Here is a 142,786-nt window from a genome sequence, read left to right as displayed (position 1 = left end):
CCTCACTCATGGACAATCAACAAAGTTAGTAAGGGAAACGCATTTCAAATTAAAATCACTCTGAAAAAAAAAAAACCCCATCATGACACATTTCATGACATATTCTTGGACACGTGAACTGTTTTTGTTGATTTTTGTCTTAGCCAAAATTCATGCTGGTTCTGAGATGCTTAGAGTAAAACACGGAGATGTAATCCTTAAGAATAACTCATAATTGCTTTTTTTTTAAAAGCTCCTCTAAAGCCACAGGGTTTTGAATTGCTTCACTTGATAATCATTTAATATGAACTGATAAATGAAAAAGTGATACATGGAAATGGAAAATTGAAAAAGAATAAATATAAATGGAAAACAGGATAAGTGAATAAGGAAATGAGAAAAGGACAGGCAGAGGTAAATGTGGGAATAAATAAATAAACAAATGTATAAATTAATAAATGTAAATGGGAATAAAGACGCCAATTACTCATGTATTTATTTGCTTCCCTATTTATTTGCTTAATTTTGGGTGAAGTGGCTCCCCATATTGACATTATATTGTGTAAAAAGCAATAAGTTTTAAAGGCAAAGCATGCTGGCATCAATAATCCTCCTTCCCTCTGGTCCCAGCTGCTTGCAGTACAGATGACCATTCATCCTCACACAATTGTACAGAACAGTTCAGAGCTCTCACTGAACCTCTCATTTTCCAAGAAATGGATGTGACAAAAAAAAAATAAAAAAAATAAATAGAAATAAATAAATAAAAAATGGCTCCTGCATCTCATGTCAATGTGTACTTCCGGATGGGGTCTTCTTTTTCTGAGTAGAGGAAAAAAGGTCACGAGTTAATTTACATGCTCATGTGAGGAAAAGATTTTTCCAGGAAATATTTAGCAGCAGAAGAAGAACCCTGAGAAGTGACAGAATGAGGGAAGGAAGGTGTTAAAGGAATTAGCAGGTAAAGCAAATTAGGTCTGAAAAAGACAGCTTGAGCTTGAGAAAAGTTTGAAGATGTTTAAAGTGTCAAACCAGAGCTGTCTGCGGTGAGCTTGAGCATTTCTCATCCACCAGAAGTCAGTCTGAAGATGCTTCCTTTCCTCCCAGCCAGATGGATTCATGTAAACAGAGCAAACAGCTCTGGGTGGAAGTTAAACAAAATGACAGAGATATTCAGTTTAGTGATTTAAGGCTGTTTTGTAAGACCTCTTGAAAGGTTTACTCATGTTATTTTAAATCAGGAAGCTAAGATGCAGCAGAAAAAATATCCACATATACAGACTCTTCATCCAAATTGGCCTTTTCTGTTTATTCATTAATAAACAGCCTTGTTAAACAACCAGTGTGTCTTTAAAAAGCAACAATGGCAGGTGATGTTTTTCTTCCTCAGTTAATCAGAAGTGACAACACAGTGCATTAGGTTTGACACGGTTCAGTGGTCTAGAGGGATTTGACGATGGGGCCTCGTGTTATTTTGTGTATGTTTGCAACATGAATAAATTAACACTCCAAGTAAATTGTATAAAAGCTGAAGGGTTCAATCTTAACGGAAAGTAAATCAGCAGTTTGGAATCTGCAACGACTTTAAGATCGGATCAGATCAAATCTGACATCAGCAGGACTAATGAGAGCAACTATTGAGGGCTGAATAAAATATTTTAAAATATTTAATGTTGGTATTGCACATAATACGGGCCAACTTAGACTCAGGGGAACTTTACAAAGCCTCTTGTTTTAATATGAACACAAAAGAAGATGAGACAATATAGGCAGGAAAAATAAGATGTGGTAACTACACATTTTTGAAGTTTTATCACCCAACTCTGCAGTCATCACCAATTGCTTTTGTCCTTCAAAAAACATAGATACACAACCTGGAAACGTATGTTGACTGTGACAATCAAAGCAAAGCAAACCGTAGATGTAAATGCAGGCAGTGAAATAGTATCTTAAAGTTGAGGACTGATTGTTTGTTAACTATTTATTAATGTCTCCCTAAAGCTGCCTGGTCATTTCCAGATTGCTTGGCATTGATGACACACCTGTATGTTCCTGACCAAAAAAAAAAACATTTCGCAAAAATAAATATCTATTCTTCCCTGCTACATTTTGATCAATAAATTTTTTTTTAAACTTGTTTTTCAAGTGCTATATAAATAAATTTGACATTTATCACTGAGTAAGCGCAAATATTTTAACTACTTACCTTTAAGTTTTCTGTCATATTAAGTCAAATATTACGTAATAGCACAAATTCGAATTGCATGCTGAAGGAATTTTAAAAACCAAGTTAGCAGGACTTGACTAAATAAGCATTCAAGAAAAAAAGTAAAGTAAAAAAAAATATGCTAGTAGTCACACTTGTTGACAATTAATCAACAGCTAAATTTATGCAAAAGCTCCTGAATGCCAGATTGCTAATTGCTGCATGACTGTGAGTCAGTGTTTTTGTTGTCAAAGAACAAAGGTGATTATGTGCTGTGTTACAATTAAAGATTTCCACCAGAAGAGACATGAGTGCAAACCCTTAGTCTCTTTGTCTACTTGGGGTCACATTTCGGTCAGAGTATGTAATAGCTATGCGGCTTTAATTCAGGGAAGCACCGACAGTGGAGATTTCTGCAAACACCGTTTCACACAAAAGTTGTGTGACGAAGTAATTCTCTAAATCCTATACGCTTGTTTTGTACGTTGCTATTCTGTTTGTCTTTCTTGTTGTCTTTCTTTTGGGTGCGTATTAAATACTCAGAATATTTTCAGTTATCATGCCACAAAAGGTCTTTAAAAAAATAAAACTATATTTTCTGTGAGGGCAAAATCTGTTTAGAAATGACTTTTTTATCCAATAAAAAACAAATAACAACCAAACTCCTCAAAAAATATTGCAGTTCTCACACTTTATAAAACTATATTACTTGTGTCTTTAGAAATAATACATGACGTGCTGTTACTAGGCTGCAGTTCTAGTCTGATAATTATCTGCCAATAATCTAATTATGGTGTTCAGCTTGTGTGTTTCATAATTTGCAAACCTGTGTGTAATTTGGCCAGTTTTGTGTGTTTGGCTGTTGTCCATTTAGCAACCCAGGATGTCGTGACCTCAATGCACCTGAGAGCAGCTTGTGTGTTGGGGTCACAATAGGTCAGATGAATTGTCATTTTCTCCTAAACATGAGCTATTTCCATTTTTAGCAATTGCTTCGTCTTAATCTAAAATTGCACTTTTTCTTCCAGGTATGTCATATATCTTTCATTCAAGAAGATATTTGACAACTGTCATCCTTTATCTTATGCTTAGTACCATAAATATTGTAGGTTACTAAAAATTCTCTGGTAGGGACATCTTTAAGATTGAAATGTATTCGTGCAAAAATGGAGACTGGCAATTTTTTTTGCTCGTTTTTGCGGCAGATGTTTTAGTATTCTCAACAATACTTTATTAAAAGTCCCACCATGTATTCTCAGTTGTATCTTTAGGTCTAGACCACACCATTACATCTTTAAGAATGAACAAATGTTCGTATTCTGCCTTGTCGCTGTGAATTTTTCTTCACTGTACTCACAACCTTTCAAAACTAAATACCAATCATTAGCTGCTGTCATTCATTATCTGCACAAGAAAACCAAAATAAAGCTGCCTTTGGTTTTCAGATTTTCCACATTTTTCTCAAATTATCTATTTTCCTGCGAAAACAAGTGAAAACCTTTAACTACATTTAAGAGTTAAAAGTTTCACTTTTCCTACCCCATTTTGAGCATGATATGTTAACTGAAACTAAAAATCTGTATTTTCTCTTCTTTCTTATGCACTTCTTGTTACTGTGCACTATTTTATTTTTATATTTGCATCATGTTCGAATAAATTTCATTTCATTTCATTTCACTTTGCATTTCTTTGGTAACTATTCAATTATATTTCACTCCCAGCATTTTCTTTGCGGTTGAAGCCACTTAAAAGCTGAACTGAACTTTGAAATCTAAACAGTAAACCACAAGTGTTTAGTGTTTTACATTCTCTGTGTTTTCTTCATCCACACAGAAAGTTACTTCATGTTTATTAGCTAACCCCAGATGGACTTTGCTTTGTTGTGACATCTACATCAATAATCATGTTCTAAAGATGTCAGCGAGGGTTATTTTGTAAAGGTCAGTTTATAGCTACACACACACACACACACGCACATAATCATTTTTGTAGAATATATTTTCTGTCTTCCCCTTTGACGCAGGAATACATCTGCTGTTCTGCTGAGAACATTACATATAATCCACTTTTTCTGTATAATATTCAAACGTCACACATTAGAAATCAATTTTTCAGATTTATGCTTCAGGTCCTTTAAAGGTCAGTAGTTTTTTTTTCACCATCTGATAAGTAAAAGATCAGTTCACACATCAGACATGTAATGAATAATATTTTGCTTTCTTTGTTTTAATTTAATAATCGCCAACAAGTTGCCTGAAAATGTCAATTAATCATCTATAACCTACTCTCATCCACAAGGGTGACTGAAAGCAGTAAGACCCTCCTCCTTGCTCTGATTGGTCGTTTCTGATGGAGGAATGCATTTCTGCAGATGTGACTGCAGGAAGGAGTCAGAGGAGCTTGATTTTTTTTTTTTTTTTAGGTTGTTTCACAATTTATGTGTCTCATGTTCTACTGTCAGGTGATAGTTTCAGCCAATAAGTAAGAAACATACTGCTTCCAAAAGCAAATTAACAAACTAAATCTGGAAACTGAATGCTCTCTGAATTTTTTCAATTTCTCCACAATGGACTACTCACAAGACAAAGGGACTATTTATTTTAGTAGCTGTAGGAAGTCAGACGTTATTTCAGCCTTGTGAGGAGATGGAAGTGGTGAACAACTGCAGCAGGGTGTCGCGTCTGGACAACCGACGAGAAAGGAAACACTAAAGCTGAACAAACAAGAGGCAGAGCAGAGTTTTGGTTAGTAATTTTATTTTAAGGTTAGTAATTGTTGTTGTGCTTATGTAGCAAAGAAAAACAACGTAAAAAGTTAATGGAAGAAGCATACTAAATCAAACTAAATCTCAGTTAGAGACTTAATCAAAGTTAATAAAATCAGTGCTTGGAAAAAAAACTGGAGCTTTAAAGTGCAGTGAAGTAACACACTTTTGAATATTACAATTCACTCACAAAAGAGCAAAATAACCACTTAAACAAAATCCTCACATTAAACACCCACTCTGTCTTTATCCAGTTCATACTGAAATATCATGTAACGTACAAAGAAAGTTGATTTTATTCTAAAAGGGATCAACTAAATTGCAGCTGTTGTGATCCAGGAAGGATCTCAGTTGAAGCTCAGCTGTCAGCAGTAATGAATGATGAACGAATCCCCGGGGGGTGATGGCAGCAGACATCTGGTGTCATAAGATCACAGCAGCATCAGACAGGTCAGCCTGCCCAGCAGGAGTCTTATCTAAATGCATCACAGCTGCCAGAGGGAGTGAGTTCCTCGGGTTGGCCAGCGCTCGCCTCTCAGCTGAAACCCGTGCTGGACATGACCAGAACTGGTCAAAGTTGACGCTTCATCGTCACGTTGTTGCATTTGTCCGGATTTGCTTAAGCCGATCCACATGTTGCGCTTTTGGCTTTATTGTCAAGCTCATGTGAAGGCACGTGCAAATGGAATATAATCAAATATTGTTAGCGTTAAGCTCATCTCTGTTCACGTTTTCCATGTTTTCTGCTGTTTATTCTAAGAGTTAACCCTTCCATGCATGGCGGTTGCTGCAGTGAGCAGCTACTGCATCTAAAAACCATTTCTTTGTGTTTCTTGTGAACTTTTTGTGGATTTTTATGTTATAAATGCACATAGACCACTGAAGTGGACATTACTGCCAACTATTGGCCATCCACTGCAAGTGCAGAAAAATATCTGTTAAATCCAATATTGCAGACAGACAAAAAAGCAAGCCAGGAATATCCAGTTCCTCTTTCTACTACAGAGGAGTCTTGCAGGTAAAAATAATATTTTGACATTAAGTAACCCCTAAAGACTAATACTACTGATGTGTTTTTCACATAACAACTTTGTATTTGAAGAAAATTACAACCGATCACATAGAAAAAAAATACAGAATTTATTATTATTATTATTATTATTATTATTATTATTATTATTATTATTATTATTATTTAAAAAAAATTATCCACCTATTTCTATGCCTCTAGAGAATCAAAAACACTTTGGAATAAAAAAAACAAATCCAAAGGATCATAATTCATGCATGAAGGGGTTAATTTGAAAACTACTCATACCTGAAACGACCGCTGTGCTTTTCAAACGTTTGGCTAATCTCGGAACTTGTTAAGGAACGTAAAAATAGTTGACACCGACATACAGACATCTCTTTTTGTATATTTAAAGCTGTACAGTGACATTTTACTCTGACCAATAACGTTAGCACGGCAGATTTTACTGTCAGCAGTCGAAGCTCAACACTGACAGCAAGCAGGACTGCGTCCACCGTCGACTTACCCAGGCTACTTCAAGAACACTAAAATAGCCCTGATGCAGACCTATGCCCTGTCCTGCCTGTCAGTCTGTCGTCTTGCCTCTCTGCATGCTGGGACGACTTCCTGTGACCCTAAGCAGAACAAGTGGATTTGGAAAATGACGATAAGATAAAGACGTCTAAAATACACTGCCCATTTTTGCTGGAAAAGTGCTCCTGCATGCTAACCGATCTGTTAGAAACAAACTGTGGGACTATCCAACATTTAAATAAGTCTAATATCACACCCAATGTACAGTATTTATGTTTTTAGTGGCTTTTTCAACATCTGCTGTTTCTTTGTCTTCATGACTATATGCTGTTTGTTCACTCTGTTCTGTCAAAAAAAATTTAATAAAATCTGAGCTTTTAACAGAACAGCTGCACTTCTAGCTCAGTAGATGGGCTCAGATGGGCTCTGTTTACAGATTAGGCGACTTTTGTAGCAATTGTTTGTGAGGATTCTATTTATATCAAGGAGATCAAATTAGAGGAATGCATATTTACAAATGTCAGATGTTTATTTGCAAAGAGGATTTTGAAAACCACGTCTGCTTTTTGAAAAGGGACTTGACATCCCACCTGTGGCAGCCAGGTAAATCTGAAACACGAGAGGAGAGAGCCCCTAGAGGTCAGTGACTGTATTACAGGGCGTTGTGATCCCTCTCGGGTCCTTTTTTATAGACTTAAGTCTACGGCAACATAAGCCTCTTCAATAGCTCCTAAATAATGCAGGCACACATGTTTTGCTGTTATTATACAAATGTAGGAATTAACACATTTTATTCTGCATTTTGCCAAATGATCAACTATCTTATGTCCGTAAATACAATCGCAAGCAATGACTGAAAGCCAGTACCTTTCCAATGAAGAGAGAGCACTCTGATATCTTGCTTATCTTTTTGACAGAATTGGATTTATTAAAGTGAATGCTTGACATAAAGGGCATGGCATTATGCAGCTCAGTACCTGAAAAAAGGAAATTGAATCGTGGATACTGGCGCCTAAATGGGTCCTGTTACCATACAGTTTGGTGTAGTAATCCTTGATATAATCATTTGGGCTTCCGAACAAAGGCTGGTAAGCTTAAAAAGAATTAGAGAAGCTATAAAAGAAAATTGGTTCATGACAAGAAAGCTAAAGAGTCAATTAAGAGACATTACTTGCTCTCTGAGGGTATAGGAAATTTACTGCCACATAGAAGCAGGACGGTTTGGGCTTGCTTTCAAAATGCCATGTCGTTATTCAAAAAAATAAAATAGAATTACACTGAACTAGCTTATTAAAGGCCACTTAAAAATTTATTTTTCTTATGCTTATGTTTGTGAATGTCAACTGAAGGGAAACAGGTCTTAAATAGATCCAATTTGCACTGATGTAGCTTCCTCATGTTTACAGTATGAAAGCACGATGAAAGAGATTCCAAACAGGTGTTTTGCATTTCACATACTGTAATTTCCTAGTTTTTGCGTCTACAAACACAGAAGCTTGAGTTACTCTGGCCGCCAAATATCATGCTGCTTTACAAATCCCCTGAGACAAGAAAGAGGTAAAGGTTCTTTCTTCAGATTGATGGCCCATCACCACTGAAACAGGCACCAATGACCTTCAGGCCACGGCTCCTGTAATGGAGATCCTGAACATGCCACATTTTGATTCTCCAGCCTCCTCAATCAATAGGAGGCTATATCCACTCCAAAGCCAGATCCTGCTCTGAATATTGATGGGCTGGTGCCGGAGTGACCAGTACTAGAAAATGACAAGGAGAATACTGGGTTGTGCTAGCTTTTCTGGTGACTACCATGTCTTGGAAACCCATTGGACTGCCTTCTTCCTCTCTTAGCTACTAGCCTTGATACGCTAGCATAAGCATCGGATTTGCTAGCACTGGCATGCTCAAGCCGATCCCCCTCAACTCATTCTGAGTTTATTGTAATCCAACGTGTCACCAATCATAACTATGCTGTACAAAAAGCAGCTGAAGTTAGCTTCTGATTTGGCAGATTGCTAAAGGGCAATTCCACCTCATTATCATGACTTTGAACATCTTCAATCAACTCTTGCTTAAAAAACTTCAATGCTAACCCACTTCAGACATGAACTAGATTATTCTACACTAAAATGTCTTCATTTATTACCCTGAATATTATGTTGTATCTTCAATATCCCTGATAAGTTTTAGGTTAATTTTTTTGTAAGTTTGTATTGTGAACAGTTTGATCACTTATGGTACATATTTTTTTGTTGAAAAGTAAAATAATATGAATTCTTCCACTTCACTTTTCTGCTCTATATTGTGTCGATCATCAGATTATACATCAGTGCAGAGCTCTTGATTTGGGACATTATAAAATGTGTGGCTTCGAAGGTAAAGTGAGGAACGGCTCAAATCCTTGCACAGTTAATAGCGAGTGAATAGTGAGGCTCGTTTGCTTCAAAAGACCAAACTTACATGTGTGTCACAGATCTCGGATTACTTTGAGAATAAAGACCTCCATGTGAGCATTTTTTATATTCATTAGCCATTACATTTCTATTCCCACAGCTTGGGGGAACTGGTGAGGCCCTCATTTGCAAATTAACTCTGCAGTTGCACTCCGCCGTGTGACCGCCAGCACAGAAGCGACTTCCATCATGGCTTGTTGCTCGGTGAAGTTCCCATTAGCGATTGAGACAAAAACCAATCACCACCTGGTAATCACCTCTGACGTTTCTATATGGGTCCAACTGGTCTGAGCACAGAGGTCCCATTAATCACAAGCGCACAGCTGGGTTCACACTCAGACCTTATTCCAGCAGAGTTACAGCTTGTCATACATCACCGCATATAGGATTTTGGAAGAGTGTGAAGAAAGCATGCAGTGAGAAAAGCAGGAAAAAAAATTCTGGGTTTTAGGCTTGTAGTATCAGAATATACTCTGATGGAAAACAAAAAAATGTACACTGAGACGAAACATCCAGCTCTCTAAACCGCAACAAGATCCTGCTCTTTTTGAAATCCCACATGATTTGAGATTTTTGTGAATTGAAAAAAGAGGTGGTTACTCAGTTAATCCATAATATCAGGTCACATGAATATTTGTAGTCATGAGAACTCTAATCAGAAATGATAATAAATGGAACATTATTTTCTTTTCTTTCTTTTTTTTTGTTAGCTTTTATAATTTTGCTTTCCAAAAGTAAATAAATAAAACAAGCTGGGACAGCCTGTGGCTCAGTGGGAGGAGTATTAATCTGCCAATTGTACGGTTGTGAGTTTTAATCCAGCTCTGCCCTTCACATGCCACTGTGCCCTCAATTTGCTCCCCAATCTGTGTGTGTGTGTGTGTGTGTGTGTGTGTGTGTGTGCATATAAAGAAATCTTTTTGGTATCCTGGTGTAAAGTAAACAACACTGGAAAAAATGATTTGCATTCACACTCGCTAGCATAACTTGTTTTATTTGTTATGCTGAGCATCACAATGGAAACTGTTGCTGATCATATTTTTGTAAACTTGGTTTACTCCAGAAGTTGGAATTTGGATTTTTGTTTGCAGCGTCCGAGTTGCATCATGTCGGATTTGTTCACTGTGACGCAAAGTAACCAGACTATGGGAAACAAGTCTTTAAAATGTTCTTCTGCACGTTTCCAAATACTAAGGAGGACATCTTCACATCGAGACGTTTAACACTGATTTTGTGAAAGACAAACTACTGCATCTGCAAATTTGCCCGTAAGTCTTAAATGCACAGCTGCTACAATTGATCAAAACTAAAGTTCATTGACGATCTCCAACATTTCAAATCGGATTTAACTCCAGTTGATTTTTTTTTTACAATTAGACAACCACTCTCCTATGACAAAGAAGGAAATCTCTATAACACAAATACTATAAGGTTGTTTTAAGATAAGAGACAAGTCAGTGAGAATTTAAAAGTTAAATTCAAATCCACAAATGCTCGTTAATCCCAAAGTGTTTAAATTAAACACCCTAACAAAAATTTGTTGTGCTTTAATTAAAATATGTGCCTCTCCATTTGTAGGATTCGTTGTAAATTTTGGGTGTTGACTTTGAATGTACATTAAAGATGCTACATGTTGCAGTGGATCCAGGACATAAAAGCAACTTTTATATAACTGCGAGATAGATTAAAATTTCTTACTTTGCTAAAAACTGAACATTGTAGGTTGAGTTCAGTAAAACTCAGTTACTCTTGCTACGGATGTGAATATCGTAACTAATTGATTTTTATTTTTTTTTAAGTCTTTAAATATCTTGATCAGTTGAAAACATCATAACTCTGTTTTATCACAGGATTGAAACAAAACCGTTGAGCTCATGCAGCTACAAAAATATTTCAGCTGATGCGTCATGATTACACAAGTTCTTCGGTAAATCTTCCGACGGAAAGCACAATAATCCTCACAGAGCCGGGCCGCAGTCGCATGAAAAGATGATGTTTTTAATCAGTGGATTAAACGGTGGAGCTGCTCCGCTGATGGCGCCCCGCGGGTCTAATAGACGGTTCCTTCATGACGTGTCGGAAAAACGAGCGACAGGGTTCAACCTTTAAAAGTATCCCATAAACCCGAAACATGTTTAGTATTTAGCTGTTTCAACCCACACTGTGTTTACATCTGTGTGTGAACAGCAAGCAACGAAGGCTCAGGGGGGGAAAGAAAGCAAACACGTGTCCAACGGAGAAAGACATCATCTGTGACGTTTCCTCTTTTTTAAAAGAAAAAAAAAAAAGAAAAAAAGATAGTTTAATTTTCCGCCTCGCTGTTTGTCTGCCATCGCCTCAATTTATGGACATGTGGGAGAGCTTTACTGTTTCGGGGAGCTGAAAAAAGAAATTCACAAAAAAAAGTGTCAGTCCTTCCAGAACCTAATATAAATATAAATGGATGGCAGTAAAAAGAACACGTACTTTGCACAACTTTTAAATAGTTGGTGTTTCTATTTTTAGTAGCGTATATGCGTTGCTTGTTGCAGCATTCACATTTTATTGTGCATTGAAATACTGGTATTTCAATGCACAATAAAGTTCAGTGTGAAATCAATTCTTATTCTTTATTTTTCTAAAAGAGTAAACTACAAAGCACAGGTCACCACAAGACTGACACACTAATAAAACCATTCACAGTTTTAATTATGTAGATAAAAAGAGACTGTAAGCTACTGTATTTGAAACAAACACAGTTATATTTTGGTGACATAAATTCTGTAGACTTTTTTTATTCAAGAAGAGCATAAAAAAAAAAAAGAATAAAAGCAGCTTTGTGAGGGATGAGGTGGACAGATCGGGACCCCTGGGGGTCGATCGATTGGCGTCCATTGTACTCCTCTGGCTTAGCGACGGTCAGACAGGATGCAGACCGGCGCTCAAACTAAACAAGCATTTTCTGCATGTACACACAACAAATCTCCTCCCGGACCTTTGGCCCAAATACAAAATAAACCCAAACATCCCTCCCAACTCCTGGAGATGGCAGCGGTGGGGGGGAAAGGAGAGACGCGTGGAACGCAGCAGTTCAAGGAGCTTCTCTAGAGACGTACAGTAGATCAAGCAGCAGTTTCCATGGAGTTTGGGGCTTTTTCAGAGCATCTAGAAGCGAAGCAATTACATCCTTCTTTTTCTCTTCTGTTGAGGAGGTGAGATTGCAAAGAGAAATGAAAAATGGGATGGGATGGGACGTGCATGCATGTTTCACTGGCATGAGGAATATTGCTTCCTGTTTCGACAGTGATTATGCCGACTTTGGAGCACAGTGAGAGTTCTCAGGAAGGGATACAAAGAAAGATGCATTCAGATGAATGTAGGGTAAGACGTATAGCACGCATCGCGGCAGTGGGGGCAATTCATAACGAAATATGATCATCTAAAATGAGTACACAATAAGCCTCGTAAGTCAGAGCACATTTTTCCTTTTCAGGCAGAGTGATGTAAGGGTTGTGAAGAGGAGCTCTTTGCTCCATGTGCTTTCTTTAGTTTTCAGTTCTTGACTTTCTTTAGAAAGGGACATAATAACGCTGCTGCTCAGTGAAATCTTTTAGCCTGCTTCAAGTCGACAGAGAGGTATGATTTAACTATTTATGTTTATTTTACACATCTATTAAGTCTGTAGTCAAAATTAACTGAAAGAAAGTGGTAAATTTGTGATTTAGAAATGTCAGCAGTTATATTTCTACACTGAGCCAGGTTGGTTTGAGATTTCCTTCTCTATTTAGTTGGGCTGCATATGAAAAATAGGCTGATGATCTGAAGCGTTTAGGTGTCAAGAAAGACATGGGCAGGGGAAATATGCAAGGAGCAGATGCACCGCACATCTTATTAGATTTCATCTGATTTCTCCAGTTCAAACGTCTTTGACCTCACCGGCTCCGTCGGCACAGAAACATCGAGCTGCGTGGGCGTTGCAAACGCACCGGAGAATGCTTGAATTTTAACAGTCGCATTCATCAAACCGACATGTTGAGAGACTCGGGAGTAAATGAGAAGGAGCAGCTACCTTATCAGACCAACAAGCACAACGTGTCCGCAGGAGAGAAACCATCAGAATGTTCCGAGTCCAAATCATTTTAATTTATCTGCTGGATTTAAACTCTCCAGTTCTGCCTCATTGCAATTTTAGAACATGTTAGTCAGAGCCAAAAGATGCAGTTTGTCTTTACATAACATTTTACATGTTTAAACAAGATTTTGGTTTAAATTAAACAACATGTAAATATTCCTGAGGTCGAGGTGAAATATATTTTGCATGAAGCTGGAGAAAAAAAAATGGAGAACCGAAACAAAGACAAGGAAGTTTTAAGATTGTTAAATATTTATTGTTCTCTTTTGCTTGCTCTGTTAAATTTAGTAGTTTTGCCTTTATTAGCATCCAGTGTGTTGTTCGTTTTATTTACATTCCCATGCGGTGCTGCTTCAGGGTACTTGATCTAACGACGTGAAGATCTCTTGATCTTTAGTCACATGGAGTCAAAAGACGACATAGAAGAAACCTAAATCTGAAGGCCGGCTGCTACCCAGAATGTTTAGTTTATTCCAAGCTTGTTGCGTTTTAAAGTGATTAATGACAGTGAGATGCAGATAAAAGGCACTGTATTATTTTTGTCCCTTTCCAAAAGCATGAGGGTCAACAGCAGCAGTAGCAGCTCCAAATCCCAGATTGCAGAATCTGCGTCACTTTGGGAGTCATCATCAGTTGCTTGGCCGGAGAAAAACCAATCGCTGGCAAACGGGAAGCTCTGTTTATCCGAGCACTGCTTGGCCATCGGCTCGTATTTTTCCACTCCTACTTCCTGTTCCCAACAAGCAGATAGAGAGGATTTTTATGTTGAACTTTGTCCAGAATGTTAGCCTGCTGTTACTAAAGATCTATTATTATTATTGTTATTCTTTATTATTATTCTTTTTTTTTTTTTTTACTGGAAAAGCTTTCCGTCTGATGTCACTGATGAGAACTGCTCACAACTGTCATGATGTTCTGCCAGCAATGTGAGCTCAGCTGATAAAGTATGTTTTATAATATAATCTGAATTAAACATGTCAAAAAGCAAAGCAAAAAAAAAAGCACAGCTGGGAGAAATCCACAGATCCAACAGCAGACCTCGCTCTAGTGGGTCGGGGTGGGTTCACTTTCTGCTTCTGTGTGTGGTTTGGACACGTTTTGCTCCGTGTAACTTCCCTTTTGTTGATGCGTATTTTAAGGGACGCAGACTCTGAGGGGATAAAGTGCTTTGCTGACCACAGAAATTGGATTGTTGAAAGCACGCGATTCTGCTGAGATATTCCCAAATGGAAACTTATGAGGAGGAGAGAGGATGCAGCAAGTGAAGCACAGCTACGTTGTCCGCTCTGACGCTGAAATCCGATTCACACAAAGACCCTGTTGAACAACTTCTAATGCAGTTTGCAGAAAAACTCATAAAAATGATGTTCTCCTGCTGAGAAAACATTTGCAAAACTATCCCTATCAGTTGAAGTATGTTTTTAAAATTTATCAAAGAACAATAACAGACCTTGATGTCTGTTATTGATCATATAAGATCATATACAATTTTAGATGACAGACCAAAGGCTGAATGGTGGCACATTTGGTTCCACTGTTGCTTGAAGTCTTTCTGCAAAAATGCAACGTGTTCTTCCTGTTCATGTGTGGATTCGCTCCAACGTATAGTACATTTTCTTTACTCCGTCACTCAGAAATGCAACCCAGTGCAATCAGTTGTCTTTAGAAATGACCAAAGTAATGAGAAGTCCGTCTGTGGTTTAATCCCAAAATAAAGACAAGTGTCTGACTGAAGGCCTGGCTGTCGACCAAAGCTCAGGAGGGAGAATTTATTCCAATACAACAGATATTTGATTATAGGGTTGATGAATCTTTAGAGGAAACTGCAGTTTGCCGTGACTCCAGAATGCATTTAGAGGAAATGTGATGGACCACGAAACAAGTAGGAACATGTCGCTAGAGCACAGAGAAAAAGAAGAAAAGACATAAACATGCCTTTATTTTTTCACTAAATATATTAGTTTATGATGTGAAGAAACAGCCCTGTGCTTTGCAGTTTGCAGGGATTTTAAAATGGAAAACTTTGTGTTTGAAATGACTTCGTTTACAGGGTAAATCTGAGCTGCTTTGAGTTGTGCTGAGGGCAAACTCACAACTGATGGACACACCATCTTTGAATGGCTGTTTGCTTTGCTGTTGTTGTTGGTTTCGGTCAAGAGGATGGATGCTTGAAAAGAACCTACGGGTTACGTGTGTCGCCAACACATCGTCCTTAACCCTGTAAAGGCCCAGTTCAAAAAGAGACCCCATCCCATTTACGTTTACTGGTTTGGGTCAAATATTCGCCTGTTATTGGCTCAGAATCAGAGCTTTACAGTCAGGAAAATGTTGAAAAATGTAGCAAAATATAAAAACGTTTAGGAGTAATGATTGCTTTTGCTCGGCGCTGGCAGGTACAGACCAGTGCGATGCTGATGCTGCACACGTTCTGTGACGTTGAAGTGGGCACTGCTCGAATTTATGCTGCTGTTGTGTTTGGATAGACCTCAGATGGACAATCGCACCAAGAAACCTGGGAGAAAATCTGCTCAGTACTTTACTGGAGGCTGGAAAACCAGTTAAAGCCGTGATGAATAGAGGAACACTGGATAAAAGAAGAGCTATGATTCCCCCCCCAAAGACACCCACTCCACACACTCCTGTCTGGGCGGGAGGCTCCTCTCTCACTGCACTGCAGAGCAAAAAACACTCAGATCGCTCACCCTGGTCCTGATCGTGAGCCCAACATAAATAACATTATTTCTTTCAGCGCCGTGAGCTCCGTAGAATTGCTTTTTGTGTCGGAGCATGGCGTGAGATTCTAGTAACCATACATTTACAAAAAGCGAGTTATTTAAAGTCGAATAGTGCTTTACTTTGTCGGTCAAAGTGTCGTTGCAAAATGTAAGAAAAACATTAATGCTCTCTCCTTTTAACCTGATAAATGTCAGACTAGGGGGGCCTGGACAGAGTAACAGGAGGTCCAGACGATGACCAAGAGTAGCATGTAGAGGAGGCATTGTATGTGAATGGGAATGGTCATGGGGATGTACTGCTTTTAACAAAATTATCTTATCTTATCTTATCTTATTTTATCTTATCTTATGAAGGCAGACAGAAAGAGCTGACGGCGTCCGAGCAGCTCTGGATTTTCAGCGTTTTTTGCCTTTCTTTGCTGGAGATGACAGAATCATAAATGGGCTCAGTGGAGCATTCAAGCCGTAAAAAGAGAAAAGGAAGGAAATCTGTGGTGAAAGGAGGAAATTGTTCACCGTCTCGCCATGTAAATAGTAAAGATACATTATTTAGTGTGAAATGAACCTGACAGCGAGTCTTCCAAAAGGACGGTGTGGTTTACGAGAAGTGGCATGGTCATCTTTTGGAATTTTAATTGATTCTAAACACTAGGAAAAAAATACAATCTCACAAAGAACTGATTTCTGTATACTTCTTATACACGAATCCTGATTATAACCCTAAAAAACCCCAAACATTCCTCATCTTTAATCTAGACTGTGTCGTGAAATGTAGGGTTATTATTTTGGGTCCTGACGCCAACTGTTGAGAATCACGTGGCCCGCACATCAATCAAACCTTTATCCTGTGGGATGCTGGCTGGTCGCCATGGCAGCTTCAGGCCTGCAGGGGCTAAGTGCTGCTGTTTAAAGGATTCTGGCCTCCGTTAAATGCCATGTAGGTCTCACCATGGGGTTCAGCTGGTTTCAGTAGCTGAATGTTTTAAATAACAGATTTGAAACCAGAGGCATAACGTGCAGCCAATGTTTCTGTCTTCTGCAGCCCAGTAGTGTAATTCATCAACAGCCTGTTTCATCCACTGATATGTTTGAGAGCAAACAAAAGGCAGAAACTGATGCATTTATAGTTTTTTTTTTCTTCTATTTTTCCACTCTGTCTGGTTGCAGTTTTGCATATTTCCATTTGTTTTTTGTTTTTTTCTCTGTTTTGCTTTCAAGGTCCTTTTTACTCAAATAATAAAAACGATGAAGCGATTGGTCATCTCTGCAACCTCTGACATATCTAAGCCCCCTGCCTGCGTTTCATTGCTCTGAGTCACATGAGACAAACTGCAAACCCCCCCTGGTGGTGGGGAAATGTAAACCCTGCAGCGCCCTTTTCTAAAGCCACCATATAATCACATGCAGTTCTGGTGAAAAGTGAACTTGCACGTGTCTACAGCATGAATGCAGCTGTGATTTCAAGTTCTGAATGAGGGTTTTAGAAAGCTGTTTTATTTGTCAAAGCGGCCAGACAATACAACATGCAACTTAAATGAAAAAGAAGAACTGAGTTCAAGATTCTGATCTCTTTTGTTGTTGGATGTTTCTGTTTGACCACTCTTTCACCAGACGTAGCTTTTGAGCTCAAGCCACAAATCTTCCAGTTGGTTTGTGTTACAGTAATTTTATTTATTTATTTTTTTTACAGGCTACACAATATGTCATCCTGCAGTAAAAATTCTCAAACATCAAAGAATGTTGATGTCGTAGCTACGTCCATGGGCGGACGCACTGGTTTTGAAAATGTAAAGCTTCTTTTGAATGGACGGTGCTCCACAAGGCTCACCATACATTTAAATCTATAAAAATATAAATATCAGTCCCAAATATTTATATTTTTACATGCTTACATTTGGTGCTCTCATCAAGAAAAAAAAGACAATAATTTTCACAGGTATTTGAAACATGCAATGAATTTTATTTGTGGGTATAAAAACGCTCTATTAATAAAAACTGGTTTCACTTGTTTATAACCGAAAGAAAGTTACATACAGAAATCTGTTTAATTTATGAATCATTTGAAGCTTAATATCTGCAAGATTCCTGACTGACGATCTGGAAGCTAAACTAGATCCCAGAAAGTGAAGATTTCCCCTTTTTCACATTTCCTATTACACAATCTAATTTTCCTGATCCAACCTGTCCAAAACAGCGGCGCTATTTACACTGAAACACAAGTCACGGTTTAGCTTTAGCTTTAGCTTTAGCAGAGTCCAACTCAAACATAAAGCCATGTCTCGCTCTCTTTCCACACTGTTTGCCCACCACATTCCTCACCCCCGCAGTGCGTAGAAGCGGCCACGTCGTAGCAGCTCACGCTCTTGTTAAGCTGTGCAGTGCTGCAGCTGTTGAGATGCTGGGATGGAGCCAGGAGGAGGCAGGTGGCAGCATTCAGGCTGGCTCGTCTGGCAGAACAGGCATAAATCTACCGAGGCCTTTCGACCGCAAAAATGTTTTCGAGAGCATTTGATGAACTGATCATCGGCTGCAGATATCCAACGTGTTAAATAGCTAAAGAACTGCATAGTGTTGGTAACAGTTTTTACTATTTTTGTAGAAGTTAGGCCTCACTGAGACATTAGTCCATCATGCAGCTATATATAGTCGGCATTTATAGTCTAGGTTCAGACTAAGTAAAACTGTCTGGTGTAAAAGTTCAGGCTTTTTAAAGGGTCTGTAAAATATATATTTTTGAAAAAAAGTCAGAAAGAGTGATCAGAAACTCAAAATTAGCTTCATTTTGTTAAATATTAGAAACTAATTTCATCCTTTTTTTCTGTTTTTATTTGTGACCGAGTTACATATTTATATAACTTACACATTTACACTGGGAATCGTGCAAAAATAAAAAATAAAATATAATAAAGCTACATTATTAGTGCACTGACCACTAGACACTATTATATATTATTAGACACTTCCTATTAAACATTTTTGCTATTAAAAAAAATTTCCTTCTGTGGCAAAATTCATACATTCTGAACAAACTCAACAAAGAGAGGACACACCACTGACAGAAAGTTTGCACTTGTTGTAGATTTAGAAATACAAATGTAAAAGCAAAATAATAAAAAAAACCTAACATGTGGTAGGAGATCCTGTTTTTTTTTTTTACCCGGTAACAGGCAACCTGCTTGATATTTCTGTCAGAAAAGCCCAGGTTGAAGGGAACGTCATTTAAACTTCTAACAAGCATCTAAAACCAACTCTGGAGATCAAACATACTTTTCTTTTTCAAACTAAATATCTACTGAATTTTCCCTAAGCGTCTAAGAACCAGTTAGACTTTGTTTGGATGTATTTTTAACACTAAGTGCACTTTTCAGTGTCAACAGTCTCAGTAACGCAGACTCTGCGAGCGTCTGGCTCACACTCCATCTCTCTCCCATCTCGCCACCTCTTCACTGTGCAAATTGCCAATCTCCTGAAGTAAAGCTAATGACCAGGGCTCGCACAGCCATTACTCTTTTGATTCTTGTTATGCGTCTCAATCACAGGCAAAGGTGACGGCACCGAAATTGTCTTCATCTGTCGACCTTTGCGACTCTATCCCAGGAAGCACACCGTCAATCGAGTCTCTAGATCATTTTGTCAAGACGTCGCTGCAAACACATAAATATTACACTGGCTCTTTATTGCCTCACTACATGAAATAATCATGCGAAGGGAGCAAAAGCACCTGAATGATTAGGATTTTCTGGTTGTAAGCACAATCCCGGTGTCTTGATTTATGTTCCTTTTTGCATCCCCTGATCAGCCGGCTCATTTCTCTTCATTGACATGCATGGTGTACTTTCTAAAATCTTGCTTCGCAGTGGACTGTGGGCACGTTGATTGTGATATGCGAGGCTGTTCTGGCTCCACACGAATCAAGCTGAACTATGATGGAAAAAAAAACAACTTCTGGTAGTGAATCATGTTTGTTTCACATTTTTCAAATGTATTTCTGTACTGAACCCTTTATTGTCTTGTGCAAAAGTGTTCTCCTTAAAACTCCTCGAATTGTTACGTGTTGTAGCAATGAACTCAGACGTGTTTCTTTGGGACTTTATGTGACGAAGACGATCAATGATGGTGAAACTATTTTATTTAATCATAAGGTCTTAGGGAAACCTTTTGGTGGACCTAAATGCTTTTTTGGGGGTAAATCTTTACCAGCTTTGCACATCTAGAGACTGAAGGGTTTTTCCCCACATGTTCTTTGCATAGTTGCTCAAGCTCAGTCAGATTGGATGAAGCGTGTCACATGTCTGCACTTTTTTCTAAATTTTAGGTCCAAATCTTGACCAGATCACTGTAGCACATAAATAATGTTTTCATCAAACCCATTTTAATCACCCTCCCATCCACACTGACCAGTTTTCCGATGTCTGCTGAGGACAAACACCCACCCAGCACCATGCTACCACCACCCTGTTCCACCCTGGGGGAATGGCGCGTTCAGGGTGACATGCAGCGTTCAGTTTTTGCCACACAAAATATTTTGAAGAAAGTTCAGGTTTGATCAGACTAAATGTATAGATCCCCAAGTAAATAATTTATTAATAATAATTATTATTATTATTAAATAATACCCATTCTTTTCAAAGTTTTTTTATTTTGCTGCTTTCCTGTAGATCAGACTTTATTTGAAGAAAAAAAGTTATCTTTGAACTCTGACTTTGAACTGTACCTCTGTATCTGCTTAAAACGGTTTAATAAATGACAGCACACATTGTTAAATATTCATTTTTATATATCAAATGAAATCTTTACACACGGATATGTAAAGTTATTTTATTTATCTCTAAAAATGGAAGTGATTTAATGATATATAAACACTATCAAGGTCCGCTTCGTCTTACTCATTAAAGCAAAAGATGTCAAGACAAAATGTGCATTCATCCCCCCTCAACAGCCAGTTTCCTATTCGATTTACTGCTGTGTTTCGGGTTATTGTTTTTTATCTGTTCTGCTTCAGCTTCATGGTTTTTTTTTATCATACAGATGACCCCAAATTTTCCTCAGTTGACCTCTGGGCATGCCAGATATTTCTTGCAGGATAATTTGACAGAAAGCTGGCCAGGTTGTTCAGCAGCAAAGAATATAGCCAAGACTTTTCTACTTCCTACTAAAGTTTTGACGTTTCCTTCTGGGATAGCTTTACTTGGTTTGTGCCAAACTTGTCTTCTGGCTTGGGGGTCTGAGTAATTAGTTTTTAAGACTCACCTATCCAAAGAAGATTATAACTTAACTCCGCCCTCTCATTAGCTGCTACAATCTTGACTCTGAAAGCAGCTCTTTAGATTTTATCATGATGTTTAGCCTCACTGTGGTAGTCAGGAGTACAACAGATTAGATGTAAACACCTGAAGTTTAAACACACAAACCTCAATGACAATGACGAGTAATGATGCTTTAATCATGTTCTCCTGCATGTAATTTATTCCTCAAATTTAATTATGTATTCTTAAAATTTACAGAAATTATGACATTCTTCTCTAGTTATTCTTATGTTCCTGTTTTTATGCATTTTTTTAATTGTACTTATTTTTTTCCTTAGTGTTGAATTTCATGTTAACTATCCACATTTCAAAAACATGTTAAGGAATCAAAGAGTGCCTCGTTTTTCCCCCCATTACTGTAAAAGTTTTTTTTTTTTATGATGAACAGCTTCACCCATTTTCCTCTGAAGCACTGCTTGAACAGATTCAAAACAAAAAAAAAAAGTAAAATAAAACAAATGACACTGAACATCATATGCCGACCAGTTCGCTTTGTGACAGCTCCAGTTGCTTGGCAACAGACGCCTAATGAGGCTTTTATTGGTGGGTAATAAGACAAGCAGCACCTGAAGTGACAGCTGGATGTGTGGTTTCTGCTCCGCTGCATAGCTGCAAAGTAGCAGCGTCCAACGTTGTCGCTTCGCCATGGAGGACCAACAGTGTGTCCCAGTGGAGCTAAGAAATATATCTGAGGGGAGAAACGTTCTTCACTGGTTTATAAGTTTTACTTTCTCATCGCTAGAGGTCGATTCCAGAGTTGGTCCTTTGCAGAAATTCACAACCGAGCCACAAAACTAGGATTTATTTACCTGCCTTGCCTTCTGGCCGCACTTCTGACCATCACAGAGTTTTAAGTGCCTTCAGCCATTTGATCTAAGCAGTGAAGCTCCTCCAGTTCCTCTGAGAAACTGACTCAGCACTCGAGTACATCACCACCCAAAGCAAACTTGACAACCGTTCAATATTGCTTATGGCAGTAAAAAGTCTGCTTCGGTTTTGCCCTCTGTCCTGCTCTCCATCAACTACATCGGGAACAACTAATCTGGATTTGCGCCACAGACAGGTAAGGCAATTCTTCAAATTAAAGTAATCTTAAACACACAGCAGACATAAGAATGTGTTAAAGTGGCCAAAGTGCCGACTTAAATCAAAAGAGTACTTAATTTGCCTGCATTTGTAATTGGTTCCACTCCAGTACAGCTGGGAGCAACAGCTTAACCTTCCTCCTCAGGCTCTTAACTCACCTCTCTTTTCTCGTTCGGTCTCTCGCCGCAGGCCCAAAGGAAGCCCAGTGTGCTCAGTTAAAAAAGAAAAAGAAAAGGACACTATTTTGCAGACTCTAATGAATCCAACGGTTCTCTCACACCACAGCAAGATTGTTTTTATTCGTCTCTGTGATGCGACTGGTAGGCTGCGGCAGCTCCACCAGCAGCCGATGATGTCAGAGGAAATCCTGCTGGGAGACACTTCAACTGGTTTACTGGAGCTTCGTCAGAGGTCGTGTCGTACCGTCAGCATGCAGCGCTAACGTCTTCCTCCTCAGAACTCTTTGTTTATCTATGTGTATATTTAGTTGTGAACGCACGCACCCTGCGTTTACTGTGCAGCATGGGTGTTGGATGTGTGTGTGTGCCTGTGTGTGTGTGTGTGTGTGGGTGCGTGTGCGTGTGTGTGTGTGTGTGAGCGCACGTTTCAGTGTGGGTATAAACAGGAACCCTGGGCTGGATCGAACGCCGCTTTCAGAAAACGGCTCCTTTGAATCGCTTTTTGTATCTGCAGCAGCAGGATGCAACACCAAAAATACGACAAAGCAAAGACCTGCCGCCGGAAAAGTGAAACTCACATCTGAGGTTAAAAATACCTCCTGGGTACATTTACGCTCACATTGACAGTAGCACAAAAAAAAAGTAGTTAAAACTTACAGCGGCCCAGTCCGGCATCAACACGGTCGCAGAAACAACGATCGAAATCTAATACGACTGGCTGTTGATTTGACTTTTCAACCTCACACTGTACGTGCAGAGGTTTTCAGATCATTGAGCATCAATACTTTGTCAAAATGACAGTACATCCATTTTCAATCATCATAGGGTCTAATAAAATGAGCAGGTTCTGCCTGTTATCAGTGCTATTATGTGTCGCACAAATTACAAAACCCCAAAAAGAAAAGCTATCTGGAAAATCAACAGCATGGAAGAATTTATTTAGCTGTAATTACTCAAAGTAGTAATTTTCTAACATCATTATGGAGGAACTACAATCCTTCTTTCCTTTACAGTGTTACTTCAGCTAATTTAGGTTTGCAGAAAGTGGATTTTCTCCTTGCTTTTTATTTGGGTTAAGGTGTGAGCTTTTCCAGGTTATTGCAAAACCTTGAATTGGCTCATTGTTGGATCGTTGCCATGCTGCCTGACCTGGAATTGGGTCAACTTTTTTACACTCAGAGAAATTGCTGCATACTTGACCGGATTTTATTTATTTATTTTTTCAAAAAGATTTTGATTTAATAACTTAGAAATGGCCGTATCACTCAAATTGTTCAGGTTCTGCCTTACAGCCATTTCTCAGGCTGACTGCAGCAATTACAACTCTGACATGTTTGCACCACATTGTTAAAAGGTCAGGTGAAAACAAAGAAAAACAGACCTACATACATCGCTTCGAAACATTTTCCATTGGTAATGTGAAAAGTATCTTTGATTGTTCAACACAAAATATCCATTAAAGGAGAAAAACTGCAACAACTCGGACACATTGGTGTAAACTCAACCTCAAAGCTCCAGCTCTCTGTCTTGCTCGGCTACATGCCGACCATCAGCTATAAAGAAAATGAACGTCAGATAAAATTTTGGTCTCCTAATTCTGTTTTCCAGTCATTTTTCTCCTCTAGTTGAAGTCATATTTAGCAGACAGGTTACAAAGTTTAACAGGATCTCTTCTTAGATGCTATAGGTACCAGTCAGGAGAAGGAAACAAAAAACCAAACATAAAATGTTGACCATAAAGCAGTCGTCAATCATTTCAGAAAATAAGGAACGATTAATTTTCAAAATTTGGAAACTTAAAGACGCTTTGCAATGGCTAAAAATTGAAACTATTTGCCAGAGCTGTTAAGAACCCGAAGCTAACATTGAATTAGCGTTTTTTAAAGTTATTTTAACAGTTCACCACAAGCCTGTATTATTTTACAACACAACAAAACTTATTGTAAATGACAGTTTCCCTGCGGAAAAATCCCTTTAATACCTTAGGATGCTTTAAACCTGCGTAGAGATTCGTCAGCAACACTTTGCTGTCTGAGCCGTGAGTTTATAAATGTGCTGAGTCGCAGGTAGACCCGCTCACAGGTTGATTCCCCTTTCCACTGGAGGAAAGTGAACATTTCCCTGGGAGCAGGAATTCAAGCTCGCAGCAGCCGGATGTACATACACAGCTGAATCCTCACCGGGAAGAAGAAGCAACCAGATGGAAAGTTGTTAATCTGTGGAAAGAAATCTAACAAGTTTTTTTCCCCCAAAACTGGAAAGAAGTCAGCAAAGTTAAATTACTACAAAAGAATTTTTAAACCTGAAAAATAGCAAATCAATGTCTTTATGTTATTGCTCAACATGCTATCTGACTCAGCATTAGAGCCTCCTGGACATTTTCATATTGCTTAAGAGTTTTAAAAAAACCTCCCACTTATTCTTTTTTGCAAAATGAAATGTGGAACTCATCCAGTGAAATGTGTCGTAAATCCACATTTTTTTTCTTCATACACTGGATGGGGGGAAAAATCCTCCAAAACGTTGCAGAACTTCCTCGCTAAAGAGACTAAAGCCTGCGAGTCTTTCAAAAGGCTGGGTTCTTTTCAGAACGCACCGATCAGTCTCGTCACGATTCGGTCTGATCCGGCTGTCTGTGTTTCAGGGAGGTAGATGGACTCAAGCTGTCCGGTGATCGTGCCAGCAGCAGGGGAGTCCAGCTGAGCGGGGCACATGGGATCACTGGGGAAAAGGAGAACGGAGGAGTAGGGGGAGGAGAGAGGAAATACACGAGGAAGGTGAAGGCAAGAGATGGGGAAAGACCAGGATGCAAGAAAATGTCAACACCGAAGGGATGAGGAGGAAGGATTGTGAAATAAAGACGAAGGAGGAGGAGGAAATAGTTTGAAACACTGAGCAAAAATGAAGTCATTTTGCAACACATTTTACTAAACCGTCAGTAGAAATGCCCAAATTGTGCTTTTGATATGCTGGTAAAAACTACAGCAGGTTAGCATGTTGGAGAGAGCATGTTGCTCTCTGTTAAGATCTAATAGATTTCTGTTTTCTGTTATATAAACTTAATTATTGTCTAGATTTTCTTTTCTTTCTCAGTGCTGCCAAAGGCAATCTGATCCATGTAGACATCCATCACCTGTCATGACACAGCAAAAAGAATAAATAATAGTAATAAATGTTTTCTTAGTGAGATTTTATGTGATACAGCAAAACAAAATGGTCCAAGTGTTTTTTTTTTGTTTGTTTGTTTTATTTAGTTTTTATTAAACAAAGTAAAAGGAATGTGGTGAGTTTCTGGGTCCTTCACTCTCCACTCAATACTTTCTTTAACCGCTTTTCATTGCAGTCACAGCTGCACGTCTCCTGCATGGAAACGCTCGAGTCCTTTGCCCAGAGATCCGAATCGGACCGTTTTTTTTTCCCAAACTGATTTCCTCTGATCTTTGAGTGGGAGTTTCAAAACTAAGGAAAAAAAAAATCTTATCACTCCCACCATGTCAGCTTTTAGACACATCATCTGACAGCACACACTTTGATGCACTTTTCCTTGCCCTTTTCTTGAATAATAAAAAAAAAAAAAAAAAACGCGCGCACACACACTAACACCAGAAATCTGCTCAAAAAGGGACGTATGTGCTGCAGCACAAATGGTCTGAATCTTGGACTGAACAGATGTGGACAAAAATTCAGAATCTTTATCAACATGATTGAACTTAAACGGGTTGCTAAGGAAAATTTTGCATAAACTCAAAATGGATTTATTTAAAAAAAAAAAAATTTTTAAGTACATTGTATCCAGTCAGAACCCACCATATTCCCGCGTCATCCTCAAAAGCATAAAGACTCTGTCGCTGCAGACGGCCATGTAGAAATCACAGGAATTCGTCAAATACGATTGAATTTAAAACCGTAGGTTATGTCTATAAACTTTGCACATCTACAATATGATCATTTTGCCTGTTTTTGTGCAAAACTGAAAGCTGAGGTTGGACAGTACGCATCGGTAATCTACTTTTTTCTTTAAAAGTCTTCTCACAGATTCTTAACAGGGTTTATGTTTGGACTCTTTATTGGTCATTCTAACAAATACATTGATCTAAACCAATACTTTACAGCTTTGATTGTATATTTATGATCCTTATCAGGCTGGAACGTGGTTTTGCTGTAATCTGATGTGAGCTTTGCTGACCACTTTTAATTACCCCCTAAGTGTGTGTGTTTGTGTGTGTGTCTTTTCTTATTGGTATTCTGAACCCCTGATAGCCCACGTATTGAAAACTGATGGAAAAGTATTTCCCGGTAGGGGGGGAATGTTACCAGGAACAAACCCTCTCAGAGTGACACTGACTACGGTACGCCTAGTCCTCCCTCTGCAGCACATCGCAGCAGTGTATCCAGTATTTACCTCTGGCTGATACACTCTACATACTCTGTGCTCTGCAGCAAGCGCGGCCATAAAGGATTCATTAAAAGATAAGGGTTGAGCAATGACTGAAATCCAAAGCCAAGAAACGCAGCCGCTATCTGTGTGTGGCTGGAACTACAGTGAATTTCAATGTGAACTAGGGAAGGTTAAAACAATGACGTCGTTGTTACAATGTTATGCATTATGACAACATGCTATAATATTATCTCATCAAAAACATACCTGGAGTGTTGCTTTGATTCTTTCATGCATGTTTTAAGAAATCCTTGAATCTCCCGTGGCAACCATATTGTTTGCATAAATTTTCAAAGCTGCAGCTTCTGCTCCACTGCTCCTCCACCCAGCTCCTCTAGACTAGCCAGAAGCAATTAGCAGACACACCTGCTGAGCTCATTATATGATCCACTCCTCAGTCGAAGGAGCAATGTTGCGATGACGTGCTGAAGGCGGAGCATCGGAAAGAGAACGAGCTTCTTAAAGAGACAGAGACCCAATTTCAAGGCGTTAATTTCATACTGCCCCTTTAATAATTAACATTTACCAACAAGAGATGGCTCCCAGTTATTTTAGAAAGTTTAAAAGCCAACAATCCAATCAATTAGAAAGTACAGAATGAATTAAACAATATCAAAGCTATAAGTAGTCACATGAATAGCTATCACTATAGTTTATAAATGTAGGTGTATTTTTCCATTTGGGAAGGATCCTTGCTGCTACCACTGAGAGGTAATGGTAGGCGGGTCGACCACATGAGATTTGGTGCCACGTTCTAAACTTGGAAGGAGAAGTTTAAGACGGTGGAGAAGGGGAGTGGGAAGCCTGGAGGGTGAAAGATTGAGAGGATGTCCTGTTTGGGTCATACGCCTCAGTGCTTTTTACTGTGGGAATCTGTGTGCGTGAGCGTGTGTATGTTTTAGTGTGTGGTCTGGTTTAGCTAGTTGTGAGAACTGCCTTTAGGAGGCTCGAAGCTCTTGTAAGGGGATCTTGGACGATTTGCAGAAACCGGTGGACGGGGCTATTGCGGTCGAGCCTGAAGCGTTTCACTTGAAACGCCGCTAGAAGTGATCCACGCCACTGTGATGTCTTCCCAGAAGCCGTCTGCTGTCAGCGCGTCGATTCCGAGTTTGTTTGTTTTGAGTGGGTGGAGAGAAAGCTCCCAGCTCTCGGGCCTCCATAGGAAAACATTAACATTCGACAACTTTATCATCAGTTTTAAGAGCAGGACATGTTACATTAACCCCGCGGCGAGGAATCATATGGCGTGTTTTAGATGTAAACTGTAGTTTGTGTGCACGCCAAGATCAAAATAGTAAATATTAGAAAATACAGTTTCTAAAGTTGCTTTAATTTCTTGGACTGTCATGTCTACTTGAGGAACATTTGTATTTGTGGTTTATTTCATTTTAACTCGAGTTTTAAAAATAAAAATCACTTCCCCTAAGAAATAGCAATTGCAAAAATATATATATCTTGAGTTTAAAACTGAAGTTGGAGTCAAACATGTTTTAACTATGAATTCACATCATAGGTTCCCATCATAGGTCCACAAATGTTATCCTGATTTCAGAAATGATAGTTTTTCTTTTGCAGATTAATAGCCTGCAAACGTTCACACTCATGTCGTTGAAAGTATTAGTGCCACCAAAATGAAAACTCTTCATACATTATTTATGAACAAGTCAGTGAAATGGCTTTGTCATGTTATCTACAGCCAAACCATCAGGTGGCACTAATTAAAATGTTCATTACATTGCGACACACTCTTTGCAAAGTCATGCAAAATCTACATTCAAGTTATATATTACTGTAGTTACTGAGCTAAATGACTGCTGGACACTGAACACACATTTTCACTACATATATGACTTAATCTTTACAGTTCTAATTTGCTCTAAACCTTTTTACCATGGTTGATAAACATATCAACCATGAAAGGTGAGATTCACCTGAGAGAGACGGTTCATTTCGAGGGATTTCCAGGTAAGAATGAACAGGAAATGCATCAAATTTGCTTGGCAGATTTTGAGAACTAGTTCACCACTTCTTTTGTTGTTTTAGGGGGAATGACTATATAACATACTGAAATTATAATGTTGTTAAACAGCAGAGAGCTTTATGACGGCAATTATTTGATGCATGTTCAAAAGGGATTCATTATTTGCCAGAGGGATTTATAAACTACGATGCGCAAATAACTGGATGTCGTGGAGGTTGAAATAACATTAATGGGAATTTTAACTGGTCTGAGAGAAATACAATTGAGAAAAACTGTCATGTTTCCACAGTGAGGCCCACTAATGTGCAGCAGCTACCAGATAAAAACCCATAAACTATTTAGAGGGTGGAAGTGAGTTTTATGCTAAGTAGCATAACTTGAATTGAAAGAAAGAAATACATTTTAAAAATTGTCAGGTCAGGTCCAGCTTGACCGCAACTGTTAAGAACCACCAGCAGATCTGGTTTAAAGTTGCTATTTTTATTTAAGAGTGCTCTCGGCATTAACAATGGCAGAAATCCGCACGGGCCTTGAAAAAGTGCCTCTTTGTGAGCTACCAGCATCTTATCCATCACAAAAGAGCAGGTCTGCATGGACGCCTGGCACTCTCACACTTCCTGCACTGCTTTTTGGTCCAAACCACTGGGTCAACCCACTTCCCTGTATTCTTCTGTCAACTCTGGGAAAAGGCTTTAATATCCTTCCTGTGAGCAAGACGCTGGCTGACTAAGCTCCGTGAGCGGCCATCCTCGTGGATGTGAGCAAGACGCTGGCTGACTAAGCTCCGTGAGCGGCCATCCTCGTGGATAATGGCACGGCGCTGCATCTCATTGGGCACGGAGTGACCTTTTTGTCTCCTTTGTTTTGCGTCTCTGCAGTCTCTTGCTTCACAGCGAAGAAGAAAGAGAAGAAGAAACAGAAGAGTCCTTGCATTGTCACCTGCTACCGAACAGAATAAATGTTTCCTGATGTCATAGCATTTGTTTATTTAGCAGCGGCCGTGTGACTGTTTGGTGCTCGGCGAGTTTGCCGCTGCCAGCTTTGTGCCCTGTCGGACGATTTTGACAGCAATGTCAACACCATTGAGCGTCGCCCAGCGACAGCATTGTTTGACCCCCCGAGTTTATTTATACGATGCGGAGATAAGATTGAAAATCGCATGCTTGATGTTCTCTGCATTGTTCCGAAAGTTTACACAGACAGATAGAACATCAGTTGCAGATTCAGTGCCACGGCTGTTTGCAGAGGCTGAGATAATACTGTTGTCCCGACAAAAAAAAAAAAAAGTCCAAGATCTGGATGCACACACACGCCTAATACAAGTGTAAACTTTCCCAGGGTTCTGATTCAATGGGAAAATGGACGTTTTTGTGTTGTGTTTCAATACAATGTTTCAATTCAGTGCAAGTTGACCCATCTGGGTTCATGGGAATCAGAGGAGGTTGATAATTGATCCACCTTTTCTCTCTGTGTCCCTTCTCGTTATTCTTGATTTATAAGTGAATTTAACTGGTTAGTATGACTGGAAAAGTGCTATTTAGTCAGCCAGTGAATTTTTTTTATAATTATATATTATTGGTATCGTAATATTATTAACATATCTGTTGCAGTCCTAAAGATTTTTGCAGTATTTTAATTTTTTATGTTGTTTTTACCGTCACCTAAAGTCACAATTACTTTGTGCTACTTCTCTAAATTGTCCTCATAACTATTTTGTGTTCACATTTAATTAGACATTTTTTTACATCCCCTTCATTATTATTATACAGCTTCACTAATATTTGGTAGGAGTTCAAATGACACAAGCACACATTATTGCACAGGAGACGACACTAATTTGGAGCAACAAGGATCACAAGTACAAGAAAGTCATAGTCTAATCAGCTAAATGGACTCAAAACGTAAAGCAGTTCCAGTATTTATTCCTTCCCTCTCCTTGAAACTATATTCTGCATTAGTGACCCCCATTGTCAGCATCAGCTAATTATCCCTGTTGAGAGTGCAGCTGCAGCACCATGCAAACCTCATCCTCTTTCTGCGCATTTGCAACATCAAAAGCGCATCATGTTTATAACAACCACAGGTGCAAATTTTTGCAATGAGAAAAACAATTAAATCTTGTTCTTTGTTCTTTTTAAAGGAGGTAATAACAGATGAAGCACAACATTAAACAGGATGATGAAATGGATGTATTATGGAGTCTTCAAGAAAGTGAAAGTATATAAAAGAATCATTTTTATTTTTGCTTTTGTTCAGTTTCAAGCTTTGGACATCTCGCCTGTGACTTTTCATAACATCCATGTGGATGTAATAAAAATGTCAGTGTTGAGTACTTGAGTAGCAGAAGAAGCAGGCAGAAATAATCACATTGGCTCCAAAAGCTATAAATTAAAAACTTATTTTATAATTTTTTTTTTATCCTGGAGTCTCAGTTGCTAATGTTATTTCATTAATCAGGATGTAACATTTTAAAAACGCACGTGGCTTATTGTTGGTCTGAAAACAAATAAACTGCAAAATCAAATGAGACACATCACAACGTGACTTTCTTTATTATTTATCTAGAAAAGACAACATTTCAAGGGTTTTGTTGGGTTTTTTTTCCACCCCTTCTCTATCTGTCCGCCGCTGCTTCTCATTTCCCACTGTGGCTCTAACACACCACTGTACCCTGGACACTATCTCCCCATTCAAAGGGTTTCATGCAAAGCTGGTCAAAGCCAAATCAGTAAGCAGATTTCACACATTGTGTAAAAACTAGTGAAAAAGAAAAGGTCACCAAAAGCACATTTTAAAGCATTAACAAACATTAAGTTTATATAAGATATAAATAGATAATATCACACCTCAAGAATTGAGTTAGAAAATGTTATCTTATTACAGGCAACGTCTACAGCTACATATATAGTTTATTTCATGTTCTTCCTTGTCTAATCCCTCTTTTGGGGATTTTCCACTTTAAAAATTCCTTCATGTCAATTAAAAACTCAGAAAGATTTATTCCCTCGTGAAATATTCGGAAAATATGTTTGAATGGAGAAATTATGGGTAATGCTACAACATTATCATGGTCTTTGAAATAGTTTTGTTCCCTTGGGTTTTGAAAAAAGTCTTCTACTCTGTCAGAAGTAACAGCATCAAAATTCAAGAAGAAAAATTAGAGCATGACAAAAACAGACTTAGGCTCAAGGACCATTGAAAGAGGCTTCACTCTTGTGTGTTTTTATAAAAGTAAATTATTATAATAAAAATATATATTAGTCATCTCCAGATATCAGGTTTACACATAACATCAGAAATTGAGTTTCTTAAAATCAATTTTATACTTTGAAAAGATGATTTTTAAAAAGTTTGATAGTGTTTCTGAGCACAAACCAAGTGGAAAATTGAATCCTTTGCAAAATAAATGTGTGGATTTGAACAGCGACTATGAGACAGAGGTTTCTTTCTGTGTTTGTTTGATCAGTAACTAAATGTCTTTGCCTGATTCATCGTGTCCTATCAAAGGTTTATGACAAAGCAGCTGACTTTCTGCTTTTAGTTATGCCAAGCGTGCATATCCAGTGTACAATTTAGTGTTGAAAATGCTCGATGGTTTCGAAACAAGTATAAATACTGTCTGTTCAAAGCTCCAGAAGCTGAACTTGCTAAAAGAGAGTGATCCTTCTTTGAAGCAAAATAAAGAAAAGTGCCTAGCTTATGCTGCATTTCACTTAAAGTTAGAAGTGTGCATTTATAAACTCTTTGTAACACAAAAATACACACAAATGTCGGATTCCCAGTTTAAAAGGCGAGATACGTCTAAGTCAAAATCCCACATGGTTTCCTCAGTAATAAAAATAGGTTATATTTGCAGTTACGGACTATTTATGATTCATAAAAATCTGCAGCTAAAAACATACTATTGCTCAAACTCTGTTTAGTTTGTGAGACCAAATTCAGTGTGATTTATCTTTTGCTAATCTAAGTTGGCGATGAGCTAATCCTACTGGAACATGGTAAGCTTGGCTTTGTGGATAAGATTTTTTTTTTTTTTTAAAGTTCATTTTGGACATTAAATCAAAGCTCTTTATTCTTGATGTTTTTCATCACACTTGAACTACCAATGGATGACTTCATTTAAGAGTTATTTGGGTCTGAAAAGGCTCAGGGTGTCAAATTAATAATTGGCTGTTCTTGTGGTAAACCAACAGTGTGCATCTCTTGTCTGAGTAACAGTGGAAAAGCAACAACGATACAGCAGACGGCACAGACAGAGTTTGGCCTCTATTGATAACTCAGCTTTGTGAGCACTAGTATTTCAAGATCTTATAAGCTATACTGCTACAAAAAACAGACTTTTGGGGATCAGTCCAACCGAAAATTCAAGTCTCGAAACATATAAATCGCAGCGTTTCCCTCGTCTTTGTGACATTTACTCTTTCCAGTGGTGAAGATCCATTCAGTCATTTAGCAAGACTAAACATCGCATTCCTTGAAACAGTATAAATCCCAACTTTGGCTTCCTTCCAGGCGTATCATACAGAGCGACGATAGAATATTTAAACACAGCTTCCTCTGCGACTGAGATTTCCCATCGGTGTAGAGATCGGTCACTGGCGCGGCGGACGCTCTGGCGTTCAGCGGCGATGCAGCGAATCTCCGGGGTCAAAAGTCTGCATCCAAGAGATTTCAAGAATGTAGCTCAGATTTGTCCTCCTGGGCAAATCAACCCGGTGAGTGAGAGTCGATCAAGACAACCCACGTCCTTGTCACCCCGGAGGAGTTCGATTATTTAAAGTCCCAATGTTGAGACCCTCAAGGACACTGGTTGGGTTAGCATAAAGACAGAAGACACACAGAAACAGCTAGCTTAATTGTCAGATTTGGTAAAAATAAAAAATAAAAAAAAAGAATCTCTCTAAAGCTTAAATCTGATCTTGTTTGTTCATTTTAAGTGAGCACAATGTCATTTTACTACTCCCTCAGACAAGATTGTTTGTTTTCTTCAATCTTGTCAAGCATTGGTAAAGAGATGCCAAATGCATGGAGCCAAAAGTATTTTTCGTCCAATCTTGATCAAATTTGAAGTGCGGTCGAATTTGTAGAAAAGTTCAGCAAGTAACAACAGCGAGTGAAGGTCAAATGTGTAAAAATACATGTGCTCTGATTTCTCCCAAATCCAAGTCAAGGCTCAAGTCTTCTAGAGACTAAAGACTATTACTCTAAAAATAACATTTATTGAGTCTCTGAATAAATTCATTTCAGTTCTCAAGTATTTTGTCCAAACACCAAGTGAACTATTTTATGGACAAGTCTGAGGATTTTGCTCCGAATCCAAGTCAGATCTCAAGTCTTTAAGGGAAACTCCAACTTAAGTCTAAATACATTTTTTGCCCCAATTCAATTTGCCTCTTTCAACCAAAGTCAAGTCGAGGGCCACGTCCAAGTCTCAGTTGACTTAAATCAGTATTTTCACATTGGACACAAACTACATTTCTATACAGGTTAGAAGTTCAAATTCTTGTCTCTCATCCCAAATTCACACAACCTTGTTTTCAATTCAATGCTGGAAAAATAACTCCATCGAATGAATTTGAACATGTATTAACAGAAAATTTGCGTTTATGTTGAACAGGGACGAGTAAAAATAGATGAACACCTAATGTCAAATTTCTTATGAATGAAATGCTTTTGTATTGCAAAACTAGATTAGGGATTCATTTGGAATATGCCCTCAACTCCTTTCACTTGCACAAAAGAGTGAGCAACTTCACAGAGAAACACGAGCCATTGGTACACGGTACAATGGCTCAGAGGGGACAAGATCTACAATTTAATACATACAAGCTTTTCATCACCCCTGGTAACAAGAGATTAAGTTAGTTTACTGTGCCATTAATGGACTATTTAATTCCCCCAAAAATATATTTTACAAATTGAAGAGGTTTGGTCCTTAGTTAGAGTTTTTCCTCTCCGTCTTGTGTTCTCATGTCCTATGCCAGGAGATCGCTCCTTTTGCTGCACCAGACCACCAGAGCAATCATGGCCAAGGTGAGGAAAACCGGTATGAGGATGAGGACAGTGAGCGTGTCGTCCGGCGGGTCCATCCATATCACCTCCTCTACGGTGCAGTTGGAGAAAAGGTGCCTGTGTATGTGGATGATGTAGCTCTCTACCAGCGGGTTGGGCCAGTAGCAGTCGACGTTGTGGGACTTCGTCTCTGTGCAGAGCGTGAAGAGGTGATACTCGCTGTGGAGACGGCCAGAAAGAAAGACGATTAAAGCAAAACCTCTCAAAGAAAAACACAATTTATAATAAGGGTGAGTTTATGCAGGCTTAAACTTGTCAAACTGGCCTTTAAATCTCACTTTTGTTTAGCTAGAACTAACCTCAGCCTCTGGGATTTAGTAAGTAATCCATCTTTGTGACCAGGGATATGTTGCTATTTACTCCCTTTATTTTATTTTTTTTTTTTTTGCGCCATTAGCCTTATTTTCTGTGGCGTTAATCGGAGGTGCCCTGAAGCCTTTCAAGCTCAGAGCTCAACTTTGATCAATTACACCCAGTCAGACCCAATCCTCCTCCTCCTTCTTCTTCTTCTCGGGTTTGAATTCTTTATCCTCGAACTTCAGCTTTTTTCTTCTCAGAGCATCCAGGCGCTGATGTTTTCTCCGTTGGAGACCGAAGCAGCAGCCTCAGAGCTGCAGTTTAGGACCTCGGGATAAAACACCTTGTCTCCATCACTTGGATCAGCTCAAAGCCAGAGGTTCTGAGACATTTAGAAAACTCTGACATCCGTGAGCCGTCACATAAAGGAGTCATAGCAAAGATGAAAAAGGAACAGGTTGGTGTTTTAGGGATGAAATGCTTCTTTGAAGTGTGTCTCTCTCTCTCTCTTTCTCTGTCCGAGACAAATTTTGTGTCTGTGCAGCTGAACAAACAACACTGGTAATTACTGCAACAGTGCAATTCAATAAATATTAAGACACTAATAAATCTAAGTGATACGAGTGACATTATTTCAACCATTTCGGCATTTTCAGATTTGTGATAGTGGCATTATCGTGTTTTGTTTGACATCGGCTGCTCTCTTGTATTTGGTGGTATCAGAGTAAAGGAGGCTGGGCGTACATATATGCAGCTCACGTTTTTTTTCCTCTTCTGGTTTGTGAAGGTTTTCCATCATTTTATGCACCTTTCACTGCATGAGTGAGTATCTGAACTGGCAAGCTAAAGGCAGAATCAGAAAGCAAAAATCCATGCCAAAAATACAAATATTAATTATTTATGGAAACTCTTGGCAGATCAAACAGTTCGTTGTTTTAGTATTTATATTCATATTGTAAAAGTTGTTTCAGCTCTGTACCAAATAATAACCTGAAGCACACAAAAAAGTATATTAATCTCTGGTCGGACCATCCAGATAAGCTTAGCACAAAATAATCTGCAACGACAGTCGAAGAAGTGTGAATTAATAATGTTGGGAAGAAGCTCCACAAAGAATAGTAATGCAAAAAACAAATAAAATATTCCATATAATGCAAATTTACTCATTGTTGTACTGTGGGGGGGGGAAATCACATTATTTTAAACATCTTGTATCATCTGCTATAAAAACGTGAAAACAATATACATGTAGTAAAACATTAGCCTTTATTTTAAACATTGTCTTATTAATATGCAGTAGACAACCCCAGTAAAGACGTTAAATTAAAAGAGACCTTGTGGGATTATTTTTTTTTTTACTTATTTATTTATTTTCATCATTTATTTTGACCTCCTTTAGTATCCTGCTCACTGTGTGTGGAAGAAAGATAAACTCATTCAGCCCCGTCGGTCACAGTTCCAGTTGTCTTATATTTTTTATTTTTAATTATTGCTCCCACTGTAGATATGGGCAGGTTGAGGTTGAGCCATTTCCTGACTTATAAATATTAATGTGAAGAATATGTGACTCTATATATATGTGCTTAATGTTCACATCCATCCATCCATTTTCTGTTCACCCTTTGTCCCTAATGGGGTCAGGAGGTTTGCTGGTGTCTATCTCCAGCTGCGTTCCGGGTGAGAGGCGGGGTTCACCCTGGACAGGTCGCCAGTCTGTCGCAGGGCAACACAGAGACATACAGGACACACAACCATTCACACACACACTCACATCTAGGGAGAATTTAGAGAAACCAATTAACCTGACAGTCATGTTTTTGATCAGAGGAAGCCGGAGAACCCGGAGAGAACCCACGCATGCACAGGGAGAACATGCAAACTCCATGCAGAAAGACACCGGGCCGGGAATCGAACCCAGGACCTTCTTGCTGCAAGGCAACAGCTCTACCAACTGCGCCACTGTGCAGCCCAATGTTCACATTTATATTTTAAAAAAAGTACAGAAAGTCATGCATTAGTTATGTTGATTGGCACTCTGTTCAACTCTAAAATTGCACATTTTAAAACGTCTCGGTGTTCATCTTTTTCATAGGAATTGTTAAGGCGTTAAAAATAATGCCAAGTAAACGCATTTCTTTTTTCTCTCTAACAGGAAATGATGTCATTTTGTGACTTTTGGGACACCCAATGACTACTTTCCTTACTGCCGAGTTCCCAGCAGTGGAAATCGCTTCAGCTGTTGCTCACGAAACGTCTTGATCGACTCTTTTCCTCTCGAACTCGTGCAACATTTCAACACGGACTCAGCCTTATTGACGGCGATGCAGACGACGCATCTACAGCTACGTGAGCAACAATTGAAAAGGTACGTTAAATATTGTAAACTTTTTTTTTTTTTTTTCACTCTCAGAAGTAAAGTACTGCTGTTCCTATTTGGTTGTGAGTCGTTTTTAGTCCTGGGTAATTGCTTCCAGGCTGCTTTAAGCCCCCAGAGTGCGTCAGGTGGTGAGGGAAGCCGGCACGGCGTCTCAGAGGCAAAAAAAAAAAAAAAAAGCCCCACAGAATCCCACAAAGGGACTGCACTGTTGAGTAAAACATGTTGAATCCATGCCTGACATCTGGACCGTTACGTAAAGCTGCCTCTCATTTTATAGGTGTTCTCCTGGTTTGTAAATAACAACACCAATAGAAAACATGAGCCATAACCCTGAAGCCAAGGAGTAATCATATGAACTAATACATTTAGACTGCTGGCCTCTATATGACCTACAAATTAGGCTCCAACGTCAAACTGCGGCCACTGTTTCCACTGTATCAGATAAACCTTAATCCCTTTGACGTAATATAACAAGTTTATGTTTGCATGAAGTCGCCAGTAGTAAAACTAGAAGCTGCCGTTCTGGAGGTGGAAGTGGCTGTTCAGATGCCTAATCTGTCATGTTCATCCGGTTTAATCACATTAACTGATGCCATCTGTACCACTGGTCACACACTTAGAGACCCGGCGTGTGTTTGACTGGCAGATGAAGCTGAAAAAGACGAGACAAAAAAACACATGGAGGTTTCAGATGTAGATCAAATTGCAGCAGCATGCCACACAGTCGGGATCCACTGACTTTAAAAGTTATTCCCCAATGGTATTATTGCCATGCAATAGTCAGCTGGGAGGAGGAAGCACCTGATTTACACACGCTATGCAGGTTAGCCGTACACCAGGATACAAAATCAAATGTTTGCTGAACTCGCTAGACAAATTGAGAATTTGTTCATGGAGTCATTCTCTCTGTCTGCTTTAGTAAACGATATAATTTAAACATGGATTATTTATTTATTTATTTTAAATTGCACCAAGCGGCTGCTCAAAAAGTAGCAATAAAACATCATCCTAAACCTGAGTAAATCATGAAAATTAAATCACTTCCTTTAGTAGACGTGGCTGTATGTTTCATTTGCTATATGTCATGCCGAGGTCTCTCCAGAAAGAGATTTATACTTTGATATAAATGGGTAAACAAGAAATTAAGCTAAAAAAAAAATAAATAAGAAAAACATATAGGGATTGACCGAGTTGGCAAGCAAAATAGAGGTTAGGGATCATACAAGTCGTTAGTGGTTTCAAATAAATCAATAACTTATGAAATACTAAAGATGTCCCTAAAGTCTGCAGGACCTACATGATCGTTTACGTCATCAATGCTAAACTATGTATGTAACTTCTGCCCAGGGATGTTTCTTCACGACCTTTGCGTGGTTTCTGACTCTTCACAATCAGTTTCAGCTTCACTGCATCGGTATTTTTTTTTTTTATCAACTGTCCCACAAAGGTTTACTGCGAGCAACGCTGTCCTCCATTCCCCTGCACATTTACATACAAAAGTGGGACGACGCTGTGTCTTCTCCTCCCACTATCCTGAGCTGATCTCACACTCCGAGGCTCAGAGTCCTAAATTTGATTATTCTTTATAGTCACGCTGCTAAAATTGGATTTCCAAAATGATATTATATTCCTTACGAGCTGCTCCTTGTGCTTTTCTTTTCTTTTTTCCAGACTCCAGCCTGACAAATATATTTTGCGTTTAGACAGCAGCATGGAAAAGAATTTCCTTCCGTCTCCCAGCAACCGGCCTATATGCACGATCTACAGCTGTGCATGCCTCTCCCCCAGCTGGGAGCGTGTTTTTGTGAGGAGTTCAGTGTGCGACGAGTCTAAGTGCAGGGAACCTAATTGTTGCATGCAGGATGACATGTGGACACCAGTTGTTGCGCCAAATGCAACACAATAAAATGCCTGGCTCGCCGCCAGCCCTGTAGAGACGCGGTTCGGTCAGCATGAAGCCAGCGGGTCGAGTTGTTTTCCTAGGTCAGTGTTGACAAATCTTCACCAGTGGGCATAGAAACTCTGCAGAGGCCATTCACGTTCTGGCAGATTTCGAATGCCGTGTTGTGGTCCTAATTCACGAAGGCAACCTACGTTGTTCCAAAGACTCACAGCAAAGGTCTGTTTTCCAATTTGGTTGTAAGAACAGCTAAGATTTTCTTTCCGGTAGTCCAAAGTACGCTTTTGACTAATAACACTTGTTAGAAACAAACCGTAAAATCCTGTGTCTCCCTTGTGTCTTGCTGAGAACAGGCTCCATTTTTTGTAGTGAGGCTACATCTTTCAAAGCTGTTCGGTGTACAGTTTCCCTCCGGGGCACCGAGAAAAAAAATGCTAGAGGAAGAAATGACTTACCTTTGAATAATGGTAGTCCTTGAGGCCGAGGCACAGAGGGGTTTATGTCGTGTTGAAAGTTCAAATCAATAGTCCATTTTCTGCTTCGTATTAATTTAAAAATAGGACCCACCACTTTAAAAGGCGTACTAGTTCAATTGTACGTTAATCTAAATAGTGAATCAGCCGATCGGAGAGGATCAATTAAATGCATTTAGACCTGAAGAAAACTTGCTAAAGATCACACTGAGGATCTGACAGAGCAATTCAGAGGTTCAATGTCACTTTAAACTACTCCAAACTAGCAAGGCGCACCTAAAATAAGAGGTTAGTGTGTTTATTTCAGAAGAAGTAAAGATATTATAGTCACAATCTTCTCTTCTATAGTTGTGTCATATAAAAATGTATTATTTCAGATGTATTATTTCAGATATTTAGTTATCAGTGATCGCCGCTCTGTAAAACAGGATCAGAGCTTGTTTAGACATGACACCCTCCGCTCACCAAGCCCCATCCCTCCACATCACTCTCTGCCTCCATCTTCTCCCTTCCTTTTAACTCCTACGGGGCTAGAAATGTAAAAGTCCTGGCAAAGCAGTCACATTCATGTCAATAAAGTGGGAGCAAAAGTCATGAGTCGTGGGTTCAAATCCCAGCTGGTTCGGTTGGTTTTCTCTGGTTTCCATCAACAGTCCAGAAACGAATATGCAAGAAATGCATAACAGTGACGACGTGTAGATCTGTCCTTTAAAGTGAAGGAGCATGCCTCTTTGTCCAGAACAATACCTAACTCACAGTCAAGAGTAAAGTTTGAGCTTAATGTTTCAGTCTAACAGGACATCTTGGACATTTTCATGCTTCCGAATTGCATGAAAAGCTTGGCGATAAATGAGAAAAAGACGAATTAAAGAGTTTGATGTAGAAAATCCTGAACTTTTGTCCTGGAGACAGTGAGCTAGTACTTCTCATCCAACATCAGTGTCTGACCTCACAAATCCACTTCTGGAAAAGTGGTCAAAAGCACACTACTAAACATTAGAGAAATCTTTCCTGGAAGGCTTGAAACATTTTTAGCTGCAAAGGGAAAAGTTGATATCATGAATATCTCGTTCATCGATGATGAATGTCACTTAAATTCATGTGTGTGTAATGACATTCGACTCGATACTTTTGATGTTATGTTTATTTTCACCGTTTCTTTCACAGCTTCATGTCTTGCACATTCGCTGTGACCTTGGTATTGAATTTAAAGGATAACCAAACAAGGTTTGATCACTTTCAGTCATTCTGAAAACCTTTTTCAAATATAAATGTCAGAACCTTCTGGTGGACACACACAATAAAGACAAACGAGTCTGTTTTGAAAATTATGAAGATTAAAGTGCTACTCATCAGTATAATTAAAGTAATGCAATGTTAATAGAAAGCAGAATAATAAGATATAGGTTAACTGTTTACTTAAAAAACCACAACAAAATTTAACATTTTTTTCTTAACTTTTGCTCCAGGATCAAACTAATATTAAAAAAAAAAAAATCTTATTTCGAGTGTGAAAAGCAGTCGGTTACATTATTATAGATTCTTGTTTATCATAAACTTGTGTGATTTCTACTCAGTTATCATACCATGAGAACTTCATGCTGACAAAAAGCCCAATCAGTAGTTTTGTCAAATGTCATGTGGAACATCTCTTTACAGATAATAAACATGCTTAATTATAGCTTAATTATAATCGCATATGTCACATACCTCTTATTCAGCATCATTTTCAGTATCTTTTGCTCACACAACTAGAGGCCTCGGTCCTCTGACTTATGTGTTACTCTTCCACAAATTTAAATAAAACATTCGTTCTTAAAATCAATGGGATTGCAAAATACTGAACAATCTCATGGGGGAATGTGGCGAATGTTTTTTGTTGTTTTGTTTTTTTTCTGAGAATTTACTCCCCACAACTGGAGACGATCATTTAGACTTCAGCACATGTGCTAATGTGCAATAAGCCCGGTCTCGTAGCACACCGGCTTAGCTTCTGGCTCTGAGTTTGGAGTTTAGACAAAAGCAGGAGAGCCAAGACGTGAAAGGGAGGAATTAAGTTTAAAAGCTGGATAAAAATAGATACAAATAGGTGGCCATAGATTATAAAAAATCCAGTTTTGGGAAACATACCTCCCACTGTTCACACACACACACACATCTTACCAGCTGCAGGACATCCAGAGTCTCCTGATTGGTAAAAATTTCTCAGAAAATGCCACAATGCAGGAATGTCAGCTACTTGAGAGATGCAACGAAGGAATGATAATAAAGTGCTGTGAAGAAGTATTTGCTCCCGCGTACAGTTCCTTGTGAAACTATTTATGCATTTTAAACTTTTTCACATTGAATCTGCAACCACAAAATTCTACAACTATTACGTACACCAAGTAGTGCATAATTGTAAAGTGGGAGAAAGGAAAATATAAAATCTTTCAAGTGTTTTTGCAAATGGTACCGAGCACTGTGGCGTGAATTTGTATTCAACAATTCACCTAATTGCTAAATAGAATCCACATGTGTGCAATTTAGCCACAGTGTAAACCCAGGTGTTCTGTGGAAAAACCCACAACACGAGGAACACGACAGGCAAGTTGTGGAGAAGTTCAAAGAAGTGTGAGATTATAAAACAACATCCCTGAGTTCAACAACTAACAGAGCAAGGTTTAATCCACCATCTGGAAATGGAATAGCACAACTGCAAACTTACCAAAACACGACCTTACACCCGAAATGATAGGCTGCATGATGGGAAAGCAGTTTGTCACCATCTGACACGGCAAACACATGGAAGGAGGTGATATGGTCATTGGTTGTATTTGTCATTAGAAAAAGACAAATACAACAACTTAAGTTGGGATAATAAGACATAAGATCAAATTTTAGGAATCCAGTCACATGGAGAGTGTTGCACTGACATCTTTTCAGGAACACAAAGGAGGCTGAAGTATGTAACTCCATCTAATTTATTCCAGGAATATAAGAAATTAGGTTAGACAGCAATAAATGCTTTGAAAAGCAATTAAAACTCAAGTGATTATGTCTGTCTTAATTTAATTGTCTGCTACCTGTGAGGAAAGTGAGTGCATGACTATGCATAATGCATGAGGCATTTAAAGAGTACTAACATGTGGAAAACCTTGGCTTTCTCCCTCAATGTCTGCATTAGCATATGGTAAAGTGACCTCTTAAACATCTAGAGCAGGTATAATGACAGAGGGACAAAGGCTAGTGACAAAAAAAACTGCAATGATAAATTCTTCCAGAACAAATGTCCCAGACGGTTTTATTAGCATAAAAAGCAAAGCAACGTGAAAAGATTCAAACTGCAAGAAAGGGACGGTAACAAAAGGATCGTGTGTTGAAAAATTTGAAAAAGAAGCAAAATTCAAAAAGCCTTTTTGGGCATGCAGAGCGCTCAAAGAGCCTTACACTACAGACATATTTACCTGTTTACAAACACCAATACACAAATCCATCGTTCTCTTGGGGTTATATGCCTTGTCCTTAAGAAGCCTGAACATCCTCAGCTGTCTTCTTTCAATGTGAGGGAATATCAGCTTCTCCCAGGAGACGGAGATCTTCATTGCATGTCTAAGGCTGCGTCTGGCAACTTTAGAGATGTTGAAGATTATGGCCACAGACTTGGAGGAACAGCAAAACTTTAGCATAGTCTGATGTTGCGCATGAGTCTTACCCTTAATTTGTCTGTTGTATGGCGTTATGGGCGTCTACGTTGAGGTTGTAGTTTAAAAATGATGACAAGACTAGAGCAGTAGTTGAGAACTCTTGAATGATGCCCCACAATTTCCAGAAGAAAATCTATCCAAAACTTTTTGATGTATTCTGTCAAAAGCAGTGAGGAAACCTACATCTATAGTAAACAACAAGTGTCTTCTGGGTTGATGTACTCAACCCAGATGTTATGTTTAGTTCACTATTCATCAGCATAGATGAACTTTGCATGACCCACGTTATTAATTCTTTGAAAAGTGCAAGATGTACGGCCTTGCTAAGTTTGCAAACAGAGAGTCCAGAGGAACAAAGTAATCCAGCATGACTCACAGTGCAGATGAAATATGAAAAGATAATTGTGAAGTACAGATATTTGTATTGGTGCATAAATAAACTGAGACCACCATCAAGTGCCTGCATGCAAGAAAACATGAAAAAACAGCAACAAAAAAAGGAGGGGTCATCAAAGGTGAATGTGAGTATATGAGCTGATGAGGAGTCATTCAAACTTCGGCACAGAGAAAACCTTAGTGCTGCATCATGCTGGTTTAACTGTATTGCTACCTGGTGTAGGAGGCTGAAGACCTGCCAGACTGTTCACATTAAATCTGAGGACCTACAGCAGCTGTTAGCATTAAAGGGGAACTGGTGAGCTACTACGAAGGACTGTTTTTGTTTTTTTTTTCTGTCCTTTTAGATCATGTGGAAGGTTACTGAGCCTTGTTTACTTCATAATGAGATGGCAACAGAGCACAATGTGAGACAAGGGCAAAACAACGATGGCAAGTTGAAGCTTTACACCAGAGGTTCTTGATCCTGGTTCTGAGGGCCGACTGTCCTTCATGTTTTCAATGTTTCCTCTGTACTCATTACTGTAATTCATACCTAAATACAAGCAACCCCTTAACAATAAAGAGATTACCTAATGTCAGCTGTGTATCTCCTCCTTCTGGGTAAAATGGCTCAGAAAACAAAGTGTTCATGGTAGCAGGATTTTTATTCCATTCCCCTTCCTTACTTAATCCATCAACTGTGAGGTGCGAACTACTTAGCAGTGATTGATTGCTTTGAGCCCCACTTTCACTTATTATAGTGTCGTATGATGACATGAACATCCTACAATCTATCTTTAAATCCTGTTTTACCTCATGAAGTGTGTGAGGTTGCACCATTGCTGCGGGTCTACGTGAGCCATGTCCCGCTTGAAGTCTTCTCCGCAGATCTCCACCTCCCACCGGAGACGGGACTCGTTGCAGAGCCTCCTCTGCCAGGTAATTGTGGGCTCTAAGTTGAACGTGTCAGAGGCTGTCAAGAAATGAGAACAAGGTGAAGAGCTGATAGATGGGTGGCTGGGTGCGTGATTGGGTTGATGGATGGATGGATGGATGGATGGATGGATGGATGGATGGATGGATGGATGCGCTCACCTGATGTCCCGCTCATCATCCAAGTATTAACTGTAAAAAGGATAAAGCAATAGAAAACACTGTTAGGTTCTCATTTGGATTTATTCAGAAAAACTCTGAGCTCTTAACACCTCCAACACTTAAATCTTACTTTTGTTTTGCACTTAACCTTTATTCAAGCATTTGTCAGGTTTGTTTTTGACGACCTTCCCAGGTTCATTTCCCAGCTGAATGTTAACGCCTACTTGATGCTTTTAGCAGCGGAAAACTTAGTTTGTTTGGTTAAACGTCAACAATTACAGGGCTCGGTCTGAGCGTAATTTAAACTGTGCAAAGGTCACACATTGTGAAGCACTGAGGCAGTACGCTGGTTCTTTCAATTACGCTAGTTAGCTTTTATGCTGTTAACGTGCCATTTTCAGGACTTGTATTTCTTTAGAGTGGCTCACAGTCACAGTAAAATGTTTCATAATGAAAAGAGTACTTTGCATTTTGCCTTCCTCTGTGATCTACTGACACAAAAACACAAGTCATAGATTGTTATAGTGTGTTTATGTGCATAGATGGCTTACCTTTAAACCTACTTCAGGCCAATAGGGAATTCCTACAAGATTAAAGTCTTCAACATTATATTCTTTATGAGTAGATAAGCCATGAGAGAACATTTAAACCCAGTGTTTTAGTTATATGCAGATGACACTCATATACTCATGATAAGCTTTGTGGATACGTTCAGCATTCTTCCAACAGATTAAAAGGACAGGTCTGTACCTTCCAACTTGCTTTAAATGCAAATATTTCTCAAAATGTTTGCTCCGGCACTGCCTGGACATTTTGTTTTAGCAAGATTGATGTCAAATGCATTTTAAATAGGATGTGTTTTAAGACGTATTTTCCTTTTGTGGTTTTTATTTTTGAAAAAAGGTCCAGAATCATTTCCAACACTAAACTGACTTAAAAAAAATCTACCTTTAGCTCCTTTCCAGCTTTTAAGATGCACTACAGTATAAATTTAAATCTATTGTTGAATAATGTCTGTTGCTCATCGTTGCTAACTGTGGTTTGGTTGCTCATTGTTCTGTTTTCTTATACTTTGACTGTTGTTTTTTTTCTGTGATTAGCAACAACAACAACATCATCTGGTTAAAAGCCCATTTTTCTTCCCTAATCAGTTTGAATAATTTGAATGAGACCACAATTGCTTTTGTTTTTTCCAATCGATGCACTTTTTAAACAATTCTTGTTCCAGGTATTGTAACTTTTGAAGAAATTCCAAAGAGTTCAATATGTATATCGGGAAACAAAGGTGTATCTACCAATCTATACTCAATGTAAAAACAAAATGAGTTCTCTATTTTCTTGTACCTGCAGTATCGGTCTGATTAATTATATTTTTAGTTGAAGTTGAGCCCTTGTTAGTGTGTTCAAACACAATACCCCACGGGGAGCAAGGCGAGTGCATGGCAGAGGAGACATGCTTGTCATTAATCATTAACAAGCATGTCTTCAATGGAAGCTCTGAAGGTCAACTTGTCACTCGTTGCAGGCAAACTACCTAGATGGGTTTGTGAACAATTCATCTGCGCTTTGCAGGGTCTTTGTAACGTGAACATTAGAGGTAGTTAATGTCCCTCTTCAAGTATTTATGCATCCGTTTACACGCTTGTAATTCCGTTCTCCATGTTCGTGTCTTTATTTTTAATCACCCACCGATCTGCGAACTGAACTTTCACACACCACAGCTCTGGTCAAAGCTAAACAATACTCAGCACGTGAAGGTAAATCTCCCCTTTTGTGTGAAACTTTCAAAGAGGCGGCTCCTGTTGGAAGGCACCCAGCAGGACTCCGACCAAGAGGCCGCGCTAAATTTAGAGACCTTTATCTGACCATGCAAGGATGTTTTTAGGTGCAGCGTTTGTGTTTTGATCCAATTTTTCTGTCTTCTGCTCTGCATTCGTTCCAAAGCAATAACTCAATGGAACGGAGGAAGAATATTATCTTATCGTACGAGAGTCTAAGCAGATGGATTTTCTCTAAGCGTAGCGTTTTAAATCCGCCAGCGCTCTCTCAGCGCTGGTTCACTACCAAGACGAGATCCAAAGAGGAGACGATCAGAGTGGAGCAGCGAGGAGTTATTGATGAAACCAAATATCAGCAGCATAAATGCATTACAAAACACAGAACAATGACTTCCATGGGTCAAGACTGAGACGTCCCCTGACACATCATGTAAGCACAAGTAACAATATAGTATTTTCGTTCCTTTGCTCCTCCAGAGAAGAAAGACAAGGAGAGGAGTTCAGCAGTGATTGTTTGATACTCCAATATCTCATGACATGATCCGGGTTGTGCACATGCATGCTGGGTGCGCATCGATCCAAGGGGGTCCAACTCTGAATAGGCAGGTGGGATAGTGATTCATGTCGTCCTAAAATATATACTCCCCTCTGCCGTCAAATTTAAACATGCGACGACATTTGAATTCAAGTGAAAATGCTCCAAGATTATCCTCTATCCATCTGATAGTGTGATATGTGCAGTTTGCTCTCAAGCTAATTAAGACAGCTATAGATTTATTGAAGGTACAAAAACCATTGCGGGGTGAACGGTGTGATTTAAACGCCTCTTTACCACCACTGCATCTCAAAAACTGCAGCAATGACCAAATATTGACATCGTTTTATTCCCCCCCGCACAAGCTTTATCTTCATTCATGTAATTTATCTCACCTCGACATGGCAACTGCTTGAACCTGATCTCAATAATTCATCTAATTATTATTGAGCAAAGAATCAAAATAAACTTTTTTTATTCCTCAGGGGAAATTTTTGTTGTTGTTGTTCAGAAGCTACTCTGATTGAAACTCTTAGATATTAGTAAATGTAACTATCTCCATTAGTTAAATAACATTTATAACACAAGGGTGAAATTACTTGTAATTTAAACATGATCTAAATATAAAATACATTCAGCACATAAAGTGAAATTTAAAAAACAAAACAAGTATGTACATGAAACGATGTGACTCATGTTATACAAATAATATGTCAAGATTGCTGAACTTGTCAGGTTATTGCTGATATTTACACCATTCAGCCCAATAAACATGCATCATACATAAAGGAGGGGGTCATAAATTATGTTTTACGCACATGCCAGGACTTTATGTTCAACTGTCTTTATTTCTTCCAAATCAGATCCAAGTTTGATGTGCTTTTAGATTTGCTAACTTGAGTGGCGAGATAAAAGATAAAACGATGTGACAACGGGTTTAATATTGTAAGCCTGAAATGGAAAACAATTTATTCAAGTAGCAAGAAAATGGGACAAGTTTTTTTGTTTCCCCCCTTATCTGAGCACTTACAATTACCACGTCCTGGATGACAAATTACAACGCTGCTGAACACATCGCATTCACTGTAGAGGCAATATGTGTCGCTACCTCTGTTTTCATTCAACTTCAACTGTTTAAAGTTTGACATCCTGACTGGATAATGTACGTTTGAAATTTACTTTTCCTGGGTATAATTTGCTAGCTTGCCATCATGTTTCGCTTTGCAGTGTTTCTATATATATATATATAGACAGAAGGGAACATTGTAGGAAAGCAGTCAGCAGTCGTCTGGTATTCTAATGAAATGAACTTAATAAATTTAGCATTATTACTGTTTACTTTGACATAGCAGTGTGCTTCATTAATTACTGAATACTTCTAGTCTCAAAGGACAGAGAAGAACCCAATCTGCAAATATTAAACTCTACCCAGTAGCAGTTTCGCACTTTGCAAGTTATTTCTTACACTCTGCTCCTTCTTGGCTTCATTCACATATCAAATGGCTCTGAGGATAAGCCAAAATAATGATTACCTGGCAGCCTGGGAATTCAATTTCGAGAGTGTCCGCCTGGCTTGCCTGTTGTTAAAATTGTGTGTGGTGCAGTGTTAAATGCATAATTCTCACCCGAAGCATTACTTCCTATGGTTTTGTGTCTTTTTGTGCCATTGAAACGAAAGACAGAGAAACAATAGCGTGACAGGATTGTAAGCGAGTAGAGAAAGTGAAATGTTTCCTCATGTTCCGGTGAATGTTACCCTCATAATGGGAGCCACTTTTCTCAGAGCACCTGCCATCCTCAGGATGTGAAGAATTATCGCTGTAATGTTGTGTGAGAGCAACATTTTTACTAAGGCAACAGGATGGAGTTCATAAAACTGTTTTGGTGTTTTAAGACTCAGAAGCTCTTTGTCCTGGAAGTGACTTTAATCTAAAGTATGTTGGGGTTTTTTTTTTCATTTTGCTAAATTGAAATTCAGCAACCAGTGTTGGCACACAGAGATGCTATTTGCTTGGCAGAAGCAAATCTCTCTATGTTACTGCTTTCTAATTAGACAAAAACTCTGCAATTTGCAGAGGTAAAAATCTTCTTAGGCATGCACACCTGGCAGAAAACATCAAGAAGACAAGTGCAAAAATAAAAATCTGCATACAATAGCACAAAGACTAAAACTTACATTTTACGAAAAAAAAAAAAAAGTAGACAATTACTAATGACATCTACAACTCAACAACAAATATATACATATTAAAAGATTATATATCTTTAAGCAATGTGATCAAAATGCAGATTTGTATAGATTAATCTTTTTCCAAATGTATTAAACATAGGATTGTGTGGATGTCAGAAGAGAAAAATTGATAACAGCGGCATCCAGGACAAAAGATTCTCCAAGAGCAGGTTTTAAAACCACTTTTAGATGAAAAGGTTTCTGAGGATGACATCCCTACCGCTCCCAAACATCCAGGCTTATGAGAGGGGACAACGTCAAATCCACGTCCCTGTCCTCTTTAAGAGATTAAACTCTTCCCGTCCTCCTCAAAAAGGGATGAGAGAATCGTGAAGATCTACAGAGAAAAAGAGAGAGCCTTTTCTCCTGAACCTCTCAGCTGTCGGGGCTCAAAGAAAAGAACTTCTTTGTATTTATCGATCGATACGTGAAATCAAATATCGCAGTGATGTGCTGTGCACTCTAACAACAGCCGTCTTTGAAAACCTTCCTGTGCCGCCCTCGGCCGCTCCGTTCCCACGGGTCCCCGCTTGCATTTTATTCCCAGTGGCAGTGAACCTCGGGCGGTCGAACCCCAAAATAACTTCCTGTTTTAACCGTCCAATACAAACACGAAAGCTTCCGTCTGGAAAAGCCAAAGATCACCAACGTTCCCTTACCAAATGTTCTCCAGCAGGCTGGGCTTTCAGAAAGTTCTGATCTGCAACAAGTACGCTAAAAATATTTTAGAAAAATGATCAAACTCTCTTTTTTTGTCGTTGTAGGTTTAGCTTAAACAGCACTTTTACAACGAATGCAAGTTATTTAAACGTCTTTGCATACTTACATTTTTTATTTCAGAATGTATTCAATTAAAAATCACGTAATCAAAAATAAATCATCTTTAATTACTAATTAATTTAAACAATTAATTATTTAAAAAATATTTTTAACAATTAAAAAAAATATTTTTTGAATTAATAAAAAAATTAAAAAAAGCGCTAAATATGTACTTTACTTGTTTTATTGGTCAGAACAAGTAAAGCACATGTGAATTTCACTTCAGACCCATAAAGGGCCCTGATCCTTCATCGGATTCGCCTAAATAAAGTGGAGCCATTTTCATATTATGAAATACACTCATTTTGCCATTATAATACAAACTCTGTCCCACGATAAAATGCAGTCGTTTCTCCTTTTGATAAATGCAAGTGAGCTGTATGAAGTGATGAACCCACGACAGCGACGGAGCAGCAGGATCTCTGTGTTACTGCTCAGCTGAACAGCAGGGGAGGTTAGAAATGAGATCTGCTCTGGGGAAACAGACAGGACTGACATCATTAGTGGAAAAGGATGACATTTGGTGACAGTACAGAGAGATTCGTGAGCCTGAGATTTAGCAGAGAGCTGAACACGTCTGCTCGGTGTGTGACAGCTCAAGAGCTCGTTCACACAATCCAGAGAGAAGAGAAAATCCTCAAGTAAGCATTTAGAGACGGTGGGTCTGAACGACAGGTTGTGACATTGTATGAAACCAATCACAAAGCAACAATTAGAGAAGCGGCTTCCACACCGACCGTGACTTGTACGGTAGGAAAGTGTTGCAACTCAAACTTTATAAAGAACAATTTCAAAGGACAATACAATAACATGAAATGATCAAATCATCCATTATGGAGGTTTTTTAATGTAAGATCAAAAATCATCTCTTACAAGTATACACTGCGGGTTTTCAGTCTATTACAAGCCTGGTGGGCTACCAGGCTTTTTTAATCCACCAGAATTAACATTGCTTATTTAAATAAGTCTTTTTAAAATATTTGCATTTTTTAAGACTTTATAGTTGATGTTCAGGTGTTACTCTTCCAATCTTTCACTAACACATAATTATCAACGGATATCTTAAAATTTCCAGACAATGTTAAGCATTTTTTAACTCAAAAGCCCAACCACCGAGCTTAGCAAATTTTCTGGGGGAAACCTTGTATCACAAATTATATTTCAATATACCAAATGGTGGTGCTGTACGCACATTTGAGGAAGTTCTTTGATATATTCAGTGGATTAAAATTCAGCATCTCCAGTTCTGCCGCACTTGCGATTTAGAACTGGTCTGAGGGAAGTAAGAGTTTGTCAGGTTTATATTGTTTTCTGAAAGATGCTCACTCACAGAACCCAAGAGAAAGGGACCATCCCCACCTCACAATCCAGAAAGACTTAACCAGGTAAAGACAACAAGCAAAAAAAAGTGTCTAATGCGCGAAAGTTCATGCACGTCCTAAAGAGTCTCAAGATACAGAGACGCTCCGGTTGCTGAAATTCTCATGTACCACTATCAAACATTAGAAGTGCCTCGCAAAAGTAAACACGCCGCTTCAATTTGACCAAATGTGAAAAAAGATCAAGAGGTATAATTACATTTATTATGAGGCAACCCTCTGTGCGTCACCTCATCCTGCAGCCTGCTTCCCCTTCACTGAGATTTTAGAGTCAACAGCTGGTTTGAGAGAAAAAGGTGGCCAGGTCCCTCGCACACACACGCACACACGCACGCACACACACACACACATGCATGCACACAGGTGCTATTTTTACACCACTAAGGTCTTTCCTGACCACTTTCAACTGAGCCTATCGTTAAGCTGAGGTTCCCACGATGGAATCAGGTCACCTGTGGTTCATGAAAAGGGAAACAGAATGCATGTGAGCACTGAAAGTGTATCAAATTAACATTTTAATAAAGTATTAGAAAAGCTCGGGCTACAGAGAAGAGCGACTCTGTTTGGGGTTTTTTCAAAGCAATTTACAGACCAGCGGCACGGTCTAGAAAGGCACAGCCACAAAAAATAGACATAATGAAAGCATAGATATAAAAAAAAGACTTGCTTAATTAAGTCCTACGTTCGTTATTACAGGAATTAAAGAATGGCCCATTCAGCAGGATTTTTATTAGGTTCTCCACATGTGATCCTTTCAATGAGCAAAACACCAACCGGCAGAAATGAGAAATCTATAAAGCAACATTTAAGCAGAGCAACATGAGAACAGCGTGCGAAGCTATGATCCTCTAACAGCTGTAAGGCCGTTACCTGGATGACAACATGCCTGTCGAACTGGGGCCTCGCTTGTTTGAACATTCAAGACCAATTGACAGAGCGGATGTTTGATTTATAGGGAAAACTTTAAATGCTAAAAATATTTAAAATGCTGAACAAAATTATTAAACGTTATTTCACAAGAAAGGTCAAATTACGTATTGATTTAACCTCACGTGGCTACTAATAATCTTTATTTGAAAAATAACAGCGATCAAAATAATTAATTCTCTTCTTATTGCAGCAGGTTCTGGACTCCTGTTGACCTTCACTTTACTAGAACTGAGTATAACCTTTAAAGCAATTTCACATACAGCAAATTTATTAATAGATCGGCTGCCATTTAGGCCACCAACGCATCCTTGAACTAGTTTAAATCATATTTAGTAGGCTTCACTCACTTCATTAAAAAACCTTTAGGTCCAACCCTTTTCCAGTCTGATCTGGGGTTCCTCTGGGCTGTGTTGTAGAGCCTGTTGTGTTCATAAGCTACATCGAAGCTCGGCTACACAAACTTGAAGAGCAATCATCGGCGTATGATGTTATGAACTCGCGGTGAGACTGATGTGAGTGTATATATCTTTGTGAGCAAAGAATAATGTGCATTTATGTCTCACACCCACTCAGATTCTGGCACAGGCGCTTTGTTCTCTGTCTACGCTTGTAACATGACAAAATAAATGAGCCACATCACCAGCCAATTACAGATTTTCTCCTTGGTCCCCAGAAACATGATGATGCATAACTTTGGTATGCATCATCAGTATTTTTTTTTTTTTTCTACAACGTCATTGCCTATCAGTTAGGTTGCTATGTTTAGAACAGCCTTTGACTTCTCTCTATTGAATGCCAAGGAAGCGTTCATACGCTCCTCCCTTCTGATCTCTTCCACATGCAAATTCACTCTTTATGTCTTGATCATAAATTCATCTTACTGTTCTCTGTGCTTTTGTATTGTAGTTAGTTTTAGATGGTTTTACTCTGTAAGGTGACTCTGAATGTTTCAAAAGGCATCTATAAATAAAATAATCAGATATGGATGTTTTTGGCCTGTGAGAGGAAACCCGAGTTCCTGCAGGGGGAGGCGCTGCGGGGAGAACATGCAAAACTTCACACGGAAAAACTCAAACCAGAATTTTCACCGGTGACCCTCGTGTCTTTGTTTTATTATATCTGTAAAATATTTTAGCATTTAATCTATGATAGGTGCTATGTAAGTAAAGTTTAACTACCTACTTGCCACTTTCTCTCTTTCAGACAACCAACAACCGTCTTCCAGTTGGGTTGCATGAGTGTTTTATTGCAGCGCTCTGTAAATCGTGGCATGTCCTGTGGGAGTATGAGACATTTTTAAACCACAGATGAGAGACAATAAGGGAAATCAGTTATTACTATTAAGGCTCTTAGATGCTTCCTGTGCCACCCTTCTTGTTCTCGTGGTGCAAATCTACAGTTGCATTGTTCACAAACCTTCACTTTACAGAGCCCCCTTCACACTTTGTAAAACCTTGGGGGGATGTTTTCCCCTTTCCTTGGTTCTGAATTTATTTAACAGGTTCTGGAGTTTCTAAGGGTCCATGATGCTATTCAGTCTGATATGGTTGCAAGAGTCTTTGGAAGAAAAACACGACCACAGCATAACATCAACTCTACTGTACGTAGCAGTGGGAAATAGCATCTATTACACAGCAAAGTTTGGAGAATCTTTTTTACCCCCTCTTACCATCATCTTAATTGTGTTAAATTTAAAGGAAATCTTAGCGTAGTTTTGGCCACAGACCTACATTTTGACAATCATATAATGTCCTTTTATAACTCAGTTTACTATCATCTCAAATTTCTGCCGTTATAAAGGGATTCAGGTCAACAGAGGACATATAAAAACATGAGCATGCCTTTATTATCAGTATGTTAGGTTACTGGAACTTTGACTTTCCTGGTCTGTTTAAAAACTCAATCAGAAAGCTGCAACTTTCCCTAAATGCTGCTGCCAGACTCCTGACCAACACTTGGAAATGGATATTCTTAAATCTTTGCACTGGTTTCCTGTTTTTCACATTAAAAAATGTCAGTATTGGTCTAAAACCGCTGAATGGCCTTGGGCTACAATACATTTATGAGTTGCTTGTTAATTACGAGCCTTAATGCAAGACCCCCCAAAAAAAGATCAGAGACTTGCTGAACTGAGCAATTTTGTTGCTGAATCAAACTTTAAGAAACTGTGTGCCTCATAGGTTTTATGCATGGAGCTTACTTTTCAGGAGCAGCTCAAAGGTTATTTTTTTAATAATATCTTTACTTAAGGTCCCTACAATTTTGAACCGTGTTGTACACGTGGCGTGTTTTCTTGACTCCATGTGACCCAGCTCATACCCAATGTCATTTCGAACTCTGAGGTTGCTTTAATGGGATGTTTTTGTGCTTCAGGTAGGAACTGTCACAAGGTGCTTGTGCATGTCTGTAACGTCTAGCTGTCCAGCTGAGCCAATGGTATTGATTGTGTGCTTTCCTGCCAGGGTTACTGGAGCCTGTAATAACAGGGGAGGATGAGGTCAATCACAGTGTTTCTGAGTAAGATAAGAAAAAAGCTGGATCAAACTAAATGTGATTCCTATATTATAGGGAATCACAGCTTAGCACTTGCTAATGTTTGCTCTTTTAATATACAAAACTATTTGAGGTTTTATATCAGAGCAAGGAAGTGAAGAACATCAGAATGTGTGTTCAATTCTGGACATTTCAACAAGTTTTCAACTATTCTTTGGATATAATTATTTTTACTGTGAGTTATTTTAGTATATTATGTTTTCTGTTCTTAGTGTCAGGATCCCTTCAGGCAGTCATTGGGTTTATCTGGTTTACAGGTGACGGATGCAGATAACCGGATGAATGCTTGCTTTTGAGGATCTCTTTCACTTTCTTACATTTCGACAGAAAACCTTTTCAATACAGTGTAGAAAGAAGTGTAGAAGAGGGAGTTCAATAAAGCAGACGGAGGCTAGAATGTGAACGTGGGGAGTAAACGGGGAGTATCCGGAGAAGCTGTGAACAACTTTACACTTGCAAAATACTTCATGCTACGTTGGCACCGGACACTGTTAGAGGTGTTTAGTGTTATGGGCATTGAGCCACTTTTGTAATAAGAGGAAACCCAAACAGCATTATTATGCATCCTCACTGTAGTTAGTTCTATATAAAAAAAAAAATCTATTGAACAATATATGTTTTAAATATGTTTACCTTTCAACTGGCAACATGATCCACTCTTTTCTTTTTTCTTATATTAATCCGCAAGTCAAAAATTAGCTGAAAATTACAAAGTCCTACTTTCTTTTCCGGGGGTCTTACATTAGCCCACCAGCAGTAATGACAGGCGCTCTTGCTATCAGCAGAGAACCATGACAGGAAGACGGATGACCTCCTAACAGCGAGCTGATGTATGTGGTCAATGAAGGGGTCCTGATGTGACAAAACAACTTGGAGAGGATGTTGTTGCAACATTAATGCGTGCTGCTTCGTGTTTGCATCAAGGCACAGGGTAGCAATGTGATCACTGCTGGTTCGGTGTCGCACGAAAAGAGATTGCTCAAGCGCAGTATTTGTTCAGCCGGAAACAGTTCAGGACGCTGCAATAACTGCTTTATAGGGGTGGACACTAGATCTGTTCTGCCGGCACGACGATGTTTAAACTGATCTGCGCTCTGGGGCTGGTGACTGACCACCATTGACGGTTTTAATCTCTGGGCTATAACCTTGTCAATAACAGCAAATAGTTGGTACACTGCTAGCCATTGGCTTGTGCGTAGTTTGGTCATCCAGATCCAAATTCTCTGATGACCAATGATAGCCGTAGTGTAACATACTCTATCTTCAGATCCTTTGGGGAACCTTTCCCTTTCCATCACATTATGAGGAACAATCCACCGTTGACAAGGACAGATTATCTTGCTCTAATATGTTGATTCGATGCTGAGTATTAATGTTTATGCCCAATTTCTTCCAATCGTGCATCAGATGCTTTCCTGCCTTTTTTTCAAATAAAAAACTCAAAAACGAATTAATTTTTCTGTGCAAATGTGTATACACAAACTGAGGCATAGTTGCAAAGCTTGATGTTCCACCAGGAGAGCTGCAATTTAACTTAGCATTTTGTTAAAACACAAAGAAATAACACATTTTGATGCTGGAGGCATCAACCATGAAGAAAATATTAAGATGTTTATCGGAAATCTAAGTTCGTCGTCAACCTCAGGAGAGATATTCATATGGTGGGTCTTATCCGAAATGGACTCAACTTCACTTGGGAAAACCAAGCAAACCCTAACCCCAACTGAAAATGGTGACGATGTGATCAGATTCAAACCAGATTGACCTCTCTTCACAGTCCTGTGGGAGGACTAAAGGAAATCCATTGAGGGAAATCCACTGTGATTGACTGCTGAGAGGCAAGCAGTCTTCAACCAGTTCGTGTGCCATGAGACACATAGCTGAATCAATGCTGCAGTTCTGTCAGTGAGGCTGAACAGCGCAGATAAAGAAAATGGGGAAAAAAGGTCTTACTTAACCTGCTCTTCTAACCATTAATATGTATGATGGTTTATCAGTAACACAGTATATGATATTTAAATATGAAAAAATGAAATTTCTCCTAAGGAACATCAAGTCCCGTCCTCTCTATTAAGTCTGTATTTCGTCAGTTTTTAAGGAGAATGTTTAAAGGAATAAAGGCTATATATATATATTTAAATGCTAGAGGCTTAATTAGGCTGTTGATCAAATCATGTATCCTCAGATATCGGATCCTTATTAAATAATCATCAACTGAAATAATCAAAGAACTCCAGACATGCTGAGGTAAATTAATCTTGTTCAGTACACACAGTGCTTGCAAAGTGCAGCACACATAAAAGTGATGTAATCACTGAGTCCATGTTTGAGTAGCACTCAGGTAAAATGAAATGAAACCGCAGCTGCATTAATGTGCAACATACACTGTGCCTCCGCAGAGATTTTCTTTGACCTGTCCGACCCAAAAAAATAAAAACGTCCTACTGGTTTTTCAGCATCAATCTTACACGCTCAATTTGTAGATGTTTCCACTTTTCCCCAAGCAGCTAGGAGCTTTTCTTTAGACGTCTTTGAACATGCCATTTTCTATGTTGTGCACCACAGACGTTGTGCCAAAATACTTGTATGTGTAATTTGGAGGTGTTTGCACCCCTGGGAGTCCTTCCAAGAGGAGCAAAGTGTTTTCCACATTCACACTCACCTCACCCCACAAATGGCCAGCTGTCAGCGAGGACAAAGGTCAGCCTGTCTGTCCGACCACCCTCATTTGTTGTTGCACAACTAAAGATGGGCTAAATGTGGCACAGCCGTGTACAAATAACTTCCTGGAACTACTGTCTGATGTTTTGATTGCTTTACGCAACACTGGGTCTGTCTCTAATGGCCAACCTTTCAACTCAGCCTAATCTGCTTGTTAAGGTCAATTCTAAACATTTTGTGAGGCAACAGAAACCTTTTATCGTACCATACCATAACTCAGTATGACTAATACAATCACCCATGCAGGGGCACCCAGGGGTCATAGAGGAAAGCAAAGCTGGAGATGTTACAAATGTGCAAGACGGAGGGGAACTCTGGGCACTTGGCAAACAAAAGCAGGAAGGAGAAGAGGAGGAGATGAAGGATAGCCCTTACAGGGACAGAAATAAAATTCAGCATTGGAGTAAAGGGGGAATCCATGTGTTTTTCCGGAGAGCAGCGCGATGTGTGTGTGTGTGTGTGTGTGTGTAGGATGGCTTCATCTGGGGTGGCCTGAGGTCCAGCAGTGTGTCGCGGGTGAAAGTGAGGCATCACCACTGGCTTTTGGGCTAACGGCTCAACATAAATGCAGTCCATTTGCAACGCGGAAAAGAAAATTACAGCCAAGCTCTGACAGAATGGCACCCCTGATGGAAGGGAACCATCTGTTTGTGAGCTGCCACGGCGTATTTGTTAGCAAGCGGTGAGGCTGGCGCACTAAGCGCCATGAGAATAGCCAGTCTTTTATCCAAACCAAAGAGTTTCAACAAACACAGCTTTGGCTTTTGTTTCGGTGGAGAAACAGCAATCTGTTCATTCGAGAATTAGCCAGTTGTGTCCTCGAATGTGGAAACAGGAGGCTGCTGGAGGCAGATAAGAGGCAGGGATGACGTTAAAACGCTGAGTTGGCATAACTAGTGGATGTATGGAATCCAACACTGTAATATATTAGCAAAGATAATCAGCTGGAACATGACTGCTAGTGGCGTCAGAGCTACTCCTCTGCAGCCTGAAGAAAACACCGTAACTCAAAAGGGAGACGCTGAAATAACGTTAAAGCCACACTTTCTTTGACAGAGCTTCAAAGTTTTAGTAGTCTAAGTGGGCTGTGTGACAAATACAGCTTGACTGGTGCCAGGAGGCATCATCAAGCTGTTGCCTGACAGTGGATCCTTTTTCTTTGAATTTCATGCCACTTTATTTAATTTATGTAGACTCATTCTTCATGCAATCCATACATAACATAATATAACTACGCAGCCTGCACCATGATGATAGTTTTGTTGTTGGCAACATGAACACCAGCACACCAGGAAGTCCAAATTATCAGTGCATTCGCACCAGCCCTGTTTAGTCCGCTTTAATTGAACTCTGGGTCATTTGACCAGAAAGTCCAGTTCGTTTGGAGAAGTGTTGAAATCAAACTCTGACACAGACAAGCGAACTCTGGTCCCCCAGCGAGCCTCGGTCTCTGTTTGGTTGAAGTGAGCTCTGGTGTGGTTTGAATGTGAATGCCAAGTAGATCAGAAAGCGCTCCAAAACAGCAGGAGGCAAGCTATAGTGCAGGGCATTCTGGGTAAATATAACAAAGGCCATTAATCCTACACCTGCTAAAATCTGAAGCCATTTTTCTTCACGTTTCCTGAAGAATGTTGTGCTCATGTCTTCTTTGGTTTTTTGTGTCATTTCCGTCAGGACGTCTTGGTGCAGCGCCGCCACAGGCAAAGAGGGGAACAGGTTTTTCAAAGGGTTTGGATCGTTTGACACAGCGCAGCGTGAAAGCAAACCGCACCAGCTGAAAATGTAACAAACATTGCAATTTTGGTCCATAATTGAACCGAGACTACCGGACGATCACGTGTCCGGTAGATTCCACCCTATTTCCAAAGAACAGTGGTCGTGTATTCACTGAAAATCTTGTGTGTCTTATTTCTCTAAAAATAAGACATCTATCAAAATGCAGCCATGTGTATATTTGTGTCTGTATGGAACATTTTGTCTCTGTGTAGAATTTTAAAAATCCACAGTAACTTCAAATCTGTGCACAGAGTCCTTGTACGCTTAAACAAATGATCAGTCCACCTGGTAGACTGCACCCAGAAAACAGAATAAATCCTTACACGCAAAAACTACCATCACATTCATCCCGTTGATGAATATATGTAAACTTCTGAGTAGCTCAGTCTGCCAAAATGAGATGCTGAATGGCAGTTTCAGACTCATCTGATGTAGATCTGTGCACAACACAGACAATCTGTCATGAACATGTCAGCACGATCCGGCCACTAATTACCGACCCTTTGGCCCAGATCATTCTGCAAAGGCCAGGACACAAAGTAATAATGCATTATCACTCCAACTATAGCCTAGATTTCATTAGTGACGTGCTGAATGGATGAATAGATAATAAATGCGTTGGTTGCTGTCCCATGCAACACATCACAAAGACCACAGCATTTTTTTTTTTTTACATGAGATTAAGACAAACAGAAAATACATCAAAGTGGGTCAGTGTTTTTGACACTGGATATTTAAGAATTCGAGGAGCTATCACATTTGAATGTATCACAATCTGTTTCCAATAAGGTCAAATGATTATTTTCCAAAATATTCATAAAGTAGGTCAGAGCGCAGTTAGATGTAGCTCCTTCAAGCATTTGGCATGTTGAGTTGAGTGAATCCTCACTGGCACGAGACTCAGTAACGAGTAATAGCTGCAACATTTGAAGAGAATGTCTTTATTTTTTTAAACACACATTTCCATTCCTCTAGTAAAAAAAAAAAATCTATGTATAATTTATCTGGAAATTAACCAAAAGGATTATGGTCATGCATGATTTGGTGGATGTGTCTGTGCTGGGATTAATCATTAATCTGACCATTTTAATTGCACTAATACGCAGTACTGACTGGTGCAACATCACTCTCCATTTTCATCAGTAACATAAGCTTTTAATTAGCTCCTCCACCAACAAAACCATACATTTTGTCACACTGGAACACAACACAATTATGATCATCCTCCTCCCAAGCGGCAAAAGAATTTATTGCTCTCCACAGATTGTCTTGGTCTTGATTGAAATTGCTGGTTATTTTCATACATTTGATCCCTGCTAAAGAATCGGACTAGGCCTACTGTTTTGTTCTGGTTTAATCTGAAGGGAAAACAACCTCAAAAGGTTTTTCTTGCACAGCTAAGAATTTCAAAATAGATTGATCATTTTATATATTTTGGCGAATAAAAAATTATCTTCTTTACTTTCCCTTCCTCCTTCTTATGGTTGTGGTGAAGCACAGCTTTTAATAACACCGTGACTGCATACGATTTAGATAGTCTTTTCATTTTATTAATTAGTAGCACTAATTGGTGGAGACCATTGTATCCCTTCTTCTTAGATTTCTGTGCATCATTGTTGCCACTATTGTTCCACAGATGTTCCTTTTTTAACTAAATTTCTACAGTAGATGTTTTAATCAAGGGGAAAAGTTTCTTCCCTTTTCAGCTTTGCCTTTGTCTGCAACAAAATCTGTGTCAGGAAGCTTGACTGTCTCACGTCTAGGCCAGTCACCTCTGACCCAGCGCTCTGTCAAAGGACAACGGCTCTGAGAAATGTTTTTTTGTTTTGTTTTGTTTTGTCTTTTAGCCCACACTTCACTTTGTTAAAGGGGAATGTAGATCTTTTCGGTAATGGTAGCCTTTCGTAGAGCATTTTTCTGTCCTTTGGTGTTGATTTTTTTTTTTGGGAAGAAGGAGAGAATTTTGTCGTTTGAACATAGAGTTTTATTGTATTTAATGAGAAATAAAATTACTCGTAAGTAAAAAATAAATAAAAATTATACCCCTAACAGATTTCTTCGATTGTTACTGGGGTTTTGTTTGTCACTTTTAAATATTTAAAATTTTTGTAAAATGATGATTGTGAGAACAAATTACACTCTCTAAAAGAAGACATGCAGCGTATCTTGCTGAAAACAAAAAAGACAAACGAAACCATTAAGGGGAGGAAATGCTTCTTTTACGGCATTACAGATTCCCCTCAAAGGTTTCCACATTTCCAGTCTTCAGCTCCCAAATGGGTGAAACTGTTTATTTTTGCTTAAACTTGTAGTGTCGCTGTTTTCTCCTAAATACGGCTCCCAGTAGAGTTGGAGGCGTCGTCGTCTTCCAGATGGACGGCGTTGTTGGGTCGGATATCACTACACTACATGGACAACTATTCCTTTTAAAGAGTGAAAGATCCAGTCTCATTAACAAATGCGCATTCTCAGATTTCTTCATTTGTGTTTTTAAAAGACGGTAAATTGCAGCCTGAAACAGCTCAGCAGTGTGCCGTCGACTCGAAGCCGAATTACACAGTTTGTGCAGCGCCGCAGAGTTTGCAGCAGCAGATATGAGCCGGGATAAGCAGAAGGTTTTGAGTCACCTCTGGAACATAAATCTTTAACAGAGATTTGAAATATTGATGATGCTCAAAATACACTTTCACTCCCCTTGAGCTGCAGCTAAAGTTCAAATGCAACAGTGTCAGGGAATCAGCGACACACTCCAGTTTAAACCTGCAGCAGCCTCTGACACCAAGCATGCCCACAGTGGTCAGACCGGAAATACACGCTGGTTTTTTTTTGTTTGTTTGTTTCTTTTCTGCATTTTCAATGACTACATCTTTTTTGGGGGGATATTGAAAAAAAAAAAAGAAATTTGGTACTCAATTGAATATAATTTCTGGCATAAAGCCATACAAATGAAGGCAGCCTGTACACAATTCTGGTTCTATGTGGGTTATTAAAATGCAACAGAAACCCCTGGCTTAAGATCTTTTGCTTTTTTCATCTTTAAGCATTAAGTCATTCTTCACTTACCCCTACCTTACCTGTAGCTAAGCAAACCAACAGAGTAGCTAAATAACCATTTAATATCATTTTTTTAGAGTAACGGTCTCACTCAATAGAGAGCAGAAATATTCTCTACAATAGGAACATTACCATCATCTCATGTGGATTTAAAAAGAAATAGTACAACATCGAAATGATTTCCCACACTGAAATCCTTCTGAAGATCAATAATAACAAGAACAACATAAACATGTTTTACAGCCTTTTCGGATGGAAGAGAAAACAGAAAGTGCCCCCAGGCACCACAAGAGTGAGTTGCTGTTTTGAAGAGGTGAGCAGATGCTCCATCGTCAGAGGGAACCGCTCTCTCTCTCTCTGCCGTGCAGATGGAGGCCCACATTCTCTCCTGCACCAACAGCGCTTCCCCGACATTAGAAGCAACAAATCAATGTGACTCACTGTGTCACGTTATTACTCTTATCTGAGCACGCGGCACCTGGGGATCCCCGATGAGAGAGCGCTTCAGTCTAGACAAGAGCTAAACGCCGTGGCATGTCTGCGTGTTGCGCGTCGTCCTGTTTACTGCGTCTGGCCACTTTCTCTTCCCGTGGAAAGTAAAACTCAGCGCAAAAGCTGTCATTCAGGCTTACTTGCTGTTCTGAGAAGAAGTTGGTACACACACAAACGTCGTGAGCAAAACCTTATTCTTAATTCAGATCTTGTAGGGAAGCATTTGATCTCCTCTTTATACAAGGTGCGACGACGATACAACTTCATTCAGTTTGAATGTATTAATAGTAATATCTTCCACCGCATCAACTCATTTTGGCATAGTCGCCACACTAGCCGAATTGGTGAAGTTTAAAAACGACTAGTTCTTTTGTACAAATCGGCTTTTAATTTATAGTCCATTAATTTTCAGCTGCACTAAAGTTCATCACTCCTAAGCCAGCATTATCTGTTTGAGGTCACTATTCTGTTCGATCACCAAATAGTTTCCAAGTTTCAACCATCTGACCCAAAACCATCATCATGGGAATTAGTGAAAATACAGGAGATCGATTTAGCCACAGAGACAATAATGATGTTAGGAGGAGTCAAGAGAAACTGTGAAGAGTGATGGACATAATATCATGTTGAGGGTTTGTCTCAGCACAAGTGGTACTGGTGCATTTCACAAACTAGATAAATAATAATCAACACAGCTCCTAGCTAGCTCTTAATGAACAGCTGGAGAGCTGCAACTTGCAGACATAGTAGCGTGTTTCAATCGTGCAATACACACAAACTCAACTTCCTGCTGATTTTGGAACCCATAAAAAGGCTAATCTTAAGCATCTGACATTCTTCCAGTCTAAACTGTATCCAAAGCTACCAGGAAGTATAGCAAATCTCATCAGCTCCACAAATTCCCATATTATAGGTGGCCAAATATGCATTTAGAATTATGCCGGGACATTGTTGATAACTAAAAGAAACTAATGTAGTTTCTCTGCAGGTTGCTAAGGGCTGTTTATCCAAATATTAGAGGTGTACGCATATAGTTGAGTCTGTGTGGATTTGAGACACAACATATTCAAACATGTGCACCTGATTCTTGTTCAAATTGAGTAAAGTTGTATAGTTGACTAAAAAAGGAACTTTAACTAAATAATTTAAAGACCCAAATATCAGATTTCTCCAGTATTGACTGCTGAGAACTCTCAGTTAAAGAGTGCAGCAAAATCAACAGCAGATGTTATAGGGAATTGAATCTAAAGAGTTTTGATAGATTTACAGCAGATTACAATACAAGATAGGCTTGGAGTCACTATTATCAACCTGAAGATTCAGTTGATGGTCAAAATATTCTGGCATAACTCAGAACAAACTGCCCCAGATGGCCCAGACCATTTTACAGCCACGGCCGGGTTTCCCCAAGCATCAATATAATTCTTATTTACGAGAACCAACGTGTTTTGCTTTAGTCTTATAAAAACAGGAAACATCCATAAGCCTTCTAGCTTTTCTCCTTTCACCAAATGACAGAAAAGAAACTGATATATATATATATAGGGTCTGCTTGGCTCACAGACCGTTAACATTAGCCGCTCAGAGAGGATCTTAGCAGCTGAAATGTCCCACGTTATCTCTCTTGGCATCAGAGGGATCTTTATTAAAACACATCTGTAGTGAGGATAACAATGAGCTTAAATGTCATCATTCTGTAGCCGAGCTGTCTTACAGAGAAATGTCTTTGGAGGTGGTTTCATGACATTTCCTAAACCTGAAGATAATCGAGATCTGTTTCTCTCCAGCACTCAGAAATCTGCCGTGGTAATGTTATTACTTATAGAACCGGGTGTTATAGAGTTAAGGCCTTGATGTATAATCTCTATTTTGGTTTTCTTTTGTTTTTTTTTTTTAATGTCAAGATGCCCACGCAGGCCTGCTTGTTATTCCGTCAATGTGAAAAAAATCACAGTCTCAAGTTTGAGATGCTCCTCACAGATGCAGTGGATGCTAAAAATCCTTATTGGATGAGAAAAGTAATCCGAGTTAAAATACAATCGCCGTTTTGGCACAAAATATTTCAGTGACATGTTGGTGCTGGTCTAACTAGCCCTTATGTTCACGTCTGGTTGCTCTGGTGAAAACAAACCAGGTTTCAAGTCAATAAACACAAACCTTGAAATTGCAGTCTTGTGTTACCTGGCCTGTCCACTGGAGGAAGCTGAATATTTTCAAACAGAACAAGACCAGATGGTGCCACCACAAAACATCCAAAAAGACCATCTGCTGTCCATGAGCGCTCGTCCTCTTGATAAATTCTATTTTTACATCAAGGTAAACGCTGACTGAATGTCATCCCGCTGACTGAATGTAGTTTTTCTGTGAAAATGTTTTATCAACGACCAACTGATTGATAAAACTGTCTGAATGAAAATAAGATTTTACAAGGTTAAAATATTAAACCCCTGCTGAGGTTTCAGCGACGGAGTTGATTTGACGATTGACGGAGCTAAATCCGGGGTAATCGTGGAATTAAACTTGTTTAGCTTGAGACTCGGACCAAGGTTCGCTGTCAAGGAAGAAAGCTACCCTAGCACCCCGAACATGCAGTCAGCGCTGCACATGAATGGGTTTTGGATCAAAGCATTTGTGTACGAAATGACCTTGTCAAGGAATAGACCTTAACCCGACTGGGAATCCGTGACAAAATTTGAAATTTGATGTCTGCAGATGACCTCCATCTAATCAATGCTTGAGCTATTTTATAAAGCAGAATGAGAGAATTTCTATCTCTAGATAAGCCAAGTCTGCAGAGACATGAGCCTAAAGCCTCGCTGCTGTAATTGCAGTGAAAACTACATTTAAGAGGTAGTTTCAGAGGTTGAATTTAGCCCCTGTGGGGTGCTAAATTCAACGGGTGATCCACATATCTCAGATTTTTGTTTGTGAAACAAAAACGTTTCAAAACCATCTATGCTTTTTCTTTTCTGTATCACACAAAGTACTTGAAAAAGTGCATGTGTGTGTGTGTAGGTGTGTGTGTGGGTGTGCGTGTGTGTGCGTGTGTGTGTGTGTGTGTAGCATAACAGAATGTGGAAAAGTTCTGTCATCTATTGCAAAACTTAACTAATTTATGAGAGAAATTAAATCCATTCTTTAATTTTGAGTTGGAAATTAACTTTTATGAGCTCTACATGTAAAAAATAAATTGGTTGTATCTTATTTATGTCTACTCTAGCCGAAAAAAAAAAAAAAAAAGATATACATTGATTAAAATCTACTAAAATAAAATATGTACAAGCACTGCATCACAGCTAGAAGCCTGGAGTGGATTTATTAGTCATAATCTGGCTCAGGATATTACACAATTTCAAGCATGATTTTGTGCAACCAGCTAATGAGACAGCTCTACACATTCCCACTGGACATAATGTCGGTCAGGGCTTTTCATTGGGGTCACATTAGACTGAGCGATCCCCATTCAGTGCATGCTCTGTGACTGATGCTCATTACGTCCACTTTGCTGTTTGCAGCGGGGATGCAAACAGAAAATATAGAAATACACAAATAGCCACCTATAGTATGTATTTCTAATTATAGTCTTTTTCTCTTTTTTTGCCTGTTTTTGTCTTTCTATAGACTCCATCGCCTAATTAGCACGGTTAATTGCTGCCGGTGAATGTTTTAAGACGTGCTCTGTTGATAATGAGGACACAAAAGAGAGTCACACTCACCCAAAAAGGCCAAAAATAAAAGTTTCAGCAGGACGAACTCATTTGTCGCCATCACGCTGCGAGGACCCGGTCGGACTGGGATTGAACCATCAGCGGCGGCTCCGGGGAAATGTTATCCCAAATCGACCCATAATTGAAATCATCCCAGAACGAGCGCGTTCAGTCATGAGGCAAGACAGCACGTGACAGATTCAAAACAGAAGAGAAAAAATATATAAATATACATACATATAAAAAAGAAAAGGAAAAACAGAGAAATTAGATTCCGGAGCGCGACTTCTTCCAGTCTCAGAGACCGAGTCTCTTTCTCTCTCTCTTTCTCTGAGCCGTCAGGAGTCACCGCTCAGGACCGCCGTCCTGCATCCTCACAGAGAGGGGGCGGGGAGGCGAGGATGATGATGTTGGGGGAGGATGATGGGGCTCCACCACAACAACAACAAAAAAAAAATGACTGGATTATTCACTCTCACTCTGAGAAGTTAACTCTGAACATGCAACCAAAGACAAGGGAATATATATATATATAGGCTTGGCATCTAGTCAAGGTTTATGACCCATTGTCAAAAATATTAGTGGATACTTTTTCAGTGTCGCAGTTAATTCAAATTAAACTGGCTAGTAATGTACAATGATCCATATTTTAGGTTTTCGAAATGCAATTATCCCGAATTAAAATAAGACCAAGAGGAGGTCTGCTTCAGTACGCTGAGCCACATCCACACTGACACAGAACCACACTGACCTCTTGTGGTTGCTGTTGGTATTGCGCATCCCTCAATACAGTATGGTCTTGAACTCTGGAGTTCAGTGGGAAATTAAAGGGGTAATTCAAGGTTTTTAAAGATAGAATTTGTTGTGTAGAGGAGCACAACACAACACAAATAGGCTGTTTGTGTCTGGTGTTCTGACAAACAGCATATCAAGTTGTTGAGAGAATGAGGTCTTGCTTGGGAATGTTGAGTTGGACGATGTTAGCATCTTTAAGCCACAGCCTTCTGTTTATACTGGAGTGAGAAATAACAGAGTGTGGCACGCCACCACCTCCAATCTTTGTTTTCTGTATAAATAATCATTGACTTGTGTGAAAATAACCACCTAATTCAAGCATCGCAACGTTTTAACATTTCATTAAGTCGTAGTTACATAAAACTGCCATATTTGAGCGATGGTAGAAGTTCACTTTGGCCTTGACTAGCTGTTAGCTTTAACCTCCAGAGGCCAAAATGACGACACAAAGAGATTTATCTGCTTATAGCTTTTCAACAGAACGTCATTTAGAAATTCCAAGCTATTCATTTGAAAAGTTTTAGAAATACTGACAGGATTTTAGGTCATCCCTGTCATCATGAATATTCAAACTTACAGTGATTAAAGTTTTATGTAAAACCACGTTATCGGCTGCAATAATTCAAAACCAAATGCAAGTGATGATTTTTTTCAGTCCACCATTTCACATTCTTTTCTATTATTTATGCAGAATTGTGAAATTCTGCTTCAAAAAAGGGCGTTGGAAAGTGTCATGCTGCTTACCAAAAATATTCAAAAGTTTTCTTTTCTTTTGTCTTTCCCATTTTGAAGAGTGGCTATAGGAGATAATGGCCTCTGTATCAACAATAAGTCATAGATTACAAACTTAAAGTTCTTTAAAACCCAGGTGAAGCTGAAATTAGGAAATGCTTCAGTAATATGTTACTCAGTTTATTATGAAATCATGGTAATCTGAACAGCTCTACAGCATTTTTGTTTTTCTACCAGATTTGCCAATCGTTGTAGTCAAGGGGACTTAAATCATCACCGGTCCCCGTCCGGTCATTATATTTTCCGGGTTGTTCTTCCTAAATTGGGCCGGGGATTCATTTGACTTTCTCCCCAGCAATCGTTTCCTGAATTCCAGTGGAAAAGAACAGTATGTCAGAACAGGAAGAGGGTGCTGTTTTTCCCAGCAAAGCTCAGCCCAGAGCTGTCAAGCCTTTGAGCAGGTGGTGATGGAGGGTGTGGAAGCTACACACAAAAACAGACCAAAACAGAAAAGGGCTGCGTAAAAGAATAAGTGAGGTATATTTCCATTTATGACAGAACGTGTTATACTTCAGATTTATGAGAAAAGCAGATTTACCTGCTGGTAAAGCAACCATGACGACACTGGCCTCTTGTTTATGTTGTCGAAAACATGCTCTTTTTTGTTGTCGTTGACATTTTTGCATTCTGCATTTAACATAAGAGGATGAGCAGTGGAAAAATTATAATATTAAATGTAATATGTCAGAATGTATGTTGCTAGACAAGCACAGTTATTTTAGCTTATTTTTTAAATAACTATAATTTTTATCATTTAATTTTTTTCAATGGGCTCATTAGCATTTCTAACAAGTTCATGAAATAGCACAAGGTGAAAATGTTTAAAGAAGATATTCACTGTTCTCCCTTTAAAAAGAAAAAAAATCTAGTAAATGATAAATTCAGGGGTGAGGCTTAGAGTTTTATAGTTTTAATAAAAAGTTTCCAAAAGAAAAAGCTCAAATAGGGATCAGTAATATCAAGCAGGGATCTTCAGCCAAAACATTACAAATATCTGCTTCATTATCTGCAATGTTGCCCTTATTATTGCAAAGTGATTAGATGTAGTGGTAAGAAGGAATAAGACTGAGACACGAAGGTTGGGGAAGGAAACGACCAAGGAAGCAACCTGCAGTAACGGGACGGGGCCATCTGCGTCTCCGCTTTGGTCACCTGTCAGTCACCGGAGGTGTTGCACTTTAACCTGAGGTTATGTCTTCGTGGCACCTGTGTTCGCTGTAAGTTCCCAGCGATTTCCTCTGTGCATTTTTAAGATGCTGTGCACTACCATCCTGAATGCCAACGTCCTACTGAACCGGTTAAAATAGGATGTCAACAAGTGACGCAGCAGAGCTGGAGCTCAGAGTTGCAGGAGTAGGAGGAGGAGAGACAACGACGCCTCAGTGCGCCACAGCTAGGACATGGACTCCAACTGCAAGGTAGCTGAAAATCACTTTAAAACTCACTTTTACCAGACTCTTTGTGATGACTGTGTAATGGTTTCGCGTCTCATGATGTTATTACACGATTCTGCGCGCTTGTTAAGCTTCTGCGTGGCTTTTTCGCAGCGATTCGAAACGGGTTATTATGAAGGGAGACGAACGCGCGCCAAACTTCGCTTAAAAAACCAGCGGTTTTAGAAATGTAAGGATTATCTGGAAGAAATCTGAGTCGTGTCGTACAAATTAAAGCTGTGATTGATTCAGGACTTCATTTAGGTGAATTCGGCTATGGAATAATCCTGTCATTTAACATTTCATAAGTTGTATAATATATAGATTTTTATAACGCCGTGCTATGGAAACATTCCTTTAAAACTACGTGTGTGTTTAACTGTCACAAAGCTATTTTCCTAATTTATTTTGGTCGGTTTATAGGTTATCTAATACAATATGACCCATTTAAGTTTCTAGCCTATTTTACTTGACAGCTGGCATCCATAAAAATAAATTACCTTCCCTTTTTGGCTCTGTGTGATATCTAAGGAATTCCCAAAGTGCCCAAAAGTGTAATAATAATTTGTAGTTACTCGTATCATTCTTAAAATTAAACCTGAAAAATATCAGATTTGTCCATGAATATATAAAATATTTGTCTAAAGCGTCAATGTTTAGTTATTTTAAATTTAGAAAAGTCAATAATAAAACAAGTCAAAAATCAGTATGCCGATTTTTGTTAAAATCATGCAACTATTTCAGCATTTATTCAAATATTTGATTAGCTCATGCTTTCTGTATTTCTTTGCACGGGGAAATTATTGAAGTTGTTGCTTTTTTTCACCAGATACATTCCCACATCTGATTTTTTTTTTTTTTTCCAAACCTTCAAAATTTGTTAATATTAAAAAACATTGATTAGAGTAGTGACTTTTATGGGAAAGACTGACCTATTACATAAATGTATAATGTCCCTCACCAAGCATCATTAAATAATTAAATAAATAGTAAAATAATTATGTGCTGGAAAATCTAGACCTTTTTCTCCCCATCATGTTTATGTAACTACATATGTAATGAATTATTGTGTGCGCATTTATTTTCATCTTTAATCAAATATAGATACATTTAAGTAATAATTTATGCATTTGTCCTTTTATTGATTTTTGGCAATTTCAGACATCCATACTGCATGTGCAGCTGCATGCTTCTGTGCAGGTATTTTATTGCACGTACAAAGCACCAGCATCAGGTTGTGCTACTTCAGGGCACAGTTGTTAGCGTTTTAACTGACGAGCTGGTACTTGCTCACCAATCTCTGCAGTTCGGCCATATATAGATATACACACACACAATTACTGTCTGTGCATGTTGGAGATCGAGCTTCCCTTGTCCTCCTGCTAATTCCTCCTGAACCAGCCCAAGGTGTACCAGCATATACAGACTGCAAAGCAAACAGTATTTCTTTAAATTTAACATGCGATGAAGGTGTGGCAGCATTGGGACAAGTCTCACTTTGTCCTGGCCAGAGTTCTGTTGACACTCGTGCAGATGCATCACAAACCCATTAGGTGGGAGCTCATTAACTAAACTAAAAGACTAAGCCGGGATTTTAAGGAGTAAATCATTTGCAGGAGTTGATCCGTTGCATATGCTCGTCAGAGCTGAGCGCACACACCCACACTTTTTGAGTCCTTCCAGTTATGTAAGTGCTAACTGGCAGCTTGTGCACACACCCACAGCGAAGCTGACCTCATGTGGGAAAAAAAAAGGGAAAACAGCAACATCTATTAGGCACATAATGCTGCATCCAAAATAAGCCTCTCGGTTACTCATCGGCTTACAGAGCATCAAAACAAAGAGAGATCAAGATTCTAGTCATGATAGCTGTAATTTTTACATATCAGCTGTCAAATAAAGGCTGAAGTTTTTTTTATTGTGTTGATGTTCTGCTGTCTTCAGCAGGTTAAATGTGACTGATACCTGTAAGTTTTTCTCTACTCTAAAGCTAGGAACATCTGCAGTTATAGTTGATACCTAAACAATTAATAGTCAAAATTAAGGAAGTGCTGAATTATTTTTCCTTTTTTCCTATAAGTTATTTGGTAAAAAGGCCACATGTTGCAAAAGGTATTCTTAAGAATAATAATAAAAAAAAGACATTGTCAATGTTAATTTAAAATAACAGAATTAAACAATATTCAAAATTATGCAAAACCAATGAAAGCCATTTTATCAGTGTCCGCATTGTAAAATATAGAAATATATGATATAAAGTATGTGGTTTGTAAGCAGTCTTGAGAATTTGGGAATTTATTTTTGCCTGTGTCCTGTTATGAATAAGTCGGAAAGAATGGAAAAATATTTTAAAAAATCATATTTACATACTCTGCTCCAGACTTATTTTCATCATATCTTCACTGCAGTTTTCCAGTATTTAGATGACATATTTCCAGGATTTTAAAATCCTGATATAATCCTGAGATTATATCAGGATTATGTAAAATCCTGATATAATCACATTACATCACGATTTTAAAACTTTCTGATTTAGAATCCTGGGTCTGATCTGACTTGTGCTTGTGACGCTAAATAGAAGTTATTTTTTTATTTCACAATTAGAAAAAAGGGTTTATTGGCTGCAATCTGTACTCTGTATGAATCCGTGTTTAGATCAACATCCTTTTTTTCACACCGCTGAATTACAATCATGTGTTTTATTATTTGGAGACGTTTAAATCAAACTTGAGCACAACTTTTTTTTCAATTATTTTCTTACAGAAAATGCCTAAATTGTTTGGAATGAGTATGGAATAGTCTGGAATTTTTAATGCTGGAACCTTGAGAAGCTTTTTAGAAAAACGCTGATATGTCGCAGGAGTTCAATAACACATTGTTTCAATGTTTCCATTATAACATTAGTTAAAATGAAAACATTATTATTGTTGTAGATATTTTCTGGTTTTCTTCCAACCAACCATGCAGCACAATATCTGCATTTAAACTGAGCAGCCATATTTTGGTCCATCAAAGGTAGCTAGAAACTTAAATCATGACCAACTAACTGACTTCTAAAGAACATGTTGCCTCCATTATTCAGTTCTGCTTCTTCTAATTGTTTAAACATTAGAAAAACCAACCCAACACACTACCCAGCTCCTGGTGCTAAGGTCAGTGGTAATTTCCTGCCTTGACTACTGCAATGTTTTGCTAATTTGTCTCCCAGCTTTTGCTGTGAAACCTCTTCAAATGCTCTGCATGTAGCTGGTCTTCAGTTAGCCTAAAAGACACACGTCACATTTTTCAGAAAAAAGCATCTTTCTAATGCATAAACATAAACATAACTAAGGATGTCTAGGTTACATTTAATTACATTTTAATTGCTTCCTGTTCCTTTAGGCCATCAGTATGGCTTGACACCTAGGCCCATTTGTCTCTTCAGATTTGAAAGTTAGAGAACACGACTTTCAGGTTGGAAAGAAAGCTGGGTACAGCAAAGAAAAGGTTTCTCTTCTAAAATTGCCAAAACGTGATTCTGACGACGATCAAAGAGGAACAAACCTATAATTGCCTCTCTTCCCACAAACCACATCAGCTTTATTAGCTGGTAAAACAGCACACACATCACTATACAGCCTCTGTTTCAGCTAATTATTCCGGCCCAACCTTGACAACTCTCCACTGTTGGGACTTGAATCCCTCTCGGCCCGTTAGTCTCCACAGCTGTAGGAAAAGGTCAGAAAGATGGCATAATCACAATGAATGACTGATGAGCATTGGGGCCCCTTGATCTCATCATCATTTCAGTGGGGAGCCTCTGAACCTCCTGTTACCTTTAATACTTTGAAGTCAGATGCACATTTTCAGAAGGAAGAAGCTAATGATGAGCAGTTGTTGCACTGAGTTGTCTTAAGTGCTGCGATGAAGGAGCACTAATTGGAAAGACAAAGCAATTAAGTCCACATACCTGAAAAAGTTAACACACCCCACGCTGTGCTCTTATGTAGTTCCAACATCGAGGGACCAATTAGTAGGGAAGGGCGCATTGCTTGAGGCGGCTACAGTACCAGGAATGAGCTAATAATTGACTGCCCTGCCCTTCATTTTCTGTGGAGGACCGACAAGCAAACTTGGCAACCTTTAGTGACCTCTAAACTAAGGATGCCTGAGTCACACTCTTACTTACGAAGGAGAGCTAATTAGTTTGCGTGAACGTCGATCTGATCCACAGTGGCAGATGAGGCCTTTTCCTCTTCAAAGGATTTAAAAGCATTAGTACCTCTGCCATGCGAGAACACCTCTTCAGACGCCTTAAGGAAAATGAGGCGTAAGACGCTAAAGGTGTGTTATCCGTGGAACATTCTGAAAACATGAGGCTGTCTTTCCCCTGCTCCTTCTTCCTCACCTTTCTCTCTGTCTCTCTCATGTCTTGTTCCAGCAGGCTTTAATGCATAATATTCTCGGGTGATGCCAGTAAATCACCCCTGAGGGCAAGGTGGGATTGAGCTCTGTATACGCTTTAGGAAAAATGAAAAAAGGTTACAGTAGTGTTAGGCTGTTGCTGAAAGCATATGATATTCATATCAGTTGATATTGATAATTATTGATTAGGGTTTTTTTTTTTTTGTTTGTTTTAACTATCCAAAACGCTGCCAACCTGACCTTTTCTCTTTTATCCACAATTTCCTCTTGAGCTGTTGTACTCATTTTCTCCACCCCAATCTTCTTTTCTTTTCTTTTTTTTTTTTAAGCCGTTACGAAGCAGGGTGGCTAAATCTGAAACTGCTCCCATATACTCAGGCATACTGTGTATTCTGTGAACGTCGCAGTATTACCTGATGGTTGAGAAGCACACTAGTGGGCCTTCATTTCTTGTGACAAGTTCCTTCATTTCCCACAATTTGAATGGACCCTATAGCAAGTTTGATAAGCTAGTTGGGCGCCTATCCCCATTTTGTTTCCACTAAGGCAGCCACCGCACAACTGTCAGTGCTGCTTGCAGTAGCCATCTTTGCCACAGCTTGCATTGATTCCCAACATTATCAACTTGGTGTTGTATACTAAGCAGTTCGATGTGAATACTTTTTCCCTTCTGAGCAGTTTCCTGTGCGAGTTGGTGTGTCACTTAAAAAATACATTTTAAGACAGCGTCTCCTGTCTTAAAAATGTATGTTTGACCTCCTCAAGTGAAGACTTTTTAGGACTGATGTACAGCCGAGTATGTTGGGGGCAACATGAAACTGCTGCTGCTCATGTTACTCATCAGGTTGTTGCTAGGTAACCAAAGAGTGAGTGAATTAGTTGACGCCAACAACCTTTCTTAGCTGAGAGGTTGAGTGGCTAAAGTCTTTCTTCTGCCTACATCCCCCAGAATGCTGTGCGGTTCTGGATCAATAAAATTATCAAAATTCCATTGGACAAATTTTCTGCTGTTCTGGGTCGTGTGTCAGTGGAGATCGTTATTGTTTTATCACGTAGCCCTACGTCACATGTATGAAAAATATTCAGCATCTTAACCCTACATTTTAATAACAAGTGGAAGTGAATGCCCTTTTAGAGACAATTCCTGACATTACATTTGCTGTGTTCACTCAAGAGTTGATCTTTGCTGCATTGGTTTGACACACCAGCAGTGGGTTGCAGCAGCGGAATGCACATATGCAAGTTTTAGTGACTCCGCGAGTGGGCGTCTTCACCCGGTTCGCTGGCAGGAGGAGAAAGTGTTGACTTGTTACATAAACCCAGCAAATTGGACTTGCGCTTTCAAAGCGATAAAGGCAAGAGGTGTTGTTTAACTCTCCTTTGGCCTCAGACCGGTTCCATCCTGCTGTAATTATATCACTGCAGAAACACACAGAGGGTCAATGATCCACTAGTGAGTCAGGATTAATTTTTTATAATTGGTAAATTATTGATTTTTTTCCCCCCCTGTTTTAAGATACTTCTTAAACTTTTTAACATTTACAGGGTCCAGTCATAAACTAACAGGAAAAAACTCCTATTACATCCTTTCAGCTCCCATACAGTGAAAAGGGTCTTTTTAAAATGCCTCAGATAAATACTAGAAATACAATTAAGCGGTAGAACCATCAACGGGGAAAACGTAGCAGCAAAAATTGTGCTGTATCACAAAGTTTGTGACGTCTTTTTCTTCTGAAGTTTTATGTTTATCTTATGAAACTCTCCGTTGCCACAAGAAAACAAGTTGCTATGGGGTTTTTTTTGTGTTGCTATATTATCAAAGTGGAAAAAATGAACCCATCATTCCAGGATAACCTTTGTGTTTTCTCAACATTTCCCCAGACACTATCCAGCCCATGACTGTTGGTTACTCAGGCCGGGTTTTTTGTACCAGCGACGTTCCAGCTGGAATTTGTAGTAATAATTGATGAGGACTGCAGGGGAAAACACCGCAGCAATATTGTTTGCTATTTCCTAGAGGTGCAGCTGTCCACCTTTCTGCCTCCGTCATTGTGGCTGACTGTGAAGCCACAACTCACAAATTGTACTCTTTAGCTGTAGTGAGGGATCTGCTCAAGCTCTGGTTTGTTCCCTTCTAGGGTTGCCATTTAATAGCCGTGCGGTTTAGTTCAGCTCGTAAATAAACTCGTCATACTCTCTGAATGTACACGTTTAAAAATATTGAACTATTTCATGCTTAATATTTTCTGATATGATCTGGGGTAAATATACAGAAGGGTCTTGCAGAGGAATCCGTGTTTAACGAGGGATGTCCTGAATAAATATTTGAGGAATTTCTTGAACCATTGATTCTTTTTGAAGTGACCTCGAGTTTCCTTTGAGTGAAACAAAGGGTCCCTTTAGGGAAAATTTAAGCCCATTCGTTGGCTCTGCAGATAACATTTAATTTATAAGTAAGATGTTAGAAGCATAACTGCACAGTATATCACACACAAAGTGTTATCACAGTATTGTGACAGTTGATATTGCATAGAATGACATGGGCTACAATAAATTATTGTGAATTATTTATTAACTCTATGTACCAATATACTACTATACCAGTTGTAATTTGTTCAATAAAACAACAATAAGAGAAGATCTGGTGACATTTCATTCATGTAGATTAGTAACTTTTCTTCATTTTTTTGTGTTTTGCAACCAGTGATGCCCATTAATAATTCCCTGTATGTTTGGTTCTTTTTGTGGCCACAGAAGTGTCTTGAATTTGAGCCTGTGAATTTCATTCTAACATATTTTATTACTTCAAATACTTACTCAAAGATCTGGACCATTAAATTGTCAGTTTTGAACCAAGCCATTTCCCGTTTCAGCTGCTTTCATCTCGTCCTTTCTTTTAATTCGGATTTCTTTAGCATGAAAAACGGTCTCATTATTTTGTTTCTCGCGCCTAATGGGAAAATGTTCATATCATGCAAGATCAATGAAGAGATGGAATGTGACCTTTGTAGTCCAATGAAGAAATGAAACAGTTTGTGTGAAAGTCTCCCTACTTTCTTATTGGACTTCCCCCCTCAATCATAGGAAGGTTGAGCTTATCTCTGCATGTGTGTCTTCTTCTATCACATTTTTTCCTCCCTATCAACATTCCTCTGTTGTGCTTGGATACAGCTCTCTGTGAGCAGTCACTATCTTTGTGTCTTAGTATGAAATCTTGTCTTCCCAATCATTGTATAGACCTGTTCTAGTCTCACGTCATATTGTCATTTTTAATAAGCTTTACGTGATAATCATTCAAATGAATAGAAATAAACCATTCTTTGTGAAATGTATGCATAAAAACATGTTGATCATTTGGTGATTTTGTTTAGATGCACCTTTCGGATAGGTACATTCTTCAGACAAAACTATTACTTTCTGGGAAAGTAACAGAAAATACACTATGCTAATATACCATATTTTACAAAAATGCCACATTTTACACAATATCTCCCAAATTCTGCATATCGGCTACCATATAGCTCAATTTCACTCACCAAAGTGTGATTAACTTTCTAGTGAAGTAATCAGCAGTTCGATCAGGTAAATCTGATAACGATGTGAACAATGTTAATATTTGCATCAAAAATACTCTGAAGTAAGGGATCAGTCTGATTTCAAGCGTTTTTTTTTTTTTTTTGTTGTTTTGTTTTTTCTCATTTCTTATTAGTGAACACCAGGACAATACATCAGCAGGCAGTTTAGGAAAGGACAAGGATTATCATTGGGGTCATTCAGAGGTCAAGATCCAGAACGCTGCTGGTTCCATCCTCGTCACCAGCCTCATACTCAGACTCTCCAATCCAAACCTGGGACTAGAGAAGACTCTCGAGGCATGGTCCAGGTATGAAATGTTTTGTTTTACAATATTTGCCAATAAAGGTTCATTCCGCCAATTTAAAGCACATGTTTTTCTAACGTTTCGTCAAACAGTAATTGAATCTTTGGACCTTGTTTGCTCCCCTCCATTTGTGATACACTGGTGGTGTGCACAAAGAAGTGGCATATTTTTTTTTTTTGGGGGGGGGGGGGGGGGGATTTTCACAAAGGCTGTACTGAAACTCCTAAGTAAAGTGTGGGAAGTCTTTCAGGAAGTATAACATAACATTGGTACAGTTAATGCGTCACATAGTTTCTCAAATCATCCTCCAGTTGGCTAATTATTTTCCTTGTGTTTCCTTCTTGAGTCAATATTGCATGAACTCTACCAGATATTTCCTGTTGATGTCTAGCAAAAAATAAATAAAAAATCACTTTATATTTTAGAAGTATGAATATGAATCACATTGTAAAAAGAATGACGCTACATTATTTATTTTCTGTATGTTTGCACGCTGCCGTGCGGCTACAATAAGCTTGTCAACGGAGATCAGACTTTCCTCGCTTCAACCACCTCTCTCATCTGCCCGCAGTCATATTAGACTGTTGTTCCCTTATATAGACATCTTGAATATAGGGTGTGTGTTATTGTTGTCTTTCCTTTGCTCCTCCTTATATTCAAATCTTGAAGAGTGCTTGCCTGAGAGTACATGCGGTGCAAAGTCGGAGGACATCTGACTCTGGGAAAGCTGTTTAGAGAAGAACAAGGAAGCGAGGAATGCCGTCAATCTGGTTGCTCAGCATTCCCGTGGAAATTGTTGGACATGTAATCCCTCTAATGTTTGCACTTAAATACATTACAGTAGAGCAGAGGAACGACGGTCCAAGAGGACTGGAGAATGCAGAAATTATTGTTAACATCGTTGTGTAGATTTGACTTACTCTTGCTTTATCCTACTACTAAAATGTATTTTTTTCATGTTTTTAAAATATCAGACTGATTTCACATTTAAATCTCTCTCTCTTTCCCTTGTTTCCAGTTTGGTTGACCCAGAGTTAGCTGAGACCAAGAACAGCACCTTGCAGGTAAAGATAATTTCTCATGAAAGCGATACGACAAATTACAGTCTTTGAGCCGACATCATTCAAAGAGTTCCCGCTCTAATCGAGAGGAGAGTTCAAAGCTTTCGGTTCTCTAGAGCCAGGTGACGGTTTTCTGTGATCGGATCTTTGAGTGACACTTTAAAACATCTGAGATTGATGGTTATTTTAACAGTTGGAAGAGATAGGGTGTGTGTGTGTGTGTGTGTATGCGCCTTTGTGTCCCTGAAACTCTCTCATGCCTTTCAAAATAACCTGTTTGACAAGGCTTCAATCTCTAAAATAGCTATTGCATGGGAACATACGCTTTTAGAAAGCTCCGTCTGAAGTCAGCATGTACTTAGAAATTCTGATAGCACATGAGAGGAAAAAAAGGAATTATGATGGCAGCCTTCCTGCTGTAAAAGTCAGGAAGCTTTTTATTATGGCTGCTTAGGAATTTGCATTGGTGAGATAAGGACGATAAGAGCAAGTTGACTTATGAAAACCACTACTGAAACACACAGTTATGTAATGGCTGTACTTGAAATACTCAGCAAAAGCATCCCTATCCGTTCAATATTTTGACATGTTACAATGACACCATGATGCTTTTTTTTTAGGACTTTACTCAGCAGACTAATGCATAGTATTGTGTAATTTAGAAGGGAACGAAAAATTATACATGTCTTAACAGATTTTCACCAGCAGAAAGCATAAAAGCAATTGTGTGATGATTAGCACCTTTTATTTTGATATCCGTAATTAATATCCAGTGAAATCAAGTTTCTTCAGAAGTGACAGATTGTTCTTAGGAAAACATCAGTCAACAAAAACCAGAGGCAGGACAAAGGAGCACTCTTGTCCATTTTCTTAGTGAAAAGCTACGTTCTAATATGAATTGTTGTTATGCCTAGTTCACACAACGAAATTTCAAAATCATCACCCAATTTTCAAAACCTGAGGCCAACACAGGATGATAACAAATCTTAGCAGGTGTGGGGTCGTACAGAGGGTGGTGTCCAGCTATGCGACCAAAACAACTCAAACCAATTTTCTCTTGCCGACATTGAGATCTCAGACGGATATCCTCTCACATAACGTCTTCCATAACTTCTCGAGACCAAATGTGAGTTCAGAGTAAACAAACATGGCTAACCGGGATAGCTTCTGCACTATATTCAACAGAAAAAAAAAACAATGTCCACCAGATTTTCTGGTCTGCCATGACAGCTTTGACTTCTGTGTATTTTGGATTTCACTCCCTGTTTCCGTTACATCCCTTTCTAAGTAGCTAAGCGACACATTCAATAGACTCTGCTGTGTTTTTCTTCAGGGAACACCACACATACTGCAGGACAATCCAACATGTCGAATGCCCCAGATTTTACATCAGAGTGGTCCCAATGTCTTGCCGAGCTATTCTTAACACCACACACAACAGCAATAATCCTTGAGAGGCAACCCGATAATTGGGGCCTCCTTAAGGTTGTTGGAAGGAGAAAACCATGACAAGAACCTGCATCAAAATCTTGCGGTGTGAACTAGACAGGCAACTCTGGAAGGGCTGCAGAGATCCACATTGTTTATTATCTAAAATCCCAATAAAATACGTTGAGGTTTGTGGTGGTTATGTGGCTAAATATCAAAGCTTAAAGAGCAGTTGTGCTTATTCATGGTACTGTGTCTAGGGAGCAATATTTAGTGGTGAGAAAACCTGTTTAGAAAAATAACTTGTTTAGAGGCAGATACAGAGCATTCAGTCAGTAACAGTAATGTTGTGTTTCTCAACAGGTTAATGGAACTTCATCCTCCATAGAAACAACCAGCGTTTGTCCATCGTCGGAGACAATCCTGTTTTCAACCAAGAAGAAAGAAAAACTCCTCAATGTTGTTAACCATGATCTGGGAATAACCAGCAACCTGAACAGAACTCACATTCTTTCTAACAGTAACACCAGAGCAAATGAACATAATGACTTGTACGGACGTCCATGTGAGTCACAGTCCAGACGGTGCCCCGGATCTTTAATTAGAACTGAAAAAGACGAGAAACGACACCAAACACACCTTGAAAACCAGTCTTATTTTGGCAACCATTCGGATGAACCTGTACCCATGTTGTCTTCCACCATGGTAACAGTTCTCGCTCCTCAGTGGGGTGGTCGTATAAGACGGACCAAAAGGTTTGATGGAACTGGATATTCAGAAGCTCAGGCGGATTTGCAAGAAGCTGCAAATACGTCACCAAATCACCAACAAGGTGTAAAGAATGTGTTGATGGATGGATCGAAGATTCCAAGGAGAGTCCAGAGAACCAGAAGTAATACAGTGGGCTGGTCAAGTAAAAGTGATCCTTCAAGCTTGGATTTTAACACTAAAAAGGACATGATTTCAGCTGTTTCATTAGATTCGGGCGCTATAAGTCCTTTAGCCATTTCTCCAATGTCTTGGTCTCCCCCCTCCCCTAACCTTAATGAACAAAGGCATCCCCATTTGGACCTCCAAGGACGACAATCATCTCTTAGCTCAAATTCTTTTAGAAGAATTAAGCCTAATACCACAAACTCCAGTCAAATTTCTGTCCTCCCTGAGGGGAAGTCCTCATCTCGGAACTGTTCTCTCAATAATAATGAACAAGAGAGACCAAAGTCTGTTCTCTCTCCTTCACCAGTTTCTTACAGGACAACTGAAACCGGACTGGCACGCTCTCCTGTTGGCTCCGATCACAGAGAGAGAAACATATCTGAGAAGTTTTCATTTCTAACTTCACCAACAAGCAGGACTACAAAAGACAATTCTTATACCCAACAGTCTCAAATGACCCAAACTAGTTTTACATCTTCCAAACCTACATTTCAGAGGCAGCAAAATTGTGAGAATGTGGACAACACGATCCCATTCTCAGAGAGCTCAATTTCTCCCACTAGATATTTTCCGCTTGATCACTCTACTCCTTTAAAAACTCACAGTCTTCCAAGGCGAACAAACCTGAAATCCACTTCCTGGTGGAAACAAGTTTCTCAGGAAAGCAGTTCTCCTCTCAGTGTGAAAAACACAAACAAGAAAGACTATGAGAAAACGGACTCTCTGCGTCTGACAGACAACAAAAGACTGGGTCGTTATATGCTTAACAGTGATAACAACAACACAGTAGAGTTAGCTCGCAAAAGTAACCTGAACCGCTCTTTAAAGATGCGGTCACCTGAATCAGAAAGAACTGCCATCCAGCAGCATGGCTTAAATGTAGACAATAGACAACCACAAAAACCTCACAGTATGCCTGATTGTCGGCCTGCTTCTAAAGTTAGCACAGTTTTAGCACAAACAACACTAAAGCAAACCAAGGTTCCAGACAAGAATGATGAAAGAAAGACTTTGCTCTCAGCACATGTACCTTCATCTACTTCATTTACTCCCATGACCTCCAATCTGCCCGCAGATAACTTTGGTAAATACAGTGGTTCTCCACTGAAATCCACCAGTGCACCTACATCTCAAAACAAAATGGACACACAAAAGTTGAGCAAACCCCCTCTTTTCCATAATTATTCCTCCACTCCGAGCGATCAACCTTATCCTTCTCAAACTACCTACATCAACTCCTCAGATTCAAACACAAAAAATACACTCTCTTTCCAGTCTCAACAAGATTCTTCTAGCAACAAGGTTCACTCTTCTTCAGCTCAAACATCAACGTTTACCAGTAAATCCAACGTCTCACCTCTTGGTTTTAAAAGAAGCTATGTCTGCCTTCCTAAACCTTACAACTCGAAACCTGTGACCAGCCTTATTCCCTCGGTAAACACTCTCAATAAAACAAGAGGCAGCTACACATCAGCCACTCCAACCACATCCTCTGCTCCCACTCCTCGTAGCCCATCCACCCTAAGCCCTCCTGTCGCTTCCACCATGACATCACCAACTCCTGTGAGTGTCTCTTCTCTCCCAACGCCTCCTGCAACTCCTGGGATTGCTAGTCCGACCTCAGAACCGTCTCCCCCCAAGTTAAAAAGCATAGTTTATAACAGTCTAGAAAGAGAACCAAAAAAACATGGAAAGAGAGAGAGGCGAGTAACATGGCAGGACTCGGTGGATGGACAGTGTTCAGAGTCAGTCAGTGTGGAGAAGCCAGATTTTCCCCAAGTCCGGCCAAACTCTTCAGCTCCCACAAATCTCACCCAAAGTCCCCCCTCTGTCTTCTCGTATCCACAGTCAGGTAGCCCAGAAGGGGGTGACCACAAGACTTTTAACAATACGCAGCCGGGAAAAGGAGGAAAATATCGCTCCTTATCATCCGACTGTGCTCAGGTAGTGACCAGGGAGCGTGGCATAAACAAGCACACAGTTGGTGATACTATGAGCTCCGACCAGGGAGTACAGGGCCCATTTACAACCAGGCAAGAACGTACGCAGTCAGTGGAGTCTGGGACAGTTCAGTGTCGTTACTCTGCTCCCCTTTCCCTCCCTCCTGATTTCCCCAGTGGTTATAAACATCGCTATAGCATCCCACCTTACTCTACACTAATGTCTACCAGGCAGACAAAAGGAGAGCTGAAGACCTCGCCACAGACATTTCTGATTCCCCAACCTTCTCATTTAAATCCCACTCCACAGACGTCATCAGATGCTAACCTATTTGTGTCCACTTTCAAACCCCCTTTGTCTCCTGTCAGACCATCCCAGACTTGTTTAACGCCTTTCCAAAGTGGAACTGCAAAACAAGAAAGCTCGGTATGCAGTCTTTCAGACACTGACCGGGTCAACAATAATAACCTTCAAGGCCACATCCAATATCAGCCAAATAGTCAGATACAGCTTTTTGACAACAGGGTTCATATCACCTCACAGTCTCTTTTAGGTGATGAGGAACATAGCTTCTCTTCAACCTGCGTAACCGAAACACTTGTTTACAAAATTAAATCTAAATCAGATGCAGCTACAGACACCCCAAAGAACACCACGCCTACATCTTCACAACACAACACAAACACTTTGGTTTCTGTGGAGACCAAGTTTAAGCCACAGCCAGGCTCAGCACAAAGTAATGAAGCAGTTGAAAGGTCGTGCGGGCATTCTGATCAGAGCTCCAGTGATGGCAGATCAACAAAGAGTGAAAACAGTCTTGATGGAACCAGTAACGCAGGCACGAAGGAGAGTGTTCTGGGCAAAAGTAGGTTTTATTCAGTTGAGGTTAATAATGAAGAAAGTCCTAAGAAAAGCCGGTTTGGCATAAAGAGAAGCGTCAGCACACCAAGCTCTAGTTTATCTAGGTCGGAGTCGGACAGAGTCGCCAAGAGTTACAACAAAGTGGACCAGATGTTTAACAAACTGAAGCAAAAATTCAGCTCCAAGCGAACGGAGGAGGATTCGTCCTTCCCATGGAAGTGGAGGCGAACTTCCCAAACACCTTCTGTCAGTGGATCAAGTGACGTGAGCAGTGTCAGCGATGCCAGCACAGACAGTACCAAAACTCTGGAGGAACGAAGAGAGGAGAAAGAGATGATGCTGAAAAGCAAGGCAGTGAAAACAGAGGGCACAAAAAGACAAACTGACAATAGATACGCCCTTGTACCAGCACTGTCTGCTGGAGAAAGAAAGGCAGGAAATGATTTGCCCATGTGGTCAGAAAATCCCGCTCATGGTAACAAAAGAGAGGATCTGAATTCTTGTGCAGCACCTCAAAGTCAAATTCATCTGACAGTCCATGGCCCAGTTGAAAAGTTTGATATGTGTGAAAACAGTGAGAGACAGCATACAGCTACGAGCCAGTTCCTCTCCCGCTCGGATCACAGTATTGATGGAAGCCTCAGCCCTAATGCTGCTTATCCAACTCAGAGCAGGAAGTCTACACCCAGCCCCAGGAGTCCCTTCTCACCATTTTCCTCTCTTTCACCTGTCTCCCCATTTTCAACTGCGGAAGTGTTTGAGGACAATGTGTTCTTCAGCCCAAAGCTTCAGCGGCGCAGGGAATCCTCATCTCCATTTGAGCCCGTGGATGGAATCAGATTGGGAGTCTCAAGAAGGAGCCGGGCATCTACTGGTCCCCCCACTTCAAGTCCAGGAAAGGATAACGAACCCTTTACGTCATCGTATGCAGATTTAAAGTATGGCATTGAACCAGGGAGATCCTTTTCTGTAAGCTCTGTCCTCTCCAGTCGACCGGCGCGGCCTGGACGGATTTCGAATGGAACCAGGTTTATGAGCGTGGGTGATCTTTCTCACCCCGCTCTGTCTTCTGCAAGTAGTGGCAATGAGTTGCACCAGAGGTCCGTCACACCTGCTGAAATGGGTCAGTTTTATACCCAGCATGACCCTCACATGTCACGATTCCCTTGTGATGCTGAGAAGATGCGATCCAGATCCCTTCCTCGATCATTGACTCAGTGTTTGGCAAAGTGGAGCTCAGGAGTACCTCCTTCTCAGTCTAATACTAATGCCCCCTCAAACACAAGTCTTCTTCGCAGCCCCAGCAGTAACATCTGCCACTTTTCATGGGATACAGAGGGTCCCCCAACCCCTCCTCCAACACCTCCCCTCTCACCAGTAACCAGACGCATGTCCAAACCTACTAGTCTTCCTACCCCCGCCTTTCCCAGCTCACCAGAAGCAGACGGCCAGTCCTCCAGAACGCATCGCCTCTCAAGGGGCTTTGTGTCCAGTCTCAACACTTTTGACGAATCCTCAGGCAGTAACTCTGACACAACAACGGACGATGAATATTACATAGACTCAGACGATGGAGAAAAGGAGACAGAGCTGTGAAAGGAGTCTGGACAAGAACAAAAAGCAGGAAACTTTGTGGAAAGAAATCTGTTTTTTTTGTTTTGTTTTGTTTTTTTTCATGATGACTCTTTTGTGTCTCCTGTTTTGGTTTATTTTGCAACAAGAAAGGCACGAGGGTAGCTCTGACAAAGACTTGCCTTGCTTGAGCTGCTTTTTAAAATTTGTGTACCAAGTCCTGGCAGGACGTTGGGTCACTGCATGAGCAAGCCTGACACAATCAGCATTGTTTCATGTACAGTCTATTCTATTTGTATGCAGCTTCTCAGTTTATAAATACCAAATGGGGATTGATTTTAACATTTGTAGTGTTGTGGCATGGTGGGTGCGCCCAGTGCTTCTAAGTATACATGTGGTAGTTTTAAAAGAACAAAGCGCTCTGTAACATTAAGCTTTTGGCACAATCTCTGTCTTCAGCTTTGCATTTCATTCTGCCAGGTGACAATATGGACGAAGGTGCATGATAGGCTGTCCTGTGAGGTTTCATGATCTCTATTGTCTTTGACCATTGAAGGGAGTAAAAACTGTTTTCTTAAAGATTTGTAATGTCTGTAAATATGAGAAATTTACACTGGAATTGAAACTATGAATATTTTCTGTCCAACATTCTGCTCTTATTTGCACAAGGACAATTCTAAATCTTAATATATCTGTTTTATAAATAAATTTGACTTTTCTAACATAGCCTTTTGACTTTCCCTGCATCTTTTATGTCAGCGATGATTTTTAGAGGCAATAAAATTTTATTTGCATGTAAGGCAAAAGGAATAAAAGCCTGAGGCGCCATTCCTGTTTCTGGGTTACTTTCTAACCTGAGTGCCAACGACAGTCTCTGCTATAGGTGGAGCCATCCAAAGGCCTCACAGTGAACAGCTCCTCCCTGTCGCTAGTAGTTGTGGCAACCAGCGAACTGCTGTGGTGATGGTTAGATAAATCATCCTTTGACCCCAGTGGTTGATCAATACTCCGCATGTTCGCTGGAAGTGTACTTTGTGACTTTCCGAGATGCCTTGACACCAAGGCAACACATTCTGCTTCAAATTATCAAGTCCTGACATCATCTGGGAAGGGCTTTGCTGCTTCACAGCATATGTCATCCTGAATGCACTGCCTTCACATCCACTGTTCCATTTTGCAAAACATTCTTGTTTTTATATATAGCTCCCAGTTAGCCAGCTTTTCTTGACTTTTGTGCTCTTGCGAAGAATTCATAAGACTTTTCAAAGGCTGTGAAGTTTCTATCTTAAGACATTGGAAGTTTAATTAATTTAGGCTTGTCATGATCGGTCTCACAGAATTTAGTTTCTGAGTCTTTGTAATGTTTTATTTTTAAGCATCAAAGCTTAAAAAGGAATAGATCAGTGTCATGAATCTTTTGGTTCTTTGTGTTTAGGCTTTGGCAGCAAGAACAATTTCACTACTTAGAGGCCAAAAGTAGCAGATCGGCAGATCTAAAGCAGTTTTGTTTTTTTTTGGGGGGGGGGGGGGGGGGGGGTTGTACACGCATGTTGATGCTTAGGGAGGATAGATTTCTCAGGTTCTTTGCCAGATCCCTGCTGGCTTTTTTGGAATTATTATTTTTTACTGTACTTCATGTGCTGCCATTTTCTTAGTCATTATCCCTTCAGGTTATTATTACGCCGTTCTTTGTTTTTCATCTTACACCTCTTTAGGAATCATCTCGTTGATGCTAAAATAACTGCGTGTCAGACTCTGATATCGCAGGAATTCCGGTGTTAATTGTTGCTGCTAGAAACAAAGTGCTAAAAGATACAATTTTAGGAAAGGTTCTTCCTTGGCCTGCAGGAAATTGTGGTGCAACCTCTCATTCTATCGTCATGTTTTCTGCTCTCCCTGAGAATTTGAGTCTTGATCACCAGGACCTATTTTCACTGTGAGGAGGGATATACCACAAGTCCATCAAAATGGCAAAATATTTTATTACCAAGCATTGCACCTGAAATACTAAAGCCTATCAAATATTCCATCCTTGCAGCTGATTGGTAGCAAATATTCCAAAAATTCTTTTAAAAAAATTAAAAAGCCAATTACATAAAGTCTGGCTCAAATATGCGATTCTGTTATATTTATATTAAAGTGAAAAACTGGTTATGCACCAAAGCGTTTCACCCATTATTCCCATCAGAAATCTTCTTCCAGCACAATAAGTAAACTGTTTATCAATATATCAGGGTAGCTGATTAAAAAAAAAAAAGCCAAAGGGGAACCTATCTTGTATTATGCAACATGATAAAGGAGAGAGGTGTTACCGCACTGACACTGTTTATTTTATTGGGAGTGGTTCTATAGAGTTATAGACGAGAGCTTGGACTTTGAAATGTCACTGTGATTGAACCGCAACGTCACTGTTGCCACAATAAACATACACACTGGACGCGCACCATTGCTTTTTTTTTTTTACAAAAGCAAAAAAATTAATAAAAATAGATTGCCTTGTAACATAGAAACTTTAGGTAAGATTAGTGATTTCAATGAATCTACTTTTAGCATTTTATAACATGGCTGTTAGGCTGCAGAGTCTCTTATCAATTTATGAGCATGAGCAGGTGTGAGAAACTGGAAATTGGACAGTTTACCTAATAAAATGAACAAAGATATAGTTTAATCAGACTCAATATATTATCATAGCCTTGATAGATAGTTGACCCATCGGTATGGCAAAGTTTATTTACTTTAATTTCCCCAAAGGGGTTTTTCAAAAAGAGCGACTTAACAACTAGTGAAAAAAGAAAAACTTGGAAATTTTATTTCAAAAGAAAAAAAAAACGACGTATCATTGTGATGCACTCATTAAAACAAATAAGGGAAGCTGTGTGTCAGCTAAGTGTACCAATGCTGCCCTCTGGTGGACTAACGTCTTACATCGAGACGCAGTCGGTATCTGATGTCTTCTTCTCTTCTTTGCCGTTTAATCGGAACATTTTAGCAGCAACGGCATTTTCATTGTTTCACATTACTGCCTCAGTCAAAAGTTTACACAAACTCAACAGGGGTATTAATGTCATTTCATGAAAGGTTCAACACGTAGCTTTCACTTTAATTCAACCCTGGTTTAAATGGATTGGTTTCCTGGCTCCGACCGAACCAAAGCACGGCCCGAGACGATTCAGAACCCTGATTCATCTGTTCCGTCCTGCAGTTGTCCTCTTGCAGCTCATCCCCAGCTGCACACTCAGCTGCTCATGTCAGCAGCACATCAGAGCCGCATGCTGCGAGAAGCACAATTCTCAGAATCAAAGCCAGGGCTGCTTCTTTTTTTTTTTTTTTTTTTTTTTTTGGTCATCCAGAAGGAAAAAATATTCAGCAGTTTTGTACTGGTAGGAAAGACATCCTGGTTTTTGAACATTTTATTTTTAAGTGTTGCCGTAATCAGCTGATGGATTTAAATTAAACCACTGAGACCGGTGGTGCAGGTGGCATGCATAACACATTTATTCTTTATTCTGCTCATGTTGCATGGAGGATAAAGAACATCTACAAGCCTACGACTAAACTACAGGCACTCATAGGAGCCTCGGCAGCGGCTTCATTCTTCATCGTGCGATTTCTGGAAAAAAAACAGACAGAAGACGTCACCTTTTGCAAAATGACTTAAAGCAGCAAATGTTGAAACTTTTGACACGTTCGTCTCCGCACCTTCGCTCCGGGGTCTCGGCTCTTCGCTCGCAGCTTGTTGACTTGAGACTCTGCGATATCGGCCCTCTCCTCCGCCTCCTCCAGCTCGTGCTGCAGCTTGCGCAGCTTGCTCAGGTTTACGTTGGACTGTTCCTCCTGGAAGAAAAAAAATAATCCGGATCGGCGCGGTTTTAACACGACGGAGCTATTAACAAAGAAGACAACCAAACTGAAGTGTTCCAGCTTACGGCCTCTTCTGCACTCCGCTTGTAAGATTTCACTTTCATCTGAAGTTTATCCACCAGATCCTGCAGACGGGCCAGGTTCTTTTTGTCCTCCTCCGTCTGTTCAATCAGCAGATTATATTTCTTACTGAGCATGAACACAAAGTCTTTGAATTTTTGGTCTAATTTCTAGTGCCAATATTTTAGTACACTTTAAATACAACAAATATTTTACCAATGGAATCAGGATTTTTTTTCATCGATATTAAGGAATTATTGACTTGAAAAAAATCTCTCACATCGTTCTGAAAAGCCACTTTTAAGTTTGTTTTGTCTCAGTTAAAGCGTACTATTTGTGGCAGAAACTAGTTTTTGCAGTGTGGCGGTGGGGTTGACCTGGTAGGTGAGCTCCTTGATGCGTCTCTCATACTTGCGGACCCCTTTGATAGAGTCACTGCTTTTTCTTTGTTCAATGTCGATCTCATTTTCCAGCTCTCTGACCTTGAAATGAAGAGGGGGGAGGGAGAAAAAAAAGAGGTCACGTTTATAAATGTAAAAGGTGCTGTAATTTCCAGCAGCACTGTGACGGATGGGGACGGTTTACCCTGGCCTCCAGTTTCTGGACCTGCTTCTTCCCACCCTTCATCGCTATTTGCTCCGCTTCGTCCAGGCGGTGCTGCAGGTCCTTGATGGTTTGCTCCATGTTTTTCTTCATGCGCTCCAAGTGGGCGCAGGTGTCCTGCTCCTTCTTCAGCTCCTCCGCCATCATGGCTGCGTCGGTGATGGCCTTCTTGGCCTTCTCTTCGGCGTTTCTGCACTCCTGCACGGCCTCCTCCACCTCATTCTGTAACTGGGCGACGTCTCCCTCCAGCTTCTTCTTCTGGTTCAGCAGGCTGGTGTTCTGGGAGATCAGGACCGAACGTTAGCTCGCCTGTAGCACATCTTGACTGATTGGTAACATAAAAGTCATTAAAACAGATTGAAACTGAACATTTCTAAAAAGAAAAAAAAAACATTGCATAGCCACACAGGCAGGTAGGTAGGTAGCTTCAGTGTGATAAGCCAGCTTGGGTGCAGAGCTAGATTCTGGTCAACACCGGAGTGGAAGCGGTTCCATGTTCACTGAACATGCAAGCAAGCAATAGAAAACTTGTTCACTGTGCAACTGCCTATAAACGTTTTTCAAGCTCTCATTATCCCTCCTACACTGATCCACTCTAAAGGAGGAACCAAATTGTGAAGCGTCCCTCGTACCAACATGGGCGCAGACTGGACATTTGTTGGCTGATGTACCTGAGAGTGCAGCAGCTGAACTCTCTCGCTGACATCCAGCAGTTCCTGCTCCGCCAGCTTGCGACCTCTCTCAGTTTGCTCCACCAGAGACCTCAGCTCGTCGAGCTCCGCCTGCAGCAGGTTGTTGCGTCTGTCCACAATCGCGATGTTCTCCTTAAGATCGTCATTGGAACGGAGCGCATCGTCCAGCTGTAGCTGTGAGTCCTGTGATGACAAAGAATATGTAGATTCAGTTTAACTTTCATTGACAGCCCAGAATGGAAAATCGAAGTGTCTGTGATGTTAGGTCTCTAACCTTTAGGTGGGCATGGACTCCTTTGAGCTGCTTCTGAGCCTCTGCCGCCTGCCTGTTGGCCTGGCTCAGCTGGATCTCCATCTCATTGAGATCTCCTTCCATCTTCTTCTTCAGCCTAAGAGCCTCGTTCCTGCTGCGAGTCTCCGCCTCCAGGGAGCCCTGCAGGGTGTCCACCGTCCTCTGCTGGTTCCTCTTGGCCTGCTCCATCTCCTCGTCCTTCTCGGCCAGCTTGCGCTCAATGTCCGCCTTCACCTGATTGAACTCCAGCTGGGTTCGGAGGATCTTACCCTCCTCGTGCTCAAGAGAACCCTGGCGCAAAAACAGAAAGCGGCTGGGTTTCCCTCAAAGCATCAAAGGTCACAAAGGTCAGTGCATGATGTATTAGACGTTTTAATCACCTCTGCTTCTTCCAGAGCCGTTTGTATCTCGGCTTTCTCCTGCTCCAGCTGCTTGCGGATCTTCTCCAGCTCATGGATGTTCTTTCCTCCCTCACCAAGTTGCTCAGTCAGGTCAGAAATTTCCTCTGTTTTAGACAGAATTATTTAGTTTTCAACCATATCGTGTGTATTGTGAAACTTGAATAATGAGTTCTACTTACCTTGAAGGTTCTTGTTTTCGCGTTTCATGGTCTCCAGATGATCCAGAGATTCTTCGTAGGAGTTCTTGAGCTTGAACAGCTCAGTGCTGAGGGAACGCGCCTCTTTCTGAGAACTTTCCAGCTCCGTCTGAGACTCCTCGTACTTCTGCTTCCACTCAGCAAGGACCTGCGAGAATTACACGTAACAAATTTTCTAAACATGCCTTCTTGTTTCCCCCAAAAGGACTCTGCGTATATGCAATGTATCATCACCTTGTCAAAGTTTCTTTGCTTCTTGTCCAAAGCTGCAGCAACCGCATTAGATCTTTCCACATCCACCATGAGATCCTCGATTTCCCCTTGAAGCCTGTGTTTGGTTTTCTCCAGGGAGGAGCATTTAGCGTTTGCAGCTTCAACAGCTTCCTCAGCCTCCTGCAAGCGTTGAGCTAGCTTCTTCCTAAAAGGCAAAAACATAGTAAAGCAATCACAGTGCAGGCAAAACAAAAGAGAAGGTCATTGTTCTTAGATCCTTACTTTGCTTCTTCCAGCTCCTCAGTTCTTTGGATGGCATCGGTTTCGTACTTAGTTCTCCACTGAGCCACCTCGGAGTTGGCCTTGGACAGGCTGCGCTGGAACTCGGCTTTGGCTTCCTGCTCCTCCTCAAACTGCTCTCTCAACAGATCGCAGTCATGGCGAGCAGACTGCACTGCATGGGCAAGTGCATTCTTGGCCTTTAAGAAATTGGAATAAAATCAAGTTGTCTGGCTGGTAGACATTTTTTTTAGTTAAAGCAGAACTTCTTGAAACAGTAGCTTACCTTCACCTCCTCCTCCAGCTGTCTCTTGAGATCTTCAACCTGCTGAGTGTAGGACAGCTTCCCTCGGGTCAGCTGCGAGACCAAAGAGTCCTTTTCCTCCATCTGCCGCAAAAGCTCCCCTGTAAAACAAAGGCTCAGAACGCAGATTGTCCTGTAGCGATTTTATTTCAGCACAAGTGTAATTTGTTACCATTTTCAGTTTGTAGCTTTGCTTTTTGCATGGTGAAATCACTAATGGAGCGTTGTGCCTCCTCTGATTTTGTTCTGTATTCAGACACCTGGTCCTCCAGAGTACGGCACATTTTCTCCAGGTTGGTCTAAAGGAAAAGATTAACAAGGTGTCAAATTTATCATATTTGAAGAAAACTTGCAACTGAATAATTTCTGTGTATACTAGGATGTAACAAGATCCCATCTTACAAGATGTTGAGTTATTGAAACATCACAATACTTCTTGTTGAGGAGACTATGATCTCGCGGGGACTATGGTTTTGCCTGATGAAGTTGTAACATTAGATGACCCAGTTATAAATTATATAAACATGATGGTAATGACTGTTAGCTTAGCATAAAACTGCTAGAAAACAGGCATATGGGAGTTTTCTTCAAAATGTCAGCAGGCACTAAACTAAAGACTGCTTTTACTAAAGATGCAAAAATACTCAATATAAAAAGTATATACTGTTAAGCTTCTGACTCATGTTACTGTAAAAGAAAAGTGCAAAGTAGCAAAAACATCCAATATTGTGTTGCAGGCTTTCTAAATCACCAACACTGAAACTTTTACACACACATGGGCACCTTTATTTTATTAAAAACTAATAAAATAAATGTTTGTGAGGGTGAAAAACGAATCTACAAAGGACGTAAGCAATCTTATTTTTCCAGGAGTATCCTACTTTCACTTTGGCGATTTGCTCCATGTTGGAGATCACATCGTCCAGCTCCAGCTTGAGCTCGCTTTTCTCCTTCTCCAGCTTCTGCTTGACCCTCTGCAGGTTGTCGATCTGCTCTCCCAAGTCGGCCACACTGTCTGCGTTCTTCTTCCTCAGCGAAGCCGTGGTGGCTTCGTGCTGCAGAGTGGCCTCTTCGAGGTCTCTGCGCATCTTCTGAAACTCAGCCTCCCTCTTTTTGTTCAGCTCAATCTGGGCTGAGGTGGCTCCTCCGGCTTCCTCCAGCCTCTCGCTGATTTCCTCCAGCTCCCTGGCCAAGTCGGCTCTTTGCTTCTCCACTTTGGCCCGGGCAGCCCTTTCAGCCTCCAGCTCCTCCTCGAGCTCTTCAATTCGGGCCTTGATGGAAGTCGCCGACATTGTTAGAGGCACGGCTAATAAAGGGAAAATGAAGCATAAGATATCTGCAGATGCGCTTACCTGCAACTCCTTCAGTTTTTTCTGAAGTTGAGCACCCATCGCCTGCTCGTCCTCAATTTTACCGAGTTGCTGGCTGATTTCAAAGTCTTTCCTGCATTCAGAAACAGAAACATTCTTTTTTAGACCAGCGGTCATAAAAATCACATCTGCTGATTTGTAAATTTTACTTTTTAAGCTTCTCCTCCAGCTGCTGTTTGTCATTCTCAAGATCCATCACATTTTCTTGGGTCAACTTCAAGTCCCCTTCCAGCTTCCTCTTGGCTCTTTCCAGATCCATTCTTATTTTCTTCTCTTGCTCCAATGATCCTTCAAGCTGAAGCATCATTCCAAACAATCACCTCACCTGTGTGCGTCTAGTCCACCCGAGGTACTTTTCTTTTAATGCGAGTACTCACGTCATCGACTTGCTGTTCCAGCTTGACTTTGGCCTTGGTCAGAGAGTTGACTTTGTCCTCCTCACTTTGCAGGTCATCCAGCGTCTGCTGATGAGCCTCCTGAAGAGCTTTCTTTTCTTTGGTCAACTTGGCAATGATTTCATCCAAAGCTGCCATCTCTTCTGTCAGGTTTTTCACCTTTATAGGAAGCACACAACATACTATCATGAAGAAGGGAATTCTTCCCAAAGCCAAGAATTACAGACCAGGCAGTTAACATGAAGCATACCTTGTTCTCAGTGGCATGCTTTTCCTTTTCCACTTTAGCCAAAGTCAGCTCCAAATCGTCAATGTCTTTCTTGAGCTCTGAACATTCGTCCTCAAGCTTCCTTTTTTTGGCAGTCAGCTCTGCATTCATTTCCTCCTCATCCTCCAGCCTCTCTGTCAGCTCTTTCGCTTTGGCCTCCAGTTGGATTTTGCTCTTGATCAAACCTTCACAGCGCTCCTCAGCATCTGCTAGATTGTCTTGCTCCTACACAGAGGAAATTAAGCTTGTATTATATTCTACAGTAGCTCTATGCAACTGTTAAAAAGTAAAATAAGGTATTCATCCCACAGATTGAAATTGGAGCTGTAAATCATTCTTCTCTTGGAGAAGGGTGACCATCTTTTCCTCAAGCTCTTTCTTGCGGGCTTCGGATTTGGCGTAGGCCTCCTTGAGCTTGGTAAACTCCTCTTTCATGTTTGCCATCTCCTTTTCGGTCTCAGCTGATTTGAGCAAAGGCTTGATCTTGAAGTACATCTTCATCCAGGGCCAATTCTTCACGCTCATGAAGGCACGGATGTTCCACTGGATCACCAGCAAGGAGTCCCTGTGGAGGATATCAGGATGTTTGAGTTTTCTTTGTGAGAATTATGTTTTTTGCGGTGAAAATAAGCAGTGAACTCCAACCTGCGTTCAACAATTTTCTGGAACTCAATCCTGGCAAGCAGTCCTCTGGATCTTGCCTGAATCCCTGTAATGATGAGAGCTAGACGGTCGTCTCTCATCTCTTCCAGCACACCCAGCAGCCCAGCTTTGAAGAACACCTGACAGTGATGGATTTTTTTTTTTTGTCAATGGACAGGAAATGTTTTTCTCAATCTGTTCTTAATGGTTCTTACTGTACAGAACCAACCTTTGTGTGTCCCAGCTTGTACTGCTCATGATCGATGTCCAAAGACCCCAAAAGTTTCTCTGCTGCTTTTTTATTGTCAATGAACTGTCCTTCAGGGATGGCACTCGGGTTCAAGATGCGATATCTGAAATGGTGCAACTTTTGGAGGTAAATATGAAAATTTCTAAATGAAAATGTAAACTGCGAAAGTCTAAAGTTCTCAGGGGTGTTGGCATAATTGTCTTATTAAAGACATGGTCTAATTATATATACTGCATGTTTGTTGAAATGTGCTTTAGGTTACTTCTGCTGTAGTGCCACATTTTTCTTTTCTTTTCCCTACCTAAAAAGTGCCCCTCAAGCATTCGGTATGCTGAGGTAAGTAAAGCTGTGTGTGTAATGCAGCATGACAATAAGACACATTTTACCAGATTATTGCCACAACATTTGCAAAGTATTCATGTAATTTTGTAGCATGAAATATGACATGTTTAGATTTTCAAACAATAGTCAGATACGATATTATTTGATGTAGGCATTGCTGTCAAAGGTGTGGCAGCTGTCTAGATGTGCCCTTTCGTGACTTTATTTCCAATGGTCATATCACTGTGAGAAACCAACTTCAGGCAACCCAAGAGAAGCATCACAACATTGCTGTAGAGAATGTACCAAAAATGACAACTTCTGACCCAAACATCAAACGTGACAATGGTTCTTCAACAAATTAGGTGCCATGCTTTGGAACATCATTTATATATCATTTATGGTTTTTCTTGCCTTTGCTTGAAATCGCCGTACTGAATCCTGTTAGGGAATCCCTTTCTGCAGATTCTAATTCCTTCCAGCACACCGTTACAGCGCAGCTGGTGCATGACCAGAGGGTTCTCCATAGCCCCAGGAGTCTTGGTCTCATTGGGGATGATGCAACGAACAAAATGAGGATGAGTTGACCTCAGGTTGGTCATTAGTTTGTTCAGATTTTCCTATTAATGAAAATACAGCATAAATAAGATATTGGAGGCAGTATATCCAGCTTTGGAAATGCCTAAAACGTGACATGTACTCTACCCTGTGCAAAGCAGACACAGTCTGGAAGGAAGAACCTTTCTTTTTTCCTCCCTTCCCCCCTTTGCCTCCTGCATCCTGGGCTGTATGAAAATGATAGATGTTTAAGTTTAAAATTACTGCTTAAATTCATTGGAAGTAATAATCAATAAGGTGACAGAAACCTCACCTGAATCAGCACCAGCATACCCAACAAATAGCATAGATAGTAACTTCAGGTTAGACTTCTGAAAGAGTCCAACCACAGTCTCATTCAGTGGATCTTTATTCTTTTCCAGCCAGTTGGAGATGTTGTAATCAACAGTACCAGCATAGTGAACCAAAGAGAAATGAGCTTCTGGTTTCCCTTTAACAATTCTGGGCTTTTGGAAGTTGGGGCTTTTACCCAGATGGTTGTCATATAGTTTTGCCTTAAATGTTGAGTCACTGGCTTTTGGGAACATACATTCCTCTTCAAGGATCGACATGATGCCCATTGGCTGTTAGGGTAGATACATGAAAGATTAAACATCAAACACTCTGCAAGTTTAAAATCCCTTAGTGTCTATGCACAGGGAAGAAATAACAGCATGAACATGAATTAAGAGGATTTTCCTTTTCCATCTGAGGATTCAAAGACTAAATCCTCAGATGTCACCTTATTTGCTCTTAGACTAGATGATGTACTAACCTTTTCTATGAGTTCAATGCAGGCTGCCAAATCCATACCAAAGTCAATGAACTCCCACACAATGCCCTCTTTCTTGTACTCCTCTTGCTCCAACACAAACATGTGGTGGTTGAAAAACTGCTGCAACTTCTCATTGGTGTAGTTGATGCACAGTTGCTCGAAGGTGTTGTACTAGAAGCCATAAGCAAATGCAGAGTGAGATCTTTTCTTCTACTGATGGGATGCCCAAAAAACCACAAACTCTCACATCAAAGATCTCAAATCCAGCGATGTCCAACACCCCGATGAAGTACTGCCGAGGTTGTTTGGTATCAAGGGACTGGTTGATTCTCACCACCATCCACAGGAACATTTTCTCGTACACCGACTTTCCCAGAGCACCGATAGAGTAGTACACCTAAAAATGGGACAGACACAAACTGATTTAAACTTGATATTTATCAATTCTGCTGATACACACAAAATATAGATGCTTTTTGGTCACCTGCTGCACACTTTGGCCCTTGGTGACCCACTCGTTGCCTACTTTAACTCTCGGGTGACAGAGACCCTTGATGAGGTCAGCAGAGTTCAGGCCCATGAGATATGCCACTTTGTCCACATCTAAAATTGGTTATTGTGTCAGATTATTGCTATTATTACAATCTATGGGATCAGAGATTTCTGTAGTTACAGCCAGTTTCATTGCCTACCCTCTGTGCCGTCAGGCTCTGCCTGTTCTTCCCTCTGCTTCTGCTTGAACTTCATATTTCCATAATGCATAATAGCTCCAGTCAACTTGTAGATGCCATTCTTTTCCTCTTGGGTGAATCCCAGGACATCAAAAGCTTCCTTTTACCAGATAAAAATTAATTTGATTTAGTTTGGAAACTATGTGCAGGGGGATTTCGGCCAACAGACTGCATTTACTTACATCAGTAGCCATTAGCTCTTCTGCATCGTTGATGGAGGCTACGGTTGTTTCTCCTTGAGAGATGTACGCATAGTCATAGGGGTTGTTGGTGATCAACAACATGTCTGTTAAAGGAATGAAAAGGCACATTTGTAAAGATTGAGGTGTTTTATAAGACTTGTATACTCTTTGTTTGCTGTGTGCTCACCCAACAGCTCTGGCTTCCTTTGGGACAGAATCTGATAGAAGATGTGATAGTCTCTCTCAGCTTTGAGCTGATAAGTGACACGAGATTTTTCCAACAGATCTAAAAAAAAAAATGTAATGATTACATTTAGGGTGTCCACAAGAGATCAAGCTAAACTTTAGTCAAAAGCTTTGTATTCCTATGAATGTAAAGCCTTGAAAAACAGACTGAAGATAGTCATTAATTTTCACAAAAGTGATGTGGTTTTACTAGAAAATCGTTGAAGACAGGATGTAAAAATGTTGGACAGCTTTTATCAAAGCAGACTCACATGTCTCAATGTCAGCTGAGGACAATTTTCCACTCACCCCAAAGTGAATTCGAATGAATTTACCCTGTAAAATGTAGTTCAGTTAAAAGAATTAGAGAAAAAATAATAATAACACGTGCACACACACACAACCTACGATACTCTGTCATTTCTTCAACTTGATGTTTAATCCTGTAGGCTCTCCAAATGCAACAACAAAAAATAGGATGTGATAAATGTTCATACAAATCTGGAAGAGTTGTCATTTCGGATGGTCTTGGCATTTCCAAAAGCCTCCAGAGCAGGATTGGCCTGGATGATTTGATCTTCCAGGGTTCCCTGTGTGGAAGCTCAAGGTTTAATCACTGTAGCCGTAGATTTTAGTTTATTATTCTATAAAACATTGAAAGAATAATATTAACCTTTTTCTCCTGACTTGGATCTTTCTTTCCAGAGACAGCCGCAATGCTGGCAAAGTACTGGATGACCCTTTTGGTGTTTACAGTCTTTCCTGCACCAGACTCTCCACTGGGCAGAGAAAACACGTAGTTTATATAATAAATCTGATGTAAAGATGAAAGAAATCAGCTTAAAAATATAATCAAAGCAGCTGTGAGCATCATACATAACTTACGTGATGAGGATTGACTGGTTTTCTCTGTCTACGATATCAAACAAGATCTGTGTTAGGCCTCTTGTCTTTTAATATCTGGATAGTTTCTGATATTCTTTTCTAGCTGGAACTCACCCGACAGCATGTACTGATAGGCGTTGTCAGAGATGGAGTAGATGTGAGGAGGAGCTTCACTCCTCTTCTTTCCTCTGTAGGCGTTAACCACCGATTTATCGTACACCGGCAGCCACTTGTAGGGGTTGACGGTCACGCAGAAGAGTCCTGAGTAGGTCTGACGCCAGAGACGGACAGCGAACGTATGACTTACTGGGAACGTACAGTTGAAAAGAAGCAGCTTCTTGATTTTTGTAGTGATTGCTCACATAGATCATCCATGCTGCGTAACGCTCTTTGAGGTTAAACAACACAGCAGGCTCATGGAGGAAGGTGAACATGGCCATGTCTTCAATTTTATCGAACTTTGGTGGGTTCTGGGGGTGGACATCTACCTCCTTAACTGTAACAGTCTGTAAGACATTCACCACAGCAAACATCTCTTTTAAAATTCATTTAAGGTCCACTAAAAGTTTGTTTTTTTGTTTTTTTAAACCACAACCATTTCTCCAGGTTATAAATGTACATTTGCGTCCTACTTACCTTTCCAGTTTCAGTGTCAACGGTGACTTTGTCCCCATCTCTGCTGGTAACCGTAGCCTTAACGTACTCCACTTCGGGATCGGGCACAAAACAGGCCCTCTTCATGTCAAAGGGTCGCGTTTGGGCCTCCAGTCGCTCCTTGTCGGATTTTCTCAGGAAGGACGCTGCTGGCCCAAACTCCGCCATTAAGGCGTCGCCTGACATCTTGAAAGCTGTGAAGTTGGGGTTTGATTTCAAAAGATTTAGGCAGTGGATTACTTTTACTCTCTAAAGAATCCAAAGAAGTCTCAAACCTAAATAAAACTAAACTAGAAATTTGTTAAGTCAGCTGAAAATTGTCAACAAAAAAAACTTGAAAAAATTGAAGAGTTTAAACTATGATCTTTATTGGGTTTTTTTTTTTTAAACTTCTAAATGATAGGACATAAAGGTGTGAAGACTATTTACCAGGAAAAAACTGTTCTGAACACAGAACTGCAAAGAAAAAGAACAAAATTAGTATGTAAATATGTAAAAAAAAAAAAAAAAAAAAAGACAATAACTGAGATTAATAAATATTACTATTTCAAAGGGGAATAATAAAGTTGTGGTAAAAGATGGCAGTAATTACAGCATGCATGAAGGACTGGCTGAAGAAATTGCATTTTCTTTGCTCTACCGTCATTTTAGGAGCTGTGTGAAAACAGAGTATGAATATATCACAATGTTCTAAAGAATTCGTAAATATATGCTGCAAAGACACGAAATGCAAATTTCAAATACAATCATCACCTAAAATGCTAATTATTTGGTTGACTGATTTATCAATTATTCAGCTGATTGGTTACTTAATCGGTTCATCATTTACTTACTGTGATCAACATTGTTTCCCATGGATATTGGTCTTTTTGCATCAACAAGTCACACTTGCTAATTTATTTCATTTCATGTATTCAGTGTTTATTTGATCATTTTCTTTACTCTAAATCTTCAATTCTCCAATGTTTCATTAGCAGCGCTATTGGTTATTGTTGGTTATTAATATTAGTAGTGCTGTGTTTATTGACTTTTCCATGTTTATGGCTAATATAAAACTACATTATTATTATTATTATTATTATTATTATTATTATTATTATTATTATTATTATTATTATTATTATTATTATTATTATATGTGAAATATAGACTGCTACACCAAATACTAGAAAGGAAACTTACCCTAAAGTCATTTATTTTCTATTGGGGAACTTATAGCCCTCTTTACCTGTTTGATCCTCCTCTTCTCTTTAGCTGACTTGTTCTGCTGGATCAGTCTTTAAAAGGTGAAATGTTACATCAGATTTTGAGTCACTGGCATGATTAGTGATGAGATGATGGCGTACTGACCGGCAGGTGTGCTGTTTCTGTCCTTGCTGTTGCTTTGGATCTTCTCTTTTTATACATCCAGTAGGCAGTGCTTTGCTGAAGCAGCCCCCCCCCCTACAAGGACAGAGCAAGAGCACAACAGGGAACATCTGCATTTGGAAATAAAAGGTGTGGACAGTCATAGCTGCCATGTTTCTATTGGCTGTCGCACGTAAAGTCTATCAGAAGGTTCTAAATCAGGATCTATTTTGGTCCTGACCTTCTTGAAGGATGGAAGACAAACAAATGCTGAAATCACAGAAAAGATTCCTGCCCAACACTGAAGGTTGAGTGGGATTTACAAAACAAATTTTCAGGATTTTTTTTTTGTCTAAAATGTGCGAAATATTTTTTGCCGTTACAAATTCTTTTGGCAATTAACTCAATAAACATTTGTTTTGTACGGGGAAAATGTGAAGAAAAAGCCATGGTGATATTTTTTTTATAGTTTTTCCAAAGTGGAAAAAGAACCTTTCACTCACACTACAATAAGATTGAACATCACACTGTCAGAGTCCCTATTGTTAGAGGATTCAACTGTCCTGGAGGACAAAGATAACCTTGTGAATACTTTGGCTTGGATTCTTTCTCGGAGACCTTCCTTGCCTCCCTCTGGACTTCAGTGTGCCTTCCTCTGTCTGCAATAAAAGGCTGGGTGGGACAGCTGCCTGCTCGCAAATCTCTCCGTACCAGGCTGGAAATAAATACATTCACCTCAGAGCAGAATCAATGCTGATAAGAAGTGTCACGTTAACAGAAGACATCTTTAAGTCAGGTGTTTATTTAGCCGACCAACTTAAGACCCCACCAAATAACCAAACGAGTCCCTTTGACACTGAGGATTTCACACGATGGGAGTTCAGCAACCTCCTGTGTCTCGTTAATTGGCTGTCTGCTCCTCGTGTCACACTCTTCAGCACACCAGGGCTCTTGTTCTCAGCTGTCGTTTGTCCCTTTCACGAATTTCAACAGCTAGCTTTTCGAGCCTCCTCAGCCCTTCTATATACAGCCTATCTGCATACGTCCAACCAATGCAGAGGCAGAACAATTAGGGCCAATTAAGAGTTGTTTTGTGAATAAACAATATAGTTTGAATCCGGCATATTTACAGCCGCAGTAGGAAACTTTTGGAAATTTACGTTCCTTTTAGATATTTGTTAGATCTGTCACTGAGTCCTGATAGTATGAGACAATCTGTGAAAGGACCACAGGAAGAGTCAGAGGAGCTCGATTTTTCCACAAAATTTCTGTCTCGTAAAATAAGTACACAGTGAAAGTTTTAAGAAATATGTAAAAAAAAACAAAAAAAAAACAAAAACATTTTTATAAAAGTTACATACCGCAGCTTTAATGCACACATCTTAGAAGGATTTCAACAACCTTTCCATAAAAGTCTGGTATGCATTTCTATTCGTCTATCTTAACTCTGATACCCCTAAATAAAGCGTATGGCACAACCTACTGCATTGGACAAGTAGGGAGAGCATTAATCAGAGAAGCCGCCATTAGATCTATTAAAGCTTTGGAGGAGCTGCAGACAACCAGGTGGGAGAGTCTGTTGAAGGGACTCTCAGTCTCCAACTCCATAAACCTGACTTTTATCGAAGGGTTGTGAAGAGGAAGCAATTTCTTTAACATCTTCTGGCACTAGTGGTTATTATTTAACAGGAGAGGAAATGAACTGTGAGGGAAGAAGGGCGCAAACAGACAACAAAGGTCTCAAGGTCAGGGACTCAACCCTGTACTACTGCTTTGAGGATAGCATAAATAGCCTCTACACATGGGAGAAGAAAAAATATCATGAACATTTTTATGTAAAGGGCAGAGGAAACATGTAGAGGAATTGGATCTGGTCAGCTAAGACAGAAACACAATTTTAGTGTGCAAAGAAAGCTAACACGGCACCATTATCAGCAAGCATCATATTCTGGGAATGCCTTTCTTCAAACAGGAAGTCACACTTGTTCGGAAGATGGATGTAGCTGGAAAGAGTCGAGACTTGAGTGGAGGTTCACCTTGCATCAGAAGATTCTCTAAATTAAATTGTAGCAGTAAAAATTAAGTGGCATCAATTAAAACACACAGCAGGTATCTATTTAAAAATATGTGACATGTAAGTAGCCTACAAATAAATACCAAGTGTATTAAACTACGGTATTTAATGTTGGTTCCATTTGCCAAAGGATAATGCAGCAAATTGATTTAATCTCATTTCAGGGTGTAATTTTCTTAAATAACATCAGAACACACCTTGTGACAGTCCCCTGGGTGTCAGCCAAAGGATTCCTGAGCATAATGCTTTAAAAAAACAAAACAGACTTAAAGGCGTCTATGAGAGCGTGTTGTCTTTTCTCCTCCTTTAGCTGGGAGATGAACCACATGACTTTCACAAAGCCGGTGCAAATGTCAATGGCGCACTGAGACGGAGAACAAAGGCCGAGTGGCACAAAGTGTCACAGCAGATAAATACGGCTGCCGGCCCGGCTCGCGAGACTGCCTCCCTGTCGTTATCCTCAATATTAGTTATGTTTTTAAAAAGAAAACCAATTTCGACCTACATTCTGAGACGTTTTTCCCGTTACGTTCACACTTTCCAACCAAAACCAGAGTCGCGGCTGTCGCCGGGGTCGCCACCGGACACGCCCCCCATTTTACTTCATGCTGTAACTGCACACTGACCGCGCATCTTGTTGGACCCGCATTGTTTCCTTCCATTTAGCCTTGAGGACAAAGATAAACCTGTGAAATAGTTTCAGGATTCCTTCTGTCGAGCTTAAGTGAACGAAGGCTCCCCGCTGTGTCATTCGTAGCAACCTTCGTGGCCGCGCGCGCGTCCAGATAAAAATAACACCACGTTTGTTTTGGAAGCGGAAGATGGTTATTATTTCTTCGTCTGCGTTACAATTTATCACTTAATAAGACACCTTTTCCTTTGAGTAAGTTAAACAGGTCGTTTTAAAGTCTTTTCCTGGTCCCAGTAGAGAAGATAAGCTAAGGTAAATGTTTAAATTCAGAAGGGTTGACAGTCGACTCAAGGATCAAGAGAGTTATTTTTTCACCATGCAGAGAGTCAGCCTGCCTGGAGGGAGATCATTTGTCTCAGACGTGTCTGGAGAATGAATCTTCTCCTCCAAGACCTCTGCACTGTATAACAAGCCTCTTTCATCACTTGATAGCTCCCAGACTCTTTCAGACGTCTTTTAACTTCCTGTCTGCCAGTTACTTCTCTTACAGAAGTGTCACTCTTTCAGACTTATTGTTCCTGACATATTCCTCATGCCAGCAGCTATCTTTCTCAGCCAGGACTTGTACAGCAACCTCTATTGTCTCTTTAGAGCAGCCATTTCCACCCTGGTGCTTTTGTTTGAACCAGCAGGAAGATGGTAGAGGACAGAGAGAAGGAGCTCATCGACAGTTTCTCATTTTGTGATTAAAACCAATGTTTAGTCTGATTCTTCGGTGGTACGTAGTTCCTAAATATATTACACTTTGCAGCATTTCTTTCAGTAAATTTTAAAATATCTCTGCTACGTTCAGGGTGATTTGTAGTGTTGGTTGTAATGTCACGTAATATTTTGCAACTTTTGGTCTTGTTTGTTTACATTCCCTGGATGACCTAGTAGCAAAGTTCAAATTGGACGTTTTTACTGTACAAAAACAACTTTTTTTAATGCATCTTTTCGCATTTCTTAACGCCTTTGTGGATCGCATGAGCGAGAGCACTTGTCCTATCAACCCGGGCTGTGGATTTCTGCAGCTCCTCCAGTTACCACGGGCCTCTCAATTTGTTCACCAACAAATATCTGAGGTCTTCACAGAATAATTGGATTTATTTTGAGAATAAATCAAAGCCTTTTTATTGATTATAGGTGACACTCGAAGGCAATTGCTTGCATAGGATTGCATGCAAGGGTATCAGAGTAAAATGGGTTAAACAAATTTAACAAATTTTTAATTATAAAGTATTCAAAAGCTCATGCAATTTCCTTTCACTTTCTCCACTGATCTATCACATAAAATCCCTCCAGAAACACATAATATAAGTGCTTGCAATGAAACAATTGTGGGAAAATGATGGGACTACTTTTCCTGTACCCATGGTAACCTTCATTTTGTCCCCTCAGCATTACCCAGACCATGATGCTTAAGGTAACGTGTGCCGTCTCTCTGATAACGTGGTTGTGTTTCACAGACGTATGCCAGCCCGTGTCAGCCACCTCACCCTTGTCCATCTCTTCGCCATGTCTCTGACTTCACACCTCCTCTTCAGACGAGCCGCTCTAACCTTCAGGCTGGGACATACCGGCGTGTAAATCCATTCTCAGCTGTCGTCGCACCGTCTCCACGGCCGACGTCCTTTGTCTTCAAAGACAGGCTGAGTCAGATGACAGGGACAAAGCGACGTCTGCCCACCTGTTGCTGTCTCAGGGGACACAAGATTGGGGAAAGTAAAAGGCTTGAACAAAGCCAAGATAACTAGACAAACAACCTTTTCACAATGCATATTTTATTTTACTGTATAAGACTACGTCTATATAAAAGCTGTATATATGTTTTTTTTAAAAGAAACATGTTTTGAGGTGGAACCGTCCACTTAATGAAAGAAAAAAAAATGTTTTTGTGGCTATTACAAAAGAACAAATGAATAAAAATTCTTAGAACAGTTTTAACATGTTTATAAGTGGTGCCAGTATCTACCAGGGGCGCTGCATTTAGAACGATCTCCCTCATTGTCTTTAATCGAAGATAACTATATTTGCATTTAAGAATCTTTCAGCTTTTTGAATAAATAGTGATTAACTATCAACTGTCTGTTGCATTGACTTAATTATGCCAGATGAAATCTTATTACTACAGAAGTTAGCACCACCCAACAGGTGCGGTCTATATGTGCAGTATTAAAAACGGCCTAAATAGCCAAGCCTATGAGAGTACAAAAAACTTTGCTCTGGTAATATGACCAAAAATAATAATAATAAAATGTAACAAATCATTGGCAGTGTTATTAACTTTATGAGAGGTTGATATATCTGTCAGCCTTATCCGGTCCAAGGATGAGAGGTGCAAATTGGAATCCATGTAAGAGGATTTCTTCTGTGGACCTTGACATGCCACTTGAGGAGCTCCTTGAATGTCAAGCATTCACACCTCGGGTTTAGCTATGACCTCACTTAACGCCAACCCTCAAAAGTGTCTCCATGGAGCTCAGCTGTCTTCATGTTAAACGCTTATAACAGCATGGTTTGAGGAAAGCGTGTTAATGTGTAGAGGCTAGATTTTTATCTAGTTTCTTCCTGTCAAATTAATAGTGGTGGAGTTTGACACAGGCACCATGGTTTTTAAGTTGGTTTGGCAGTTAAACAAGATTGATCAGTTTGATTGGCCGGCTGATGCCGTATACAAGTGAAGAATAAGAAAATAACAGAAATGAGCTCGAAAAGTTATGTTTTGGCAAAGCAGCAGGAGTGTGAGGAGAGTTGACTGGAGAAAGTAGGTGTCCTTTGTGAAGGTTTGATGAACGTTTGGGAAGTGTCCACTTAAAGGTTCCCATAAAGTCAGCTGTAACCTACAGCTAGTATTTCCAATGCTCATAAAAGGTTTCTTCTTAGCTTTCAGTAACTTCTAGAGGCTAAGGTTTACTGAAAACGTTTGCTGAAGGCTAAAAGTAATCTTTGAAAACTGTTTGTTAGGGTTGGTTGATTGCTCAAAGAACGTTTCCTGAATGGTCATTTTCCCTTAAAGCGATTGTCAATAATGACTGTCAGGAAACATTCTCTAAATACTACTTATTGTTCTCCACATGTTTCCTTGCTGAAGCAGACTAAAAAAAGCAACCAAGCTAGCTTGACTATGTTGAAATTCAGTCTAAAGCCCCCTGCAGAATTCCCCATGGGGATTATTCATTCAACATTACAGGAAAGTTTGAAGTATCCTTCAGTAAAAGATCTTCAACCATTTAGCAGATGAAACAAAACTGTCAATTTAACAAATAGTTGGAGCTCCTAAAATGTCTTTTTTTCTACCCCCAAAATGAAATAGTATGACTCTTTTTTGTTTGTTTGTTTTACTTCTTGTCTTCAGGAAATCTTTTAATAACTGACAGTATTTGCCAAAGGTCAGTGGCTCATGTTCTCAGCTGAAGGAGTAAATTTACACCGAAAATTTTCTAGAAAAAACTTGGACATTTCTGAGTTTCAAAAAGTCCATTTTTGGAGCTCAGAAATTTCTTGTTTTTTCTTTTGTTTTGGTGGAAATTTCCATCCCCATCTACTATGACGCTAAAACGTCAGAGTTATTACAAACAGGTCAGATTATTCTAAGGGAGTCGTTTCCTGTGACGCACCCAGTTGACTCCGCCCTTTAGCCAGTCAGTGACCAGCCGTCTTCTGACCTTCCATTTACTCAACTCAGCGTTACGAACCCTGGCCAAGAAGGTTCTAAACTATTTACAAACTTTTTTGGGGAGGGCTTGTCTTCCTCTCCATTTTAACAGACACATTCATGTTTTCGTAATAATAAAGTCTGAATTCAGCGCTTGTTCATTAAACCAGTTTTAATTTACATAAAATCAGAATTAACTGCATCATACGCCTTATTGAACAGATCAGCCAGTGTTGTCAGACATAATTATATTCAAGCCAAGTTAATTAATGATAAAAACTAGAGTATAAGTGTTAGACTTGTTGAGTGCAACACACAGAGAGACATTTTAAAAAGTCATCAACAAACTTGCGTTTCTTTAACTTCAAAGTTCAAATTAAACCCCCCATTTCCGTATCCTTCAATGGTACACATACGAAGAAAGATAATCAGTCTTTTCGCACCAGCATAATCTGCAAAACAGATTTGAACAGCTGCTATTGAATCATCCTGCCTGTGATATGACTTTCCCACAAGACGGATTAAACAAAACATACTTTTCCTGTCTCAAACTTACAAAGTCGTCAGTATTTAACACTATTTTAAAATGAGAAAATTCACTGTGTTCATGGCTGATACCTTTACAGTGGTTCTTTTATGAATCTATAAGCTTTATGCAAAAACCAGAAACAAAAAGGAAGGAATAAAGAAGGCTGGACCAAAGGTTTGCAGCAAAGAAAATAAGGAAGGACGTAATGAAAGATGAGAGGTAGAAAAAGATTAAGTGAAGGAAAGAAGAAATGAGGGGAGTGTACAAGGAAGAAAGTAAGAAAAAGGTAGGAAAAGAAAAAGGTAGGAAAAGAGAAAGCAGATGAGGACAAAGGAAAGGAGGAAGCAGGAAAATAAGAGCACATTTAGGCAACGGAAAAGCGAGTTGAATCTGAAAATATATTTTTTTTACATCTCCTTATTTCCATTTTCGATACTTTTCCAGACCAGGGAAATATTAAAATCCAATTCCAGACTTTTCCAGACGGGGTAGGAGACCTACAGAGTGCAACAGGGAATGAATGAGGGGTTAATTTGGAGCTCAGGGGCCCTCTTCAGCTCCCCAACATGGAGCATGCTCATTGGGCCCTTTTTTTTGCAAAAAGACACATTTTCTGTCTCCTCTCGTTCCATTAAAGACCAATATACATATGCCTATAAACATGATCAACACCTCTACTGCGGTTTGTTTGTATCTGTCAAGCATCGGATGACAGCCGACACTACTGATCTAGATTCAAAGAGTCAAAGTGTCAGGATAAATTACTGATTAAACTTAAACGACGACATAAACAGTATAAATATTTCTAGCCCCAGGCCAGATTTTTGCTGAGACCTTTTTGATCAGAATATGGGATTTATGTCCACAGGCCTGTCCCCCGAAACTTGAAGACTTTGGTCGGATTAACTCGTTAATGTTACAAAGCAGAATATTCAAAGTGCTCTTCTTCGCCCCGCTGCATAGCATACAGGATTGGCTCCAGCCACCGAGTCTGGCATTAAAACAAAACTCAGACACCCCAAAGAAACTAGAACCTAAGAGTATTTACACAATGAGGGTTTTTTTTTCTTCCTGTTACAGCTGCTGTTCCCCATCAGGCTCCAGTGCCAGATCAGAAAGTTGATCCGCAAGTTATATATATATATATATATATATATATATATATATATATATTGTCTTTTCACCCTCAACAAATACATAAAAAAATAGGAACAGTAACAAATGACTGCCACCTGCAGCCGGAGGATGCAGTCTCTACCCCAGACACAGAGATGTAGCTGAATGCTGGTGTGTCTCATGACAGAAAATGAAGAGCTTCCTGAATGTGCGTGGATGTTGTTAATGTTCAGAAGCAAATCCAAGTGTCCAGGAAAAAAACTGAGATGTGAAGTCTGAGGCAGCTCAAGCCAGTCTGTCTGCGTCTGGAATGACAGAGTGTGATATGTTAGGAAGCATAAAGTCCGTTACAGCCCTTTTCATCTCCATTTGTCCTCCTGTTTGTCTCCGTATTGCTACGGCTCTCTCTAGTCCTGTGAACAAACACGAAAGACGGAGATCTGTTTGCGGGGCGCCGCTGCGGCTGCCTTCTTTTAGGTCTCTGGGTTTGGGGTGGCCAGCAGCGGCACGTTGTCCCTCCTCCTCCGGCCCAGTGGGGGGCGCCTGTACTGCTCCCCGTCGCCCAGCGTCTGAGGCAGCGGCTTCCTCTTGCTCTCGGGCAGCAGCAGGATGGAGAGCACGGCCAGGAGCGCCAGGGACGAGTAGATGACATGGTGCAGGAAGTAGCCGTAGTGGTTCCGCAGGTCCATGATCGGGGAGCTGAGGCGGCCCACGCAGCCCAGGGCGAGCACCACGCCCACACCGGTTCCCCTGGAAACACACCGACACACACACTCATCCTCAACACCTTCATTTTGCATCCAATAACACCTTTGAATTACTTTTTTTGTTTGTTTTTTTTTTGACAGATTGGAGCAGAGGTCTGGCTCTATATAACTGTAACAAGAAATGGTAGAGAAGTAATTCATGTTTTTAAACTGAGATAATAAATGTAGCCTTTAGCTATTTTTTGTTGTCGTTTCAAGAAATAGTAGCATTGAATTTCCACAATAGCACTAAATCTAATTTATTTTCTTACCCATTTTTCTCACCATTTTTTCACAATTATCAACATGTAAAAACTCAAAACAAGCAAAAAGGAGTTTCTTAAAAAAGAAAAAATCTTAAGTGGAAATTTTTCAAAAAATATAAGTTGTTTTTCTTCGATTTGTCATGTGACATTATTGGCTCTAAATGGGGTTTAGCCGTAGACACCTGGGTTGGTGGGATGACACAGTAGGTGTTCAATAAATTTAGGATTTCTTGTAATCCAATCAGGTTTGTATATCTTGCTTCTATTTGCTAAACACCAGAAAACCTAGCGAGAACACTCCTTTAGAGATTTTTTTAAACGTTTTTGTCTTTGCATTCTGAAAATATATGAATTAGTTAGATTGCCCTGCATTGCAGAACCATGTAGTTTGAACATCAAGCCCTTTCAAGGACTTTAAAAAGAAATCCAGCACTTTCTAAACCTTGAAAACACCTCATTGAAATTCAAGCATTTTCATACTGGTCCCCATAGACACGGCATATCCTTTGCTCCCTCGTGATTTACTGCATTTCTAATGTCCCGAGCTTTGAAAGTAGTGTTCTGTCAGTGTGTTTGTTACCTGATGATGGTGGGCATGATCTCTGCGGTGAAGAGGATGCAGAGCGATGCAGTGGCTTGGGAGGAAAAAAGACCCAGCACTGAGAAAACCGTGATGGCCGTCTCACTGAGATCTGTCGGGGAGGAGAAGAGAAAGTGTTGACAACATGAAGGTGATGGGTCTCTCGCGATTGAATCGACTCAATCAGCTCGACTTCCTTCAGCTTGTAAAGGAACAAAGACCCACCCAGCAGTCCAATCAGCACCTTGTTAGCTGTTGATGAGTGATAAAAGAGCAGCTTCTGACACAGCTTTGACTTTGCTCTCACTGCAGTGTCCTACATAAGCCAGGAGTTGTGTTGCTTATCAGCCACTAGGGGGAGATAGAAATTCTGAAATGTGTGTTTCCACAATGCAATGGAAAAACAAAGGTTATAGGTCGGATTTTTCCAGAGGATGGGTGTGCTGTTTATTGTTTTCATAAAGGATGAAGTTCAGTTTGATCTTGCAGATGAATATGGGCTAAAATGAAATCTCCTTCATTAAAGGTAGGACTTTAATCCCAAAATAAGCCTCTTTTAATCATTTCCTAGCAGGAGGAAATGAAGAGATCCTGTCTCCACCTTGTTGGACTATTAATAGTCTCTCCTGTTTGAGTGTAGATTTATGCAAAATAATAATAATTAAAAAAACAAAAAAAACAATACAAAGCCCCCTGCTGCCCGCTAAAAGTCAGCTTACACTCCATGAGTCCCAGGAGGATCAACGAGGCCAGGCCCGTCGTCGTCATGAACAAGAGCAGGATGCCACGGCGACCGCACCTGTCCACTGTAGCCCAGAGCAGCACCCAGGCCCCGCCCCCCGCGCTTACGGACAGCAGGTACGTCCAGTAGAAGCTGGGGGCGGTGCCTCTGACGTCACCACGGAAAGAGCTGTAGCAGTGACTAATGCCGTGAGAGATGAATCTGAGGAGAGAGGACGGGTGGGAGAGGAAGAGTTTAGAGTCCGTCACAAGGCTGCAGGGATGAAATACGAGACTGCAGCACGCCTGTAAACTGATACAAAACACTGTCCCGGCGCTAAATTAGTGCGGGGTGACTTACGAGGTGAAGCCGAGGACGCAGATGTTCTTCCAGATGTTCTTGCTGTGGAGAAGCTCGGGGAAGGACAGGTGAGGGCGGGAGGAGGGCACCGGATCCGAGTCCAGCTCTGCGGAACAACGGGACCAAAACCATCAAAGCCCAACCGTACAACCCCTGCCTTCCTAGAACACACGCCAAAGCTACAAGGATAAGCTGTCAGTTTTCTGTTAAAGTACACCCAGCTTGTTCTACCGAGTCACTGATTTAGTACGAAAAACTCCTGGATGAGCATTTGACAGAGGACTAGGGCTGAAACGATTCCTCGAGTGATTCGAGTACCTTGATTATTAAAATTCCTTGAGGAAAATGTATCTGCCTCGAAGCGATGAAGGTGTATGTCACCTTCTATTGAACACTGCCGGCAGCTGCGCATTAGATGATTAACATAAGTGTAGCTTTACGGACAAACCGGAAAATTTATTTCATATCATCCCGGTCTCAACAAATAGCTGATAGATGCCTCTGTGTGTGACAAACAAAAGGTGTCAAATCTCGTCGCTAACATGAACACAAAAGCTAGAAATGTCTGGACAAGGAGAGAGTACATTTATTAACTTGATTGGAGATGAACACATAAACCAAAAGCTGGAGTTTAGACATTTTTATAGGCGTATTTGTGAGCCTGCCTCTTTATTATCAAATTGAATGTAATTTCAGATTTTTGTATGATTTTTCTTCAGGTTAACTAAGAGAGTGATGTCATCGAGTCATCATTTTTAGTTCAAATCAGGGTTCCTACACATTTCGTACATTAAAATGTCCCACTTCTCTCAAATACAAAGACTTTCTCAGATATATTTAGACAATTTTTCACGTTTGTATACAAAGATTTGTTGTGAATTAATGGCAGAGACTTCTTTAGCACACTACTGTGGCATAGTCATATGACTAATGTTTCTTCAACACACATTTATTCAACAAGGATCCCATTAGAAAAAATAAAACTACCTGCATTTCGATCTTTTGTATGTAGTTTTTTTTTTGCCACTTCTTGTGTCACATGCTAGCCAAAACATGAATCTGTCTCCATCTTTGTTTTAGGAAACACACAGGGCTAAACTCATTTCCTCATGCCGCACAAATCAGAAAGCAGTTTCACTTGTTTGAGATACCAAAACATAACTCCCATATATAATTACTGACAGTAAGGTTTATTCCCATCTACTAAGACAAAGAACCAGTGAGGTTTGTGGAGGATAAGAATGTTAAAGTCAGAGCTAAGCTGACAAAACAGAAGCAATAATGGAAACATCTGCTTCTATCCTGTAAACATGTTTATATGTAAATAAAGCCTGACTTAAATTGTCTTCTACAGCAGCAGCATGTCATTGTGGCACATTAGAGTTGGATTTTAAAGCAGGAGGCAAATGCATTTAGCAAATTCTTTATTATAACTTGGCATTCACTGCATATTTCTATAAAAATATCTAAAACATTATTTAACTGGTTCTGTTTTAAACATGAAATTAACAATTATTCCTGCAGCAGTGAATGTGACACTGATTATTAAAGTTTTGACAATGTTATCTATAACATGCATTAATGTGATAATGTAGCAAAGCCTCAAACAAATATATAAAATAAACCTCCATTATATTAGGCATATTTTTGGCAGCCTGGTTTTTTTGTGGAATAGGAGGTATAAAAAGGTGATATTAGTCAGGCATTCTGCTTGGACAGCCTGCAGCTTAACAGTCCACACAGCTGAATTTCTCTTTTTGCATAAATGGGGGAATAATGCAGCAGCTGGAAGCAGGAAGCAGAAACAATTTGCAAGAGAAGCAACACGGCAAAACTCGTGAAGTTTTCTCTGGCATCTCACTAAAACAACTTTAAACCATACAGACTTCCATTCTGAAAAGTAATGTAAACATTTTGGACACAGACGTTGCACAAACCCAATATTTAAACACTTAAATGTTTTGAATCTTAAATGAACTGATAGAGTACAATATATTAAAATGTAAGCTAAAGACACTTTTTTGTCCCCCAAACAAAACTATATTTGTAAATATGAATTTTAACTAACGGTGTCAGTTTATGGAGCAATCTTGATAAGTGAGATCTGAGAATTATTATGATGAAGCAACATGCCATTGAATAAGCTGATATTTTGTTGTGTATTTTTGGTGCATTTCAAATGAATAGTCTTCTTGGTTCAATAGCTAATCCTCTCTTTGTGTGAATAAGGAGCAGATATTAGATGCTTCTTTCTTCTCTTTTTCATTCCCGATTCCTTTTAGTTGTTCATGTTTATTGAGTGAATGAAAAAAAATGAAAAGTGAAATAGTGCAGGCTTGGAAAACTGAACACGAGCTCACATCCCTAGACTTTGAGGCGAGTTTGTAAACACACCTGTGAAGCTCTCGTCGTCCCTCAAGTCTCTGTTGGAGTTCCTCCTCTCGCTGAACGCGTTCATGTCCGCGGATCGCTCCGACAGGAGGAGCCAGCGAGGGGACTCTGGAAACACACCGGGAACACTGCAGGAGGGGGAAACCCAACACATAATCACCCTTCAGCCTCAAAGGGAATTATTTGAAAGCCCGGGAGCTTTTGCGGCACCGATTTATTTCATGGGCCAAAGAAATAAACAAGTCAGCAAGTGGTGCAAATCTTTAATCCTTTCTTAATAAAACTTCCGGATTATTGCCGCAAATCTGCTGATAATCTTGTTTTATTTGCTTAGAAGGAGCGGCGAGGGCTTGCTGGAGTCTTATGGAAAACTGGCCCGTTGAATAAAGTGCTCCTAATGTGTCTTGACGCGAGCAAGGAATAGATCGATACAATCTGACAAAGCTGTCTGCAAGCCAGCTGGCCGTAGGACACGGGTCCTTTTAATACAGACTCAATGATTTATCAATTTGGGCGAGCGGTCGTACCCGTAGCTGAGGAAGAGTGTCAGAGGGGCCGCCCCGGCTCCCAGCAGGCCCCTCCAGGACTGGCAGCCGAGGGCCACGGCCAGCAGCAGCAGCTCCCCTGCCACGGTCATGAACCCAGCCAGCATGGTCGCCACAAGCCTGAGCGACGGCTCGCACAGCTCCAGACCTGCCGTGCAAGAAAACATCACTGCTTCTGATTTCCGCTGCTCTGAGATGCTTATTTTCCCACGGTTCACCGTCACTCGCAAGAGCTTTTTCACTTACAAACGCGTCCTGCTCTTTGTGAGTGTTAAACCAGCCGAGTAATTGCACGCTGATATTTACAAACTCGGTCTTTTTGCGCTAGCTCCAAGTGCCAATTAAAAGCTAATTATGGAGATTTAACTAGGCGAGTCTGAGCTGAAAACACCAGTCTGTGCCGGATGAAAACATTTACTGCTACAAACAGGCAAACATCAGGATGGCATTTTGTGTTTGTTTGAGTAATGTGGAAAAAAAAAACAACCTTAAAATTAATAATAATAATAGAAGTATTCACACCCATTGAACCGTTTTCCTTTTTGTCACTTTGTAATAACAGACATTATGGAGATTTAATGTGGTGCATTAGCACAAAGCAGCACAAAGCTGTGGAGTGTAAGGGAAGGATTCATTGCTTTCACTGATTTCTTTCTAGAAAAAATCTGAGAAGTGCGGCATGCTTTTAATTTTTTTATTGCAGACTCTCCCTTTTGCTGCATCAAGTCATTGAAGGTTTGTCTCTATCAGCTGTACACATCAATTAAAGTGGATCAGACGAGTTTATTCCCATCAATTTAAAAGTCGTCCCACATATCCTAATTGTATTCAGGTCCGGACTTTGACTGGGCCATTCTGATACATGCTTTAATATAAACCAAGTGATGGTAGTCTCATGTCTTTTTGCAGGATTGTCTTGCATTTCACTTCAAGCATTTCCCATCGGCTTCAACCAGCTTCTCTATCCTTGCTGAAGAAGCATTCCCACAGCATGATACTCCCACCACCATCTTACACAGTGAGAGTGGTGTGTTCAGAATGATGGAGTTTTAAGTTTTCCAATTAGGTCAAAAAATAAAATTTTGGTTTCAAGTGAGAGTAACAACCTTCTTTTATATTTGCTTACTTGCTTGGGGAAAAACCTTAAATAGGATGTCTTATGGCTTTCTTTCTGCATTGTTGTTTTTTCTTGTTGCCATGTCGACAAATTCTCCCACCTAATCTCTGGATATCTGCAGCTCCTCTAAAGTTACCTAGCTAGCTTAGGTGGACTGCTGCAGCTTGCTAGATTTTCATTTGTGCCATTTGATTTTATGATACGAGAGTAAAAAGGGCCAAATACAAATGCGTGCCACACGCTTCAGATTTATTTTAGGAAAAGATTCGGAAAACCCATGTCTAGATGTCCTTCCAATCCATAACTAGGGACTACATGCCCCATTATGTTGTCTATGGCCTAAAATCAACAAAAAATTCAGGCTGGAGTGAGGTTGGAGTGTAAATATGGAGTAGTTTTAAAAATATATCAATTATATCAAGAGTAAATTAAGCTTTAAGGATCCATCTCACCAGCTATGATCCGTTTTAATTATGCTCTAGTTAGCAATTATTTACATGTCGCAAGTCTCCATAACTTATTAAGCCTCAACAAGTTTGTGACATTTTCAGAGTTTTCACAACCAGTCCTGAAAGCAGTTCCTGTTTTACAGAGAAAAGCCTCCAGCTGCTGTCAACAAATTAAAAAAATAATAGTGAGACCCACTGGATTATTTACTTTGTAGAAATGTCTGTCGGGCATATTTCTTGGATCATCCGTCAATAACTGGGTATACTTACGGGCGATGTACAGAGTTAGGTAGACCCCTGCGCTGGCAGCAGCCAGGCAGAAGCGCATGACGATGAAGATGGAAGGGTACGGAGAGACGCACACCAGCACCCCAAACACCACCGACAGAGTCAGAGAGATCAGCAGGGTCTTGGACCTGCCCAGCCTGCAGAATCACGGAGACACAAAGCTGCAGCTGAGGCACATAACTACTAACATAGTTAAACCTTTTAATGTTGGGGGCGGGGAGGAAACAGCTTATATTTGTGCACTGAGCTGATTTAAGTGAAAATCGTTTATCCTCAAGACAAATTTCAATTATACCTTCTGGAAAACTAAGGAGAACTAGTCAACCCGGACTATGAATCATTGTGATAATTTGCCGATGTTGGGCTGATTTGCAGTTTGGCAGTGTCTTGGTCCTGTTGTAGGCTCTGCTTTGGGAGCCCTGAGGAGGCAGCATTAAATTACTGGCCTAAACAAACGCTTGTTCAGCTAGCCAAGAAATGAATGAGGGCTATTAGCTGATTGAAATGACATCATCGCTCTCCCAACTTAGCCCTTCCAATTACACAGCAGACCCAGACCAGTTCAGTTAGCTGAAGGTTGCAGTGCATTGTGGGGATGTGGTTGGAGCTTTAAAAAAAAAAAAAAGTCAGCCACAGCTGGTGACCTTTTAGGGCTAATTGCTTCGTCGCACATCAGTGAGGTTTACCTTATTAAACGTCACATTCCAGTTTCTTACAGTAATTAAAATTAAGAACTTGAAGTCCATGATTTGTGCTGTTTTAATCACAAACTCTAAAGCAAATTATTTCAGAGTTTTTATGATACATGATGGGATAATTGCAAGGAGAGGGGAAATTATGCAAGTTTTTTTTTTTCTTTAATATTCCAAACAGCTTCCATTCAGATCCGACCAGCATACATACAGCATGATTTTGTCATCACCAAGTTTTATAAAAGGCTTGGTAAACTAAAGAACCAAAAGTATTCCCTCGCCTTCCTTCACTTATGCATGAACTTGAGTGATGCAAGAAACAAAGAATGAACATGAGAGAGAGAAAGAAAGTAAAAGCAAGAATGAAAAAATATAAATAAATAACAAAAATAACTAAGAAACAAAGGTAAAACTGTCTTTAAAGAACTACATTACACATCAGAATAAATGGATGTGAGAGAACGTTGTTAAGTTTACCTGTCAGCTGTGTAGCCCAGGCTGAGGCATCCAGTCAGAACGCCCAGGATGAAGCACACCTCCTCCACCGGAACCAGCCAGTACTGGCCGCACACCAGATCCCACTGGACAGACGGAGAGAGGTCTGTCAGAGATGATCTGATTGAGTCAGGACCAGCATTTATGATTTGTAGAAAGGTCAGCGTCAATAAGCGCCAAGAGTATCAAAAGATGGACACACTATCTGAACAGAAAGCTGTAGTTAATGATTAAGAGGTAAACCATCAGTGAAACCAAACTTAATACAAGTCTGGAGTTCAAGAAGGATTAACACCCATTGAGCAAATACAGGAAACTCTGATTCTTTTATGTGACATCCAAGCAAAAATAGAAAGTCCAAGCCCATTTGTTTAAAACACCAGATTTCTGCTCTCGGTTCAGAGTTTCATCAGGGGAGGAGGGGGGATAACACGGTTCTAATGACCCGGTCTGCAGGGAGTTGGAGGAGAGGGCTAAACATTAAGAGGCCTCACATGACTGGAAACCGTACGGCGGGACAGAAAAAGGCCCGTCAGCCGTCCTGTTGCCGAGTAACGAGATCACAACGGCGCAAGCTGGCTGGACAAAGGGCGGCGAGACGTCGCATGTCTCTCATGTGTCTGGAACGCTTTGAATGACAGGAGCGGAGCGGGAATGAGTACAAACAAGTTCAGAGACTCCCCGGACTGGTTTGGTGGGAGCAGAAAGAAACCTGCAGTCAGGCATTAAGCTGCCACCTCCGAACACGATGAGAGAGCGGGCGCCATGTAAAAATATGACAAAGAACCATCGGGTCGGCTTTAGTTTGCATTTCTTTCTCTTCATATTTATGTAATTCCATCTCAGCGTGAATTAATTTGTTCTGTGAAGACCTCAGTTTGTGTTAAAGAGAACCAACATCATCATGAAGACCACAATGTTGTCCCAATAAATGCCCTCTCGAGGCACCAAGATTCACTATAATTACATTTTTCTCTGAGGTTTGGCACACCAAGCGTTGAAAAATGTTCAGACAGGACAGAGTTATGCGGAAGTGCAGTTATTTTCTCACACATAATATGTTAGCACAAGGTCGAAAGTGTGACGACCAGAGTGAGTAGGGACTAAAACCAAATGAATCTAAGTCAGCCTTAAAAGCTACATTCGGAATATCACTTTCCGTGTCAATGTGAATAATAAAATTCCCCACTATAATGTATTTAGTACTAAATCAGAACTGTTTAGTTTATCATCTGAAAACATGGGAGTCCACCTAAACCGATGAGTGGGGAAAAAGAAAACAAATTCATCAGAGAAGCTGTCAAACTGCTGATGGTAAATCTGGAGGAGCTACAGACAGCCAGGGATCAGGCGGGACAATGTGATGAGATAAAAAAAAATTATTCTTTTGTAGACTCTGTAAAGCAGATGAGTTTCCCAAAGCCACATAGGAGACACAACAAGAAGGTGGCCCTCACAGATGAGACCAATAATAAACAGTGTGTGAAGGAAAAGCAACGCCGTACATCGTTCTGAACACACCATCGTTCCTGCAAGGAAAAACAAGGTGGTGCCAGCATCTATCTTTAGTGATGCTTTTCTTCTGAGGAGGAACTTGACAAAGTGGATGGGAAGATTGCAAAGAGCTGAACAAGGAACAATACTGACAGAAAACCTGATGGAGGTTGAGGCAAAAGAAAGAGACTGGGGCAGAGGTTAAGGATGTTATGGGTCAGAATGACCCAGTCAAAGCTCTGAATATAAATGTGAACTAGAAAACTGCAGGTCAGACATTCTTCCACCTAATCTAACTGGCGTCAACATTTTCCTTTGAAAACCAGATGTCATTCTTTCTTCCTTTTCTAATTGTGCACTACTTTGTTTTGGTCTACAACAAAAAAAAAAAATCCCAATATAGTTTGAGGTTAGCAACATGTGAAAGAGTTTAAGGGGTAAAAACATTCTGAAAGGCACTGTAGACCCACCTTACATCCTCAGAGAGGTTATACTCTGTGGAAACAGGCAATACGGATTGATCTGGAGCTGATCAGGAGCTTGTCCTGTCTTACTTTTAACACCTCAGAACAGTGAAGCTGCACAGGAAGGAGGCAGAGACAAACACACAGAGAGAGAGCGAAGCATCCTGTCTGTAAACCTGAGCGTGAACACTGCTGTTACAACACGGACGCTTTTGCATCCAAATGCGTCCCTTGGCAGCGCTTGAGAATCTTCCGTTTGCTGCAGTGGTGTGAGTGGATCCCCAGCACACTGCCCTCATACAGTGGACCGGAGGACTGGGTGGGGTCCTTACAGCAGCATGGTCAGAAATGGAAAAATGGAGTGATCGCCAGAGGGCACGGGCCGGGACTGTTGTAAATATGTGGTGCGTGATGCGGAGGCAGCAGAAATATATGAAGGGTTATTCACAAACAGGGAGCCACCGAGGTCTGCTGACACTTTTGGGAAAGTAGCAGCTACAATTACAGTTAGCTTCTGGAGAGAGGTCGGCTGAAAGGTTGGAGACACAAAGCCGCGTCCTTGAGGTTTAGGCGCTCAAAGCTGGGAAGCAAAATGATTAATGGTGCACATATAAACAGAAACAGAGGAAAGCTGTTAAAGACGTTATCTACCCTGAATGCTTTTATTTTCTTTAATGCCTCAGTTTCCATCTATACCAGCGCAGCAGCTCTCCCTCTGCGATCAGGATCGTCCTCTATGATAATGGAAATTCTCATCTCGGACATTCCAAACATGTTCCTCCAAATTCCTCTTTGCACAATGATCTAAATAAAGGTCTTCTGAATCAGTGTTCGGACCTAAACGTGGTGGGGAGAATCATCGACCTCCACAGACCCAAACGGTTCCACAACGCCACGGCAGAACCACCAGACTCCAGCAGACTTTCTGTCTTCAAATGTTAAAATGCTGAACTGCTGTTAAGACTATCCACATTATATCCTTGTGCTTCAGTGTTACCAAAGTAACACAGAACAGGACCTAAACTTGCTCAGTTTGTTGTGTTTTATGTTGAAAACACAAAGAACAAAAAAAAAAGGCATTCCTACTCATTCGTAGCACATGTTTTGTTGGAGTATGTGGCTTGTGTTTCTTTTTTATCACTCTGATCTGCTTTAACGCCAACAGAAAGGCTGCCTTGTTAAGTTGTATGCTACTATGGGGAAACAATGCAATGAACAAAATTAAATATGAGCTTTCATAAAAGCACTGAACTGTGTAAAAGAGCACTTTGCACTTCAACAAGTCTTAAACAAACTGAGCAGCCTGATGGTTTTTATCCTATTCAAACAGCGAAAAGTTAAATTATCTCCTCTGTTTTAACATTTACTGGTCAGAGCTGTTTTGCATACAAAAGCAGCTTGATATACCAGAAACACGTCAGATATATTTACCATAATTTATCCAAGATTCTGAGATATTTTAAGCTTATTTCTCCCAAGCAGCAATAATTCAGGGCATCCTAAAATTAAATATCAACTGATATCATTAGAGGTGTTTTTTATTATTAACACAGGTTACATCTTTATTAAGCTTTTTTTAGCTCATCCAAATGACTGAAACTTTGTGTTTTCTACATATTCTTACCTAAAGGAAAGTTATTTGCATGAAACAGGTGGCTGACGTTAAAGATAGTGACTGCACACACTCGCCTTTGTTCCCTTGCTCTGTGTATGTTTCAGTAAATTAGAATCAATAACTTAGACAACATTTATCAATTTAGCCAAATGTTGTCTGGAATGTTCTGTATGTCGCCCTGTTTAAACAAGACCAGAACCAGAACCAGAACCAAACACTGAGAAGCAGCGTTGAGTTCCTATGCTCCTCTAATCGGGAACAAACTTCCAGAAAACCTCAAAACAGCCGAAACACTGAGTTCCTTTAAATCAAGGCTAAAATCTCCACCTGTTTAGATCTGCCTTTGGTTAGTAATAAGTGAAACTATATATTCAATGTTGAATATGTTTGATGATTTTGATGATGGCATTTGATAGAATGTGATGTTTATTGCTTGTTTCATAAATGGTGACTGTATGATGTTTTTACGTTGTAGCGCTCTTTGAACTGCCTTGTTGCTGAAATGTGCTCCATAAACAAACACCACTTGACCATAAAGCCCGGAAATCACTAATGTTCCTGTGTTGCGGCATGTGAGATTTATCCGGTTGTCCGTTGAGGTTAAATAAGTTTGTGAGGCTGAATCAAAGTTTAGTACAACTCTGCAGAAAGTAAAGCTGCAAGCTCAGCAGGACTCTGCAGTAGAGACGGGTGGGGGGGAAAAAGAGGTTTCTCAGCATTTAAGCCCTAAATCCTAACTAAAAGAAAAGACTTTGACAGGTGAGCATCTAGGCTCAAGCGTTACCTCGGTGACGATGTTGTTCTTCAACCCCTCCGTCACGTTGTAGTCCCACCCAGACTCGCAGTCCACCACGGCCGACTGGCTGCCGTTGGCGTACTGCTTACACTGGGATGGGCTCCCGGTCTCCCCGGGCCGCGCCCCCTTCTCCCAGGGCAGGGAGGCATTCAGCGCCTCCGGCGAGGGCGACGGGCCCGGCAGGCGGCAGTGGTGCGGCGGCGAGAGCGTGATGAGGGGGTCGGAGGAGAGCAGGAAGGCCAGGAAGAGGTTGGGGAGGATGGAGAGCGCGATCAGCACGCGCTGCTTCTTCCTGCCCAGAGCCAGCACCATCACCTCGCCCGTGGGAGGCAGCGAGGGCGGGGCCGGGATGGAGGAGGAGGACGGGGCCGGGGAGGAGGGAGCCGGGGACGAGGGCAGGGACGGGGGAGGCGCCGGACACGGGGAGGGGGAGACGAGGGGAGGCGAGTCAGGGGAGGTCATCGTTTGTCGTTAAGGTTCGGAGGTCCTCAGGCAGAATGGGAGGCGGAGCTCTGGGAGCGAACAGATCATACAGTTATAAGAAACAACAGCAAGAAAGCTATAGAACTCTATAGAAAGATGCAAAGAAAAGTCTGTCTCTGTCACTAAAAGCAACAGACGTTTACAGGACAAGCAGCGTCTTGACAAGAACTCAAACTCTTTCACATTTTTATAGTTACGACCACAAACTTTGGTTGGCATTTTACGCACGCCAAGAAGTGGAATTTGCAAAAAACTGTTTTTACTCAGGGCTGGACGATGTGGCTTAAAAAACCTGTCAAGATAGAAGAATTGACACTTGTCAATATCAATATCAATTGATTAGTTTTTTATTTGAAATATCTGAAATAATGCCAAGCTTGTGGCGTTTTCTTTCCTGTTTTAGTCACAGTTTTATTTTTTTAGCAGCTATGAGGCAGGGTGACAAAACCCCAAATTGCTGTGCTAGTCACTCAACTGGTTGTTGCTAGGTAACCAATGAGGACAGCGAGTGAGTTGATGCTGCCCAGCTAGCATAGCAGTGGCAGGCTGAGCAGCTAAAGTCTGTCCTCTGCCTACATCTCCCAGAATGCTGTGCGGTTCTGGACAGGAGTTCAGTCAATATTCTACGTACTGAATATTTTATCAGATGTATTATCTTTCGATATTGATCTATTGCAATATATATTGTTAATAATTTATTGTCCAGTCCTCTTTGGGGCACATTTGTACTTCTGCAAATAATTCCATGTCAAGTTAAAACAATACAACAAGTGAAAATGTTCTGAGAGGTCATAAATATTGTTTTTGTAAATATTATAAACAATACTGTAGCTACGTGGAAAAATTTTATTCCCCGTTTGAATCTTTTTCACACCAACTTAGACTTTATTACTCCTCATCGAAATGTTTTAAACCTGTATTTGCAAACAAAATATATTTTTGTTTTAAATATTTGAAGCACTTCCTACTTTTATGTGCTTGTTGTTATAGTGTTAAACTTTCTCTTACATATATCATGTGTAAAAATGAGCTGCCATGTATGCTGCAAATAAAAGTAGATCCTTCATTTCCCATAATGCAACTTATTCCAGATGCAATCAGACCTCACTACTCTGAGTTTCTGTTTCCATAATAAAAAACATGACAGAGAATTACATCCAAAACCTCACTGAAAACTCCTCCATTTACTCATGTGAGCAATTTGCCCTTTTTTTACGTCACATCCAACACACAAGGTCACAGATTAAACAAAACCTGCAAAATGCATGGACTGGTCCTGTCAGTTTTGCAAAAAATGGGTTTAGGGGCGCTGTGCTAGAGCAGGCGCCAAACAACAGCAAGTAAAAATATGTATATTTATAGTGACGTTTTCTGTATTTAGCAGCTGTTTGCGCGTGCCTAAGTGGTGCAATCCATAACATAGTCACGCCTTTTATGTTCAGGCAGTACAAAGTTCCTGTCCTACCACATTGTCACTGAAAATGCCATTGCAGAATCAAAGCCATGAGATGGCACTCTCGGCTAACTTTCAGCTAAATACCTAAATAAAGCCTTATTGTGACTTATTATTAGCATGCTGCGTGTTTTCAGAGTATAGGGAGCTCTGATCTGGCATTGGGACAGCCTTTCTGTCCACATGGGGCTCCTTCAGGAGTTGCCGTGTTTTCTTTCCACAGGGCCAGGAAGTCTAACAGAAAAGGAATCCCACAGGGTTACATAAGAGCTTCTTTTTTTTTTTTTTTTCTTTTTTTTTACAGGAGGTTGGAGGGGAAAGGACGTGGAAGGAATGTAACAATGTAACACACGGGGCCAAGCTGGCTGGCCTCTGAAAACAGAGAGCAGCAGTGATGGAGGGGCCACTGTCGAGACACCTGCCCCGGAAAGCTAAACCACAACAAACAGATGTTATTACATCTGCCTGGTGCCTAAAATAAATACGCACCTGTCACTTACCGTTTATCAAAAGGCTGTTAAAGGAGCGCCAGAAAGAGCCAGTTGTTTCTCCCAGATACCCATGACATTGCGGGTTGAGACAGAGTTTCACTGCATTCACGGTTTCTCAGCTGCGCCTCGGTGCCAGCCTGCGTTGTCTAATAACAGAGCAGACATTTCTGTCCTGGAGAAGAAGGGCTTCGGTTCCTGGCGTCCTCCGGGTGCTTCCTTTGATTCAGGCAAGGGCGCTGGACCGATGTCAGTCCGGAGCTCAGCTGAAGCTCCGCCGCTTAGACATGTGATGCTCCCCGCCGCCGGGGGGGATGCTCGCTGGACTCCCCGCTCCTTTGTGCAGCCGTCACCGCTCCCTAGTTCAGTGTGGCTGCGTCAGTCCAAGTTTCGGAGCGCCGACATTACGACAGGAGCCAAAATAAATCACCCATGAATGTGTGCGACATCACCTTAAAAAAAAGAAACGCGTCTCCTGGCGGACAAAGAGCGGGTGGAAAACTGCGGAGAAGCCGCCTGTTTAAAGGGAGCAGCTCCACCGGCGGCGAAGCACTTCGAGAAAAATCGGCTAAAACCGTGGAAACAGCGTCTCGTCGTAATACCGCTGCCAAAGATCGTGTGTGGTGAACTGAGGATTCACTTTGTGGGAGGAAAAAAAAAAGGTGCAGTAAGAGGCAACGCTTAAATAAATCTAGAAATTAATAAATGCTAAATACTCCAAAAACACATTTGGTAAAATCTAATACCTGTAGAAACCTAAATAATTTGTTAGATTTTTATACTTCAAAAAGTTGTTTTTCTCCAAATCTTCACATACGTATCTATCTGTTGACAAGATATATTAATACTTAATTAATATTTCCCTAAACTAAAGTACCTTGTTTTATATACCTTTCACTTATTGATGTTTTGACACCTAAGAACACACATCTTTATGTATTTTGTTGGGTTATTATGTGATAGAGCAATAGAAGGTAACCCATAAATATGAGATGGAAACAATACACCGTTGCTTTATTTTTCTCACAAATAATAATCTAAGTGTGGCATGCCTATATATTCAGCTCCTATTAATCCTCAATACTATGCTGCAACCACAGCTGTAAGACTTTTGGAGGTATGATTCTAGCGGCATTGTACAACTAAGGGAGAGAAAGGAGAAGAAAAATTTGCTAAATTGCTAAAGCTCAGTCAGATTGCCTTGAAAAATAGCAGACATCAGTCTTCAAGTCTTGCCACAGATTTCTGAATTTGCCTTAATTTAGAACTTGACTTTGACTGAGCCATTCTAATGCAAAATAATGATTTGATTTAAATCATCTAGATGTAGATTCACTTGCTACACTTTACATTCACTCCTCTCTTAAGTGTGCCAAAGTCTCTAGGTTTAATACTAATTTCGCCCTTCATTGAACTCCAGTTATCTTCGTTACTGTTGTTTCACATCAGAGTTTAGTTTGAAAATTAGAAGACATTCAGACATTTACATGAAGGTCACAAAGGGGTAAAAAATTGCTTTCACTACCAACAGAAAGAAAACATGTCCTTCCTATAACCTTCCAGCTGGTTAGTTAACAATAAATGCTAAAGCACAGTCATTCTAAAACATTTATTTGCTTTCCAGAAAATTATGAAATTATAAAATTGATGTCAGTTTGAAATTTCAACAGATATCCAAAGCCTAATTTTCCCTCAAGAAAGAACATTTCAACACAATGAGAATATTTCCATATATTTCCCAGAAGAAAAGAAAAGCAGCAGCCGAGTTAGAATGTTGTCCTGCAACACATCGGTGTCAGAGTATGGCATCTGTTTTTCTGTGCTCTTTGCTGCTTCGCTTGTCTGCCGCAGGGTGGCGCCATAAATCAGGGCTCCACAAGTGACACGTCAAACGCGCCTTAATGCTTTTGACCTGTGCAGAGCAAGACTTGGGAGAATGGAGGCGTTTTAGCCCTCTGTGCCGGTTCCCTGCGTCTTTAAAGCAAGATAATAAGATCCTCACTATCAACAGGTTACTCCTGCAGTGCATTAAATGTTTGAAACTTTGTCATTAGATAAGTTTGAAACGTCTCACCTGCTGTTTTAAATCTCAGTGGATGACCCCAACATTGTTTGTTCTACTGGGCGTGCACCACATGGCCATTAGAGCAGGATGCCGCAAAGGCAGTTGTAAGAAAATTAAATATTAATTGCAGTGGAGAACACAGAATTAGTGCATTTTCCTCATGCAGGCTTCGTTTTTCAGTAGACGAAACGCATTTTTTAACGTCTAAAATCAAAGATAGTGGTCATCTAACTCGTCAACTTTGAAACCAAATGTGCTTCTCATTTCACCCTGAAATAAAATGAAGACACATATTTTTTTATTATTATTATTATTTTTTTTTTTTAGCAATAAAACATCACAGAGTTGAGCTCCATCGGTGGGGTTCACATGGTGCGCTGTTGTTGTTGTTGAGTAACTTGGTAGGGATTAGGTGAAACACAGGCTTTCTTAACTCTGTGGAGATGTTGCAGTCCTGGGACCACATATTGCCCCACATGACGCTGGGGGACATTTCAACAGACACGGTCACACAGAAGTTTTTATTTGCATGAGGGACTTGTCAGACTGAAAGAAGAAAAAAAAAAGAAAAAGAAAAGAGACTTTGTTGCACTTTCACTCTCCTTTGTACATTATCACAAGCAAGCGTCTGCTTTTTATTTTGTTGCTGCAAAAAAATAAAAATTAAAAAATGGTCTGGAAAATGTCAGTCTTTTGCTTTGCTCCTCCAGTGGTGCGTACAGGAAGTGTTACAGCATTTCTTAGAATCTATGTGTCAGTACATTTCTTATTATTTTGATGCTGAGGCGTTTATGCTGGATTAATATGTAGTCCAGTTAGTTTTTGGGGACTTTTTGCATGTCTTAAAATTGCAAACTAAGAGATCTTTTTAACTTTAACAAATGTGAAAACGTGTTCGTTTATTTGGCCATCTACTCGCTATCAAATGTCTCATTAGAAACGTTTTTGTTTAAAAAAACTAAAAAAAACTTCTTGTGGTCTCACACAACAAAAGGTATCAACACGAAACTGCTATTATGTTTCATTTTTACAATCCTGTGAAAAAACCCCACTTAAAGACAACTTCTGTCTTTGTTCTTGTTTTTGTTTTGTTTGTTTTTTTTCATCACCCAGACATTTTACATATTGAAATGCATTTTGATGTCTCAAAAAAATAACCTTACTTATTAAATAAACCCCTTCTGTAATGTTGTGCCTTCGTCTCGTCAAGCCACAGAATATTTTTCACAAAAGTCTTGAGAATCATTTTTTATGAAAAAAAAAAAAAGGCTAACAATTGACTTAAGGTTGCTTTTTTTGGCATGATAAATGATATTAGAATTAGCTTGATAATATAAGTGTGACAAACACAAAAATAAAACAAATTAACTAACTAAAAAAGCAGATAAGAGGTCGAATACTTTTTCACAACCTGGTACTTGCTATGTCGCCTGACATTCATATTACCATATTCCAATCAGAAATCTACAAGATTACACTAAATAAATAAATAAATCAAATGTTTGGCTTGACGCCTCCACCCCTTCCGTCTGGGTCCTATCTCTGTGTCCCTTCATTGCCATCACAGCCACAGGAAGGCCCTGACAGCCCCAAACACTGATATTATCTCTGCACTCCTCATCTCTGTCCCTCCACTGTGTCGAAATCTTGCCCATCCCACAAAGGGAAACCGCTGGGGCACAACGGTCCATGGCATGACGTCCGTTTCTGTGGGTAGAGGGTTTATGGGAAATAGCGCGGCTGGTGTGCACCTTGACGAAGGATGCTGTTGGGGGTGGGGGCGTGGGGGAGAGGAATCGACGACAGCGACAACACAACATGTTGATTCGTTCACACGTTTCTGCAGTTGTTTCAGCCTCAAACTCCAAATCGCCACTGTTTCGGAAATGTTTTTAAGATGAATTAGTGTAATCTGGCCTCTAATCTGTGCGTCACATGAAAACAACACAAAGATCTCCTATGGGGGAGGAGAAATATTAATCATTTGACAATGTCTTTTTTTACAAGAATCACTGCACAATTGCAAAACCAGATTCCACAACAATAATCTGGTGAAATTACTTCAAGCGAGTCCCATCACGGTGGTCACAAATAGCAACAACACTTCACAATCAGCCCTGACGGACCTTCGAAAGTCAGGTAAAATAATTAGGCAATGGTTATAAAGTAGAAGTCAGATAACAAATCAGTCTGCGAGAGACAGTGGGAAACGTTTCGAAGGCTCCAATAACGCTAAAGCCAAGGCCGTCAACGTCACTGTGGTTCTGAACAGCTCGGTCTCTTCATATCTGATTTTAAACCCGTAGGACAACTCCTTTCATACATATATTTTTATGCATCACAAAGAGACATTCCTTCCCATGTTGCATCTCCTTTATTTAAGCAATTTAACCATCATTATATGTATATATATATATATATAGATAGATATAATTTCAACTAAAAATGTTGTCTTCATTTACCTAACTTAAACCTTTAATAGTTAGTGTGTGATATTTGCACATTTATAGCTCAGCAATTTTCTTTGATGACCACTTTGGGTTTATTTTACCTTTTTGGCCTTTTTATACAAACATAAACCTACTACCACACACAGACAAAGGAAAATAAACACATCCAAAAATAGGTTATATGTCCTTTATCATGTGTGTCTGAAAGGGACCATATGCTACATAAGCTGTTTTTCAGTGAATACGTTTAACACATGATTGAAAATAGCAGTAATTATAGTTTATCACAGGTTGGCATTAATTTATTCTAGTTTACCATTTTAATCCTTATATATGTATATTTTTAAAACATGTAAGGGCAAGGATATTTACTTGTTCTACAGAAAAATAACTTGAACAGAGCTTTATCTTGATTAGTGGCTAACTGCTAGCTAGTTAGCACAAGCTAAAATTGTCATTTAAAGGATAAATTTTCCCTATTGGGCAACATAACATCATCTTTTGTCAATGAAAATACTTAAATTTATTAACAAAAACATTTTGGGGGAATTAATATTTACTTGTTGGAGAAGCCAGTCTTAACTCCAGTAAAAAAAAATAAAAAAATTTAAAAAAACAACTAAAATCCGTAGCCTCATGTGGCAAAAAGTAGACTTTAATGACCGGGAAGTTGTCAAAGCATTTAAAAGTACCTCTTAAATTAAAGATGTCCCCATTTATGACCCAATTTAAATTAGAACATATTTTAATTTTATATATATATATATATATATATATATATATATAAATCTTGTTACAACAAGAATGTTTCTAGTTACGACGACTCTTCTGTGTCGTGATTCGACTCACAAGAAAACTCTGCCGGGCTTATTTCCTACCTCTGGTAGATACATGCTTCTGCAAGAGTTAGCTAGTTAGCAAAAGCTGAGAAATACTCATTTTAATCATAAACTGAAAGATGTAATCAGTTACGAATTGGACACAGACGTATTTGCTTTCTAAATTAGATTTTTAAAAGCTGTTAGGAGCAGAAATATTTACTTGTTCAATCAAGTCATCAAATCTTCATACTCTTCAGAAGCTATGGCTGTAATTTCACGATTTGTCGGAGGTCAGATTTTCTTTTGCAGTCCGTTTACCCATATTTTCATTAACCTCAGCTAAAAATAAACAGCATGGGTTGTACTGCTTTCGAAGATACACCTATGTGAGGATACTCAAAAAAAAATTACAAATTCAGAGACAGATTTGAATTCTGAATCAAAGAGGCTTTATTTCAAACAAGCCCGTCACGGGTCACACGCCACCTTGGGAAATGTTTTGTTTTTAAAGTAAAACCGCGAAAGGAATCTCCAAAGAAACCATGAACACAGGTTCCATTCCAGACCGCACCAGTTAGGTATCATTTTTTATTTATTATTTTTGCCTTCCCCAACACATAGCTCCGACTTTGGCACATTTACCCTGCTTCAGTTTATGGCTTCGACTGTCTTTAGGCTTGATCAGTCGTTCTTTACGTTGCCAGCTTTGACCCTTTCAGCGTATAAACTTTGTACTCTGAGCCCAAACAGAGGCCTCAGGATTCTGTTGTGATAAAATGTGACACTACACTGGTTAGCAAAAGCAGATAAAAAAAAATGACGTTTCAGAAGATCAAGTTCATCGAGACGGGATCGCAATGCTTGTAATGTAGAAAATCCTCAGGCTTAATTTTTTATTGAAACAAAATTTATGTTTCAAAAATCCTTACCTAGTGAGAGATAGCTGATAAAAAAAAAAAATAATTAAATTAAAAGTTGCCAATTAAATCGATGAGTTAGAAGAGACACTAATGTAAAGGATCAAAACTGAAGTAGAGTTTATCAATTCTGAGTTATCCTATTAAAGTTAAAAAGTCAAACTCAAGTCCGTTTTCAGAAGCTCTCCTCTGTTGTCCAAATCTATGGTCTTTCAATTCAGTTGATAAATTACATAGTTTCCAGTGTTGACGTTTTGTTTTTTGCTGTTCTCCGTGAAATATTACAGCACAACGAAGAAAGCTCTTTTCATTTTCTTAAATTTTCCATTTCGTGAGCACAGAAAGAAAATTTGGGCAGACATGGCGAGTTATGTTACACAAAGATGCATTAAAATGAGAAGGGTGGTGGACAGAACCTCAATGCGGTTGCTAGGTCACTTTGAGTTAGTTCTGCTTTTTTTTCTTCTTTTTTTTTGTTTTTCCTGCCGTTATGCAACTTCAACAAACACAAATTTTAAACCTACGCTAAAGTCAATCTTTCCACTTCCCAAAAATCACAAATGTTAGTGTAAAACAGACTTTTTTTCCCCCTCCCGGCAGTCTTTCGGACATTCACATCTAATCCATGTAGCTCTGACACCCACGAGGCCCGCTGCTGCTGCTGCTGCTGCTGGGGGCAAAAAGGTCAGATACCGGACTCCTGCGGCGCGCCGTCTTCGCCTCCCTGCAGGTGCCGCTGTGACAGGATGTGTTTCAGAGTGTCCAGCTCCTGGGTGAGCTGTCCTATCTTCATCTGCAGCTTCTGGTTCTCCTCCTGCAGCTGCAGGGCCCTCTGCTGGGTCAGCAGGATCCTCCTGCGGGCCTTGTCCCGGCTCTTCCTCACTGCGACGTTGTTCCTCTCGCGCCGCAGGCGGTACTCCGCGCTGTCCTTGCTGATGCTTCTCTTGGTCACCGGGGCCCTGGGCAGCAGGAAGGGCGAGAAGTCCTGGGTGGAGAAACGGGGAACGCGTTTGAGCGGCGGCGCTTCTGCTAGACGTCACATTACTCCACCGGCGCAACACGCTGGACTCACCTGCTGAGCGCCGGCGTGGCTCTGGTGGTGGTTTGAACTCCCCGAGTTGGGATTGCTGCTGAGGCAGGACGTGTTGTAGGACATGTAGGGCAGTCCCATCATCTGCTCGGCCACTCTCTCGTCGGCGAGCCCCCTGATGATCCCCGAATGAGACTGGCCGTACGAAATCATGTCCATCTGAGACATCTGGCTGGACTGTGCGGCCTGGCTGGAGGCGACGGGATTCAGGGGCTGGTTGTGAGGCTGACCTGGATACGAACTCACCCACTCCTGGATGACAGACGACACTCTGGAATCTGACATCTGCGGGCGGCGTTTGATGGGCAGAATTAGATCAGGCTCCATGCTTTTTGTTCTTGAATTACTTCAGTTAAAATAGTCGAGTTCAGGCACATTCTTTGAGCTTTGATTTAATTTTTTTTTTCCTTTTCTTCCAGAACCTGATCAACTCTTGTGCTACAAATTCAACTATTTGTAAACAAATGTAACGGATTAATACAAGTGCCATTAAACTTTATGGTTTTTTGAAAAAATAAGTACATTTAAAAAAAACAAACAATAAAATTCATCTTCAGAAGAAAGCAGAATTAAAGACTATCTTGTCACTTTTTGTGCATCTTTGCTGTATGACTTCTTATTTTCAGATTATAATATCTTTTATGTTTCTTCTTTCAAAATTGAGAAAAGAAACATTTTAGGCTGTTAAAAAAAATATTAAAACCATAAAACTGGACACATGGAAGATGGATTTACCTCATACATTTGTTTATTGATGTCAAAAGATATATATCGTTACTATTAAGATATTAACTTTATCATGATATGATATGCTTTATTGATACATATTGGGTTGAAAAAAACAGCTAGTAATATTTTAAAGCCTGTCTCGGGGCACCTTTAGATTAGATTTACATTGAATATAAAAAGTAACTCTTTTATTTATTTTTTTTAAACTGCCAATTAAAGTGCTTATGCTACTTACCACATTTTCTACCAAAGTGAATTTTATCATTTTTAACGTCAAACAGTAAAGTACAACAGAAAACAGTGAATCCCTAAATCTAATATTCTCACAGCAACTTTCTGAGTGAGTTTTACATCGAACGACGGTTCCCCTAAAAGTTCCTGAATGCACACAGTTTTTATTAATTTGTGTCGGTTTACTCCTTTTTCTTGTAAACCCTGAAATCCTCGTTAAATTATTTTGACTTTTCGACAAAGTTAGGTTGTGACTTACCATGGCTCTCCTCAAACTCTGCAGCTCTCCTCAGACTGTGGAGCGGTAATGACTTTAAGGCAGGACACCGAGAGGCAGGTACCCCTCTGATGATCACATCAGCACTTCCTCTCTCTCTCGCTCTCTCTTTCTCTGTTTCACTGACAGACGCTAACTCTTGCACATTTATCCTTTTTAGGAAGACGCATCTGAAATCCCTCCAAAAAATAAAAAACCCCTCAACAATGAGTCACCCACCGCAGCCAGGATCCCTGGATTATCATTTTGCCTCATTAGCATCCCTGGAGGACAGGTGGTTATCAAGTTCAGCAGTTATCCCCAAAGGCCTGAACTGCATCCAGGATGTCTTTATCTGATCAGCCCCAACTAACCCCCGACAATGGAGATTCTCACACTGACGTAGCAGGTCAGGGGTCTCAAACTCCAGTCCTCGAGGGCTGCAGTCCTGCAACTTTTAGATGCGCCTTTGCTGCACGACACTTGAATAGAATAATTAGCTCAATAGCAAGAAGGAGGTAATTAAGCCATTTCATTCCGGTGTTTTGTACCTGTTGCACACCTAGAAACTGTAGGATAGCGCGGCCCTTGAGGACTGGAGTTTGACACCCCTGAAGTTCAGCATAGCAGTGGGCTAAATGAGGAACTTTAACCAAGGGGATCAGCAGAACGTACCTGTAAAATATGAGCTCATTTCAACATCATGACTGTTAATGTCACTATTTCATCTAACCGTGGACCAGAATATGACACAACCCCCAATAAAATGGTTTGATTTCAAGTAAAATGATTTGGAAAGAGCACACAGTGGTATCAGAAAAGTGGTTGCGTTGCGAAATCTTAAGAAGAGCAGCTACAGTTTTTGTGTTGCTTTGTGTTCCTTTGTATACTTCAGAGAACATCATACGCAGTAACACTCAATACATTGAAATATTGTTGAAAAGTCTGTCTTTCAATAGGTAGATGCACAAAGTGAAACATTATGTAGATTCTATGATGATGTTTTAAAGCATACATTTCTTTTTTTTTTTTTGCACCACTTACAGCTAATGAGAACATGGCCGCTAAGATTAGAATATTGTCAGACAAATAAAACAATGTATACAGAAATGTGGGTCTAATGAAAAGCATGCTTAATGCCAGCTAAACTGTACTTTTAATCTGATAAATAAGCATAATAAGAATGTATATTCAAATTTCTTAAATATGACTATTTGTTTGATAAAAAAGTGACTGAATTATATTCGGTGACTTACTGTTGTACATAAATTTTCCTTCGACATGGGCCTCTGGTAGAGCTGGCATAAGATTGTCATAATAAAATAAAATAAAAATATAGGTAAATACACAAGTAGATTTGACCTAACTATTGTACAGAAGTATCTTGTACAAAAGTTTATTGAGACACAGAAAGAAAAGGAAGTTTAATCTTTATTCTGCTGAATGCAGTTCAGCTGCCTTGAAGACAATATTTTTTAAAATGTTTCAGTTTTTAAAATGTTTCAGATTATTTATCGTGACACCCAGACTATACAAGGTGTGAAAGAAAAAGACAGTACACACCTGTTTTTGGGTCGGGTAGTATTGTTGAACTTACATGGCGACCTGACCTGATCTGGGCTAAAAGTAAGTCACTAATAGGCCTATATATATATGAGGGTGATTATACAATAAAAAAATAAACCGTCTAGAAGTAAAGTATCTTCTCTGATACGATAAGGCGCACAGACACTTTTATTTTTTATTTTTATTCTTTATCCTTTTGACTAAGCGAATTTCAGCCGTACTTGTTTTATTTGGATGGAAATATTTTTGAGCTCCGAACAGACTGTCTCCTTGCGGCTTCCGTAGGTCGGGCGAAGTTAAAATGGCCGCTCCTGTTGACAACGTGAGTAAAATCCATCTTGCTAAGATATTTTATATACGATATTGTATTCGTACAAAGGATTTCTTTAATGTTCTTGAAAGCCGTTTAAATACCGAAGACATCTCTAAATATTTGTGACATATGTTATTATTAAAACGCAGTCGACGAAGCTTACAGAGAAACCCTGTTCGCCTTTTGCTACTTAAGTGTTAAAATGTTTCTTCTTACATTTTATTTTATTTCACGTGTATTATTATTGTTGTTGTTTTATTTTGTCTGTTGTCTCACAGGATCTAATCGAAAGTGATTTACCTAAAGCTGTGCAGCTGCTGAATACTCTCACAGAACAGGTAAGGTTAGCAACAAAGTGGGTTTAGTTGTATGTAATGGAAATAAATGGATGTCGAGGCTTTACTTTAAACCTCAACTTTGAAAATGTCGCAGCTGCTGCACAAAGGATCTTAAATAAAACAGTAGAAACACATTATTCATCACATATGACTTTGTTCGAGATTATTAGATGGTGGCAGAAGGTGTTTTATTCTATTGCAATGGAACTGGATGTTCTATAAAGTAGCATATATTCACTACTTTCCAGTGGTTCCTTGGAAAATACTATGTGCCTATTGCTTTTACTGTAGTGGTTCACCACAGATGAAGGTTTGACCTTTTTGTTTACTTTAGGTAGCTTCAGTAACCAGCTATGTTCAAGAGCTGCTGACTAAAGTGAAGAATGGATTGTTCAACACTTCAAAGGTAAGTAAACATTGGTAGTGTCCGTATAACTCTACACGACCTAAATCTGCGAACGCATTTTAGTTTAAGATATATGGTCACGTACCTCTTCAACTTGTTTACATTTTGTCAAGCTAAAACCATAAACGTGAACATAACCAGACAAATGGGCAAACATGCCCTTTTATTTATTTGTTTCTTTGTTTGTTAGTTTGTTTTTATGGTAGCACCAATTTTGCTTCCTTAAAAACTTGAGGATTTTAGATTTTGCCCAATGCAGGGTTTTTTTGTCAGAAAAATTATTAAAAATAGCAACAAAGTTGCAAAAAATACTGACTCAGAATGCAAATGCGCAACGCATTTTTCATACTATTTGGAAAAAAGAAAAAAGAAACATATGCGTTAACAAAAACGCATCCCCATGCCATGATGCTGCCACCACTGCCAGAAACTGAATACCTACCTGTTTAGTGTTTGTATGTATATATATATATATATATATATATATATATATATATATATATATATATATATAAAGAATGCTGCAACTAATTTTCTTGCACTACTTTTTTGCTGCACAGTCACATAATAGTTTAGTACGTTGTGATTTCACTGTGCTAAAATGTCAAAAAGTTCAAGAAGTATGAATATTTCTTTGAGGTACTGTAAATATTTAATGAAAAGGTTCTGATTCTTTAATAACAAATAATAATAATAATGAAAAAAAAAACAATTCTGATGATTCCTCGCAGGGTCTGTCCTTCTTGGACCTTCGCTACAACCTCCTGCTCTTCTACCTCCAGGACCTCACTCATCTCATCAGCATCAAGGCCGAAGGAGGCAAGATAAAAGACAGCGAAGCTTTGAGCAGAGTGGTCACCATCAGAACCGTAAGAATGCCTACAAGACGCGCCGCAGTTCCTGTCCTTGTCTGCGCAGGTTTCGCTCTTTATTCAGCTTTTCCCTTCTTTTGTAGGTGCTGGAGAAAATGCGACAGCTAGACCACAAACTGAAGTACCAGATTGACAAACTGGTGCGCACTGCTGTTACTGGAAGTTTGGGTAATATATATATATATATATCGATATATATATATGGGTTTTTTCTTTCCCCTCCATTAAATATCATATGTGAAAGGTCTTTAGTGCTTAAGCAGCATGATTTGAGTAAAATTTTTATCTGTTTTTGTTGAGTTTAGCTGAAAATGATCCGCTCCAGCTCCGTCCAAATCCTGAAAATTTCATCAGCAAAGTAAGTTCTTCCACTTGTTACCAAGGAGATTTAGTTCAATGGCTCATGAAGAGTCTTTCTCTCAATTTATTGGAATGAAGTTGTTTAAGTTTGGGTAAAGAGACAAAGAAGCTGAGATTCTTTTGTGCCTCATTGTGTAGCTGAGCGAATCGGAGGACTCTGAGGATGAAACCAAGAACAAGGCAGCCTCCGACAAGAAAGCAGCTCGCTCTAGTGGGAGGAAATATGTACCACCGAAGATTGCACCGGTGCATTACGGTAACGACATTCACCTCTGGTGGGACAGAGTTGTGTCACGGCGATTCCTCGGCGTCGGATATTAAAACGCCAAATTTCCCCTCAGACGGTGACATGACAGAAGCGGACAAGACGAAGGCTCAGGCGGAGCGGCAGCGACGAGCAGCTCTGCGGAGCTCCGTGATCCAGGAGCTGAGGCAGCAGTACAGCGACGCTCCGGAGGAGATCCGGGACAGACGGGACTTCCAGACGGAGAGGGAAAGCCGAGACGAGCTCCACAGGTTGGGACTTGATGGCTTTATTGCAGTCTGTTCAGACATCCATCTGTTTGAGTTTTATTGGGTTTTTGTGTCGTGTTACTCCCTCTGGTGTTTTAGAAAGACTTGCGCCAAATATTCCCATTGCAGGGAAATGTAGTGGGAGTTTAAAAATGTTTAACCAATTGTTACTTTACAGGAAAAATTACGAGGAGTCGATGATGGTGCGTCTGAATGTGCCGAAGCACGAGAAGAAAGCCAGGAAGAGGAGCACGATGGCCATGTCTGGCCAGCTGACCGGCATCACACACTTTGGTGACATCACAGCTCTGACTGGTGGTGAAGGTGGACAGGTGTGTTTTCAGTAACCTCTGACTTTCTCACAAGTGAATGGCATACATGGAGGAACTTTCTCTTTAACAAGTTCGCCAGTGGATTATGGGATATGTGTTGCTTTCTTTATCTGTCAGTTTTAAGGTTGTTTTATTTTTTTGTCTAATTGCTCCAGGATGGGGAAAGCGCTAGGCCAAAGAAGAAGAAGAAACTCATGAAAAAGAAAACCAAGAGGAGAGGTGAGTCTGTTTTTTATTTTTGTTTTTTAAGATAAAGGGATGGGGTGTATGATGTGTAATGAATAGATGATCATTGATATGGTTTCTTCTTTTTACAGCCTTCAAGAAACACAGATAAACCAAGCTGTGGTGTTCAATGACATCAGAATATTAAATGAAAATGTTTTTTATTCATTGTGTTGAAGCAATAAACTCCACTTCACTGCTTTTTTTAAATTGCTATTATTATTGGTTGTCAAATTGCAGCTCAGTCATTACTTACCACTAGAGGGCAGTCATGTTTCCTATGTCAATCAAACAGAGGTTACACAATCCAATGCTGCGTTCCAGTTACCTGGGAATTCAGAACTCAGAAGTGGGTTTGACGTCAGACCAGAGGTAATAGCGCTCCGTCCAGTACAGTCGGAATTTCCAACATGGCGGCGCCTAAACATAGTTTCCTGTACCTATAAGCAGACACTTTTAATTTGTTTAGAGTTGTGGGTGCTACATGTAGCATTGGTTTCGACACGTGCAAAATGTGTCTTTTGTTAAATGTCGATGCGAGGAGCGGCTATATTGAAACGCAAAGTCCGCCGAACAAGTCCTAATTGGAGGTAGTTAGAGTTGCTCCCACTTTCCCAATGAGAAATCCGACTTCGGAGGGTGTCCCAGTTGATTTTTCCAACTGGGAAAAATCAAACTAGGACAGTTCCGACTACAGCTTGAATGCAGTTTTCGTTACTACCTTTTCTATGAGGTGTGAGAAAGCTTGCCCCCTAAAATCCTTTCAGTTGTAACGACGCGCAGAGCTCGAACAGCTGCTGGACGCCCAGCCAGATGTTGGGGAGGATTAATGGCCACCGCTCGCTCTACTTAACTCGGTGCCAACAGCAGCAATTTGGCACACATCTCTGGTTGCATCTAGTTACTGATGATATTTGTGGTACCATCCTATCTAGTTTAACATATATGCTTTACAAAGCAAAAACCAGTGCAGTACCAAAACTGCTCCCCCAGATTAAACGAAACAAGACACATTTGAAGCCAAGTGTTTTCTGATCAAACTTTAGGAAACACTGGGGAACGGAAAGTGAGATATTAGCCAAATACAGGTGTCTGGAAATGTTAATTCTAGCTCAATAGCATATTAACTTCAGTAAAAAGCAACTTGACCTTATTTTACGGCTTTCAAACTGATTCATAATCCCTGGAATGTGACAGATGAACACCACAGCCAATACACCGAATTATATCATGGCTGTCTAGACCCAAAAATGCTTTAGCTTTTTATTTAAAGGTTCGTTTGACTATCTGCAACCTATTAATCATATTGTTTATTTCCAATAAAAAAAACTTAAGGGAGTAGGATTCAGCTTCTTACCAGTAGCGTTGCTTCACAGACATTTAATTAATACAGTTGTCTAGGTATGTTAGACAGCAACATAGGAATTTTATTAGAAATATAAAACATCTAAAATTTTAACTGAGTAAATTCAGATTTAAGTGAAATATTACTTCATTAACAAAGTCAAGATTCCTTGAAATGAAAAAAACAATCCTTGTGAATTGTAAAATTCAGTAGAAAAATGTGGGTTCACGTTGACAATTAAGTATGCCACAACAGTTCAGTATTTTCCATGAGAAACTAATAAATACATGAGTGAACATTTCTTAGACGGACCACAGCAGAAAGAAAAACTGACGCAATTTCATTTTTACACAATGTCTTTATTTTTTTTTTCTCCTAATTACAGACTCATGGGTTAAAAATAAAAATAAAAAAGCAAAACATTTGTTCAAACCCAAAACCCCCAATTTTTTTTTTTTTCCCCAAAAACAAAACAAAAAACAAAAAATGGTCTCCAGACCAACCCCACCCCCTGACTTTCCCCACCCTAAAACAGCTCCAGCCCACTCTTCAATTTAAATCAATGCTGTTAGCTGGGCAGCCTTTCTCAAACAAGCCGTGACTGCACTGCGCCTAGTCAGAGAAAGGGGGCGCCCTCGAGTCGCACCTCGATAATTAATCACCCCTCGTCTCACCCTGTTTCTCCCCCCTCTAGCACAAACTTGCCTGTCTGCCACTTGGCTATTGTTGGCTTCAGCTGTGTGTGGGAAATCATGTGTCGGCTTGGCTGGCCGTCAGTACTGCGGTGTGTTTGGTTAGGTGTGTATGTTCGTTGTGGGCGATGTGTGACGATTTTTTTTTTTGTTTGTTTTTTTAAAATTTATTTTAATTTGTTTGAAAGTGTTAGTTAAAAAGCATCGTCAGCGTTTGCTGTTGTAGTAAATGCCCCCCGCGGTGGGCCTGTGGTCGCCCTGCCCCCCTCCCCCGCCTCCCCACACCGACAGGATGGGGTGAGTGTGCATAGCGGGAGCGGAGAGAGACAGAGATGCTGCGGAGACAGTGGGGGGGGCCGGCGCCACCTGGGGAGGGGTTGTCAGCCTCCACTGGTCCTGAAACCTGAAACGACAAGAAGTGGTCTAATATACAGAGAGAGGAGGGGGGGTAGGAGTCAGAGGAGGGGGGGTGGAGAGATGGAAGACAAGGTGCACAGAGGGAGGAGCACTGGGGGAAATGAAGGGGGGACTACTAAAAAAAAATATATATGTATGATATGAAACATGCCTGGTTGGGGGAAAACTTGAGAAAACAAAGTTACTTCATCTACAAAACAGGTGGGGGAAAAGAAAATACAATCCTACAGTCTTTCACTGGACAGTAGATGATCCATAAATAAACAAAATACATTTTAGGGGGTAGGGTGTAAGAGGGAGGAAACAGACAGAAGAGGTTGAGAGGGTGGGGTGGGGTAAAGGGGGGGGGGGGATCAGGAGGTAATGACAAACTCCAAACAACAAAAATTTCAACAACCACTCAAAAGCTAGTGGACGTTTCACACGGATGCGCTAACAACAAAAAAAACAAACAAAAATCAAACATCAACTTTCCTTCCTCCTGCCCTCCCTCCCTTTTTTCCCCTCTCTTCCCTCCCTTTTTTTTTCTTTTTTGGATGGTGGTGGAAGGTGAGTGGGTGGGCTGTACTGGTGATGGTGTGAAAGCAGGAGGTCACAGCCAGACCAAAGGAGACACATCTGCAGCCTGAGATACCATCTTTCTTTTTAAACCACTTTTTTTTTATGTTCTTTTCCCCAACCCATCCCTCCCATTCAGAAAACAAACAAAAACAAAAACAAAAAAAGAGAAACCCAACAGATGTTTCACCTCCCCCCCACCCCCACCAATGGCCAACCGAGGTTTACCTTACCAGGTGTGACCGCATCAAGCTCTGCACACGCACGCTCTCACACAATCTCACACTGCGGCCAGCCAGTCTCTCTGTCCAGGAGAGGGGTTTGTGTGGTTTTTTTTCGGGGGGGGTTTCCATTTTTTGTCTTTTTTTTTTCCTCTCCTCAGTGGTTTCTTCTTTTTTTTTGGTGGGGAGGGGAGGAGTTTCATTGTGTGTGTGTGTGTGTGTATGTATGTGTGTGTTTTAAAATGGAACAGAGATGGGAGGGGAGGACTGATAGTAAGGGGAGTACTGGAAGGGGGGGGTGTTTAGTAAGGGGAATACCACGATGTTGTTCGCCCTCGGCCCCTGGAAAAGAGAGAGAAAAAGAGGGTGAGATTTTTTTCTGTTTGGCTTAAGAAGATGGACACCAATTTCCTGGTGTGATAAATATATATATAGATAAGTGAGAGTGCGTGAGGGCAGGAAAAGGTTTGAATAAAAAGTCAACTGTTAATGACTAAAATGAGACAGGCTGTCTTTTAATCAGTGTGGAAGGAGACTAGTAGAGGAAAAATTGCTTTTCAGATATTGAGTGAGAACAATAAGTGTGTGTGTGGGGAGGTTGTGGGGGCTGTGAGGGGGGACAGCAATGGCACTCTCCCTCTTTCTCTCTCTCTCTCTGTCTGTCTCTCTATGAGAGAGCCTCCTTCTGGGGGTCACTGTGGGGGAAAGACCGTGAGGACAAACAGCACCACACACACCATCAGCGAGACGCATTCACTTACACGATGGACGCACAACTGCAGCGTTAATCCACACTCAGAAACACAACGTGACACACACACACACACACACACAGAGAGAGAGTGACGCCAACCAGCGGCAGAGCGCCTCTCATTCACACAGACAGCACAAACGGG

At 40.0% G+C, this 142,786-nt stretch overlaps 7 protein-coding genes across 11 annotated transcripts in view; 2 read left to right on the top strand and 5 right to left on the bottom strand.

Annotated features, from left to right (window-relative positions):
- Positions 1–31,319: 31,319 nt before the first annotated feature.
- On the bottom strand, positions 31,320–67,394 carry LOC122824046 (receptor activity-modifying protein 3-like). Its single transcript, XM_044104226.1, has 4 exons — positions 67,046–67,394; positions 45,063–45,092; positions 44,781–44,940; positions 31,320–35,015 (listed from the first exon to the last, which is right to left on the bottom strand). The coding sequence occupies exons 1-4, from the start codon at positions 67,095–67,097 to the stop codon at positions 34,760–34,762; spliced, it is 498 nt and encodes a 165-aa protein (XP_043960161.1). The 5' UTR covers positions 67,098–67,394; the 3' UTR covers positions 31,320–34,759.
- Positions 67,395–69,803: 2,409 nt separating this feature from the next.
- On the top strand, positions 69,804–89,313 carry zmp:0000000991 (mucin-12). The gene is made up of 4 exons (XM_044104225.1): positions 69,804–70,041; positions 78,170–78,343; positions 79,359–79,404; positions 81,193–89,313. The coding sequence occupies exons 1-4, from the start codon at positions 69,932–69,934 to the stop codon at positions 86,161–86,163; spliced, it is 5,301 nt and encodes a 1,766-aa protein (XP_043960160.1). The 5' UTR covers positions 69,804–69,931; the 3' UTR covers positions 86,164–89,313.
- A 243-nt stretch (positions 89,314–89,556) lies between these two features.
- On the bottom strand, positions 89,557–105,038 carry LOC122824044 (myosin-6-like). Its single transcript, XM_044104224.1, has 39 exons — positions 101,687–105,038; positions 101,565–101,613; positions 100,319–100,530; positions 100,045–100,188; positions 99,797–99,953; positions 99,683–99,710; positions 99,471–99,576; positions 99,295–99,387; positions 99,070–99,133; positions 98,760–98,858; positions 98,573–98,676; positions 98,352–98,490; positions 98,144–98,262; positions 97,907–98,056; positions 97,660–97,830; positions 97,159–97,468; positions 96,993–97,072; positions 96,702–96,907; positions 95,946–96,069; positions 95,720–95,856; positions 95,384–95,639; positions 95,057–95,299; positions 94,789–94,965; positions 94,561–94,706; positions 94,394–94,484; positions 93,923–94,312; positions 93,214–93,340; positions 93,024–93,142; positions 92,741–92,937; positions 92,480–92,663; positions 92,228–92,393; positions 92,028–92,152; positions 91,630–91,938; positions 91,335–91,538; positions 90,646–90,942; positions 90,438–90,542; positions 90,066–90,161; positions 89,839–89,973; positions 89,557–89,749 (listed from the first exon to the last, which is right to left on the bottom strand). Exons 3-39 carry the CDS (start codon positions 100,520–100,522, stop codon positions 89,729–89,731), a joined length of 5,823 nt encoding a protein of 1,940 aa, XP_043960159.1. The 5' UTR covers positions 100,523–100,530; positions 101,565–101,613; positions 101,687–105,038; the 3' UTR covers positions 89,557–89,728.
- Positions 105,039–108,244: 3,206 nt separating this feature from the next.
- slc22a17 (solute carrier family 22 member 17) lies at positions 108,245–125,761 on the bottom strand. The gene is made up of 10 exons (XM_044104223.1): positions 125,186–125,761; positions 122,738–123,261; positions 118,363–118,466; positions 117,176–117,330; positions 115,322–115,487; positions 114,798–114,922; positions 112,404–112,509; positions 112,042–112,265; positions 111,323–111,434; positions 108,245–110,480 (listed from the first exon to the last, which is right to left on the bottom strand). Exons 2-10 carry the CDS (start codon positions 123,209–123,211, stop codon positions 110,204–110,206), a joined length of 1,743 nt encoding a protein of 580 aa, XP_043960158.1. The 5' UTR covers positions 123,212–123,261; positions 125,186–125,761; the 3' UTR covers positions 108,245–110,203.
- Positions 125,762–130,811: 5,050 nt separating this feature from the next.
- On the bottom strand, positions 130,812–133,798 carry cebp1 (CCAAT/enhancer binding protein (C/EBP) 1). 2 transcript variants are annotated; one of them, XM_044104222.1, is made up of 3 exons: positions 133,736–133,798; positions 132,499–132,801; positions 130,813–132,411 (listed from the first exon to the last, which is right to left on the bottom strand). In XM_044104222.1, exons 1-3 carry the CDS (start codon positions 133,736–133,738, stop codon positions 132,112–132,114), a joined length of 606 nt encoding a protein of 201 aa, XP_043960157.1. In that variant the 5' UTR covers positions 133,739–133,798; the 3' UTR covers positions 130,813–132,111. The 2 variants fall into 2 exon arrangements, with proteins under 2 accessions (XP_043960155.1, XP_043960157.1); XM_044104220.1 differs by lacking the exon at positions 133,736–133,798 and having other exon boundaries at positions 130,812–132,411; positions 132,499–133,079.
- Positions 133,799–135,539: 1,741 nt separating this feature from the next.
- ngdn (neuroguidin, EIF4E binding protein) lies at positions 135,540–138,867 on the top strand. 2 transcript variants are annotated; one of them, XM_044104218.1, is made up of 11 exons: positions 135,540–135,620; positions 135,890–135,949; positions 136,284–136,355; positions 137,087–137,224; positions 137,311–137,395; positions 137,533–137,585; positions 137,726–137,843; positions 137,929–138,103; positions 138,279–138,432; positions 138,588–138,651; positions 138,750–138,867. In XM_044104218.1, exons 1-11 carry the CDS (start codon positions 135,600–135,602, stop codon positions 138,767–138,769), a joined length of 960 nt encoding a protein of 319 aa, XP_043960153.1. In that variant the 5' UTR covers positions 135,540–135,599; the 3' UTR covers positions 138,770–138,867. The 2 variants fall into 2 exon arrangements, with proteins under 2 accessions (XP_043960153.1, XP_043960154.1); XM_044104219.1 differs by having other exon boundaries at positions 135,542–135,620; positions 137,138–137,224.
- Positions 138,868–140,812: 1,945 nt separating this feature from the next.
- Positions 140,813–142,786, bottom strand: part of pabpn1 (poly(A) binding protein, nuclear 1) — a 10,962-nt gene continuing 8,988 nt past the window's right edge. For 2 of the 3 annotated variants that reach the window (XM_044104215.1, XM_044104217.1), the window contains exon 7: positions 140,813–141,097. In XM_044104215.1, coding sequence (XP_043960150.1) covers positions 140,902–141,097 — 196 coding nt within the window. In that variant the 3' untranslated portion in view covers positions 140,813–140,901. Of the gene's footprint in view, positions 142,233–142,786 lie in introns of all 3 variants that reach the window. The other variant, XM_044104216.1, reaches the window with a different exon arrangement.

The sequence above is a fragment of the Gambusia affinis genome, linkage group LG21 (genome assembly GCF_019740435.1).
Source record: "Gambusia affinis linkage group LG21, SWU_Gaff_1.0, whole genome shotgun sequence".
Classification (NCBI taxonomy): domain Eukaryota; kingdom Metazoa; phylum Chordata; class Actinopteri; order Cyprinodontiformes; family Poeciliidae; genus Gambusia; species Gambusia affinis.
The sequence above is the reverse complement of the archived record's forward strand: the minus strand, read 5'-3'. Positions and strand labels throughout refer to the sequence as shown.

What these genes read in the sequence shown, in the direction of transcription:
- LOC122824046 (XM_044104226.1), bottom strand. Translation starts at nt 67,097, where the DNA reads ATGGCGACAAATGAGTTCGTCCTGCTGAAACTTTTATTTTTGGCCTTT. An exon ending in TTTATTTTTGGCCTTTTTGG is followed by an intron (nt 45,093 to 67,045) that starts GTGAGTGTGACT and finishes TCCTTTTTACAG; the next exon opens with TTAATACTTGGATGATGAGC. An exon ending in AACCTCACACACTTCATGAG is followed by an intron (nt 35,016 to 44,780) that starts GTAAAACAGGAT and finishes CCGTCTCCACAG; the next exon opens with CGAGTATCACCTCTTCACGC.
- zmp:0000000991 (XM_044104225.1), top strand. Translation starts at nt 69,932, where the DNA reads ATGTCAACAAGTGACGCAGCAGAGCTGGAGCTCAGAGTTGCAGGAGTA. An exon ending in ACTCTCGAGGCATGGTCCAG is followed by an intron (nt 78,344 to 79,358) that starts GTATGAAATGTT and finishes CCTTGTTTCCAG; the next exon opens with TTTGGTTGACCCAGAGTTAG. An exon ending in CCAAGAACAGCACCTTGCAG is followed by an intron (nt 79,405 to 81,192) that starts GTAAAGATAATT and finishes GTTTCTCAACAG; the next exon opens with GTTAATGGAACTTCATCCTC.
- LOC122824044 (XM_044104224.1), bottom strand. Translation starts at nt 100,522, where the DNA reads ATGTCAGGCGACGCCTTAATGGCGGAGTTTGGGCCAGCAGCGTCCTTC. An exon ending in ACGCAGCATGGATGATCTAT is followed by an intron (nt 99,954 to 100,044) that starts GTGAGCAATCAC and finishes CTCTGGCGTCAG; the next exon opens with ACCTACTCAGGACTCTTCTG. An exon ending in ATGACAACTCTTCCAGATTT is followed by an intron (nt 99,134 to 99,294) that starts GTATGAACATTT and finishes TACATTTTACAG; the next exon opens with GGTAAATTCATTCGAATTCA.
- slc22a17 (XM_044104223.1), bottom strand. Translation starts at nt 123,211, where the DNA reads ATGACCTCCCCTGACTCGCCTCCCCTCGTCTCCCCCTCCCCGTGTCCG. An exon ending in CTGGGCTACACAGCTGACAG is followed by an intron (nt 117,331 to 118,362) that starts GTAAACTTAACA and finishes GTGATTCTGCAG; the next exon opens with GCTGGGCAGGTCCAAGACCC. An exon ending in CCTCCTGGGACTCATGGAGT is followed by an intron (nt 111,435 to 112,041) that starts GTAAGCTGACTT and finishes CCTCCCCGACAG; the next exon opens with ATCTCAGTGAGACGGCCATC.
- cebp1 (XM_044104220.1), bottom strand. Translation starts at nt 132,843, where the DNA reads ATGGAGCCTGATCTAATTCTGCCCATCAAACGCCGCCCGCAGATGTCA. An exon ending in GCCACGCCGGCGCTCAGCAG is followed by an intron (nt 132,412 to 132,498) that starts GTGAGTCCAGCG and finishes TTCTCCACCCAG; the next exon opens with GACTTCTCGCCCTTCCTGCT.
- ngdn (XM_044104218.1), top strand. Translation starts at nt 135,600, where the DNA reads ATGGCCGCTCCTGTTGACAAC. An exon ending in CTGAAAATTTCATCAGCAAA is followed by an intron (nt 137,586 to 137,725) that starts GTAAGTTCTTCC and finishes CTCATTGTGTAG; the next exon opens with CTGAGCGAATCGGAGGACTC. An exon ending in AGCCGAGACGAGCTCCACAG is followed by an intron (nt 138,104 to 138,278) that starts GTTGGGACTTGA and finishes GTTACTTTACAG; the next exon opens with GAAAAATTACGAGGAGTCGA.